At 40.5% G+C, this 144,179-nt stretch overlaps 8 protein-coding genes, 2 long non-coding RNA genes and 2 pseudogenes across 13 annotated transcripts; 2 read left to right on the top strand and 10 right to left on the bottom strand.

Moving 5' to 3' along the window:
• Nucleotides 1-3,590: 3,590 nt before the first annotated feature.
• On the bottom strand, nt 3,591-5,830 carry LOC120293945 (annotated as a pseudogene).
• A 29,905-nt stretch (nt 5,831-35,735) lies between these two features.
• Nucleotides 35,736-36,743, bottom strand: LOC120293944 (disease resistance protein RGA2-like). The gene has a single exon (XM_039313769.1). The coding sequence runs from the start codon at nt 36,741-36,743 to the stop codon at nt 35,736-35,738; it is 1,008 nt and encodes a 335-aa protein (XP_039169703.1).
• A 10,969-nt stretch (nt 36,744-47,712) lies between these two features.
• On the bottom strand, nt 47,713-50,291 carry LOC104445205 (disease resistance protein RPV1). Its single transcript, XM_010059026.3, has 3 exons — nt 48,888-50,291; nt 48,429-48,680; nt 47,713-48,342 (listed from the first exon to the last, which is right to left on the bottom strand). Exons 1-3 carry the CDS (start codon nt 50,259-50,261, stop codon nt 47,713-47,715), a joined length of 2,256 nt encoding a protein of 751 aa, XP_010057328.2. The 5' UTR covers nt 50,262-50,291.
• Nucleotides 50,292-50,382: 91 nt separating this feature from the next.
• On the bottom strand, nt 50,383-52,439 carry LOC120293943 (putative disease resistance protein RGA3). Its single transcript, XM_039313768.1, has 2 exons — nt 51,571-52,439; nt 50,383-50,758 (listed from the first exon to the last, which is right to left on the bottom strand). Exons 1-2 carry the CDS (start codon nt 52,437-52,439, stop codon nt 50,383-50,385), a joined length of 1,245 nt encoding a protein of 414 aa, XP_039169702.1.
• A 6,462-nt stretch (nt 52,440-58,901) lies between these two features.
• LOC104445210 lies at nt 58,902-63,368 on the bottom strand. Of its 4 annotated transcripts, none has more exons than XR_005551156.1 (4): nt 63,210-63,368; nt 60,248-61,098; nt 59,223-59,575; nt 58,902-59,101 (listed from the first exon to the last, which is right to left on the bottom strand). It is a non-coding gene; the product is annotated as an uncharacterized LOC104445210 (long non-coding RNA). The 4 variants fall into 4 exon arrangements; XR_005551158.1 differs by lacking the exon at nt 63,210-63,368 and having other exon boundaries at nt 60,248-60,314; nt 60,386-61,312; XR_005551155.1 differs by lacking the exon at nt 63,210-63,368 and having other exon boundaries at nt 60,248-61,311.
• Nucleotides 63,369-65,585: 2,217 nt separating this feature from the next.
• Nucleotides 65,586-68,099, bottom strand: LOC120293942 (disease resistance protein RPV1-like). Its single transcript, XM_039313767.1, has 3 exons — nt 66,757-68,099; nt 66,298-66,549; nt 65,586-66,212 (listed from the first exon to the last, which is right to left on the bottom strand). The coding sequence occupies exons 1-3, from the start codon at nt 68,056-68,058 to the stop codon at nt 65,586-65,588; spliced, it is 2,181 nt and encodes a 726-aa protein (XP_039169701.1). The 5' UTR covers nt 68,059-68,099.
• LOC120293941 (putative disease resistance protein RGA1) lies at nt 68,097-70,001 on the bottom strand. Its single transcript, XM_039313766.1, has one exon. The coding sequence runs from the start codon at nt 69,999-70,001 to the stop codon at nt 68,097-68,099; it is 1,905 nt and encodes a 634-aa protein (XP_039169700.1).
• A 4,725-nt stretch (nt 70,002-74,726) lies between these two features.
• Nucleotides 74,727-77,354, bottom strand: LOC120293940 (putative disease resistance protein RGA4). Its single transcript, XM_039313765.1, has 5 exons — nt 76,989-77,354; nt 76,763-76,849; nt 75,909-76,444; nt 75,517-75,728; nt 74,727-75,460 (listed from the first exon to the last, which is right to left on the bottom strand). Exons 1-5 carry the CDS (start codon nt 77,352-77,354, stop codon nt 74,727-74,729), a joined length of 1,935 nt encoding a protein of 644 aa, XP_039169699.1.
• Nucleotides 77,355-85,394: 8,040 nt separating this feature from the next.
• Nucleotides 85,395-87,770, top strand: LOC120293939 (putative disease resistance protein RGA1). The gene has a single exon (XM_039313764.1). It carries the CDS (start codon nt 85,395-85,397, stop codon nt 87,768-87,770), a length of 2,376 nt encoding a protein of 791 aa, XP_039169698.1.
• A 2,449-nt stretch (nt 87,771-90,219) lies between these two features.
• Nucleotides 90,220-95,479, bottom strand: LOC120293190. Its single transcript, XR_005550904.1, has 3 exons — nt 95,099-95,479; nt 91,141-91,220; nt 90,220-91,070 (listed from the first exon to the last, which is right to left on the bottom strand). It is a non-coding gene; the product is annotated as an uncharacterized LOC120293190 (long non-coding RNA).
• An 8,001-nt stretch (nt 95,480-103,480) lies between these two features.
• LOC120293189 lies at nt 103,481-111,714 on the top strand (annotated as a pseudogene).
• Nucleotides 111,715-137,308: 25,594 nt separating this feature from the next.
• Nucleotides 137,309-140,035, bottom strand: LOC120293938 (putative disease resistance protein RGA1). Its single transcript, XM_039313763.1, has 5 exons — nt 139,888-140,035; nt 138,808-139,836; nt 138,322-138,611; nt 137,640-137,814; nt 137,309-137,577 (listed from the first exon to the last, which is right to left on the bottom strand). The coding sequence occupies exons 1-5, from the start codon at nt 140,033-140,035 to the stop codon at nt 137,309-137,311; spliced, it is 1,911 nt and encodes a 636-aa protein (XP_039169697.1).
• Between the last annotated feature and the right edge of the window lie 4,144 nt (nt 140,036-144,179).

Raw genomic sequence — 144,179 nt, 5'->3', positions numbered from 1 at the left:
ATAATTGGTATCAACTTAGCTAATTGTGGGGATTTATATGCAAGAAAGTGATGGGGAGACAAAGGGATTAACATGAAGGCTTGTGGGACCTTGAAATGATGAAATTGGATATTTACCGTTGACTTTTCCCCCCTCTCCTTCGGCTTCTCCAGCACGCCAGCCTGTTGGCCCTTCTTCTTCATGCGAGTGTCCCACTTCACCGAAGTCTTCTACTTCGGTCTTCTTTTCCTTTTCATTTGCGTCTCCCTCCCCTTCACCTTTCTTTTATTCTTTTCCCTATAGCCGAATCCCTCCATTTATCCTCTCACGTTGTCACACGTCCACTCCTTCTCACTTGCAGCTCCACCACCTCTTTCACTGAAGCCAGCTCATTATTTTTCCTTCAACTGGTTTGTTGATCGCAGCCTTCAACGCCAACTGCCCTCAAGCCACCCATGCCACCAACGCCATTCTACCACACGTCTCCCCCTTCCTCACGAAGTCAGCCCAGTTTTCCCCTCTGCTGTTGCCGCGCCGCCGAAGTTAGCTTGGCCGTGTCCCCACCAAGCTGCCATGGCGTGTTGCAGCTCCGATCAGCCGAGCCAAGCCGTGACCAGCAACCCCCTTTAAGACCAGCAGCAACCGTGAGCCTTGTGGGCCATTTTTCAGCTCAGTCCGGACCTCATTGGTATCGTCGTAGACACGAGTTTTGGCCGCCATCGACTCACCGGCTCGTTAATCTAGTGAGTTTACTTGCCAAATTCTACTTAGGGAGTTAATGATACTTAGGTGATTAGTTAGAATGTATTAGCGATTTAATTATTCAATTGTGCATGTTAGGTGATTATATTATATTAATTAAGGACTAGATAAGTTGTGCTATTTATCTAGATAAGTTCAGAAATTTTCTAGGCCCGTTTAGGTGGTTAACTTAGCATTTCCGGCCTAAGTTGGTATTTTTGGTATTTTAATTGCATTTATTTAATTATTTTTTGTATTTATTTAATTATTTTATATTTTCCGGAAATTATACCGGGATAGCCAGTGACCGGAATTTCGTGCCGATTTCAATGGTGTGCTTAGTTTATGCAATTGAATGCTAAATTGTGCAAATTGAGTGGTAATTGTGATTTTGGATATTTATTCCAAAATTGTGAAATTTTGATATTTAATTAAAAAATCCCAGATGTTGGGTTTTGACATCGAAAATGGTTTTAAGGACTATATCGAATCATGGGATTTTGAAAGTATTTATATCAATTTTCCTAGTTCAAATTAGCCGGATACCCACGCACGATTATTTTTTTATCGGTGTTTTTAACATGAAAAAATTAGGCCAAGTTCATTATTTTAATTGAGGAATTTGTGTACAAAGCACAATGTCCTTTGCCGGTATTGATTGATCGTGTGATGGTTAAGTAAACCCATTCCCGATATGCGTTAGTATGTCAGCTTGTGTGAGCAATGATCTGTGTCAGCTTGTGTGAGCAATGATTTGTGTTAGCTTGTGCGAGCAACAATTTATATCAGCTTGTGCGAGTAGTAATCCCTAGCTACACAAGAGGACCAATGTGCGTCGGTAGTTCATGCTTGTGTGAGCAATAATCGAATTGGAATGTGTGATTGATTGAATTGATCATCGCATCGATTGGATGGGTGGATTGATTGTATCGATTGTATCGATCGATCGATTGATTGAATGATCAACTGATGGATTGATTGATTGAGTATGTCAATTGTGCTAACATGCAAGAGAGAACTAATGTGAGATAAGTTCTCTGTATTATGTGTATAAGATGCCTTTAGGCGTATTTCCTTCATAGTCGGGGTTTAGGGGGTGAACTTGCTGAAACATTGTCTTACCTTATCGTGGGCTTAACTTTTCAGATCCTTAGATGGAGGACCCGAAGCCCCAGAGCCTGTTGAAGTGGAGTTTGAAGGATCGGCGAATCTGTTCGACGAGTAGGTCGTAGGACAACTTCTTTTGGGACCGATCTTTTTGTACCTAACCCAATTGTTTATGAAAGTGTGGCTTTTGTGAATTTGCTTCCTGCTTTTCTATCCCGTATTAGTTGCTGTCAGGGGTAGTCATTCACTTCCGCATGTGCATTAAAATGAATCGGTTGGCGACGTGTCCTAGGATATTGCAATTTTATGGACCACTGAGGGATGGGCACGCGCTCGAGATTCGGGGCGTGACATAAGTTCTCTTGATTCTAAGTTTCAAGATAGCCCTGAACATTATCCTCCTTTTTCTTCTCCTTTATTGGTGAAGTACTTCTAGCTATAACAAGATGTTATCTTGTATTTGTCTTCTTTGCACCAAGGCACTTTGGTTAGGCATTATCAACTTAGGAAGCCATGGCTTGAGCCTTTTAGCCAACGCTTTTGCGGTAACTTTGTGTGCAAACCTGCATAAGCCTATAGGACGATATGGATCAAAGGCTTTCAGGGGTAGGGACTTTAGGAATCAGAATAATTTGCGTTCTGTTTAATAGAGGATGGAGGGTCCTGATAAAACTACTGTACTTCCTTGAAAATATCCTCCAGTACCACGTCCAAATTCTCTCTGTGAAACAAAGCATTCATTCCATTAGGCCTAGTTGCTTTAAGGGATCCCAGTTCAAAAACAGTCTATTTCACTTCTTCCAAAGTCGACAGTTTGAGTTAGGGAGTTATCCAAGTCCTCAGTCACAAAAACAGGACACTGATCAATTATTGCAAAGAAATTGCAACATCCTACAGAAGTGAATAGCTCCTGAAATACTGCAGTGCCATTTGTTTTATCTTTTGGAATTCTCTACACCGTTATCAGGAGTGTGGAGAATAGAGAATCTGTTTCGCCGTCCTCTTTGAATGGTAGTTGCATGGAAGAGTTTCGTTTTATCATTTCCCCTATGCAGCAAATTAATTTGAGCCCTCGTACCCCAATACGCTTCCTCTCTGCACCATGGTTTCTCTTCCCAGGATTTAAGGTAAGCATCTCTGTCCCTATCATCCATATCTATATTGCTATTTATCAGACGCTGTTACTCAGAACTCAGGGCCTCCTCTGGAAGTCTTGCATTAGACAATTTTGTAATAATCCAACTAGCTAAATTTCTCTTAGACACGTTCTATTATTCCGAACAATTTTTTCCACAGGAATGGCTGGAATTCCAGGCTTCACAAACGATTTTCTGACAATCTTCAGGATTCGCTATATCCGGTAACAGAACTAGTGTTAACACAGGCTATATGTGCCGAAGTCTCCTATGAATGCACTTAGAATGATTACTGATCATGATGACGCTTTTAGTAATTGCAGATGATGAACCATACTTGGATTATGAATAATAGGTGATGCTTTTCAGAAACATGTGTAGAACCCCAGCAGAATGAGTTCACAAGGGAAAAAAGAAAGAACAGGAAGCAAACAATAAGGAAAGAGTTTCTGCCAAAATCATTTGTTTTTAAGTGCATAAATTTAGCTAACATTATATATGCTATAAGGGTGTCTAAGTTTTTGTATACATGATGACTGATGAAGTCCGTCTTCAGTGTCACTCCCCCTCTACTGGAAAGACAGTGCTATGAAGAGCAAAGCACTTTCGCACCCGACCCATGATTTCTCATGACGAGCAACAACCGGCCTTCTTGACGGCCGGGACATCGTCCCTGTTCCTGATGTTGATGGTTTGTCTCTTTAGCAGGGCTGCAGGGTTGTCGCCGATGTCGAGGGCTTTCCTGCTGACCATGCGGTAGATCTGAGTCAACACTTCGGTGAAGGCATTCTAGACATTGAGCGCCTCCGATGCAGATGTCTCCATGAAGAAGGTGTGCTCTTGCTCAGCGAACGCTTTGGCATCATCGAGGGAGACGGCACGGAGATGGCGCAGGTCTGCCTTGTTCCCAACGAGCATGATCACGGTGTTGGCCTCCGTGTGGTCTCGGAGTTCCTTTAGCCACCTCTCCACATTCTCGAACGTGACGTGCCGGGTGATATCATATACTAATGAAGCACCCACCGCACCTCGATAATACGCACTTGTGATTGCACGGTATCTATGTTAAACACAACAGATAATCAGAAAAATATTACCGCCTAAAAAGATCAGATATAATTAAGAACAGAACATGAACAACTTCCTGTTCACAAGCAGGCCTCTACTCGCTGTAGTGTTACATTAGCCAGTAATGATTTTTACCAAACACACAAACTCTAATTCATTCCCAACGCTGGCAATTAAACTGCCTTCTTATTCAATTATCACGACAACTTGTCTTAGCATGTTTCTTTGTTCGTGTAAATCCATGCCAGTTCAGAATTGCAATCCAACTCTTTAAATGATTTATTGGGGAAGAAGCAAATTTGAATAACCGCAATTGGCGGCACGCAAATGTAGCAAGCGAGTTGGCCGTTGTGACAGAACTTCTTGCATGCGACTTGCAAACAACAATGCTAGTGTTAACTTTTTTCCCCGCCCATAATAAACTTGCTTCATAGATTTTGGATCCCGCAACAAAAAATCTTTCATCAAGTATTATATTTTGGTTTTTATTGAAGAAGACTTAGATTCTGTATTGGTTTTGGATAGAGAGGATCAAATGCGAACAAGATTATATACTTTACATTCTTGTGATTAAAGAAGTCGCTGGCTTGTCGCACATTCGATACCAGTGATAATCAACATTGAAACTAATTAATGATATTATTGAGGCCCACTTTACATAATCATGAAAGCCCATTAAAATTAAAGTAGTCTATACAATATTGAAGACACTTCGACAATGCTAGGCTCAAGTAAGACGTCTAACAAAACACCACTTTCTACTAAGTTCAAGGACACAACGTCGAAATTTAATCAATAACGTTGAGTAGTGGTGAACACCCAATAAGCCATGGTTTGAGATAGATATGAGGACACGACGTTGGAATCTCATTGTTGACACCTAAATTTTGATTAGGTTATTAATTATGCCTTAATTTCTTTTATTTTTCATTTTTCAGATAATAAATAATAAATAACCAAAACAACAAAAAAAGAAGTAAAAACAAAAGAAAACATAAAAAGCCAGCCCCTCCCCTCTTTTTCTTTTCCACGCAGGCCCAGGGCCCAGCCCTCTTTTTCTTGAGTTTTGGCCCGGCCCCCCTCTCTTCTTCTTCCTCCTATCTTCCTCATTCACCTCCGCATCTCATGCGTGGTGGCCGGCGACGCGCTCAAGGGCAGCCTACGGCAGAGAGGCATGGAGGTAGGCCGCCGAAGGAGAGGACGACGCACATGTGCCTTCAATGCGCGCCTTTAATGCTGAGATGAGATGCCAGTTCGACCGCGGGAGTCCGGTCGACAAGCCAAAGACCGGCGGCCGAGTCCCTCCGTCGACCGAACCTCCTCGTCTATAAATAGGAGGGCACAACCTTCGTCGAAGGGCATCGCAAGCTTGGAAACCTTCTCTTGAGAGACTTCAGGGGGAGACCGAAGAGCAAGCGAGAGAGGAGGCGGGTCGCGAGCTTAAGCGACCTCCCACCGAGAGACATCGGGGGAGGCCGCCGGCAAGCAAACTTGCAGAGAGGAGGGAGATCAGAGGGCGGAAGGAGCTGAGTGAGTGGGAGCAGGGGTCGGTCATGGCCCAGATCTAGGGTCAATTCAGCTCTATCGCAAACCCCGACGCCACCCCGAGCTTTGCCCCGACGCCGTCCAGATCTGAGTGAGTAGGCCGGAGAGAAGAGGAGATTAGAGGAGGTCCCGTGCCCCGACGCTGCCGGTGCCCCAGATCTTGCCGTGCCGCTGTCCTCACGCCTCGCCGCTACCGCTTTCCCTGACGTCGTCCAGATTTGAGTGGACTTCAGAGAGCAGGGTTTCGTCACCATCGTTGAGCCATGCCGTCCCTGTCACACCCCTACACCTGCTGCTCACATCGCCGCCGTGCTGTGCAGACCGGAGCCGTGAGGCCGACTCGCGCATCTCGTCGCGGATAGGTAACGACACTCGTCTCCACCACCATCATCCGTCGCATCACCGCCGCCATCGCCCCCTCTGCGAAACCCTAACCTCGGTCCTAACTGGACGAGGAGACCTGCCTTGTCGCTGTCGTCGTCAAAGCACCGCACCGCCGCTACGTCGCTGTCGTGCCGCTTGGAGGACTGCTGAGCCAAGTCTCGAGCCAACCGTCGCCGCTCGTCGTTGCTATACCATCGAACGTGGAGGTCGTGAGCTCGGTCGCGCTGCGAGCCAGGTCGGCGAAACCCCTCAATCGGGTAGGGTTTGGCCGGATCGGGTTGTTGGGTCGGGTAGGGTTTCGCTAGGACCGGGTCGTTGGGTCGGGCCGGGTCTTTTTTCAAACGATGGGCTGTTGGGCCGCGATTTAAAGTTAAAAAAAAATGAGTCGGGCCTGCAACGCAGGCCCGTCCGGTCTTGGGTGGGCGACCCGGGTCGGTCCCAACCCGGGTCGTTTTTTAATATATTAATATATTAATATAAAATAATATTTTAATAAATATAAAATAAAATATTTTCCAGAAATTCAAAAAAATCAAAAAATCTTATATCTTCCCAAAAAGGCAAAAAAGTCAGAAAAAGCCAAAAAAAAAGATTTATATTTTCCAAAAATGTCGAAAAAGCCAAAAATGATTTATATTTTGAAAAAAGACAAAAAAAAAAAAAGCTTTTTATGTCCAAAAAATGAGAAAAGAACTCAAGAAATGTTTTTCTTCCACAAATGCATGGAAAACCCCTCAAAATCCAAAAGCCTTAGGATTTAATCGGGATTAGGTACCGAACTGGTATTAGTGATTAACTAGTGTAATCAAGTTCCCGATTCTAATTTCTCTGGTTGCGCAAGTGAGTATTTCTCCCGATACTTAGCTTGGGTTTAATCGACCCACTCCAAATTGATTAGTAGAATTCTGTTTTTAAAATTAATTTATAGGTTAAAAACTTGGACCATTAAGTCGTGAATTGGTGACTTGGGAGAGTACGGGCTAAAGAGACCTAGCCGAACCATTAGCCTCCGCTAGGCGCCCACTTCGACAGGCGCCGAAAAAAAAAGAGGTCGCGATAGCTTAGCGACTCCATTGGAAACATTTGAGGACTTAGGCCATTTTATCTTGTTTAAGCACTTTCTTGACTTGTTTTGTTTTGTTTTGTTTTGTTTTGTTTTTTTTTTTATGCGGGTCAGTAGCTTAAATGTTTTATTTTAATTTTGGTTAAAATAGATTGTTTTGTAATTATAAACTATTGTGCATGTTTTACTATTTTAGCACTACACATGGCACACACAACCCAGCCGTCGGACCTGGGCCGCCATAGGATATTTAGGATGGTGTTAAGAAAGATACGGCTTCGAACGTGAGACTGTGTTATGAGGTTGCCTTTCTTTTCCCTGAATTTCTCTAGCCGAGGTTAAGAGAGTACACTGCTAACGCGAGACTGCGACATGCGGATATCCTTTTAATTTCAAACAAACATTGCGGATATCCTTTTAATTTCAAACAAACATTCTTAGTTAGAAATCGAGCCGCACATATCATGCGTGTGTCTATGTGATTGTCATCAATTTTCTCGTGTGATGTAAGTTTTTTTCGTGTACTTTGCAATTTACTTACCTTCCTGCATATATTGAGCGGTCCATGATTAGTCTAGGATTTAATATCACGGTCATTTAAATTTGGAAGTAATTGTCATAAAGTTTTAAAAAAAAATTGCAAAAGAAATTACTTTCAGTTGATATTTTTATTCTCAAGCATGTTACAAAGTCCCTTTCTGCAAGAATTTTCGTTTGCTTCAAAATCGTTTGCTTCAAAAGGGATAGAAGTTTTTTTTTTTCAAAATTCGTTGCAATTCACTTTCTTTGCCTTTCAAATTGAGTATCTTTCTAGTCCATGCAAACATGTCACATGCCTTTTTTCAATCTATGCTTAGGAAATCTTCTACATTTACAAACTTTTCATAAACAAACAAAATGGTAAGATTAGGTCGTCATCATGGATTGACTCCTTATTTACGCCTTGTATTCACACACGCTTGTTTATTCATGACTAGGTAATCGCAGAACATCAACGTTCGCCAATCCAGACTCGTTCAAAAGCAAGAGCAAGAATGGCTGAAGAAAATATACCAAGCCGTATTGCGGTCGTGGAAAGTGAAATGAAGCAAGTCTTCAATGTGCTTCAACAACTTTCAAAGCAGATAGACTCAATCCAGGGCAAACTCACTCCCGCCCCGGCCTCAATCGAGGTATTGTTGCCACAATCATCTACTAGGGGTGATCAAGGTAGAGATACCGACGATAATACGCCTTAATTAGAGGATGATTCGCACCAAACCGCGATTGAAAAAGTGAAGCCAGGCAGTTTGTCTAAAACTGAGCATGACAAACGCCTCGAAAAGCTTGAGGAGAGGCTGAAACAACTGCAAGGCCTCCAAGATCCTACTTTGACGAACCTCTCCATTTATTCCAATGTCAAAATGCTGGAAAAATTGAAAATGCCTAAGTTTGAGAAGTACGATGACACGACTTGCCTTAGAGCTCATTTGCAAATGTACTTGGTTCGAATGACCCAATACGTTAATGCACCATTAATGATCCAGTTGTTCCAATCAAGTCTAATAGGCCCCGCCCGAGGTGGTACATTACAAAGAACATGAATCTCCTCGAAACATGGAGTGAAGTGAGTGAGGCATTCCTCAAGCAGTATAAGTTCATAATGGACATTACCCCTTCTCGTGAGGATCTTGAGCGTACCGAAAAGAAAAAGCATGAATCGTTCAAAGAATATACTATTAGATGGAGGAACCTGGTCGCCCAAATCAGTCCTGAACCAACCGATTTTGAGCTGAGAAAGATGTTTATCAAAACCCTCCCTTACGAGTACTGTAATCGAATGGTAACCATGATCGCCGAATCATTTAATCAACTCATTCCAGTAGGGGAGCAAATTGAGATAGAGTTGAGGGATGGTTGGTTCACTGAACCTGCATCCATGGGCAGGTTTAGCATGAAGAAAGATAAAGAACCCCTGGTAGATGTCAATGCGACCTACAATCATTCTCCAACAATTCGAACAAGTGCAAGACAACAACAGACCACCAGCCGTAAGCCATCCCAGCATTACAACAACAAGAGACAATTTACTCCTCTTTCTGGATCACCGTCATAGGTACTAGCAATCCTCCGGAAGAAGAACCTCCTTTCGATTGAGCCAAAATGACCCAACGCTGAAAGTTTTTCCAATTATGACCCATCAAAAATATGCGACTATCACATGGAAGAAGTGGGGCATTCGACTGATGAGTGCTTTGCCCTCAAAAGTCGAATTCAGAACCTGTTAGACACTAAAGCTTTCTCATTCCAGAGCAGCCCGCTCCCTAATCACACCGACAAAGTAAACGCAGTATTCAGTTTTGAAGATAGTCAGAGCAGAAATGTCGAAGCACATACTGCCGACATCTGTCAAGGGCTAGTAGAGGCCGGGTATTATTCAGGCAATGAAGGGCCACCCTTAGCAATAGAGAAAGAAGGGCCATATGACATAACCACCATGTTTGGAGACCTTTTCATGGACACCATCAACGAAGGACCGTAAGAGGAAATGGGTGCAGGCCCGCTCAAGTAGAACCCTTTTAAATTTCCTTTCGTATTCCCCTACGTGGGAACTTGTACATCTTTCTTAAGTCTGGCTTGTTTTTATTTTCAACATCAATTCCGCTTGAGGAACTAACTTTTGAAAACACTTTTCCAAAATGTAAATTCACCTATTAAATAAAGTTGAAAACATTTTGAGAGCATGAGGCGGTATCCCAAACCAGCTCGGTGATGCTATCCAACCATAAAAAGAAAATATCATCCAAGGAGAGTACTGAGGGCTGGGCTTCCTCATGCTTTTTCTCCCCCCAAAAACATATTTTGAAAACAGAAAATGTTTCAAAAGCTTTCGTCAAAACAAGATGTTAAATTTAATTATATTTGTCTTTCTGACTCACTCACTTCATGTCTCAGAAGATCATTTCCATCCCCTTTGACTTAGTGTGACAGGAGGCATTTGAAGCAAGCACATCATGTGAACTCGCCAAATTCGAAGACACCCTGCTAAGCAAACATGGGCAAACAGAAAGAATCATCCCATTTCAAAAAGGGTGAGTCTTATTTTCCAAATATAATTTTGGAAATAATGTCCTCTCTCTTCTATTTGCAAGAAACGAAAGATAGGACATAATAGGTACATGCATATGGTTGAAATCAAGCCGTCTCGAGGAGCTCTGTGCACTCCACTTTGCTCCTGCCCAACTCCTTCTCAAGCCGGAGCAATATCTTTTTCCCACAACGTGCCCGAGCAACTAGACGTTGCGATTTCATTAATGGAATTTCCAGCTTCGACAAGCCCAGAAGCACAGGGAAGGGATCTCTTCTTTTCTTTGAATTGGCTGCTGTTAACAGGAAGGAAAACCAGATAGTTGAAGCGGTCTCTAGCCCCCTATTCAAGATAATGACGTTAGGACTCGGAAACCCGACTTCTTGTTCTAGACGCATGCTCTCACAAGAAGTAATTGCCATCGAGAATTGGAGGTTTGATTGTCCATCTCAGATTCCATAGAAGCTTGAAGTACATGACTTTGCTCGCTGCTAATGGTCATATGGTAAAAGACAAAATTCCATAAAAGGAAGGCGTTGCAAATCATCAATCGTGTACACAGGGCCACAAATAAGGCGGGCCAATCAAAAGAGACATTGAATTGTGTCAAAGACAAAAGGCCGACATTGACATTCAAATATCCCTAGGAGTCAGCAAATATAAACTCTGAGGAAGAGTAATTTGGTATCATTACTCCCAGTATTTGAACTTACTTTTGACATATTTTCTCATATTGACAAGAAGCATAGGATTCAAGAAACAAGCTTAATGGTTAATTTGGGCAAATCAAGTGACCCATATCGATTTACCTAACTTGGTATGAAATGACGTGTCGTCCAGGAGCCGAGTTGGTTAAATGAAAAAAGAAGCGCCCTATGGACATCATTGGCGCCGCTAGCCGAGTGGTACTTGGGAAGAAGCAAAATGGTCCGAAGTCGGGGGTTTGAATCCCCGACATAGCAGTTAGCTGCTTGGTAAAAACATAATAAAAAAGTTTTTGCTTCTCTTGCGCCTGCAAATTACGAGAGAGCAGGTGACCTAACGAAGCAAGAGACATAAGACTTTGTGTCCCACTCGCACTTTTGGTCCATCCAATCATCTGCAAATTAGTGAAGGGTAATGTTGTATCGCTCCCAGTTGTTTAACTCCTGAGAGAGTTTCGTGACTGATTTGTTCTTTCTTATCTTTTGTAGGATCACCTGACTGTCAAAAACACAGATAAAATCAATGAGAGGCAAGACAAACTCTCATTGGCGTCCTGAGTAATCACTAAAGCAAATGATAGAAACCTTTCAGGCCTCAAATCACGTGTGATCTTGGCCAGACTAATTGATCTACTTGTACATTTTCTCTTCTGCAGGGGCAAAAACAGAGATGCCCGATCAGATTCCCAATCCTTGGCTGATCATTCATGTGTCATATCCTTAATCAATAGGGACAATTCATCGACACTCATTTGTGAATAACCCTTTTGATGTTCAAAATTTAACATATTTGGAAACACCATTCTATTAACCTCTAAAGTTGTCAATAGGGGCTTTTTTGAGCGAAAACCATTCATTTGTTTTAAGAGTACAAGCTCCCTCATATTTAAAATGCTGCACACATTTTCCAAATGGATTTTGCATGATGATTTTGTCTGTCTAAATCACTGATTCTACAAGGATTATTAGAATAGACAGCTAAGTGAAGAATACAAGATTAATTGAGCATGCTGGATGAGGCACGTCAGAATGATGAAAGGCAAGCCATATCCTACACACAATCCCCCCCATTTATACACTTGTGAGATGAGTGCAGAAGATTCCATGACTGCAGGGTAAGAGTTCTCTCGCGAATGGTACGATAACCAAAATAGTGAGAGGCATTTCATTGCTTACTCCCTTCTTTGAGCCCCATACACTGGTGAAGCTTCTCTCATACCCCCGTCAAGAACCACCCCACACTGGGGCAGATTGGAGGCGAAGTAGCATAACAAGGTGAGAAGAGGGATAGAAATTTTCTTTCTCGCACTTGTATCAATCTTTGGGTGTCTTTATTGCATATGAGCACTCACGTTAATTTAAGTGCCCTAGAATGACAAAGAGCAATTCTTTCTCTACGCACTTGTATTCATTGTATAGCCCAAGTGAGTCTGTAATTTTACCCTCACATTGAGACAAAACAGAAGTCATTGCCATAGCCTAGAGCACCGGCTGAAGATGAAGACTCAAGAGTCAAAATAACGGTGCTTCGATTGAACTTGACCTGGAGTTCCTCCTGAGGAAGCAGGGGCTGCGGTAGCTGCTGAATCAGTTCCTCAAGCAACAAAAATGAAAAAAACTAGGGGCATAAAAAAGCAGTGTACCTGGTAAAAGCAAGGTCAAATGCCCATAAATGAAAAGTTGGGATAAAAAAATATGGGCATGAAAAAGCAGTGTGCCTTGTAAAAGCAAGGCCAATGCCCCTTAAGCAAAAAATATAGTCAATTGTATTCCCAAGAGAAGTTGCTGTTGTGATTCGATTGATAGAGCCTCCATCTGACAGTGAGAAGAAAGACCAGTGACAAATGCCAAGACAGTCACCAACTCTCACCCTCTTACACATGAGTCAAGTCTACATTGCATCCCATTGTAAAAGTCTCTTCAGACTAGGGCACTTCAATTAACGTAGGATCTCATATGTACATAAGCATCGCTCGAAGAAGTACGAGCAAGATTACTCTATCTCTTTTTGCAGGATTCTCGACTTGCAAACCCGGAGATGATCGTGAGGCACTTTGTTCATGAGCCTTGACCTCGACGGTCCCATTTGATGAGCCATTGACCAAGACTTCATCACAATTTCAACAAAAACCTCTTACATTCGTAAAGTCATACTGTTTGCGAGAATACTCGGACCCCTGTTGACATGATGACAGTGAGATAGTGTGGTCCTTATAAATTCTGCATCAATGGTCATGATAGCCTTTTCCATGAGAGTGAGCGGAAAGTCCTTTCAGACTGAAAGTCCCTCATCTGGCATACTCAAGACATCTACATTCTAAATGAAGGATGTTTTTCAAAATCTTCTCCAGTGGAAGTCAGATGATGCAAAACTGACAAAATTATCATGCATGAATCTCATTTGAATTCATGAATTTACAACACATACAATTATGTGTGCATACTATGCAAATAGCATACACACTCTCAGTGATCAGAGATATTGCAAGGTAAGCATATCACTATCCCCATTTGTCTTAAAATACTTACCACCGTCTAGGTATGCTCTCTTATCATGACACTTAGACCTACTGGAGTGGTCCCAGATCGTACCATTAAATACTTGTATTCATCCAAGTATTCCAGTACTTTGTACACCTGTAGCTACCCAGGTGTTCCAGCCCTTTTGAGTGCCTGTGGCCATCTAGGTAAGCCTTGTGCTATATTCAAATTTGTGTTACTAGGAGGTGAGAGACCTTCATGAATATTCAAGGTACGTCTTTGATATTCCTATTCCCAGGAGGTGAGAGACCTTCATGAATATACGAGGCATGCCCTTGATATTCCTAATTACCAGGAGGTGAGAGACCTTCATGAATATTCAAGGTACGTCTTCGATATTTCCAATTACCAGGATGTGAGAGACCTTCACGAATATCCCAGGTACGTCCTCGATATTTCCCTTTACTAGGAGGTGAGAGACCTTCATGAATATGCGAGGCACATCCTCGATATTCCCCATCACCAGGAGGTGAGAGACCTTCATGAATATCCAAGGTATGTCCTCGATATTCCCATTACCAGGAGGTGAGAGACCTTCATGAATATGCGAGGCATGCCTTCGATATTCCCAATTACCAAGAGGTGAGAGACCTTCACGAATATCCCAAGTACGTCCTCGATATTCCCTTTTACCAAGAGGTGAGAGACCTTCATGAATATGTGGGGCACGTCCTCGATATTCCCCATACCATGAGGTGAGAGACCTTCACGAATATGCGAGGCATGCCCTCAATATTCCAATTACCAGGAGATGAGAGACCTTCATGAATATACAAGGCCCATCCTTGATATTCCCATTACCAGGAGGTGAGAGACCTTCATGAATATCTAAGGTACGTCCTCAATATTCCAACTACCAGGAGGTGGGAGACCTTCACGAATATCCCAGGTACGTCCTCGATATTCCCAATTACCAGGAGGTGAGAGATCTTCATGAATATCCAAAGTACATCTTCGATATTCCCCATACCAAGAGGTAAGAGACCTTCATGAATATCCAATGTACGCCCTCGATATTCCCAATTACCAGGAGGTAAGAGACTTTCTTGAATATCCGAGGTACGTTCTCGATATTCCAACTACCAGGAGGCGAGAGACCTTCACGAATATGCGAGACCCATCCTCGATATTTCCACATACCAGGAGGCGAGAGACCTTCATGAATATCTCAGGTATGCCCCAATTATTCCTTAAGAATTTGTACTTGCCCATTTGATATCATCTAGGTATCCTCCAAGAGTTTGTACTTAATGATCATCCAAGTACCCTTCGATACTTGTGATAATCCAGGTATCCTCCAAGAATTTGTACTTGTGATCATCCGAGTACCCCTTCGATAATTGTGATCATCCAGGTATCCCAAAGAGTTTGTACTTGTGATCATCCAAGTAGCCCTTCGATACTTGTAATCATCCAGGTATCCCCCAAGAGTTTGTACTTGTGATCATCCAAGTACCCCTTCGATACTTGTGATCATCCAGGTATCCTCCAAGAGTTTGTACTTGTGATCATCCAAGTACCCCTTAGATACTTGTGATCATCCAGGTATCCTCCAAGAGTTTGTACTTGTGATCATCCAAGTACTATCTTCCAACAAACAGATGCCTCGAGAAATGTCGACGCATCTCATGTCAAGGCGACCGAAGAAAGGTTCGGGTCCTAGACAAACAACTTATTACTTTAACAAGCGACTGAAGAAAAGTTCGGGTCCTGGGAAGGCAATTCCCCGTCAAGGCAACCGAAGAAAGGTTCGGGTCCTAGATAAACAACTTATTGCTCTAACAGGTGACCGAAGAAAGGTTCGGGTCCTGGAAAAGCGATTCCTTGTCAAGGCGACCGAAGAAAGGTTTGGGTCCTAGAAAAACCACTTATTACTCTAACAGGCGACCAGAAGAAAGGTTTGGGTCATGGGAAGACAATTTCCCGTCAAGGCGACCGAAGAAAGGTTCGAGTTCTAGACAAACCACTTATTGCTCCAATAGGTGACCGAAGAATGGTTCGGGTCCTAAAGAAGCAAGCTCATCATATCACCAGGTAAGATGACGCCTTGATACTTGCCAAAACTCAGGGTTCACACCCTATCTCACTCACTCCCGGTAAGTAACTACATGTATCTTCTTATCTGTCTTAGTATGTGTAATGTTATATTACTCATTTTCTGCATAGGACACTAGGTCCCAAATAAGATATAATCTATTGCATATGTATAAACAAAATTTAGGTATCGGGTTTGTTTTTGAATGCAACCTCTGTGAACTCACCTTCAAAGAGGGGCAGATGTTGACACCTAAATTTTGATTAGGTTATTAATTAGGCCTTAATTTTTTTTATTTTTCCTTTTTCAGATAATAAATAATAAATAACCAAAACAACAAAAAAAAAGTAAAAACAAAAGAAAACAAAAAAAGCCAGCCCCTCCCCTCTTTTTCTTTTCCATGCGGGCCTAGGGCCCAGCCCTCTTTTTCTTGAGTTTTGGCCCGGCCCCCCCTCTCTTCTTCTTCCTCCTGTCTTCCTTATTCACCTCTGCATCTCATGCGCAATGGTCCGTGACGCGCTCAAGGGCAGCCTACGGCAGAGAGGCACAGAGGTAGGCCACCGAAGGAGAGGACAACGTGCATGCGCCTTCAATGCGCGCCTTTAATGCTGAGATGAAACGCCGGTTCGGCCGCGGGAGTTCGGTTGGCAAGCCAAAGACCAGCGGCCGAGTCCCTCCGTCGACCGGACCTCCTCGCCTATAAATAGGAGGGCACAACCTCTGTTGAAGGGCATCGCAAGCTTGGAAACCTTCTCCTGAGAGACTTTAGGGGAAGACCGAAGAGTGAGCGAGAGAGGAAGCAGGTCATGAGCTTAAACGACCTCCCACCGAGAGACATCAGGGGAGACCGCCGGCAAGCGAACCTGCAGAGAGGAGGGAGATCAGAGGGCGGAAGGAGCTGAGTGAGTGGGAGCAGGGGTCGGTCATGGCCCAGATCTAAGGTCGATTCAGCTTTATCGCAAACCCTGACGCCACCCTGAGCTTTGCCCCGACGCCGTCCAGATCTGAGTGAGTAGGCTGGAGAGAAGAGGAGATTAGAGGATTTCCCGTGCCCCAACGCCGCCGCCGCCCCAGATCTTGCCGTACCGCTGTCCTCACGCCTCGCCGCTACCGCTTTCCCCGACGTCGTCCAGATCTGAGTGGACTTTGGAGAGCAGGGTTGTGTCGCCATCGTTGAGCCGTGCCGTCCCCGTCACACCTCTACACCTGCAGCTCACATCGCCGCCGTGCTGTGTAGACCAGAGTCGTGAAGTCGACTCGCGCATCTCGTCGCGGACAGGTAATGACACTTGTCTCCGCCACCATCATCTGTCGCTTCGCCGCTACCATTGCCCCCTTCGCGAAACCCTAACCTCGGTCCAAAGGCGGGACGACGAGGAGACCCGCCTTGTCGCCGTCGTCGTCAAAGCACCGCACCACCACTACGTCGTTGTCATGCCGCTTGGAGGACCGTTGCAGCCAAGTCTTGAGCCAACCGCCGTTGCTCGTCGCCGCTATCCCGTCGAACGTGGAGACCGTAAGCTCGGTCGCGTTGCGAGCCGGGTCGGTGAAACCCTTCAATTGGGTAGGGTTTGGCCGGATCGAGTCGTTGGGTCGGTTAGGGTTTCGTTAGGATTGGGTCGTTGGGTCGGGCGGGACATTTTTCAAACAATGGCCATTTGGGTCATGATTTAAAGTTTAAAAAAAATGAGTTAGGCTCGCGTTGCAGCCCGTCCAGCTCTTGGGTGGGTGACCCAAGTCGGTCCCAACCCAGGAACCCGACCCGGGTCGTTTTTTTTTTTTTTTTTTAATATATTAATATATTAATATAAAATAATATTTTAATAAAAAAATAAAAAAAATATTTTCCAGAAAATAAAAAAAATAAAAAAATCTTATATCTTCCCAAAAAGGCAAAAAGTCAGAAAAAGCAAAAAAAAAAAAGATTTACATTTTCCAAAAATGTCAGAAAAAGCCAAAAATGATTTATATTTTCAGAAAAAAGACCAAAAAAATCAAAAAATGCTTTTATGTCCAAAAAATGAGAAAAGGACTCAAGAAATGTTTTTCTTCCACAAATGCATGGAAAACTCTTCAAAAATCCAAAAAGTTTTAGGGTTTAAACAAGATAGGTACCGAAAGGGCATTAGTGATTAACTAGTGTAATCAAGTCCCCGATCCTAATTTCTCTGGTTGCGCAAGAGCGAGTATTTCTCCCGATACTTCGCTTAGGTTTCTAATCGACTCACCCCAAATTGATTAGTGGCGACTCCATTTTAAAATTAATTTATAGGTTAAAAAACTTGGACCATTAAGTCGTGAATTTGTGGACTTAGGAGAGTCCGGGCTAAAAGAGACCTAGCCAAATCATTAGCCTCCGCTAGGCGCCGAGAAAAAAAGAGGTCGCGACACTCATCAACGACACTGGACAGTGGTGACAACACCTAGTACACACTGCTCTTGGATGCGTATATGGATACGATGTTGGAATCTAATTGACGATGTTGAACCAAAGCAATGCCTAATGAACGCCGTCTCTAGATGAGGATAAGGACACAATGCCGGAATCTAATCAATGATGCTAGATAATGGGTTAGCATTGGAATCTCATGAAAGCACTTCCCAAGATTTAGACACTCGCTGGAATTAAATCTACGACAAAAATCTTAAGTTATAGCCAGTCTAAGACTAAGTAAAGATAAAGGCGATGTAAAGGTTTTTTGTGTGTTGTTTGGGGGATTCTCTGTTGGATGGCTTGTGGTACTTATAGATTAATTTGGTCACCATCAATAGTTGGTTACTTCCGCCTCAAGAGTCACTCCATGTTTCAAGCTAAGCCGTCTTATCCATACTCGTTCGACAACTGTCATGACTTGCCTGGCAAGTATTAACCGCTCCTCCTTTGAGTTTGGCATCTCTTAACCTTTTCCTGTCTATTTTCATAGCCAAGGTTGCGTGTTCCTCATTGATCTTCGGCTTTGACACGTGGTGCTCTATCACTTCATCGTGATATTACTTGTTTTGATCTGTCCAAACTCAGCCCAGAAATCCTCAAAAATCTTTAATTATCTTCATGGGCTGGGCCAATGTAAATTACAGCCCATTTATGGTTGTGATGATTGTTTCAAGATTTTCTATCCCCCTTTCCTTACACGTGCCCGCAAAGGTATATTTAGGTGTCAACAAAATTTAATCATTCACTAATTCTTGGCATATATTAGTTTGCATATGAAAACTGGTCATATACAAATTCTCATCTCTGCGCATACACGAATCAAGGTGGGTCATTACATCCGAACATTGTCAATCTTGTCTACCACACATCCACACGAATCGGCCATAAACCATGTAATAGCGCTGGTCAACAAGTTAAAGGTGGAAGGAAAAATGTTGACTTAGTCAACGGAACAAGGAAAAGTGGACGCTAAGTTTAAAAGGAAATCGAGAGCTCGCTCTCGAGAAAAAGAAAAGGAAAGAGAGAAAAAGAGGGAGAGGGAAAGAAAGAAGGGAAGAGGAGGAAAGAGGAAAAGAGAGCGCTTTGCTTGAACATGTTAAAACTCTAGATTTCAGAATCGATAAACCGGGACAAGTATAAGAAATGCAGCTGGTAGATTTTTAAGACAAGATAGCAGTACACATTTTGGGAAACCTACTATGATTAGTGAAGCAATTGCAAGAGCAATCCCGATACTGGCAAAGACCTCAGAGCGACTCTCAAACAGCTAGCTAATTATCCTATTGAAGACCGTACAATATATAAGGAGCAGTGAAGAGAATTGGCTGTAAGAATAAAATACGTGAAATACTATTATTGTCTTCTAAGCTATAACTCATTGGTCCTTATCTATAAACATCTTCGTATTTGGTTTGACACTATAATAACTTTTAGTCAAGTGCATAAAAGTAAGTTTTTTGTTCTTGCATCCCAATAATATGATCTATTAAGTGAAGAGACCTACACTAGCTAATTGTAACTAGCACTGCCAATTATTAGTGGAATCTAGTCACTAATAAGGCCATTAGTCTAAGAGTAGATGTAGGCCTGGTCATAAGTCAATTCACTATACATCTGTGTGATCCGTTTATTCTAGATTAATTTACTTACTAGCACCACAAATACCACGTTCTCTAAAACACCATCTTGAGTGTTGATTAGTTGATATGCCTCAACATATGGACATTATAGTAATATTTGAGATTTCATTCTCATCTTGTGCAGAACACTAATGATTAGTCATATCCTTGGTGATTAATCCTATATTTGGATGCCGAATTCAAGTTTTAGCTTGCTTCTTATAGACTCGACAGTCCGATCAGAGTAGGTTGTGTGTTTTGGTCAATGTGGATCTACGTCGTAAATATATTATTTTGAACAGATCAAAATTTGATCAACCCATACTCGAGCTATTCAAACCGGTTAAATCTGGTGGTCTTGCTAAGGACTTTTCTTAATTAGTATTGTTGATTGTGTTAAAACACAAGAAAACCGGAAAATGATTCTTGTACAACTAGTGTCCACCCATGAAACAAAATCTTTCTACATCCTACGACCTGTTCTCATTCGTTGAAGAGTCTGCGAACTTGGTCCTTGAAGGAAAAATAAAGGAGCGCTTCATGTACCCAAGGTGTCATCCCCGTTCGAGAAACATTTACGCGATGATTTCTCAAAGCAAACCCTAGCCTGAAGCATCCCGGAACAACAACCATCTTGAAGCAAATAACTCAAATGGTTCACGACCCGATAAACCCAATGGGCTATACCATGTCTACTTTAACTGTGGATTTGCTGCTTTCTAATTAGGTTTGCACCACCAAATTTTCATGGTTTGGTCCAGGATGACATTGTATCCTATATGTATTCTGAACTGACACTACAACTCTGGCCCTAAGTTTTCTATTTCAAATTAAGCAAGAAGCCAAGGCCTGTGCAATTGATCCATTAACCAGGACGTAGGTGCGAAGACAGTCCTAACCGTTTGCATTTTGCTTATTCCAGTTGCATCTAATGCATTTCTTGTTGATGATTGATCTAGATAACTCTTCCTAGAAGCAGTAGACCAAAGAGAGAAAGAGAAAGAGGTTGGAGCATGACCAACAATCACCAAAACCTAACCATCTAGCTTGTGAATTCGAGATTCTAGTAGGGATCCACGTGACAAAATCTTAGCCACTTGAAGCCATCACTTCACATTATGCCACATTTCTACAATGTTAAAAACTCCTGCTGTCACTTCATATTCGTCATCCCGCGTGGTGCGTTCACAATATCTACCTTATGGAATACTGATACCCTCATAAGCTGTGGCCTGTCTTTATTTTCCAAACACAACGTGTAGCTCCATTCCTATAACCAAAAAGAGCACCTGGACCGTTCATCTCTGGAGGTCAGGATCTGATTGAAGAGGGAAAACTTTCCTATAATATCTAGGTTCATGAGTGAATTCATGAACTTGCAAAAACCATTTACAGGAACATGAAAATGAATGACAAGGCAATGCAAGCTTCAACAGAAAGATTATTCGGTCCTAGCATTTGATTGTTGACAAACCAACAACAGTGAAGAGGTGCTATGAGTTTAGAAAATTTAGAACGTGACAGAGCTAGTGAGAGGACCACTATAACAACGAGAAAATAACGTGATATCAAGTAAAAATGTCTAGAACTAGGAAGTACAGTTGGGTTTAGCAACAGCTTGCCCAAGTTTCCTCGAGACTTGTTTTGCATCTGGCACCTATGCACAATCTGAATTAAATCATAGGATGCTGCAAGCAGCAAACCCAGGAATTAGCCTTAGGTCATTCAAACTCAATCTCTTGCATTTCCAAAGAAATTCCCTCTGCTTTGGCATCTATCACTTCAAAATTGAATGTGGCAGTATATGCTTGTAGTCCTAAGATGGGGATCATGGTATTGGTATGTCTGAACTAATGTGATAAAAATCCTTTACTTTTTCGTGCTGCTGATAATAGCCCTATGCAGAAAAAGAAGAAGAAAAGAAAAGAAAGAGAAGGAAGGAACCAAAATTACATACAAAAGACTCAATAAGTTGGTAGACATAAGAGACAAAAACAACTAAAGTGACCCCTGCCAATCATGTGACGTCAAGGAAGTGAAAACAGAACCAGTTGCAAAGATGATGGAACAAGCTAATACAAAAATACTATATGGTTTGAGATATTTTCAACATATAAAGATTGCAAGTAGTAAACTATAATAGAGGTCCAGATACATGCTGTCAAAAGAAGTCTCTCCAAGCACAAAAGGGAAAAACAAAGGAGTAAAGAGTAGTGTCTTTCCAATACAATATCTCTCTTTCTTCATTGAATAACTTGTACTTCAAACGTTCTAAAAATCTTCTAGTTCAAGCTCTTGAAAACATAGTTGGACATCAATCATGCACTCTGATGGAAAAAAAATAGCTCTGACATCAGTAGACATGTAATCTGTCAACAGAAGAGCAGTTGACAAAGTCAACTTTGTTAGTTATCCACTTAATTGTTTAAGCCTGCATGGATAAGAAATTTCCGAGACATGCCTTAGTTTTGACCTCCATGACTAAAGCATGACATGCACAGGTTCATCTGCATTTTCTTAATAACAAGGTCTGAGCCAGAGCAAGATTATTACACCGTCTGCATACAAATGCTATCATCTAACTCAAGGATGTAGAGACTGCATTGCCCATAACCTCTGGCAAGCACGTGAGAAATACTGGTGCACTTTATTCTCAAGATTCTCACAGAAAACAATCCTATCATGTCGCAATGTCCACTCAAATTTCTACAGTGGGTGAAATCCAACTCTTTAAGCTCCTGAAGATCTTTTACAGCTTCAGGAAATTCGTCAAGGTAAGTATGAACCATCTTTAGCACCTTGAGATTTTCCAAATCCTTGACAGAAGAGGTAATTCCATGATTAAGGGGTAAGATAGGTCCAGTTCCTATAGCAGAACAAGCTTTCCAATGACAGGTGGAAGTTCTCTTAGCCCTTTGCAACTTCTTAAAGTAAGCTTATGAAGATTCTTTAACAATCCAATGGAGTCAATGACTTCACCCAATGCTTTACAGTCGCAAGCACTGAGAGTGCTGACAAGAGCCTTCCTTGAAATGAAGTCTTTCTATTTTGGTCCCATCAGTGAGAAGCTCCTTCAATGCTTTCAGGGAACACAGTGCTTGCAGCAATTGTTTAAAATATTTGCAATGCTTCATGTTTAAGGATGTTGAAGGGAATAAAATTATGTATTGTATTATCTTAATCAAGAGGATTACAAGAATATATATGGGTAACTCTTTCAATATAAAATAACTATGGACTATTTTACCCCTATCATTATTATTTCTTACTACTCCCCCTCAAGTTGAGATGTAGATATTAAACAATTCCAACTTGTTACATAAAAAATCCACTATATTCTCCTGTAAGGACTTAGTAAAGATGTTTGCAACTTGATCCTCTATCCCTATATGTTGAAGAGTAATCTCCCATTTCTTATATAAAGTGACAATCAACCTCAATGTGCTTAGTTCACTCATGGAAGATAGGATTGTTTGCAATATGAATAGCTAATTGATTATCATAACATAGTATCGATGATTCCAATGTCGACATCCCAATTTCTAATAACGGCATCCTCAACCAAAACAATTCACCTGTCACATGTGCCATTGCTCTATATTCTGCTTCAGCATTTGATTGAGAAACTACATTTTGTTGGGGTAAGTGCACTAAAAGTACCAAAAGTTGTGTCCGACGTTTACTTTGATGCCAAAAGTTTTCGCTAGACACTTAAGTGCCAAATTGGATGAAAAAAGATCACTTTGGTGCCACTGATGAGAGATTCTAACCAAATTGGTTACGTGACTTTTATATTAAAAAAAACGTGGCAAAAATTTAAGAAGGCAGTCCACATGGAATGACACAAACTACGCCGTTTTCATTTCTCCCTATGAAACAACGTCGTTTTGCCATCATACATGGACTCCCTTGCAAAAATGATGCTACATAGCTCATGTGACCAAAATGGCATCGCTGAAGGGGGAGTGAAATAGGGTTAGTCATTTGCATACGAACTTTGACCCTCGCCCAACGCCGACCGTAGCTTGCTCCCCCACTGTTGCTTGCCCACCATGGCTCAATCACCATCATAGTTGTGCCTTCGTTCGCCATCGATTGGTGGCCGTGTCCCCAACTCTCACTCACTCAGTTTTGTCATGTTTTCTCCATAGATCAATTGGGTGGAAAATTTAGGGTTCCGACAAGTAAATTAAGGCGTGGAGGGCAAATTGAGGGCTTGGCTTGGAGGAAAAGTGGTGGGAACCTCACTTTTGTTTAATAACATGATTCGATTTCTTTTGTGGGGACCGAATAAAAAAAATAGAGCGCGAAGGAGAAAATGAGGGTTCGACTTGGAGGGAAACAATGGTGGACCTCATTTTGTTTAATTAGTTGGACTACTTCTGTAGGGGACTGAATGAGATTGAATTGAAAAATAAGTGGTAGGGACATCAATTTATTTATTCAATTCGGCTTCTTTTGTTTCTATAAGGGGACCGAATTGAATAAATTGGTTGCTTTTATTCTTTTCGATAAAACAACAAGGACCTGCATGTGAAGTTGCTAATTCTACTATGTGGTCCCAAAAATTAATGATTTTTTTCCTCATTGGGTGTAGCATCGACGTGGACGAGAATTATGTAGATGTCATTCTTTGCTATGGTGGGGAGTTTGTTATTGGCGCGATGACCGGGAATATGCCAGTGCAAATGAAGGTACTATCTATGTCAATGTTAGAAAGTCATCACATATTGATTTTGTGAGGGATTTTGTGTATTTTTTACGATGTGAATTGCAAAAACTGCATTATTATGTTCCTAGGAAGGAATTGAAGGATGGTTTGAGATTTTCTAATGATGATAATGGTATTAAGGATATCATTTGCTATTATCTTCATGATGATGAAGTTAATGTATATGTTGAGTATTATAGTGATGATGATGATGGTGAGGATGAGGATGCGGATGAGCAAACCACTAAAAGAAGAGAAGTGAGGGATCCTACTCAAGCGAGCAATTTGGTTGGGGATGAGTTTAGGTTAGATGGAGGGAAAAACGAGAGACAGGTGAGGGAGGAGAGGGAGACAAGTTATATTGATAGAGATGAGCAAACAGGAAAATGTCCTAAAATCTTGGGTGAAGATGTGGACAATGAAGACTTCATTAGATTAGAATAGGAAGTTGTTGTATTTAGTGAATCAAAAGATAAATATTTGGCAACAATAAATTTCCCAAGTGATGAAGATAATGATGAACTTGCATAGTCAAGACAAAAGCAAAGGGAATTTCTCAGAAAAAAAAATTATAGCTTTAAAGAAAGACCTGAGCAAATAAATAGAGATGGAGCTCCAGCTGAAAGTAATAGAAGTGAAGATAAAGAAAATAGCGGCGATAAAATTATTGGTTCAAAGAATGAGCTTGGCAATGATAATGAAGAACCTATGTGTAGAAAAAAAGAGTAAGTACCCTTGCTACGATCCAACTGTTTGTAAACCTATTTTGTCTGTGGACATGAAACTTGACAATGCCAAACAATTATAAGAAACTATTGTCAAGAGCTCCATTGCTGAATAGAGGAGTGTTAAATTCATTATAAGTATGAATGAATTTGTTAGGGTTAAGTGCTTACAACTCAATTATCCATGGAAGCTTAATGACGTGCTGAGTAAGAATGAGTCATTTCGGATTAGATCATTCCATGATGAGCATACTTAATAGAAGGATAACAAGTATGTAGTTGTTAAAACATTTTTTCAATACTATCAAAGTAATACTCGAGATCAAGAGTCCTTAGTTTAAGCTATTAGTGAAGAAGCAATTAGGGTTAATGTAGTGAATAATCGATATAAGAGAGCTAAGCTGAGAGTGATGAAAATATTGATGAGTCGATATAAGAAAGAATATGCATAGGTATAGGATTATGTTAGCAAATGTATGCCTCAAAACCTATCAAGTATGGCGTATGTAGAAGTTGTGGAGATGTCACTACCTAATTGTGGGCCTAGATTTGATAGATTTTATATATGTTTTGATACATGCAAGCGAGGTTTTTTGGCTGGTTATAGAAGAGTTGTAGAATTGGATGGATGCTTTTTGAAAGGTTTATACAAATGGGAGTTGTTGGCTGTTATAGGAAGAGATGCTAACAATTAAATGTTTTTAATAACTTTGGCAGTTGTAAAGATAGAGAACAAGGATATGTGGTCATGGTTCCTCAAAAAATTAATGGTTAACATTAAGATAGCCAATGGAGGAGGATGGACATTCATGAGTAACCAATAGAAAGTAATATTATTGTTAATTAATTCCCTTTAAATATTAATTACTTACATATGTTTTCTAACTTGTATTTGTTGGTTTGAATTTTTGTAGGGACCCGTTATTGATTTAGTTGAATTGATGCCATATGCTAAGCATAGAATGTGCGTGAGGGACATATATGCAAACTGGTCAAAGAACTTCAAATGAAATAAGCTGCAAAAGCAGTTTTGGCAAAAAACGAAGAGTACCAACATGGCTGATTTTAGATTAGTTAAACATGCATTGTTGTAGTTGACGAAGGAAAGTTACCTTGCTTTATACCAATTCATAATGCAGCCTATCAGAAGTAGTAAATTTTAGGAACAAATAAATCGCGAAGGCCCTCTACCTTTGCTACGAAAGAAACAAATAAGAAAGCCAAAAGGGAGACGAAGAATGCAGCATGAAAAAGCATCAAGTCAGAGGATGAATAGAACTGGGGTAAAGATAAAATGATCATATTGTCACAAGGAATGGCATAATAAGAAAGGTTGTGAGCTGGAAAAAAACAACATCAACAACAAAATACAAAGGCTAATTTAGGACTAAGAACAAGGCCTACTACAGAGCTTGTTATTGGATTTACTAGAGGAAAGACATAAAGCCCTACTGTAAGGTAAGTATCCTCTTTGCCTTAGAACTTTTTAGTTCATATTCGATAAAGTTTAATGGTTGACCATGCTTTACTTCTCTTATCATTTTCCTTTGTCATGCACTTGTAATTAATTTGAAAAAATTTCTCTATTTATTTCCACCATGAAAATGAGTAAATGTCCAATTATTTGTTTTAGTTGGCCATAGTCTCGATACAATGCACTGTTGTAGGGCCTAATAAAGGGCCAACAAAAGGCCTCATTGTAGGCTCAAGTGTAGGAACAATGATTGGTACAAGTAAGACAACAATAACAACAATTGAGTCTATTGTTGAACAAATGAGGAAAAAATATATTATAAGTTGTATATCGCTGTATTTGTCTTTTATGGGCTGAAATTTAATTTTATTATATGTGTCTTAGGTGAGAAGACGAGCAATTGCACAAGTTGCACAAGTTGCTTCCCTAAAGGTTGCTGTTGAAAGTGACACGCCACAATGAACAAAAGGGGCTATTGGAAAAAGATAAGGTAATATCATTATGGGATTTAACAGATGAACATACTGGAATAACTATTTTGAATGTAAGATTTGTAGGGCTCATATATTTAATTTGTGATACTTCAATTCATTTGGTTGATAATATGGCTATGTTCTTGTAGCCTAGGAGAACTTTGGAGGTGTTTATCTCTTAAGGTGGGCCAACTCAAGAATCAAGGGCATAGCTAAAAAATAGTACTCCAAAGAAGAAGATAGCAGCTATAGCTCCAAAACAGCCATAAAAAAAGAACCCAGCACTAGTTTCATTTCAATCAATTGATCATGGGAGTAATAGTGATCCTACGGATTAACACATGACACCTAGAAAGAAAATAGCCGCTACCAAGAACAAGGAAAATGATATGACAGAAAGGCCAATTAAAGAACTTACATGTCTAGTTCAAAAGAGTGCTTGGATTATGAATCAATTCAAAGTTCCATAAGGAAAATGAGGTGAGGGTATTGTGTATATTAACTGATAGGAGGGTGCTAGACATGGTATCCTTTTATGTTTTTTTTAGGAGGGTGTTAGACATTGTATCTTCATCGATGGGAGTTGCTGCCATTATTTTTTGAGGAGGGTGCATATTGACATTGTTTTTTTGATGAGGGTGTTGAACCTTGAGTGGTTAGGGAGCGAAGTCAGATATGTTTTTTCTTTGTAAAGAGTCAATCAATGTTAGTGGCAATGGCTGTTTGTGTTATTTTCTCTTGTCTTGGTTTCGATTGGTAATTCAAATGGCAATTTATTGATTCTTTGTAAAGAATCAATCAATGTTGTGTTGTATAAATTTTTTACTACCGATGCAACATTGTTATGAGGTTGATATTGTTTTTAGAAGTAATGTGTGTATATATTGTTGTCGATTGAAGTTGTGGGTACTGGTGCAAAGACAAAATACACCAATATGCTTTGGCGTAGTTTTAGGCGCTACATTCTTTTGCTTAAGCACATACAAGCTGGTGCAAGAACAGGATGCATCAGCACAACTCTGGTGTAATTTTGAGTGCTGGTGCATCTTGTTGCATCAACACTTGTATGGGCTAATGTAAGAACAATATGCACCACCAACCCAACTAGTGTAATAAGATGCACAACGATTGGTGCAAGCCAAGTGACATTTGAAACTAATATGTTCTATTTTTAAAACTTGTGCAACACAAGTGATCACATTTTTAATAACAATTGACACTTAATAATCACTTCTAAAAAAACTTGGCATTCAAGCGATCACTATTTATAACTTATGGCACTAAAATAGCTAATTGTGAATTTATCACAATCTCTTAATTTCACCATGGTTTGCAATAATCGTTGTAGCAAACTAGCAAACTAGCAAACCATTACCAAACAAAAAATGCAGCAAAGAATACCACCGCCTGCGGTGGCCGCGCTGGTTAAGAGCCTGGTACTCCATACGCAAAGGGGGAAGGGTTTGAAACTTCGTGTGGGCCAATGCTTCAGTGCAAGTTGCGCGATTCACCCGTGGCTGAGGTTAGTGGTGGGAGCCCAGTTCATCCCAGGGTTTACTCTCCACCGTGAAGCGGCGTGCGGAGGTTCCCTGGGTTACTAAAAAAAAAATGCAGCAAAGAATTACATCTAAAGCAAAAAATAAGCAAAATGAATATTGACAATACATAACTAAGCAAAGCAAAAAAACTTTTAAAAACCTTTCATTTGACCATAGATTGTAACAAAACCTTTTGTTTCATACAAAAATTGCAGTAAACCAAGAGCACACTTTACTTACAAATAATCCAATAAAAATATATATTCTACGTTTTCAACTATGATAGACATACAAACTTTTTCTCATTATTCACTTCACATTTCAATATATTACACAAGAGAATAACAATACAATCACTGCTCGATAAAAGTTTCTTTCTGCCTTAAAATCTCCTTCTTCAAATGGTCGATTAAAGATGTTAAACCCTTCGTTTGAGCTTGCATTGAGTTGACATCCTCCAACTCGTCCATTGATGTAGGTGGAGGTTGATGTCGGTCTCCAAGTAACTCCAAAATCATCTTTGCTGCCCAACTGGAAAATTTCGCATCAATGCATTGGAAACATTTGCACTTCGAGCTTTTTCTATGTCTGCCGCACCTATGGAATCTTATCTCGAGATTCAACCGGGTCCAGATGTTCTTCTCGAACTTGGTAGCCCACAATAACAATAACACTCACCATCTAATTCGTTTTTTTGGAGCGAATGTGAGCCACTATTGAAGTTTATATTCTCTATTTGCAAGATCGAGCTAATAATTTTAGGAGAAAATCAAAGTAGGTGCTTAAATTATGGATTTAGGATATTGAACTTCTACTTCTATTTAATTTGGGGATTTAAGGTTTTTACTATACTTCCCAGCGAGCCACATTGGCTTCAAAAATTAATAAAAAAATTGCCACGTTGATTTTCGGCCAACCAGGTTGGCGTTGGCACTGAAATGATCGTTTTTGAAAATTTTTCGCACTTAAATGATCCAAAATAAACTTTTGGTATCAAAATGAGCGCCTTACACAATTTTTTTTTGCATTTCTAGTGTACTTACCCACATTTTGTTTCTTGCTCTTCCAAGCAACCAAATTACCTCCAAGGAATACACAATAACATGACGTAGATCTTCTACTAGTAGGACATCTGGCCCAATCTGCATAAGAGAAACCTATGATATTCATATGGTCATAATTCTTGAAAATAGTCCTTTACTTGGTGCTCTTTTCAAGTATTTGATAATCCGAAGCATAGCATCCCAATGAGTAGTCTCATGAATTAACTTACAACACTGACATCAAAAGATACAAGAAGTCTCGTGATAATAAGATAATTCAGTTTACCAACCGATCTTCGATATTTCACTGGATCATGTGATAATCCTCCATGTTATGCATCAAGTTTCACATTGAGTTCCATAGGAGTATCAACTAGTTTTGCTCCAATAAGCCTAACCTCATCAAGATATCAAGTACATATTTTTACTGGGTTAAATTAATACCTTTATGCAAGTAGGCAACCTCGATACCCAGGAAATACCATAGATGTCACATATCCTTAGTACTGAACTGTGTATGTAGAAATTATTTAAGTCGTTGGATACCATTCAAATCACTACCAGTAATGATAATATCATCCACATATACCACCAAAAGAATACACATAACTAAGGAGACAGAACTAAAGACTGAATGATCTACTTGATATTGCTTTAATCCAAACTTGATAACAGAATTACTGAACCTACTAAACCAAGCACTAAGAAATTGCTTTAGTCCATACAATGCCTTATGTAAATGACATACTAGATTCTCCCATTGAGCAACAAACCTTGGAGGTTACTCCATATATATCGCTTCAGTCAAAACACCATCTAGGAACACATTTTTGATATCCAATTGATGAAGAAACCATCTTAAAATGCATTGCTAGAGAAATAAAGACACGGACAGATGAAATTTTGGTTACAAGTGAGAAAGTATCATCATAATCAACACCATAGGTTTGAGTATATCCCTTGGCAATCAATAGTGCCTTCAATCGATCAAGTGTGCCATTAAGATGAACCTTAACGGCGAAAACCCGATGGCAACCAACATGTTGCTTTTCCACAAGTAAGGTAGTGAGTTGGCAAGTGCGGTTCTCAATGAGTGTCTTCATTTCATCTTCCATGACTTGTTGCCACCCAAGATGAGCAAGAGTTTCAGCAATACTACTAAGCACAGAGATAGAGGACAAGGATGAGACAAAGGCGGAAAAGGTAGGAGATATAGATCATAAGACATAAATTTGGAAATAGAGTGATGAGTACGAAGACAATCAAAGTAAAATGTATAACAATCCATAGGACAACCAACGCAAGAACGTGTATCTTTTTGAGTAGCAATAGAGGGATCATGATCAGAATCAAAAGACAACACATCAACTGATGAGGGAATAGATAAATCAAGTAATGGTTGTACTACTATAATGGGAGCTGCTTCATGTCTATGGCAAGTGCGATAAGCAAACTGAAATCCTATGGATGATGCTAGAGGAAGTGTCCGTAAGACACACTCGTTATCATGAGGAGGCACTATAGGGACCGTCTAAGTGTTATAGTATGGTGGTCCTCAAAAAATGTCATATTGCTGACATAAGCACAGAACAAGGAGTAGGACCATAACATTTGTAACTCTTTTGAGTTCGAGAATATCCAACGATGATACATTTTTCAGCGGGAGGTCCAACTTTTCAAGACCTTGAGTCAGCGAATGAACAAAACAAACACAACCAAAGACAAGTAGAGCTAATGGAAATGGAGAACGAGTGGGATGTAAAGTGGAGAAAGGTGTTTCCCCCCCAAAACGGAGGTTGGAAGCTGATTAATTAAAAAACAAGCTGTAAGAACAGCATGTCCACAAAAAGTTTTCAGTAGATGTATGTGAAACATAAGGTAATGAGCAACATCAAGAAGACGACGATCTTTGCACTTAGCTAGACCATTTTGTTGTCTACCTTTCCCCCACTCTCTCTCTTCTTCTTTCTTTTTCTTTTTGTTAACCCTGGAATCACCATACAACCGGCAGCCGGTGGCGTAAACCAAGGGGAGCACTAGCGCGGGGGTCCACGTCCCACGGCACTCCACCTTAGTCGCACAATGGGGGCACGGAGTTTCGAATCCCTCCCCTCCCAGATGAGGGGGCATGGCGCGAACCAGCACGTCTTTCTTTTCCTATCATTCGTTTGATATTTTGGCAGTTATGTCCTTTCAATGACCAAGTCAGTATCTTCCGAAGACAAAATATCCCGCTGAGAGAGTTATCTCATTATTTAAGTATATATTGTCACACAACTCATCAAAAATAGGCATCTTTTCTTCAATAGCCATCATTTCTCCCAAAAGGACGCAGTTTCAAATGTTACCATACTCAACCTTTTATCGAAATATATACATTTATAAATTATGTATTTGATAAAAAAAAAATAAGTCACCTGATTACCATATCAGAGTTTTCTATTATTTTCCAAAATGATATATGCACACATCCTACAAACCATAAACTCAATAAATCATTATAACTATATACAACTCATACACAAAAAAAAAAAAAAAAAAAAAAAAATCTCCACCATCCAAAAGTCCTACTACAATAATGTTCTCATCCTATTCGTGGTTTGTTGAAGAACCTGAAAAACAAGTAAGATGAAGGAATGAGCTATCATGCTCAATGAGTAATACATTTCTTCTAAGCAAATCAAACATTCACTATGTATCGTTACAAAATGATATCATGACTAATCATTTCATTTTCAATATAAGATATACATAAAATGTCGAAAAAGTATAATAATTTTTCAACAAAACTTTTTACATACGAGATTAGTTAATAAAACCACTCAACAATAACAAATAACCTATCAATGGTCTATTTATTGATAGATCTCCTCAAATCATATGTTAGTAGTCAATTCCATCAGCTAATCTAATATTCATCATCTAACTATGATCAAGCTTAATGCCCGTGACAAAGGCGGCTAAGTTTACCCCCTGGCTAGGTCTACTACATATATCAACTAGTGGTTTGTTCTAGAAAAATGTCCCGACAATAGTATACATACTCCATCTTCAATGGGTTCTCTTCATAGTAATATGAGCAATATCGACCAATATCTTTCTCCAAGAACCGGCAATCAAAACAGAAAGCCATTTCGTAAACCGGTGTTGATAGTTAAACTAGATTAATTAAATGGCATGTAGTCTCTTAGGAGCTGTTGCGTTATGAGTAATAGATAAACTCATGAATTGCATTGAAGCAGTGGTGGTGAATGGGCTTGAGTCAATTGCGTGGACGGAGGCCCACAACAAGCAAAATTCGGCCAAGCATGCGGAGAGCAATAGTAGCCGAAAATTACAAGTTGAAAAGGGGAGCTCCAAGCTTTAATTGAGCTAGGTTCGGCCTATTTAATTAGAGGTGGAATATATTTAAGGTTTTGAGCCTGATTCAGCCCATGAACATGCAAAATTCTGCCAAACCCTTACACACTAGGGTTGGCCGAAATTTGCTAAGAGGAAAGGCCATTGAGTCATAATTGATCTAAGTTAGCCCATGAGAGCTTCAATTAATGAAAGAAATAGTTTATCATAGCATGTTATTTCAATAAGGCTAGAGCCAAGCCAGCTAATCAACCTAGGTTAATACTATAAATACATACTTATGCCTCATAATTCCAGGTCGACAAGTTCATTCTCATAACACAGAGCGAAACACACTTGAGAAGAAAAGAGAAGGAGACAAAAGGAGTCGCTGCCGGCTTTGCTCCTGGCTGCGCCTGGCCCCTGGCTGCGCTTTGTACCCACTTGCACCTAGTCATGACTGAACTGCAGGCTCCCTCATCCGGCAACCCCCTACTGCGCCACTTCTTCCCCAACGTTGAGATGTACAAGTGATGAGAGGGCATGAATTCAGTAGTGGCAACTAACGTCTACAACGGCTCCCATGGGAATTTGGGAGTTTTCAACTCCTTGAGATGTGCAAGTGGTGGAATCCGTTCCAAATTAGGACGCTCCCACATCCTAGAGAAAAAAAATAGCTCAAGTGCCAAAACTTAACATAATGAGACACTTAGGTGCCAAAAGTTAGGAAATTGACACTTAAATGCCACTTTAAAAATAAAATAAAATTGGGACACTTGAGTGTCACCTCCAGTGAATTCCCTTGGAAATCCTATGTGACGATTTTTTAATTAATTTTGTTTGCATATGTGGCTCGCAGGAGAGCTAACTTAGTAAAGAAATGCAAAAACAATGTCGTTTTCGTGCAAATTTGAATTTGAATTTAAAAATTAATTAAATTAAATTTAAAACCAATTTTTTTATTAAAAAGAAGGAAGAAGATGAACAGCTGCTAAGGGCTCAACTATCGCCACCGCCGCCTCTCCGCCGTCGTCGAGAAGGGCTGACAATAATGGAGGGAGGGTCGGTCGAGGTTGCCGGGCTTTGGCCAGGGGTTAGTGACCTGGCCGATCGGTGGCGAGGACCCGTGAGCCATCGCCTAGAATTGGGGCAAGAGTCACGACCCTCCCTAGATTTGAAGAGAGTCACCGCCCTCGCTCAACCGGGCCAAGGGCTGCCGCCCATTGGGGCAACCCCTAGACAATAAAGGCCCTTGGCTTGGCTGGGGGAGGGCTGCGACCCTCGCCCAAAATCTAGACAAGGGCTCATAGGCCCTCATCACAGGTCAGTCGGGATCGTTGGCCCCTACCTCCCCCTATCGTCGTCAGCCTTTCCTGGCGTCGACGAGGGCTGAGCCCTCTTAGTAGCTATTCATCTTTTTTTTTTTAAATATATTTAAAATTTTGGTTTAAAATTAATTTAATTAATTTTTATATTACTTATTTAGTCACCTTAGTAATAAAAGGACGTCACTTTTCACTTGTCTAGCTACGTCAGCATACAAAATAACGTCGTTTTGCACTCGTCATTTTGCACTTGCCTCACTAGAAAATTATCATGTCAGTATTTTGACCGGATTTTCTTGCCGTTAGCACTTACCTCATCCATTTTGCCTCAATTTTGGAACTTAAGTGTCGATATCCTAACTTTTGGCACTTAAGTATCTCCGTACCAAATTTTGGCACTCTGGGTGTCTTTCTGTCCATATCCTTAATATAGACAGATTAGGAAGTGATGAGAGGGTATGAATATCACTTCTTGTGTACTCCGCTATAGGTAGCTCACCATTCTCCAAATGCTTGAGCCTAGTGAGCTCGCCAAGTGATGGGAGACTTTTGCATCCTGCACAATCAAACAACCATAGCTGAACTAATTTGGGCATGCAAGACATGCAGCTTGGAAAACTTGTGCCCCCATAGCCTCTTATTTCTAAGCTTCGAAGATTTAAGCTCTGCCGCAACTCTTGGAGTAGAATTTCATCGCTGTCTTTTCCGGGAAAGACTAATACGAGTGAAACTAAGTAATCCTTTTCGTTCAATTTTGAGGAATTTGAATTTGCTACTGCATCTTTTATTTCTCCCTTAACTTCAAATCCGAGGCTTCCTTTCAAATTGTTTAGCCTGTTCGACTTCCCTAGCCCACCGTACCTCTTTGGGCAAGAATTATCCCCTGGCAAAATGAAATCTGTCAGCGTGCGCAAAAGAGTCAACTCGCCCATCCCTCGTGGCATATAAGATAGGGCATTACAATTGCTAATCTCCAGTTGCCTTACGATTCCTTCATTTTCAGAGAGATCCAGATATGTCAAAATACTTCGACTCAGAAATGGGACTTGGCAATTTCTCGGTAACATTATCATGCCAATCCAAGGCACGCAAAATCTTGAAAGTAGAAAGGAATTTGCAAAGAGTTTTTTCACCCATTTGAGTTCCACACCACCCGCTTTTTGTTTGGTCCATTTGGATGAATGTCCTGAGACATTTCATTCTGAGTAGAGTAGGTGGATGTCCCCGTGATAAATCTAAAGTTGAATTTCTCGACAGATAGCGAGTTCTTCCATCAATTGACCGCAGTGACTGATGAGTCCTTGAGAATAGTCGCCTACAGTAACCTTGCATGCTAGGTCATTCAGTAAATCATGCATCTTGCAAGACGTCACATTTCCAAGTTCATCTTTAGTGCAGTCTTGAAGAAATTCCTCCTAATTAGATCCATGAAATATGCATGAGCAATATCTTCCATGTCCCGATCTTTGTTGTTTATAGGCTGGATAAATCCTTCTGCTATCCAAAGACTCGTCAACATTTGTTTATCAATCATCCAGTCTCTGGGAAACAATGAACAGAAGGCAAAGCACTGCCTTAGATGGCATGGGAGATGAATATAACTAGGCTTAAGATTGAACTTAGGTTATGAAAATTTGCAGAAATTTCTGGAATCTCGTCCTCAAAATAGACCAATCAGCTCCAATTATCTTGAAGAATAATGGACTTCCAATCTTTCGTATTTCCAAAGGGCTTCATTACACTTTTTGACTATCTGCATCCCGATAACTACCTTAATTGGATTTCTAGTCTCTTCTTCTTCCTGACAAGCCATTCTCATCAATAAATCAACAGACGACTCTGTTCGAAGGGCCTCGAGACAGTAAGATGGGGTTGTGTCCGTAAGGTCCGCAACTGCCTGATGGAAAGTAGTTATCAGAATCTTGCTTCCTCGGACACCTCCCATCAATAAAATTTTCAAGCTCCCCCATGGTTCAGCATCCTCAGGCCTTAGATCGTCAATAACTAGGAGATATCTTTGCAACTGGAACAAGTCATCTGCTCTCTCTGTTGTCTCTCTTCCCCTGATCTTTCGCAATTCCCCTTCAAGATTACGGAAGCCGTTACCCCAAATGCTTAAATGAAAGTGCTTCTTGACCATGTCATCTTCGTATAGACATCGAGCAAGAGCAGTCTTTCCAATCCCTTTCTCACCCCATATTGAAAGGACGGAAATTTGTTCATCAGTGTCGGAGTCTAACAAGAATTTCATAATTGCGCTTTTAGCATCCTCTCTCCCTATAATCTCCTCCTCCTCCTTCCGGTGCACGAAGGAGTCCGACCGCTCTCTATTCCTCGATCCTCTCTCTGCATGCACATCCTTGGTGCGCTCTCGCAGGTCCAGAAACCTCCTCTTAGCAGCGATGAGTTCTATTCCGATCCTAAAATCCCTCGCGAGGGCGCTCATCTCCAGCCTTGAATCACGTTCTTTAGAAGGCGAAGAGGAGGTGATTGCCTGCTGCATCGATTCCTCGTATCTGCTCGGCGATTCTCGTTGCCGCGTGACTTCTTTGACGTTCCATTCTTCGAGCAAGTCCTCTGCATCATACAGAGTAGCCGTGAGATCGCACAGCCATCGTGTGATGTACAAGTCTCCGACGCTCCGCTCATCCGCGTCGTGCACTACATTCTGGAGAATTGAGACGGATTCCATGAGCTCGTAGAATTCGCCGCCAAGACCCCATAATCGTCAATCCTCTGCGAACTCATCGAAAAGTTAGCGACCTTGGAGACGATTGCCTCCGCCGCCATAGCTCTTCTTCGGAGGTGAAGGGGATCGATCCCTGCAACCTCCTCTTTTTTCTCTTTCGCTTTCGTTTTCGGTTTAGGGAGGATGCTCTCCCGCCTATCGTCGCCTTCTCCTATAAACAGCCGATCTGTGTCAAAAGACGAAAATACCCTCACTCGAGGATAGCTCGATTCATTAGATGTATGCTTAGCAGCAAGCAAACCAATGAAAAACAAAAAAAAAAAATCTCTGCCATTCTCCTTTTGAAAATTTATTGGAGTTGGGGGATGGTCAAGGGAGTTTGTTTTGGAGTAGGGATCTAACGTGGAAAGAAAAATGCTACTAAAAGTCCACCGGAAAGACAAATGAGGGTTAAGAATTTAGGGGATAATCCATGTTTAAAGCCATCTTTCGAAAGAGGACACATTAGGATTTGCTAAGACATAATCAACAATGAAAAACTACCGATAGAGAAAATAAATGAGGATTCGTTCAGCAGTGAGACGTTCAATACGATAATGTCAGCACATACTTTGATGGGGAATTAGGATTAATGTGACATGACGGCATCGTTGTCACTAGTTTAATACGTTTCCAACTTGGGAGTGGTCCACACAAACTTGGTGGACTACTTCTATGATCTAGTTTACTGTAATGTTCTTAATGAAGCGCCACCATGAGCAAACTCCTGCATCCCCTCGCATTCTCACCTCTCATACTGACATTACTCTTGTTTGAAATATATTACATGATTCTATGTATCTTTTAAATTGCAATCTCGTTTTTTCTAATTGATTGTATCTTTTATTGTAATGTTATGTCACTATAGTTAGCCTCCTATAAATAGGCTCTTGTACCATATATAGAAAACAACTCTATAACTTTATATTCTGCTTTATTCGTATCATGATACCAAAGCCATTATAGATTGAGGAAGCATCATTGAATCTATTATAAGGTGGTGGTCGCAGCAACATTACCTCAGCTGCGTTGGTATCTGTAGTTTGCCAAAACCGTCGCTTGTTTGAAGAGCATATGGTGGAGGAAATCATGGTTATTCCACCAAGTAGAAATTCTAAGGAAGATAAGATTGATTTGGACAGCGGACAAGGCTGGACGCTTTACAGTAAAAAGCGTGTATAAATACCCTACATTTCGAAAGCAAAGTACAAATCAAGCATCATCCTCCTATCTCCCACTTAGAACCGACAAATATATGGAAACTCAAATACTGTAAGATTCGTCTTTCTCGTGGATTGTGTACCAGAACGCAATTACTACCGAAAGAGATCTTTACAAGAGAAAAAAGCTTTACCACATCCGCTTTGTCCCCCATGCTACCAGATGCCGGAAACAGCAGAGCATTTGCTCCTCCTTTGCCCTTGGACAAAAGAAGTTTGGATTGACCGAAGACTAAGATTTTGTTTATTTCGCAGAAAATATGATATTTTTGAAAAATGTCTTTCAAAAAGTCATTTTATTTGAAAATGAACCTGAAAATGGAAAATCAATTACACTATTCAAATGCTAGTGACTTGCGCATAGGTAGCCAGTAAACCTAGCATGGGCTAGCATAGGGACAGGGGCCTCAAGCCTAGAACCTTGACTCTTGAGCATTAGGAAAGTCACTAGTCTTGGGTCCACCAAAACCAAGCTCGAAAACTTGATGCCCGTGCTTGGCTCCCTAGCACCGTAGCTCAAGTCTACAAAGGTCAAGCCCAAGTCCCCGCCGCTCGAACTTTAATCCATCAAGGTAAAACCTCGGAGCCTAGAGCCTGAGACCTAGACTCCGACACTTGAGCCTAGGTCAATCAAGGCTAGGTCGGAGCTAGGCACGAGACTCTAATGGCGGTGCTTGCGCCTTGGTCCATTGAGGGCAAGACCTGGTCCTGGGTCCATTGAGATAGGGCCCGAGACCTTGGTGCCCATGCCCGAGTCCACTTAGGTTAGGCCCCAATCCCTGAGATTGATGGACTGGGGTGCGGGCGTAGGGTACCTCAGACATAGGGACAAGTACAAGAGTGCCAAGCCCAGGCTCCATGGATGCGAGCATGAGCATGGAGAACCCGAGCCCAGCCTCGAACCCTGTGGTCAATTTGGAAAGCCCCAAAACGCCTAAATTTTCCAATCTCATCAGCCAAAAGCTGTCTCGGTGATAGGGGAGTCCTTTTCACTGCAGAAGAGCCACATGAGAGGGAACCTAGAGGCGACAAAAGCAAAATTGATAGAATTGAAACTCAACCCGGGAAGTGAATCCCGTCAACAACTGGGGTCTTGTAGTTCAATGCAGGTTACTCTTTAGCGGAAGGAACAAAAGATCGGAGCTGTTGTTGGGGTCTGTTGAAAACTCAAATTTGTTGAACATCTAAATTTTAGCAATTCATTTAATCTTTCATTAATTATATAGAAAATTAAGGATTAATTTTAGTCTTTAAACAAAAATAATTTTCGTTAAATTGCATTGCATATAAATATTAAGAACATTTATATATTTATCGGACTGGCGGCGGATCAGCTTAAGTGAATGGCCTTAATCCTGAATGAATTAATCGGACTCAGCCCTAAAGATAAAATATTTGTCCAAGCCGATAAGAGAGTATGATGGCCGAAGTTCACAGTTGAAACACACATTGGAGCCGAATTTCATATCAAGAAAACATAATGGGAAAACAAAGCCAGAAAGAATGTGACAATCGGCTGATTGGAGTGGAGGTGATAATCGTACATGGCGCAGAAGGTCTGCCATCATTCAATGGAGAAGAAGCTGATAATGCTCGGTCGACGAGCTCCTCTCCCGTAGCTCCTGCTCTTCGTGCCCATTCGAGCCAATCGTTGAGAAGCGTCGCCGCTAGAGCCGCCTCACCATGCTGCGCCACCTCGACCTCTCCAACAACGTCACGTTCATGCCCTGGCTTGGCTTGCTCAAGAACCTCCGCGTCCTCGACCTCTACAATAACAACATGACCGGAGACCTCCCCATTGCCATCGCCGAGATGCTCGAGCTGCGTCATTTGCAGCTCGGAGGCAAGTACTTCGCTTGGAAGATCCTGCCCGAGTAGGGCCAGTGGGAGTTCCTCGAGCACCTAGCCGTCTCCGGCATTGAGCTCACGGATCGGGAACCTGACGAAGCTGAGAGGACTTTATCTCGGGTACTACAACAGCTACGACGGAGGCTTGCCTCCAGAGATTGGTGACTTGAATAAACTCGTTAGGCTCAAGCTGCTAACTGCGGATTGTGCAGCGAAGTACCACCCAAGAATGTCAGGTTGCAGAATCTCGACACCTTGTTTGTGCGAGCGAATGCGTTTGCAGGGTTTCTGACTCCCGAGTTGGGCTACTTGAAGAGCCTCGAGTCTTTGGATTGGTCTAAGAACATGCTCTCAGGAGAGATTCCCGAGTCCTTCTCTCAGCTGAAGAACCTGATCCCTTTGTATCGAGGTTGGGACACCTGGAGTGTCATAACTTGGCACGGAGGGACACTTAAAGTACCATAACTTTGAAATTGTACACTTAAGTGCCAATATCGGAGTAAAATGAAACACTTAAGTGCCAATCTGGCCAAAAACCGGCCAAAATGGAGACGTGGCATTTTCCGGCGACATGCTTAACCAATGTGGTAATTTTTTTTTAAAAAAAAAGCACCCGTGGAGGAGGAAAACGACATTGCCCCATCCACTTGTGCATTTGGCCAAACTAAACGATGTCGTTTTTTCTTAGTGTTAAACGACGTCGTTTTGCTTATTTGGATTTTAACCTTTCGTCAATTCACACCAAGTCTGACGTCCTCTCCATTGTCGTTCATAGCTCGCCGTTCGCAGGTCATCACTCGTCGTCGTCGCTCGCTGTTGTCGATTTGCTCAGGTTTTTTCTTTTCTTCCTCTTCCCTGTGGTGAAATTAGGGCTCCGACTCGGTGAAATTAGGGCTCGGACTTGAAATTTAGGGGTCGGCTGGGAAAGCTCAGGCTTGGTGTGAGATTTATGGCTCAGATGTGGTGCTACAATCCTATTGGGGGGGTTCGAATTGATAGTTTAGGAGCGGCCTTGAAATGTAGGCTCGGTGTAGGGCTTGGCGAGGGAAAAATTAGGGCTCGGTGTAGGACTCGACGTCGCCTCATCCACTGTGATATGTGATTCATTCATGGTGTTGAATTGTGATGTGCGAAAGTAATTTGTAGTGGTTGGATGTGAAATGTGCAATGGTGATTGGTGATTGTTAGGGTTCAGAGTATTGGACTTTGGACATGTTCAAATCGAAGGTTGTGGGGATGGGAACTTCTGGATATTTTTTTAATAAATTACACTGTTGAGAACCCATGCCGAGGAATCTCTCCATATTTTAAAGGAATGCGACGGCATAATCAAAGTAGTTGTCGAGTCCCATCTCTATTTGTCCTTGTCCTGAGACCTCTTTTCAAGCTGCAGTTGTCATCTGACCGCATCTTCCCTCTCTCTTTATTATTTTCTTTAATAAAGAGTGTATGGACCTCCACTTGCAATTGTCTGTCCTTTGTGAATGTGGTCCCAAAAGTTAATTGTATATTTGTCCTCTTTTGTTGCAGAAATGGCGCATGATAAAGACTATGTTGCTGTCATCGTTTACTACGGTGGAGATTTTGTGATTGGGGAGGATGAGTGCGATTATAAGGGGGGGAATGAGGGTACTATCTTTGTAGATATAAAGAAGGCATCTTATATTGGATTTGTTAGGGATATAGTGACATTTTTGCCTTGTAGAGTACAAAAGTTCTTGTCTTGTGTTCTGGGAAAGGCTTGAGAGATGGTTTGAGAGTTTTGGAAGATGATAATGGTTTTAGGGATGTCTTATATCATTATCTTCATGGCGAAGAGGCGAAAGTATTTGTTGAAAACAATAGTGATAGTGAGGACGAAGATGATGACAGAGATAACACCCAAGTAGGAGAAGGAGGAGATGGTATTCAAGCTAGTACTGAGGTTAGGGATGAAGTAGGGCATGATGGACAGGATGGGGAGGAGAGGGGCGCAGATGTTGTTCACCAGAGTGATTGTGACATGGGTGATGTCACCATCATTGAATTAGATTAGGAAGTAGCTTAATCTAGTGACGGTGATGATGACGATGACGGTGACGGGTTGGCTGCTGAAGCTAAAAATTTATTAATCTTAAGTGACGCCGATGATGAGGAGCTTATACAGTCAAGGAAAAAACAAAGGGACTTTTTGTCAGATAGATTTGCAACTTTGTATGTAGCTGATGAACATCCAAACAAAGACGAAGGCCCTGCAGATGTTGGTGTTGTTGGCCAGGTCCTGGAGACAGATTATGAAGAAAGCATCGACACCGCAACTTCCCAGGACGAAGTTGAAGAAGATCAATGTGCTGTGCGTAGAAGGAAAAGTAAGTTTCCTTCCTATAATCCATCTGTTGCCTCTCCTACTTTGTCAGTAGGTATGAAATTCCATGATGCGATACAATTTAAGGAAGCTATACTAAAGAACTCCATTGCTGCACAAAGAAATATTGATTTCATTAGAAATACCAAGAAATTTGTAAGAGCTAGGTGTTCGCAACAAAACTGTCCATGGAAGATTTACAGTGCGTTTGTTAAGAAGAGTGGGTCTTTCTAGATTAGAGCTTACCAATAGGAACACACTTGTTCCATTAATTTTCAAAACAAAAGGGTAACAAGTGCATGGTTGTCCAAGCACTTCTTCGATCTGATCAAGCTGATGCCCGAGATGAAAATTACTAACTTTAGGATGCTGGTGAAGGAGCGTGTAGGCATCAATGTATCTAGGAATCAGTGCAAAAGAGCAAAGCAAAATGTGATAAAGATACTTATTGGTCAGTATGCTAAGGAATATGGGCAGGTGTGGGAGTATGCTTGGGAGTGTAGGCTGCAAAACCCTACAAGTAGAGTGTATGTAGAGGTGGTTGAGAGACTGTTTTCTAATCATGGGACCAAGTTCGATAAGTTCTATGTGTGCTTTGATGCATGTAGACGAGGATTTTTAGCTGGTTGTAAACGGATTATAGGATTGTACGGCTGTTTTTTGAAGGGCTTGTGCAAGGGAGAATTGTTGGCAGCAATTGGAAGAGATGCGAATAACCAAATGTTCCCACTAGCTTGGGCTATTGTAAAGATTGAGAACAAGGACAATTGGTCATGGTTTTTGAAAAATTTGATGTCTGACTTGGAAATAACAAACGGGGAAGGGTGGGCATTCATGAGCGACCAACAAAAGGTAATGCTTGTTTTTTGAAAAATTTAGTCAATAGTTTGCTTTATAATATGAACATGTAATTTGCTCTAGTATTTCTTACTTTGAATTATTGCAGGGATTGGTTCCGGCAATAGCCGAGTTGTTGCCCCATGCTGAACATCGAATGTGTGCACGGCACATATACAGAAATTAGGCAAAGACCTACAAAGGGGATAAGCTGCAATTGCAATTTTAGCAATTAGTAAAGAGTGCAAACATGGCTGACTTTAGAATAGCCAAAGAAGGACTGCTTCAGTTGACAAAGGAAGGTTGTGCTACCCTATTTCAACTAGAACCGAAGCATTGGTGCAGGGCATTCTTCAATGAGGAGTTCAAGTGCGATAACGTCGACAACAACATTTGTGAAGTATTTAATTCGAAGATAATAGATGCTAGATGCAAACCAGTCATCTCAATGCTTGAAGATATACGAGTTGCGGTTATGACTCTGCTGCAGAAACAAAGAGATGAGGCTGCAAAGTGGACAAGACAATATGGTCCTAGGATTGCCAAGAAATTGGATGAGAACTTGGTTGCAAGTAGGTATTGTCATCCCATTTGGAATGGAGATGACGGATATGAGATAATGAAGGGTGCATATAAGTATGTTGTCAATCTAGGAAGTAGGAAGTGTTCATGTAGAGCATGGCAAGTAAGTGGAATTCCATGTACACATGCCATATGTGACATCCAGTTGAAGGGCGACAATACAGATGATTACATCGATGATTGGTACCATAAATCAAAATATGTTGCTTTCTATCAGTTCATGATGCAGCCAATTAGAAGTAGCAAGTTTTGGGAGCCCACGAATCATGAAGTACCTCAACCTTTGCCACTGAAGAAGAAAATTGGAAGGACAAAACGAAGACGAAGAATGGCAGAGGGAAAGGTCTCGGGTCAGCAAAGAATGAGCAGGCAGGGTGCAAAGATAACATGCTCTTATTGTCGCCTAGCAGGCCACAATATTAAAGGTTGTCAATTGAGGAAGCAACAACAACCGTTGAGGCAAGGTGAATGGCCTAGTGAAGAGACAGTTGGAGAAATGCACACAGCAGGGCCAAGTGAGTCGACTATTTTTCAGTCAACAAGTAGAACCCCGGTAAGTCATGAAATTTATTTTATGTTTATGTTGTTTTGTCGTTTATCATAAAAATGTACATAATATCCTATTTGGCCTTGTATGTAATGTGTTTGTTAGGTCACAAGAAGAACCTCAGTAAGTCATGAAACTGAATAGCCTGTTCGAAGAAGGCAAGGTAGAAAACAGCCAGGTGAAGGATTGGCCCAAGCAGCATCACGGCCAGCTAAAGGATTGACCCAAGCAGCATCAGGGCCAGCTAAAGGATTAGCCCAAGCAAAGCATCATGGCCGGTGCGGTTCTTGTTCTTCAAGACGCGAAAGAAATACCCAAAGTGGTAAATTCAACCATTTGTATTCGTTTTTCATTTTCTTTATATTATTATATGTCTCGATATTATATTTATGGTATCTTTTGGCCTCTTTCTCAGGTTTGAAGAAAGCAAGTTGGAACTCAACTGCCAACTGAATGGCCATCACAAGAGCCACCTTAAGGAACATCATAGAGGCCACCAGAAGAATCACTGCAAGAGGCACCACAAGTACCACCACCAGTACCACCAGAAGGCCCAACAGAATGAGGTGTCACTGAAGTTGAAGGGCTACACAGAAGGACAACTAGAACAAGGCCAAGTGAAGGGGCAGCTACATAAAGGCCATCTAGAAGACGCCCGGCTGAAGAATTGGTCGAAGAAGCCCTGTCGGTAGCTGAAGGGCCCAAGAAAGCAAGAAAAAGAGCCAACAAATTATAAGTTCCTGAAAGTGACGCCCCTATTCAAACAAGAGGGACACTTGGGAAGAGGTTAAGACAATATGGTTATGGCCTTTATACAGATGAGCGTACTGGAACAATTATTCTCAATGTAACTTTTATTGGCTGCATTTAATTTAATTTATGCTGTAGACTTTTGCTAACAATTTATTGTTTTTTTGTAGCCTGGGAGAAGTTCAGAGGTTCTTATCTCAGGCCCAACTCAAGAATCAAGGGCTGCACCAACAAAAAAGAAAACATCAACTGTGCCAACAAAAAAGAAGAGAAAGAACCCAGCTCCAGCTCCTTTTAAATCAATTCGGCCTAGGACATTTGCAGCTCCATTTGAGTCTGTGGATACTGAGAAGGTTGAAGAAGAAGTTGCACATCCAGTTAGAAAGAGTGCCAGAATTATGAATCAAGTGAAAGGCCCATCGAAAGGAGCACGAACAGGGGGTGTCGTGCATATTGATTGATGAGATGAGATGTGATAGGATTTGTGGAGCTTATGAGTCAAAACAGTTATGTAAACGTTGATGTTGTCAGATTTGCTATGGATGGTTATCTTTTTTTCTTTAGTTTGTCATTCATTGATGTTGTCAGACTTAATTTCAATATCAATGAAATGATCTTGCACTGCTTGTCAATTTATGTTGTTGTTTGTCATGGATTCTGCTTTTACTTGCTTCTTTCTTGTTGTTGGTGTTCGTGGTGATAGCTGGAGTGCTGGTGTATCTGGTGGTGGTGGATGGTGATGTTTGGTGGTAGTGAGTTTGTTGTTGGGGTGCTAATGTGATGGCTGGGGTGCTAGTGTGGCTGGTGGTGATGCCCGGTGATTATGAGTTTGTGGTGGGGATTATAGGCTTAAGCAGCTGCACCTACACATGGTACAAGTGTGCAGTTTGCACATCTTACACCATGTGTACTGGTGCAAGCTAGTGCAAGGCTCAGCTTGCACTAGTACCTTGTGCAGCAACACCACCAGCATGGTGGTGGCTGGAGCGTCTAATGTGTAGTGTGGCTAGTGGTGATGGTTGGTGGTGCAGCCGGTGGTGGTGGCTGGCGCAATTTTTAGAGAAAACCCACAAAAAAATTGGCATTTAACTGATCATATTCTAAAAAACTTGGCACTTAATTGTTCACTTTTAACTACAAGTGACACTTAACCGATCACTTTAATAATAACTTAACACTTAAGTGATCCTTTTTTCATCACGACTAGCACTTAAGTGATTACTAAATACAACTTATGGCACTCAGGTAATCACTCATGTTTGTCATGTGTATATGTTGGTCTGCATCAAAACAGAGAAGATGATTCTGCATCAAAACAGAGAAGATGATGGTAATTTAACTTATGGCAACTCCATACGACAGCACAAACAACAACAAAGCCACAATGATCTTGTGGAACAACACAAACTTTTTCGCATCTTTCAAAAAGAAAAAAGCCTACGTTTAATCCAGAACAACACCATTTTTAACTATGACAATCGGAGAAACTTTTTCTCATTTTCAAGTACTTTACATTTCATCATAAAGTACAATAGACAACAAAACAACACCATAATACACGCTTGGTAATACTTTCGTTCAATTTTCATCGTTGAAACTTCATTCTTGAAAGGTATAGTTGAAGATGCTTGAGCGTGCATTGAGACTTCATTCTTGAAAAGTTTAACTGAAGACGCTTGAGCTTGCATTGAGTCAACATCGTCTAAGTCGTCCACAAACACAGATGGAGATTGCTGTCTTTATGAAGTAGATCCAATATCACTTCTGTGGCTCGGTCAGAGAACTTCGCATCGATCCATTTGAAGTATTTGCACTTCGACGCTTCTTTATATCGGGTGCATCCATAAAATCTTCTCCTAGGATTGATTTGAGTCCACGATGTTCTTCTTGGACTCGGTAACCCACAAAAACAGAAATGATGGCCTTCTCTTTCGCTTCGGTGAGAGGAAATTGAGGTCTTCGCTGCGAGTCCCGCTCTCCATTTTCAAGATTCGACGAAGGAATTTTGGGCAAATGAAAATTAGGGTTCGAGACTTGGATTCGAGCACTTCAATATGGATTTTGGCCGATTTAGGGTTTTAGATTTGGGGCATTTGGGGAGACGACGTCGTTTTGGAAGATTTGGGGCTTTTATTATGCGGACAACGTCGTTTCAGTGAGTTAGAGCCGACTCAACTCTCCGGCGAGCCACGTAGGCAACAAATAATAATAAAATATTGCCACATAGGATTTCCGGCAAGGGTCGCCGGAGGTGGCACTTAAGTGTCCCACTAGAAAAAGAAAGTGGCACTTAAGTGTACCATTTTGAAGTTATGGCACTTAAGTGTCCCCCGTGCCAAGTTATGGCACTTGGGTTGTTCTTCTGCCACTAAAGTGCAAAATATATCATTGTTGTGGTCTTAAGGATTGTGCTGTGCCGAACAAGGTAGTTTTTTTTTTTTTTGGTAAAGTGCCGAACAAGGTAGTTTGGGTTCCTAAAACCCAACTAGTGGCGAGACCACTAGAAAATACTGCTTCTATTGTTCCCATCTCATCTGAAAGAGTTTTTACAGTGTTGCCAATTATTAATTCCCCTGCCTCCTCAATTGAATGTTCCTATTACTGGGGTTGGTAATTCCATGGTTATTCAACCAAAGACTCATGTTTATGCTACTTCCCAGCCGGGTGCATCCTCTATAGATGTCAAGCAAGTTGGAAGTAAGAAGAGAGGCTCTTACATCAAAAGTGGAGCTACTCCCAATTCTTTGACTTGCTCATGAAATAGATTTGCATTATTGGGAGAGGGCGATCTTCCTGATATCTCTGTCAGTCTTGTTGCTTTACTTGAGGATATGAGGAGTGAGGCTGAGCCTCCTGACCAATGATTCTCCTTTCTTGGAATGTATGGGGCCTTAATAATAGCCCAAACAAAAGGACCTTGTAGGTTTTGCTTTGTCTCAAGATCCTCATATCCTTATTTTGATTGAACATAAAATAAAAGAGGTAAATGTTGACTTTGTCATCAAAAGCAGGTTTCGAGGCTGGAAATGCATCCTTAACTATCAAAGTAGCAGTCTTCGTAGAATATGGGTATTGTCCACTGGGGAGTTTGGTAATATTTGTTGAATTATTTGCTGAGAGTATTGAAAGTGATGTCAGGTGTTCAACTTCTTCTGAATCACTCCGCAAAGAAATATCACACACAGAAGTCTCATCAATGAGGAGCTCTTTCAAAGCTTTCAAAGCACCCAGTTCGGCAGGCAACCTGTTGAGTTCAGTGCAGGACTTCAAATTTAGGCAAAGCAATTTTTCGAGACCCCCAATTGAAGGATCTAAATGGACCAACCGAGAGCATCGCTCTAGAATCAGTATCTCCAAGTTTGGAAAGCTAGAAAATTCAGGACTTATCAATAAGTCAGTGCAACTAGTGAGATTTAAGACTTTCAATTGCTCCATCTGTAAAACAGGAGAGAAAAAATCATAAGGTCAATTGCCAGATAATTAACACAATAAATACATTAGAGCAGTAGAAAGGAAACCACCTTGATTTTCCTCCAACCTCCCCAGTCTTTAGTGACTTTGCTCCATGAAAGATCAAGAATGACCAGTTCAGTCAGATTAAGTTCTGTTGCTTCGAAATCCCTTGGGCACCCTTGCCAACGAAGCCACCTTAACTTTGGAAATACGTCTGCAAAATTTCCAGTCATACTTGCACGGTCCAATTTCAAGAACCTTACGTTTGGCAAAGTTTCCGTAAATGTATCGGGGCAAAGGACTTCCGCCACTTCCATTCCCTAAATTTGCCAAGAGAAACAAACCAATCTTAAGTCATAAAGACGATGGGACAAATTTGGTAAGGACTAGGGTGCTATCTTTTCCGTGCATGCAAAGACAACCTACCCATGGTAAAATAAGTAAAAAGCTGGATAACAAATTTAAACTTATACATCAAGGCTTCCATTTAATGGAAGAAAGCAAACCATTGAACCAAAAACCCTTACCTCTTCTTCGTTGATTACTTTCAGGTCTGGATCATTGATGTATAGTCTTCTGCGCTTTACATGATATATAGGTTCTCCTTGATCTACAGCTCTGCAGAGGTGCTTCAACAGTTTATGCATCCGCAGCTTGTTGTCTTCTCCAATTTTTGCTAGGGGCATCAGAACTTGGTAAGAAGGCAAAAGATCTAAATCAGGCCACATATATGATGCAATTTGGCTATCCATGCCATTGGCAAACCATGCTATGTCCTGAAATATTTGTTTCTGCTTTTCATCTAATGCTTCATAACAGATTTTCAAAATCTCCCTACAATCCTTCAAAATCTCTTGAGAGTGTGGTTTTATCATGTCCTCCATCTTCCTCCAATCTTCTATTGTTTTTCCATGTAGAAGTGAACCAATAACTTCAATAAGAAATGGCACCTGCCCTGTGGCTTTGACAATGTGCTTCCCAATTTCAGGATACCAAGGTATTGAAGCATGCTTGTAAAAAAGTTCAAGAGCTCGACCATTATCCATCTTATTCACCTCATAGATATTAGCCCTTTCTGGCACAAATGTTTCGAGAATTCCAAGATTTTCTGATGTAACAATTATCCGACTTCCACGACCAAACCACTCAAGTTGGGTACCAACTAGATCATAAAGATGAGACAGTTCTTCCACATCATCTACGACAATAAGAGCTTTTATGTTGCTGAATACATCCAAGAAAAACTTGATTCCTCCTTCAAAAGAAGCAACATTGCAATCTCGATCAAGAATATCACATATCAACTTAGTTTGCACAAACTGGATACCGCCATTATTTTGCACTTTTTCACCAATCTCTGCAAGAAAGCTACAACTATCGAAACATGAGGAGAGTCGGTTGTATACGGCCTTCGCAATAGTTGTCTTGCCAATTCCGTTAGTTCCATGGATTCCAACTATGCGTGGTTTATTTCCATCATCTTCTATTGCCAATAATTTGATTACCTCCTTCACTCGATCATCAATACCAGTTACCTGTTCAATTGTGGCAAATGAGGTCTGCAACGACTCCAAAGGGAAAGTAGGAGGTTTCAACTCCTTGGGACGTACAAGTGGTGGAATCCAATCCAAATTAGGACACCTCTGTATCATTAATGTAGACAGATTAGGAAGCGATAAGAGAGTATCAATATCACTTTCTGTGTACTCCACCGTAGGTAGCTCACCAATCTCCAAATGCTTGAGGCTAGTGAGCTCACCAAGTAATGGGAGACTCTTGCATGCTGTACAATCAAACAAACGTAGCCGAACTAATTTGGGCATGCAAGACATCCAGCTTGGAAACCTTGTGCCCCCATAGCCTCTTATTTCTAAGCTTCGAAGATTTAAGCTTGGCTGCATCTCCTTAAGTAAAACTTCATCATTTTCTTTTCTGGCAAACACTAACACTAGTGAAACTAAGGAATCCTTCTCCTTCAAGTTTGCAGCATTTGATTCTGCTACCACATCTTCTATTCCCCCTTCACTTCAATTCTGAGGCTTCCCTCAAATTGCTTGACTTGTTTAACTCCCCAAGCCCACTGTGATTCTGTGGACAAGAATCATTCCTGGGCAGAAGGAAATCTGTTAGAGTGTGCAAAAGAGTCAACTGGCCCAACCCTTGTGGCATATGAGATAGGGCACTACAATCGCTTATCTCAAGTTGCCGTAGGTTGACCAATTTTCTAAAATCTTCAGGCAATTCTATTAGCTTGTAACACATATTGAGTTTAAGTACTTGCAAGGTTTCCAATCTTGTCACAGAATCAGGAAGCCTTATGATTCCTTCATTTTCAGAGAGATCTAGAAATGTCAGGTGCTTCAACTCACAAATAGAACTCGGCAGCTTCTCAATACCGCTGTCATGCAAATCCAAGGCACGTAAGAACTTGAAACTAGAAATTAATTTGTGAAGAGTTTTTCACCCATTTGTGTTTCACGCCTCAAGCTTTTTCTTTGACTAGTTTTGATGAATGTCCTCAGACGATATGCTCCGTGCAAATATGTATCTCCCTGTGAGAAATCTAAAGTTGAATCCCACGATATATGATGAGCTCTTTCTTCAAGGTATGGCCATGAATGATAAATTCTTCCATACTCAGTTCCAGCAACATGGCGTGCTAGGTCATGTACTAAATGATGCATCCTACAAGACGTCACATTTCCGAGTTCATCTTTAACGCAGTCTTGAAAGAAATTCCTCCTGAGTAGATCCATGAAATAGTCATGAGCACTATCTTCCATGTCCCAATCTCCATTGTCTATGGGCTGGATAAATCCTTCTGCTATCCAGAGATTCATCAACAATTATTTATCAATCACCCAGTCTCTGGGAAACAATGAACAGAAGGCAAAGCACAGTTTTAGATGGCATGGGAGATGAATATAACTAAGCCGAGGTAAATTTTTAGAAAATTCTGAGGTCTCGCGCAACAAATGTAACCACTCCTCTTCAGTTTTCCTGCAGAATAATAGACTTCCAATCATTCATATTGCCAAAGGGATTCCATGACACTTTTGGACTATCTTCCTCCCGATATCTACCTTAATTGAATTTCCAGTCTCTTCTTCTTCCAGGCAAGCCATTCTCATCAATAAATCAAAAGACGACTTTATTGGAAGGCCCGCGAGACGATAAGATGGGGATGTACTCGTACAGACTGCAACTGACCGATCGCGTGTAGTTATCAGAATCTTGCTTCCTCGGGCACCTCCCATCAATAAACTTTTCAAGCTCCCCCATTGTCCACGATCCTCATCCTGGAGATCGTCAATAACTAGGAGATATCTTTGCAACCGCAACACGTCATCTTCTCTCCCTGTTGTCTCTCTTCCTCTGATCTTTCGCAATTCCCCTTCGAGATTACCGAAGCCGTTAACCCAAATCCTTAAATCAAAATGCTTCTTGACCATGTCATCTTCGTATAGACATCGAGCGAGAGCAGTCTTTCCAACCCCATCGTCACCCCATATTGAAAGGACGGGAATTTGATCATCAGTTTTAGAATCTAGCAAGAACTTCAAAATTACGCTTTTAGCATCTTCTCTCCCTATAATCTCCTCATCGCACACAAAGGCGTCCAACCGCTCTCTTCTCTCTACACGCACAACCACCGCGCACTCTCGCAAGCCCAAATCCGTCCCTTCTGCAGCGATGGCTTCTAGTCTCTTCCTGATTTCCTTCGCACGGGTGCTCATCTCCAGCCTTAAATCAGGTTTTTCAGAAGGCGAAGAGGAGGAGGGAATTACCTGCTTCAACTTCTCGTCTTTGCTCGGCGATTCTTGTAATGGCATGACGTCAATGCTCCATTCTTCGAGTAAGTCCTCCGCCTCATAGAAAGCATCTTTGAGATCCTCCAGCCATTGTTCGATGTCCTTGTCGCTCTGGTCGCTGAGGACCCGCTTTTCCGCATCGGGCACTATACTTTGAAGATAGGAAAAGGTATCCTCCAGGTCGGTGTCGCCAGCACCCCATAATTCTGCAGCCTCTGGGAAATCATCCACAAGTTTACCTACTCTGAAGACGAGCGGTTCCGCCATAGCTCTTCTGGGGTGAGGGGGATCCTGCGCCGTATCTCTGACTTTATTAAAGATTTTTCAAGAATCGTCATCATCATGAACGGAAGTAATTATGCGGAAATAGTCAATGTTCATAGTCTTCCAAAAGAGGAAACATCGAGATTTGCTAAGCCATAATCAACATTGAAAATCTACTAGACGAGCAATAAATAAGGATTAGTAAGGCAAGGAGGAATATTCAGATTCCACCAAAATAAAAAATGTCGATCAGGATAAGCAAGAAAATTATAAAAGAGAAAAAAAGAAGCACAAAGTTATACTCTTTCCTAAATTCTAATACAATGTTTTGCAACATTGAAGCTCAGTAAAACTAATTCCTATTCTAAACAAACCCGTGGTATTGAATGGGGCAAGTACAAATCTTAATTGGAAGCAAAATGAATAGATAGTGCAATAAAGGTACTGCTTACTAGCAGAATGATCAGCCTCCTGCAATTTAGTGTCCTATGTACTATTTCTAGAGGCAATCCCTAGAAAAGAGCTTGTTGATATATTTTTACCCTGTAACTATCATGCACTAGTCAATATCTTAATAGATTCAAATTGGTGGTTGACGGCTTGTTGATCAGATACAAGGAAAGCTGTTGCTAATGCTTCCCTCACTTTTTTTTTTTTTTTTTTTCTTTTTTATGGTCGAATTCTCTCACATTTACCAGCTCCCACTTTCTACTATCTTTTTTCAAACTTTTTTTGGTTTACTTATATAATGTAATTTTTCATTTTTTTTATAATTTTCTAAAACTATAATTTTTTATGTACTTGAGAATATATAATTGATGTACCAAAATGCAATATATTATTGTTTCACCGAAATTTAATTGATGATGAAATATTTTTCACGAAATTCATTTCTTAGTTTTATCAAGAAGAGACGGATTTTTTGATGATTTTGAACAGGAGTCTTATCCAATGGAGCACTATGAATAGATATATTTCAATGAAATTTAATCAACAATGAAGTCATTGACGTAAAAAGTTCTGTCAGAATTTAAGCACGATGAAGTGTGATCACATAAGATATTTCGTTGGAATTTGATTGGTGATGAATATCTTAAAGTTATAGTTAAGATACACACTGAAATTTAATCGATGACGAAATATCTAGAAACTAGAGTTAAGGTATAGGAGATGCAAAGGTAATTGAAATATAACATTTACAAAAGATAATATATTTTTGTCATAATTGTTGGGGGTTTACAAAGAATATGATTTGGCTATTTAAAGCATACATTCAACTGTTACCAACGATTATTTAATTTAAAAAGATAACTTCCTGATTCTATCTTCAAAACAATAACTTCATAATCCTATATGGGGTCACAAGAAATTACATTATCAACAATTTCCTGTTATCTAGTAACACTTATCTAAAAGAGCTTATGTATCTGAAAATATCACTACTAGGCAGATGTCGAGGACTTCATCCCACATAACTGATGTTTGCCATCCTAGTTGGTGGCTGGCAACCGGCGGCGAGTGGCCGGCAACTGGTGGCAGGCGTTTGGCATCTCACGAGTGGCAAGTGGGCAACGGGCGATAACGAGAGTGAACGATGAGAAAAATTTTGATTTCTCATTTCTATTCTAGAAATAAAAAGCTAAAAAAATTAACTTATGATTTCTGCTCCAAATCTATTTTTGGAATATAAATCTATTCTAGAAATAGAAAAATGAAATTGCGTTTCTAAACGGATTTATGTTCCAAACCTGTTCCGGAGAATAAAAAAAAATAGAGAAATAGAGGAATATAAATTGTATCATGCGCGCTCTTAGTGACCTTGGAGACAATTCCCTCCGCCACCCTTCAGGGGATCGATCCTTGCAACCTCCTCTCTTTCTCTTTCTCTTTTGCTTTCAGTTTCGGGAAGATGCTCTCCCGTGCATCGCCCCCTACTTCCATACACAGCAGATCGGTGTCAAAAAGACGAAAATACCCTCACTCGACGATAGCTTGATTCATTAGATGTATGTATAGCAGCAAGCAAACCAATAAAAAATAAAAAATAAAAATCTCGGGCACTCTCCTTTAGAAAATCTATTGGAGTAGGGGGATGGTCAAGGGAGTTTGTTTTGGAGTAGAGATCTAATGTGGAAAGAAAAATGCTACTAAAAGTCCACCAAAAGGACAAATGAGGATTAAGAGTTTAGGAAATAATCGGCATTTAAAGTCATCTTTTGAAAGAGGACACATTAGAATTTGCTAAGACATAATCAACATTGAAAATCTACCGACAAAGAAGATAAATGATGATTCGTTAGGCAGTGAGATGTTCAATATGATAATCTTCAACACATAGTTTGATAGGGAATTAGAATTAACGTGACATGACGGCATTGTCGTCACTAGTTTTATACTCTTCCAACTTGGAAGTGGTCTACACAAACTTGGTGGACTACTTATATGATCTCGTTTACTATAATGTTGTTAATTAAGCACCGCCATGAGGAAACTCCTTCATCTCTCGGCATTCTCACCTCTCGTACTGACATTGCTCTTGTAACTTCTATTGTAATATTATGTTACTAAAGTTAGCCTCCTATAAATAGGCTCCTGTATAATTTATCATGTATAGAAAATAGTTCTACAACTTTATCTTCTGCTTTATTCATATAAAAAAAACAAAGCCATTATAGATTGAGGAAGCATCATTGATTCTATTACAAGGTGGTGGTCACAGCGACATTACCTTAGCTGCGCCGGTATCCGTAGTTTGCCAAAACCATCGCTTGTTTGAAGAGCAAATAGTGGAGGAAATCATGTTTATTCCACTGAGTAGAAATTCTAAGGAAGATAGACTGATTTGGACAGCAAACAAAGCTGGACGCTTTAAGCGTGGATAAATACTCTACATTTCAAAAGCAAAGTAAAAATCAAGCATCATCTAACTACCTTACCACCTAGAACCCTATAGACGAAATATAGAAACTTAATCCTATAAGATTCGTCTATTCTTATGGATTGTGTACCAGAACACAATTCCTACTGAAAATGATCTTTACAAGAGAAAAGCTTTACCACATCCTCTTTGTTCCCTGTGCCGCCAGATGCCGAAAACAGCAGAGCATTTGCTCCTCCTTTGCCCTTGGACAAAAGAAGTTTGGATTGACCCAAAACTACGGCTTTGTGTGTCTCATAGAAAATATAATATTTTTGGTAAATATCTTTCGAGAAGTCATTTTTAGGGAAATGATAATATTTTCTAGCGTTTAATTGAAACTTTTGAAAGTGAACCTCAATATATTTTCCATCGTTTGATAAGAAAAATCACATTTGATTTTCCTAAATAGGCATATACTATTCAAACGCTAGTAACTTACGGATAGGTAGCCAATGAACCCAGCATGGGTTGGCATGGGGACCGAGGCCTCAAGCCTAGAACCTTGACTCTCAAGCATGAGCACAGTCACTGGTCTTGGGTTCCACCAAAACCAAGCTCGAAAACTTGATGCATGTGCTTGGCTACCTAGCACCCCAACTCAAGTCTATAGAGGTTGGGCCCAAGCCCCCAACGCTCGAACCTGAGTCCACCAAGGTAAACCTTGGACCCCAGAGCTCACGACCAGGACTCCGACACTCAAGCCTAGGTCAATCAAGGCTAGGCGTGAGCCAAGCGCAGGACTCTAATATCCATTGAGGACAAGACTTGGTACCAAGTCCATCGAGATAGGGCCGGGATATTGGTGCCCACACCTAAGTCCATCGAGGTTAGGCCTCAATCCCCTACACCTAGGCTTGGGCCCCACATTAATAGACTGGGGTGCGGGCGTAGGGTACCTCGGACATGGGCACGTGCATGAGAGTGCTAAGCCCAGCCTCGCTGGATCTGAGAATGAGCGTGGAGAACCCGAGCCCAGCCTCGAATCCTATGGTCAATTTGGAAAGCCCGAAACGCCTACATCTTCCAATCTTGTCAGCCAAAAGCTCTCTCGGTGGTAGGGGAGGCCTTTTCACTGCAGAAGAGCCACATGAGATGGAACCGACATCTGACGAAAGCAAAATTCAACCTGGGAAGTTGATCCCGTCGACAACTGGGGTCTTGAAATTTAACGCAAGCTACTCTCCGGTGGAAGGAACGAAAGACCAGCGCTGTTGTTGGCGTGTTGAGACTTAAACTTGTTCACATCTAAATTTTGACAACCCGTTTAATCTTTCGTTAATTATATAAAAAATTAAGGATTAATTTATAATCTCTAAATAAAAATATTTTTTGTTAAATTGCATTGCATATAAATATTATGAACATTACATATCTATCAAGCAGCAGCAAGATAGACTTAGGTGAATGGCTTTGAGCCTGAATGAATTAACCGGACTTAGTCCTATAGAAAATTTAAGCTATTTGATCCATTAGAAAATTTATGGGCAATAAAATCAAATTTGTTCCTGATCTAAATGGTGCTGAGGTTTTCATGCATTGACTTGCACTTATATAGCGTCATAATTTCATTATTTGTTGGTTTACCTTTGAAACATAAAGCAGAGTGGTGACGAAGAGGAACGGGTGCCAGAGTAAGAGCAAGAACGGGAGTATACACCTGCTAGACGCGCTCTAAAGGAAAAATAGTAAGTGCCACAATTCTTTATGTTTTTCTTCTCAGTGTAAGTTCTTTGCTGCTAATTCAATTGATGAAAGGGATGCCAATGCTAATTCAGTTGATGAAAGAGAAGGTGTGACTGCTCCTCCGCCCCCACCAGATCCTAAGCTGCCGCCCACTGTATCTGCAATAGCTCAATCAGTGAGACTGTTATATGGGGAAGATAAGCCTACCATTCCTCCTTTTGTGATACCAGGCCCTCCTCCTTCTCGACCTAAGGATGCAAGACTCATTCTTAAAAAGAGAAAGAAGTCAGAGCAAATGCGGCCCATCCAAGCAGAAGTCCAGGAGAGCAGGCAACTCCCTCCGTGGAATTTCTTAGGTGATGATGCTGCTTCAAGTTCTATCCCTCTAGTCCCTAAGCTTAATGCATTTCCACCATCAGTGGCCACAATGCTAGGTCTTGCTCAGAAGGAGGCTCCACTTAACACATCAACTTCAGCCATGCGTCAACCTTCTTGGGAGAAAATGAATGCAGAACTATCCCCATCATCTAAAGTACTTCAGTTGGTTGCGTCGAGCATTGGTCCGGGTCAACAACTTGCCCTTTTTCTGCCCGCGAAAAGCTTAGATCTCCCTGGAAGTGATGTATCCTCAATGAAACACAGTATTGACCTTGCAGGCAATTCTGAACCAAATCATGCTGGAGGCAAGGAGCAATCACATCCCGTCGATGGGCTTGCAGATCCCCAGAAGTTAGACTAGCCTGAAAGTAGGAATTCTTCCAATAAGACTCGGTCAGTTCTTTTTCAGATTGATCATCTTGATGCAGAGGAAGTCTCGTGTAAGAAGACTGTTTCGGGTCATCCCAAGAGTGACACCAATCCGTAAATTCAAGGCAGGGGAGTGACAATCTATGGAAATCACAATTATTTCATGGGACTGGAAGCATTAGGGTGCTTTGCAAATGGTGGCATAAATTCTTTTCTTGTAGACTTTGAGCAGTGACAGTGAGCAATGAAATCGCAAAGATAGGGACGATTAGACAAATTAGGACACCTCTGTGTAAAGCTTTTGTTATAGAAAATGAGATTATAGTGTTAGATGTACATTTGTCTTACTCAAATGTTGCAGGTGCTTAGGTTAGCATAAAGATGAGTTAGTGCAGGCGTTTAACCAGAGTGAGGTTTCTGAGTGGCTCTGTCCAATACATCACCCTTAGATCAAGTCAACTGGTGCATTTACCTTTCTTTTCTTCTCTTGCCTTGTTCTATCTCCCCAAGCTTTTAGAAGGTTATTCTGTATGAGACTAAAAGCTTGTATCATATATATTGTATCGTCAAAATATCACAAATTTTCTATGTCAATAAGGGTTCATTTTCTAGTTGTAGTGTGATGAATTTTTTGCATAATGAGCAATACTAGCAACCATGAAAAGCCATTGTTAAAACTCTGCCAAGCTTTCAAGAGGACAAAGGGGAAACACGCATATAGTTACCTGATTTGTGCATCATTTCTTATAGATTCATATTAATCGAAATCGGGACTATAAGACTGCAAAGTGTAGAGTTTTATATACTTGGTGAAATTGAGTTTTACTATGATGACCAATCAAAGTAAGGAACGGGTATGGAGACTACTAATGAGATTTAACCAGCTGAATTGAGAGCGTAAAGGACCAAAGTGAACGGACTAATAACTTATTAAACCAACATCTTGTCAGAGTGGAACAATGCTACGTCTGCTTGCCCACATTATCATGCGAAATCGAAGCAATGTATTTTGTATGACACTGGTATTCTGTAGTCGAGGGCCAAAAAGAACTCGAACACAGCATTTTGATATTTGAATAACAAAGTTTTCAAGATATCTTCCAACAATACAAAAAGTGAGAATTAAGAGCCACCATATTCTTTATAACAAGAATTAAAAATTCAAGATTGTTTTGATTTCCAAAACTAATTGATAGTTAACTGATGTCGATTTTGTTTGTATATCTACACACTCGAAAGCTGCAGAAATTCTTTAGATCCTCGTCCTTGGAGTTCCTAATCATCCCCTCGGTGAAACCAGTAGCAAGTGATATATCTGCACAAACATTTGATTATTTATATACACACACTGTTTCATACGCAAAAGAAATTATAATGGAGAATTTAGTATTACAAGGCTATTATGATTAATATCTTTTTTTTCGTTAAAAACTTACTATTCGGCCAAATTCATGTCCTTTCAATGCGGATCTCTTTCTGTTTATCATCTGCAATGCCTACAAGCTTTTCTTCTTATCCATGTTTCTTCCACCCCACTCAACAATTTCTTTAAGTGTTCCCCGTTCCTTGAGCAGCTTTAGGGCACCCGACAGCCCTTTCTCCACTGCTGCTTCATGAATTGTCTCATCCGGAACAACTTCCTCCTCATCCTCATTAACAGGACCTTCATCATTACCAAATTCTTTAAATTCTGTCCAGCCTCCGGGCTCACCTTTTACTTCATTATCAGATGTTAATGGTGCTTCGTCTTCATCCATGAAGACATCTTCTGTGTCAGGCTTACGAGAATCTAGAACGAGGGGTAATGGCACAATTTCAGTAACTCACTTGATAAGAAAATAACATCACATATCCTTTCAGACACCAAAGACCATATCAAGCAATTGGTGGATATAACACCGATTTGAAGAGGAAGTAATTTCAATTACATGAATGAAATCTCAAAATTGCAATGCAAGCCCAATATGCATGCTCCTCTCCCCTTCTCAGTAGAACCAACAGCATTCTTAGCTAGCATATATCGTGAAAGCTAACTGTGGTTTTAAAACTAAGCAACTCCAATATGGCCAAAACAGTTGAATAAGTCCACCGCTCTTCAAGACAGTAATCCTGTTGACCAGCGATTAGGAATTTAGTTCGGAAGTTAAAATGCATCCCAAATAAACAAGCTACTGTGACTGCCTGAGCAACAGACTGCAAGTTGTATGTGAAAAGTTCGCTTGTTTGCAAGTTGTCCAGGATGTTGTTCAATGAGACGCATCAAGTGCAGTGCTTGTTCGCACATACACAGAAGGCAAATTCTAAAATAAGTCACTTACAAACAATCTTTCAGTATGCATACAGTGAAAGAACAAGAAATGTTGCTCATTGACCATCCAAACAATACTGGGATTCTAAACTAAACAGCCAACTTAAACTAGATATGACACTTAAAATCAGAAAAGAGAAAAAAAAAACTAACCTCATCTTGAGCCGGATCGTCATATTGTGCAAGTATTTTCTTCTCCAATGCAGGGTCATCACTGAATCTAAAAATGACAGTGCTAATAATAAGTTGAGTTTATGCATATACCAATAGGGATAAGAATATTTGGCTTACTTGTCATCATAGATTCAAGTTTTCCTCTTGGCAGCTTTGAAAGCTTCAACCCTCTGTTTCTGCTCTCCAATTTCCACATTCTCAACCATATCAAATTCTAAATTCAAACCACAAATTACAGCTGAAAAAAGATCATTAGCGACAAATTGACGAAGTTCCAGAAATTGACGATGTCATGCGGTATTCCTGCAACCTCTTCGATGGATATAAGATAATTTGGCTGTCTTTCTCCCTCTCTGTGGATTTGTTGGGTTTCCTTTCGCTGTCAACTGCTAATGTCTCACTATATAAATTACCGATAGATAATCGCCCTCCTTTTCCCCCCTCTCTCTCTCTCTTTCTCCTCTTCGCGAATCCCCGTCCCGAATTCTGCTTCAGATATTACGCAACTCCGAAAAAGTCATCAGATGTTTTTTTGAAAGATTCTTGGCATGGTCAGATATTTTCTCGCGGGCGGGGGCGGGCGGGGAAGGTGCCGGTCAGCGAACACGCCGAAAGAGTCGAAGATAGATGTTGTACGCGGCCGGTGATCGCGTGGGCCGGGGGCCCACCAAGAGAGAGCGGCGTATATTCGGGGCCCACACGGGGAAGGTTCACCACCCCCAAAAAAAAAGAAAAACCTTTATCCCTTTTTAACTTTTTAGAAGTGAGAATCGGCCGGCGGGGCTTGCTTTCGGGGGAAGGGTGGCGTGTATCCAGGATTCACGGCGTACCTGCGAATTTTTGTAAAAAAAATACCCTGACCTCAAAAGTTTCAGCTTGCTTGACGGGGACGGATGTTTCGGGTTTCGATCCTATGGATTCCGGGCTCTAAATGACCGGCCTTATTTGCTCGTATAAATCTTAACTCTTGAGGTTTACATCGCCGCCACCTTATGAGTGGAGCGCTTGTCAATGCACGTGAACATGATCATATACATGTATCGGTAGAGAATAATCGACCAAACATTTGGAATAGACAATTCTAATTTACCAAGTGTCACCTAGGTCAATCCTCAATACTTAACGTGACATCTAAGTAAAGTATTGAGAATTATACCTTATTTGTACGAACCAAAGATTATGAGCTGGGGACTTGTTTACGCTAAATTACTTTAATGCTCTTTTGGTACATTTTCTCTTTATTTTCAAAAAACCATTTTTCATGCAACTTATATTGATTTTTACCTACTTCTAACATGTAGGTAACTGACCAAAAAAAAAAAAAAAAAAAAAACATGTAGGTGACCATGTAAGTGCATAACCATTATTTAACACTCAATAACGCAAAGTAGTAAATAAATTATAAGCATGGGGAGGAACTACTTATTTTAAAGCAACCAAAACATTTACAATATTAGTTTAGAATTCATATCATAAATCCTAGATATCATGTTTAATTAACAAGTAGTCGCTTAATTTTTTGGGGTTTTCATATTTTTAAATGAAACCTAGAAACTGCAAATGCAACATGCAACTTAAAATGCAAACTATATGTCATGCCACATTTATTAAATGAACTAATCTAACGATGGGTAAGAGTTAATGCAACTATACAATATGTCACATGCTTTAATTTAAATGATTCCTAAACATGAAACTACTAAATGACATGCATCTGATGAGCTAATTCAACGTGACATTGCACATGATTTTTTTTTTTTTTTTGTGTTTTTTCATGAAAATTCGAAATTAGAAAATAACTCAAATAAATTACCTAGTTCTAGATATTACCTAATTCAATTTAAGGATTAAATTAGGCCGAATCCATATTTAAATTGGAATCTTATCTCAACTAGATAATCCCTAACCAGAATGCAACCTACCAAGAAAGAGCTATCTAAACTTTTTTTAATTAATTTAAAAATAATATTATATAGAATCAAATTAAACATGCAATCTTATCCAAATATGCAATGTTACCAATTAAAATCTATATCTTTTGTGATTTTCTTTTTAAATAAGAATAGAAGTAAAATCAAATAAAATCAAGCAACAGATAACATCCATCACCCAAGATATAATCCATATCCATCTAATTTTGGAAATAAATAAAATTGTTAAAAAATAATCATTTATAGTAATCTTTCTGATGCAGATGCTGATCTGTATAGCAGGAAAAGATTTACCAATGCCAAAGAATACCATAGCTCAACGGACTCCCTAGTTGCTAGTGGAAAAGATTTAACTTGCAAACCTTAGTTTCATAGGAACCACATCAGGGAAAAATGGTAGAGACACCATTCCAGACAAATTCTCTAAGTTGTTCATAATCAAGACCATCTTCAATGTCGAGTGACTTGGAATCAGCAATCAAGTATTTCACAAGCATGGCAGCAGTGACCTAACTAAGAACTGCCCAGATGGCAAGCAGCACCTAGTCTCACGCAGTTCGTGTCGCTCTCCTCACAAGTTCATATTTTCAGTTCATTGAGTGGAATTTTTCACCCGCAATGAGAAGATAGTGTCACCACTAAGTACAGAAAAAAATGACAAGGAGTTGTTTTTGTTAAGCAAGTCACAGGCCAGTCGACACAAATGCACCGACACCGTGGAACCTCATATAATCTCCCACACACAAGCATTCACAGCAGAGGGGCAGCGACAAGGGCGACGGCAATTTTTCGGAGGGCCGAATAAAGATACAAAAACAAAAATAAAAATGCGGAGGGGGTAGCGACTCAAGAATCGAGCACGGAATTCCACCGAAATTCTACAAGCCGTTGGCAAATTCTAACGACGGCGAGAGATCGAATTCCTCATGCGACAAACCTTGAACTAGGAGACGAAAGCAAAAAAAAAAAAAAAAAAAACAAGGCAAGGCGCGAGATCGGGGAACACTTACAGATCGGAGGCTGGAGTGCGCCGGTGCGAATCGCCAGACAGGCAGCGAGATCCGCCGGGCAGGAGCGCAATGCGACAAAGCCAATCCCCCACAGAGATTGTTGCAGCTCTGTCGACGGAATCGGAATGGCGATGGGAGAAGAGAGAGAGAGAGAGGGAACTAGTGCTATCAAGGGTTTGTATTGTTAATTGGTATATATTTTTAATATTAAAAATTAATTGATCCGACTCGGGTGGGCGGGTGGACGGATCCGTCCATGGAACCGGGAACCGGACCGGTACCCACCGGTTCCCATAAATTGGAACCAGCAACTGGACTGATTTTTTCAAGAACCACCGGTTCCGGCGATTCAGTCTGGTTTCAGGCAGTCCGGGCGTATCCGGTTCTTTTGCATACCCCTAATCGGACTTAGCCAAGCCTCAAAGCCATGGCTATGCAGGTGACTAGCCTCACGCAACCACAGATCTGGGGTTGCGTGAGGTGAGCGACCTCCGTGGACACAGGTAGCGGCCCTAGATCGAGGGTTGCCTAAAACCAACGAGGTTCGATCCAAGCTTAGTGGTGTTGAATCCGACCTTAATGGCGTTGAATTTGACACGAGAACCCTTGCCTCCGTCCCCCTCCACTAACTTCCTCGACTCGATCTTCTTCCTTGACTCGACTCAATCTTCTTCCTTGCCTTAACTGTTGGCTCTTCAACTCAGTCTTCTTCGAAGGAAGATGAACAGATCGAGCTCGCCAGGTTGGCCAAAACCTCCACTGAGGTCGAATGGTGTTGAATTTTACACGAGCTCGACTCCAGTAAGGGTGATACTCGCCTAGCGCCCCTTGGGCATTGCTTGTGGCCAGCCATCGCCTAAGACCGGCCACTTGGAAAAAGGAAAGGAAAAAAAAACAGAAAAAAAGGAAAAAGGAAAAAGGAAAGAAAGAAAGAGAAAAAGAAGAAGATGAAAATGCTCTTGACCAGCCGAACAGATCAATTTCAAACCCTTATTTGAAATGAAGTTTACTTTAAATAATGACCACCTCAACACCTTATTTAAAATAAGATCCAATTTTATATCATTATTTAAGAAAATAAAAGCACTTTAAAACCTTATTAAAATTTTTCCCAATTAGTTATAAAAAAGTTAAGATGGACAAAAATAAAACACTCAAATTCCATTCTAGATATAAGTTCTGTATTCTTGCCAATTAAAGCTCTAATTGATTTCATTCAAGTAATATGATTTAGTCCATTGGAAAAATTACATTGAATAAATAAATTCACTTTGACAAATGAAATAACTTTTGTTAACATATAACACGATCCATTATTTTTTTCCTTTTAATTATGCAGAATGTCAAACGGAATAAATTACACTTATTGTTTTGATATTGCAAAAATAGATATTTGTCCCAAGCATGCAATAAAAGTTTGAAGAAAAACAAAGTTTACACTACAATTCAGTTAGAAAAAACATCATTTTATATTTGTCTTATTTTTATTTTTTTACTTTTTCAAATATAGAATTTATTATTATATATGAAAGATCATTTCTTTTTTTATTTTATTTATATTTTATGTTCTCGGGAAACTCAACATTACGACGTTTATTCATACCACATTAATCTTAGACCTTCATAAAATATGATGTTTTCTTCACAAAATTATTAAACAAGTTATATAAATCTCATCCTTTTCTCTTACATGACACCTCATATCAATGGATTACTAATGATACACAAATTTGCAAAATGGAAATGCCCGCGCCTAATATCAAATAAAGCCGCCGTTTGCTCAATTCCTCCTCGCTTTAGTTAGTCTTTCATTATTAATTTACTACATCAATTAAAAAAGTCTTGAGAAAGACTTGCTAGAGAGACCGCGGGCACCCTAAGGGGTTAAAAAAAGAAGAAAAAATCACCGACCAGGCAGTGTCAAAATGCGAGCGCCGTTTTTTGAAAGGAAGTATCAGCGAGTGTCAAACAGCACGCAGCAATTTTGGGCCTTAAACGAGCATGCAAAATATCAGAGGAAGCTCAGATACATTGAAAGGAAATATCAGCAGACGCGTTAACAATTATCCGGATAACTTACAGAGCATAGCCAAAGCTAAGTAGAACAAAGACCGGTTCCAATAACCTTGTCATCCAAGTTATACAGTGATGAAACAATGCTTCTTCATCAACAGGTCAGACACCTTTTCCTTCAATTTTGGACTCAAATGCACAACGATCAAACTAGGGGGGAGTGCTGGCAACTCATGAAGCTTGTCGCAGCGACGTACATCAAGAGTCTCCAGCTTCGAAAGATGCTTGATTTTAGGAGGTAGGCTGGAAATAGCAGAATTTCGCAACCTCAAGATTCTCAGATTTTCTAGCTTCCCAATATCTCTAGGAATGTCCCCTTCTATATTCGGAGGCATCTATTTCTTCAAGGCTATGTAAATGCCAAATAAAACTAGGAAATTTTCTTATGAAGCAATAGTGCATCTTTAACACTCTCAACCTCTGCAGATTACCAAAGGAACCCGGCAATTCAGAAATGCATGTTCCTGAAATATCAAGCTCCTCTAAAGGGCTTCCCAATTGGCCAATGGACTCTGGCAGTTTTTGTATCCAACCACAATTCCTCAATGACAAGCGTCGGAGTTTCGCTCCAACTCCACTGGGGAGTTTGGTAATATTTGAATTATTTGCTGAGAGTATTGAAAGTGATGTCAGGTGTTCAACTTCTTCTGAATCACTTTGCAAAAAAATATCATGCACAGAAGTCTCATCAATGAGGAGCTCTTTCAAAGCTTTCAAAGCACCCAGTTCGGCAGGCAACCTGTTGAGTTCAGTGCAGGACTTCAAATTTAGGCAAAGCAATTTTTTGAGGCCCCCAATTGAAGGATCTAAATGGACCAACCGAGAGCATCGCTCTAGAATCAGTATCTCCAAGTTTGGAAAGCTAGAAAATTCAGGACTTATCAATAAGTCAGTGCAACTAGTGAGATTTAAGACTTTCAACTGCTCCATCTGTAAAACAGAGAGAAAAAATCATAAGGTCAATTGCCAGATAATTAACACAATAAATACATTAGAGCAGTAAACACGAAACCACCTTGATTTTCCTCCAGCCTCCCCAGTCTTTAGTGACTTTGCTCCATGAAAGATCAAGAATGACCAGTTCAGTCAGATTAAGTTCTGTTGCTTCGAAATCCCTTGGGCACCCTTGCCAACGAAGCCACCTTAACTTTGGAAATACGTCTGCAAAATTTCCAGTCATACTTGCATGGTCCAATTTCAAGAACCTTACATTTGGCAAAGTTTCCGTAAATGTATCGGGGCAAAGGGCTTCCGCCACTTCCATTCCCTACATTTGCCAAGAGAAACAAACCAATCTTAAGTCATAAAGACGATGGGACAAATTTGGTAAGGACTAGGGTGCTATCTTTTCCGTGCATGCAAAGACAACCTACCCATGGTAAAATAAGTAAAAAGCTGGATAACAAATTTAAACTTATACATCAAGGCTTCCATTTAATGGAAGAAAGCAAACCATTGAACCAAGAACCCTTACCTCTTCTTCGTTGATTACTTTCAGGTCTGGATCATTGATGTATAGTCTTCTGCGCTTTACATGATATATAGGTTCTTCTCGATCTACAGCTCTGCAGAGGTGCTTCAACAGTTTATGCATCCGCAGCTTGTTGTCTTCTCCAATTTTTGCTAGGGGCATCAGAACTTGGTAAGAAGGCAAAAGATCTAGATCAGGCCACATATATGATGCAATTTGGCTATCCACACCATTGGCAAACCATGCTATGTCCCGAAATATTTGTTTCTGCTTTTCATCTAATGCTTCATAACAGATTTTCAAAATCTCCCTACAATCCTTCAAAATCTCTCGAGAGTGTAGTTTTATCATGTCCTCCATCTTCCTCCAATCGTCTATTGTTTTTCCATGTAGAAGTGAACCAATAACTTCAATAAAAAATGGAACCTGCCGAGTGGCTTTGACAATGCGCTTCCCAATTTCAGGATACCAAGGTATTGAAGCATGCTTGTGAAAATGTTCAAGAGCTCGACCATTATCCATCTTATTCACCTCATAGATATTAGCCCTTTCTGCATATGTTTCGAAAATTCCAAGATTTTCTGATGTAACAATTATCCGACTCACAGGACCAAACCACTCAAGCTGGGTACCAACTAGATCATAAAGATGAGACGGTTCTTCCACATCATCTAGGACGATAAGAGCTTTTATGTCGCTGAATACATCCAAGAAAAACTCGATTCCTCCTTCAAAAGAAGCAACATTGCAATCTCGATCAAGAATATCACATATCAACTTAGTTTGCACAAGCTGGATACCGCCATTATTTTGCACTTTATCACCAATCTCTGCGAGAAAGCTACAACTATCGAAACATGAGGAGATTCGGTTGTATACGGCCTTCGCAATAGTTGTCTTGCCAATTCCGTTAGTTCCATGGATTCCAACCATGTGTGGTTTACCCCCATCATCTTCTATTGCCAATAGTTTGATTACCTCCTTCACTCGATCAATAATACCAGTTACCTGTTCAATTGGGGCAAATGAGGTCTGCAACGACTCCAAAGGGAAACTAGGAGGTTTCAACTCCGAGGGACGTAGAAGTGGTGGAATCCAATCCAAATTAGGACACCTCTTTATCATTAATGTAGACAGATTAGGAAGCGATAAGAGAGTATCAATATCACTTTCTGTGTACTCAACTGTAGGTAGCTCACCAATCTCCAAATGCTTGAGGCTAGTGAGCTCACCAAGTGATGGGAGACTTTTGCATGCTGCACAATCAAACAATTGTAGCCGAACTAATTTGGGCATGCAGGACATCCAGCTTGGAAACCTTGTGCCCCCATAGCCTCTTATTTCTAAGCTTCAAGATTTAAGCTTGGCTGCAGGTCTTTAAGTAAAACTTCATCACTTTCTTTTCTGGCAAACACTAACACCAGTGAAACTAAGGAATCCTTCTCCTTCAAGTTTGCAGCATTTGATTCTGCTCCTGCATCTGCTATTTCTCCCTTAACTTCTATTCTTAGGCTTCCTCTCAAATTGCTTAACCTATTCAACTCCCCCAGCCCACTGCAATTCTTTGAACAAGAATCATCCCCAGGCAGAAGGAAATCTGTTAGAGTGTGCAAAAGAGTCAACTGGCCCAACCCTTGTGGCATATGAGATAGGGCACTACAATCGCTTATCTCAAGTTGCCTTAGGTTGACCAATTTTCTAAAATCTTTAGGCAATTCTACTAGCTTGTTACACTTATTGAGTTTAAGTACTTGCAAGGTTTGCAATCTTGTCATAAAATCAGGAAGCCTCATGATTCCTTCATTTTCAGAGAGATCTAGAAATGCCAGGTGCTTCAACTCACAAATGGAACTTGGCAACTTCTCGATGCCACTATCATGCCAATCCAAGACACGCAAGAACTTGAAAGTAGAAAGGAATTTGCAAAGAGTTTGTTCACCCATTTGAGTTCCATGCCTTCCGCTTTTTGTCTGATCCATTTTGATGAATGTCCTGAGACCTTTCGCTTTGACTAGATTAGGTGGAAGTTTCTGTGATAAATCTGAAGTTGAATCCCACGATAGATGGCGAGTTCCTTCATTAATTGACCACAGTAACTGATGAGTTTCTTGACAATACTCGCCTATAGCAAGCTTGCACGCTAGGTGATATACAAAATGGTGCATCTTACAAGACGTCACATTTCCAAGTTCATCTTTAGTGCAGTCTTGAAAGAAATTCCTCCAAAGTAGATCCATGAAATACTCATGAGCAATATCTTTCATATCCTGATCGATGTTGTCTATGGGCTGGACAAATCCTCCTGCTATCCAGAGACTCGTCAACATTTGCTTATCAATCACCCAGTCTTCAGGAAACAATGAACAGAAGGCAAAGCACTGTTTTAGATGGCATGGGAGATAAATATAACAAGACCCAAGCATTGAACTTAAGTCATCTAAGCCTGCAGAAACTTCTGAGATCTCGTTCCGAAAATTAGACCACTCAGCTGCAGTTTTCTTGAAGAATAATAGACGTCCGATCATTCGTATTGCCAAAGGGATTCCATCACACATTTTGACTATCTGCCTCCCGATTTTTACCTTACTTGGATTTCTAGTCTCTTCTTCTTCCTGGCAAGCCATTTTCATCAATAAATCAACAGATGACTCTGCTCGAAGGGCCTCGAGACAATGAGATGGGGATGTACTCAAAAATTCCGCAACTTCCTGAAAGGAAGTAGTTATTAGAATCTTGCTTCCTTGGGCACCTCCCATCAATAAACTTTTCAAACTCCGCCATCGTTCAGGATCCACAGGCTGCATATCGTCAATAACTAGGAGATATCTTCGCAATTGCTCCTCGTCATCTGCTCTCTCTGTTGTCTCTCTTCCTCTGATTTTCCGCACTTCCCTTTCGATACTATGGAAGCCGCTGAAACCCACACAGACCCATATCCTTAAATCAAAATGCTTCTTGACCATGTCATCTTCGTACACACATCGAGTGAGAGCAGTCTTTCCAATCCCACTCTGACCCCGTATTATAAAGAAAGAAATTTGTTCATCCGTGTCAGAGTCTAACAAGAAGTTCATAATTGCGCTTTTATCATCCTCTCTCCCTATAATCTCCTCATCGTACACAAAGGAGTCCAACCGCTCTCTTCTCTCCACACGCACATCCTCCGCGCACTCTCGCAAGCCCAAATCCTTCCCTTCGGCAGCGATGGCTTCTAATCTCTCCCTGATTGTCTTCGCACGGGCGCTCATCTCCAGCCTTAAATCAGGTTTTGCAGAAGGCGAAGAGGAGGAGGGAATTACCTGCTTCAACTCTCATCTTTGCTCGGCGATTCTCGTAATGGCATGACGTCAATGTTCCATTCTTCGAGTAAGTCCTCCGCATCATAGAAAGCATCTTTGAGATTCCTCAGCCATCGGTCGATTTCCCTGTGTTCTTTGAATCTCCGCTTTTCCGCATCGGGCAATATACTTCGGAGAAAGGAAACGGTTTTCTTGAACTCGGAAAATTCGCCGCCAGCGCCCCATAATTTTGCACCTTCTGGGAAATCATCCAGAAGTTTAGCTACTCTCAAGATGAGTGCTTCCGCCATGGCTCTTCGGGGGTGAAGTGCACTAGATCTCGGTGAGGCTCGATCGGTGATCGGCCTAAGGTCGGTGATCGGCAGAGGAGGGAGAAGAAAAAGGTGACGGGCCAAGAAAGGAAAAGTACTGTTCAAAAAAAAAAGAAAGGAAAAGTAAATAAGAAAATAAAAGAAAAGCAAATAATTTAATATTAAAAAAATCGAGATAAGTATTTCTGGATTCACTTTCCTAAAATTATGCACGAATACTTTCTTTAATAGGAAAGTGTTTTCAGCTGATTTGGTAATTTTCCGCCAATCAAACAGTCGAAAGTCTGAAAAATCAATACTTGGAAAACACTTCCCATTGAACAAATACACAAATTAGTTGTATTACTAAAACGGCTCGATTCTGCCCTACCATCATCCAAAAGAATGGTATCTTATTGAAACTTCCGGCTCCAAAAATCACTCCACGTGTCATTATTCAAGTGGATTGCCATATAAATTATCACGTAGGATTGCCATATAAATTATCATGAACGCAAGTTAATAAAACATAGACTTGTCTAGGTCAAGTTTGGGTCGGATCATGAATGATCTGATCCAAATTGACTCATTAACCTATTTATGACATATTTATAACTAATGTAAACTTATTGACCCATATTTGACTCGACGACCTAACCCAATCCATATTGTTATATTGTTAAAACATGCGGGTTGGTCAATTTTAAATTAAATCGCGAATCGAATATCGGGCAGATTGGATTGTCGATTTTGTAAGGGATTGCGAGTCGGATTTCGGGCGCGAAAATCGGACTATCAATCCCTAATGAGGGACTATTTCATATTGGGATATCAGTCATATATTAAGGAACAATTCCACTAAAACAGAATATTAAAGAAATAATAAAAAAAATAAAAGAAAATAAAAGAAAAACTACCTAATCTGATTTTTCTTTTTTCTCTTTTTCTGTTTGCTCTTCCTTTCCGCACACAGCCGTGAATCTCCGAGGGGAGCCGGCTGATCAGTCCGGCAAGGGCGGCTGCAGCACAGGAGCGGAGCTAGGGAGGCTCGGGTCCGGACGGGCAGGAGAGTGGCGATGGGCTTCGGGCGAGGCTGGTGCGACCGATCGGAGGGTGGAAGCGCAACAGAGGAAACCCGTGGCTGTTGCGGCGTCAGAGGGCTACAATGGGTCAATCGGCTCGGGTAGAAGACTCCGGGTCGCAACACAGCAGAGCAGCAGGTCGTTGCGGCGTTGCTGGAGCGGTCGTCAGGTCGTCTGCTAGGGTGTTCGCAGACGGAAGTCCGGTGGGGCAAGACGGCAGATCTCGGCAGTGGGTCGCGCAAGGGAGACGGACCGGCAAGGGAGCAGCTGCGTGCGTCGACGTCGGGGCCGGATGTCGTGGCGAGACTGGCGGAACAATGGTGAAGACTCGTCGAGGGAGGGCCACAGCAGAGTGGCGACGGTGTGGGCACAGTGGTGCGGCGTGAGGCTCCGGGTCGCCCGGCGGTGTGGACCTCCGGCCGGTAATGCACGATCGTGAGCAGCGAAGGGAAGGAGACAGTGAACAGTCCCTGTGTTCTCTCTCCCTCTGCTGATGTCAGCACTTTTCCTCTCTTTTTCACCTTTTGACTTTTCTCTTCTTTTTTTCTTCGACGAAGAGAAGCCCTAGAAAAAAGCCCCCACTTTTCTCTGCTGTACACGGTCTCCTTTTTATAGACAAACATAATGCAATCTTCTTAGAATATTTCGAAAATTGCCTATAACCTCCGAATCACAAAATCCTTTTATCTCATACTATTCTCCTTATCTCCTAAACATTTTCTACTGATTTTTAAAGATAAGATCACAACCCAATTTTCTTAAATTCCAAAAATCATTATTTCAAATCTCAATTTCAGAAAATGGGCTCGAGCTAACTTGTAGTCTTTATGGGCTTAGTCCGATCAATTTGAACCCATCCGCACCTACCCAATAAATAAAATGCCAATTTAAATAAAATGCACATAAATCTATATGCTATGTAATTAATTTTTTTATAAAATTAAACCTAATTTTTAATGACTAAATGATTAAATTAATCGCCAAAATTTAGGTGTCAACACACTTTCATATAATTACAAAATTATGGATTCATAATATAATTTTCTTTAAAAAATTAAGGCTTTCATTTATTTCACAAAAAAATGTGGTATTTTTAAAAATGATAATATTTTACAAAGTGTTTGGTTGAAACTTGAAAATAAATTAAAAAATATTTTTTGCTTCATATAGGAAATCGATTTGATTTTTGTGCACTCCTTTTAAGTAGTTTTATTTTAACTTCTTTTTCCAATAAATAGAATTTTTAATTCTTTTTTCTTTTTTCTCTTCTTCAACCGATCGCCGACCATGGACATCATGGCTGATGACGGCAAGCTCTAGCCTCGCCACAGGCCAACAAGGCTTGAGCTTGTTTGATTTCAGCGAGTCGAGCCTTGTTGAATCTAGCGAGGTCTAGCTCGCCTCGATGTCGGTGAGCTCAAGTCTCGCTAGATTGGCAAGGCTTGAGCCTCGGCCTTGCTTGCCTTAGGTGAGGCTCGACCTTGCCAAATCCAACAAGGTTGAGCTTGCCTTGACACTAGTGAGCTTAAGTCTCGCTAGATCGGCAAGGCTTGAGCCTTGGTCTCGCCCTGATTCCAAAGCAAGGTCAAGCTTTCTTTGACTTTGGCGAGCTCAAGTCTCACTAGATCAATGAGGCCGGTGTGCTCAACTCCCTAGATTTGGTGAGCTCGGGCTTGCCAATGTAATTGGGCAACAGTTGCGAACTTCGCCCTACCGACGCCCTACAGTCCTCTTTTGGCATCCGATGAGGGTCAACTGTTGGACTTCGTTGGGAAAGAAGAAAAATAAAGAAAGAAAATAAAAGAAAATAATATTAGAAAATCGAAAATAAAAATAAATAAAAATGATAAAATAATATTTAAAGAGAATATATATCCTTAATGGATTGACTTAACTAATAATCTTTATAAGTTAAATGGGTTTTCAATGGGTTTAAAGACAAACCCATTTACAATCAATTTATCATTACATTTACAAACAACCCAAACCCATTAATAACTCATTTTATTAAAAGTTAACTAACTCATATTCGACTCATCTTATTAAATATGGGTTCTATTAAATATGGGTTCAAATTGAGTTCAAACCCATTCTAACACCTCTAATAAAAAGTAACATTATAATCATCCACAACATAAACAAAAGAGCACATGCTATTGTCACAACCCAAGGAAGGGATGCGACCCAAAAGGTTTTGTATGACATGAACGAGCAACCCTTGACTATCTCTCGAATCCTAAAGTTTTCTCGAGTATTTTAGAATACTCGAGAACACTCTTTTAATAAATGCAGGTAGAAGATGTGATCTCTACCGTGGGATTGAGGAGAGATTTATGACTACATTTGAGCTTGTACTTATATATTGGGACTCCCCCCTCATTTATATCCATCTCACTTCTCTCTAGAGTTTTTTTACCATTCTTGTGAGTGTGAGCAAGTAAGGCTGACTTTGAAAGAAATTCCTAAGGTGAATCAGCTTCCAACGTCTCTAGAAATCCCCTTGTATTTATGATAATGGATTCTATTTGAATTCAAACAACTTATATTTATCATGGCATCCATGCCAATCAAGCCATACTAGGTTTGAAAGAAGATTCTCAGGATTTCCATCAATATCAACATTGTCCAATTTAAGAAACCTCAAATTCGATAGATGATGAAATACTTCGCCATCAACTTGAATAAAATCACGGGTTACACGAAGAGCTTTAACCTTGCTGGCACCCGGCCAATTCATTAACGAAATGGAAGCATGAAATTTGAACAAATAATTATGCAATGAAATAGTAAAATGATAAGACGAAAACTTGACAAGAATACTGGAGAAATCTCAGCGTGATTTTACCTTCTTTTGCACAATGTTGTTTGGACATCTTCGTAATTCCACACCCTGCTCCGCTGCCAGGGGTCTTCATCTTCCCTCTTGACAATTTCTCTTCCCAGAAATTTTAGTTGGCCGTGCATCAAAAACTCTTTTTTTTTCTCCAGTTTTTAGAAAGGACATGTTATGAAGCTCATCAACTCGTATATCAAGGCCAAGTTTACGAGCAACCCACATGTAAAAGGGCATTGTCTTTTCAACCCCTGTAAAGAAACACGCTACATCAAGGAAAATTTCTCTGGCCTTTTTGCCCAAAAGTTTATAGCATGCCTCCAACATTCGTTCCACTTTCTCTTGCAGCTCCCTTTAAGTCATCCAAAGCCTGTCTCCATATATTTTCGTTCTTCCCATTCAAATATCTTCCCACAGTATCAATAGCAAAAGGAAGATTTCCGGAAAAGTTCGAGAGCATGATTTTCATTCATCGGTAAAATCTCATGGTCATGCTCATATGAAATGACTTGGTCCTCATTTCTTTGAATCTGGTAAACATCTTTTCTTCTGGTTGTGAGGATGATCCTGCTTCTCGGATTACATCCTTCACTCGATCATCAATACCAATTATATGTTCAGTAGTGGCAACTAAAGTCTGCAAGGGCCTCCACAGGCAAACTAGGAGGTCCCAACTCCTTGAGTTGTACAAGTTGTGGAATCCGTTCAAATTAGGACACTCCCATATCCTTAATGTAGACAGATTAGGAAGTGATGAGAGGGTATGAATATCACTTTCTGTGTACTCTGTTATGGATAGCTCACCAATTTCCAAATGCTTGAGGCTAGTGAGCTCACCAAGTGATGGGAGACTTTTGCATCGTGCACAATCAAACAACCGTAGCTGAACTAACTTAGGCATGCGAGACATCCAGCTTGGAAACATTGGGCCCCCATAGCCTCTTGGTTCTAAGCTTTGAAGATTTAAGCTTGGCTGCAGCTCTTTGAGTAGAACTTCATCACGTTCTTTTCCGACAAATACTAATACTAGTGAAACTAAGGAATTCTTCTCCTTCAAGTTCGAGCCATTTGATTCTGCTACTGCATCTTTTATTTTTCCCTTTACTTCAATTCTGAGGCTTCCTCTCAAATTGTTTAACCTGTTCAACTCCCGTAGCCCGCCGTAACTCTCTCGGCAGGAATCATCCCCAGGCAAAATGAAATCTGTTAGAATGTGCAAAAGAGTCAACTCACCCATCCCTCATATGATAGGGCATTACAGTTGCTAAACTCCAGGTGCCTGAGGTTGACCAATTTTCTTATATCCCTAGGCAATTCTATTAGCTTGTAACACATATTGAGTTTAAGTACATGCAAGGTTTTCATTTTTGTCAAAGAATCAGGAAGCCTTACGATTCCTTCATTTTCAGAGAAATCTAGAAATGTCAGGTGCTTCAACTCACAAATGGAACTTGGCAACTTCTCTATACCACTGTCATGCAGATCCAAGGCACGTAAGAACTTGAAACTAGAAATAAATTTGCGAAGAGTTTCTTCACCCATTTGAGTTTCACACCTTGAGCTTTTTCTTTGACTAGTTTTGATGAGTGTCCTCAGATAATATGCTCCGTGTATATATGGATCTCCCTCTGATAAATGTAAAGTTGAATACCATGACAAATGATGAGTTCTTTCTTCAAGGTGTGACTGCAAATGATAAATTCTTCCATACTCAGTTCCAGCAACATGGTGTGCTAGGTCATTTACTAAATGATGCATCCTACAAGACTTCGTATTTCCAAGTTCATCTTTAACACAGTCTTGAAAGAAATTCCTCCCAAGTAGATCCATGAAATAGTCATGAGCAATATCTTCCATGTCCCAATCTCCATTGTCTATGGACAGGATAAATCCTTCTGCCTCCAGAGACTTGGTCAACATTTGTTTATCAATCACCCAGTCTTTGGGAAACAATGAACAGAAGGCAAAGCACTGTTTTAGATGGCATGGGAGATGATTATAACTGAGCTGAAGTAAATCTGCAGAAAGTTCTGAGATCTCGTCCTCAAAATGTAACCACTCAGCTTCGGTTTTCTTGAAGAATAATAGACTTCCAATCATTCGTATTGCCAAAGGGATTCCATCACACATTTTGACTATCCGCCTACCAATATCTACCTTAATTGGATTTCTAGTCTCTTCTTCTTCCTGACAAGCCATTCTCATCGATAAATCAAAAGACGACTCTGTTGGAAGGGCCTCGAGACAATAAAATGGGGTTGTACTCGGAAAGTCCGCAGCTGAAAAACTGTGTGTAGTTATCAGAATCCTGCTTCCTTGGGCACCTCATATCAATAAACTTCTCAAGCTCCCCCATTGTTCAGGAGCCAAATACCACAGATGTTCAATAACTAGGAGATATTTTCACAGTTGCTCCATGTCATCTACTCTCTCTGTTGTCTCTCTTCCTCTGATTTCTCATACTTCGCTTTCGAGATAATCTAAGTGTTTGTAACACATACAGACCCATATCCTTACATCGAAATGCTTCTTGACCTTGTCATCTTCGTATAGACAGCGATCAAGAGCCGGCTTTCCAATCCCACTCGACCCCTATTATAAAGAAAGAAATTCGTTCATCAGTGTCAGAGTCTAACAAGAAGTTCATAATTGCGCTTTTATCATCCTCTCTCCCTATAATATCATCATCGTACACAAAGGAGTCCAACCGCTCTCTTCTCTCCACACGCACATCCTCCGCGCACTCTCGCAAGCCCAAATCCCTCCCTTCGGCAGCGATGGCTTCTATTCTCTCCCTGATTTTCTTCGTACGGGCGCTCATCTCCAGCCTTAAATCAGGTTTTTCAGAAGGCGAAGAGGAGGAGGGAATTACCTGGTTCAACTTCTCATCTTTGCTCGGCGATTCTCGTAATTGCATAACTTCCAGGTTCCATTCTTCGAGTAAGTCCTCCGCATCACAGAAAGCATCTTTGACATCCCACAGCCATCGGTCGATTTCCCAGGGTCCTCTGAATCTCCGCTTTTCCGCATCGGGCACTCTACTTCGGAGAAAGGAAAAGGCTTCTTCAGCTCGGACAATTCGCCGCCAGCGCCCCATAATTGTCCACCCTCTGCGAAATGAGTGCTTCCGCCATGGCTTTGCGGGGGTCCTGCGCCTCCTGTTTTTTCTTTCGGGAGGATGCTCTGCCGATGCCGAGTCGCGACCTGTTTGGTCTCCTCCCGTTCTATTCACGACCAATCACAATCAGTAACGAAAATACGAAAATACCCTCATTTGACTATACAGGGATTAATAAAGTCGAGCTTACTGGACCACCATTTCTCGTCCTCTATCTATGACGTTAAAGACTTTTGAACATGGCGATTCGACTAATAAAAAATATAAATGTGCCTTTTTTTTTTTTACTATTTTCTCTATTTTATGTGGCGATGATATGACTAAAATGTATCATTTTGGTTCAAATATAATTTTAATACAAATTTATTTCAATTAAATAATAAAGAAAAGAAGAAGATAATAAGTTAAAATTTTAAAAAAATTAAAAAAATTGTGCTAAAAATCATATTTTGACCAAAATAATGCCGTTTTAGCCTTATGTTTTGTGTTTTAGCTTCATCATCGCCACATAGAAGAAAGGAAATATTAAAAAGACAAAATCAATAGAAGGACTCGATTGTTCTAATCTAACAATTTTTAAGACTTGATTGCATTTTTGCAAATTTTAAGACTTAATTACACTTTTGTAATTAATTTTAGGACTTTTTAGTGCATATATCCCTTTGAAAATCTATCATCTTCATGAACAAATGTAATGCTGCGAAGTCTAATATCGTATTAATAATTTTGGCACATATCTAATGTGGAAATAAGAATGCTACTTAAAGTCCACCAGAAAGACAAAGGATGAAGAGTTTAGGAACTAATCAATGTTTATAGTCTTCCAAAAGAGGACACATTAGGATTTGTTAAGACATAATCAATATTGAAAATCGATCGGAAGAGAAGATATATGTGGATTAGTTAGGCAATGAGGAAACATTCTGAGTCTATCAGAATAAAAATGGATGTGGATAAGCAAAAAAATTCAAAAAGAAAAGAAAAGAAAGCATGGCTTTCTACTCTTTCCTAAGTTCTAATACATTGTTTGACAACATTAAAGCTCATTAGAACAATTCTTTTATGCTGAACAAACTCATAGTACTGAATGGGGCAAGTACAAATATTAATTGGAAGCAAAATGAATAGATAGTGCAATAAAGGTATTGCTTACAAGCAGAATGATCAACCCATTGCAATTTTTAGTGTCCTATGTTTTATTTTTAGAGGCAATCCCTGAAACAAAGAGCTTGTTGTTATATATTATTTATTATTGATATTGTTACTCTTACCTGTCATGCACTAGCCAATACCTTAATAGATTAAAATCGGTGGTCGACAGCTTGTTGATCAAATACAAGGAAAACTTGTTTCTAATGCTACCCTCGCATTCACCTGCTCCCACTTTCCATTATCTTTTTTCGAACTTTTTTCTCTTGCTTTTTTAATGTGATTTTACATTACTATACTATAAATTGTCTTAAATTTTAATTTTATGTACTTGACAATATAAATCCTGTTTTACGAAAACCAACAAAACAATAAGGGTACTGAGGCTTTTGCTTCTGTTCAATACATATTGACGTACCAAAGTACAATATATTATTATTTTGTTGAAATTAAATCAACAATGAAATATTTTTCACCGAAATTCGTTTTCCGATTTTATCAAGAAGGGACAGATTTTATAACAATTCTGGACATGAGTCTTATCAATGGAGCACAAGAAGCAAATATGCTTTAATAGAATTTAATCAATAGTGAAGTGCAATTGCGAAATCGTCATTCAAGAGAAAGCATCCCAAAAAAAAAAAAAAAAAAAAAAAAAAAAAACACTTTTCTCTCAAATGCAACACAATTGAACCGACAAAACGGCCGGCAACGGGTCTTTCTGTCCAACCAACGTCTTGGGCCCGTGTCTCCAGCCCACAGATCTAGTGAATTTTTGAAGCCCAGCCCAGCAAGCCCAGTTTAGTTTTCAGCTTTGGATCTAGCCCATTTGAAGCCCGTGAATCTCAGCATTTCAGCCCATCTTGAGCCTGCGAAGCGGGCCCAATCTGTAGCCAAGCCCAAGCCTGAAGTCAAGCCCAGCTTTTGTTGTGGGCTTGCAAGGCCTTTGGGCTCGGCCAAGTGTTCGCCGATGCCGCCGAAAATTCGGATTTCGGCCGCCGTCGCGTCGTCATCATGGTGAACCAGTTTCCGCAATAAACCGGTGAGTTTATGCATTAAAATTTTCTTAGTAGGTTAATAAGGTTTAAGGGATGTTTAGATTAATTTAGTGTAATTATTTTAATTATTAATTTAGTTAGTTAAATTAAGATAGTCGATTAAGTAATTAGGAGGTTAGAAATTTATAGTTAATTAAATTAGTGTAATGTTATATATCTAGGATGCTTATAATAATTTATTTAGCTTAATAGGTGGTTAGATTAAATTTATTTAGCCTAACTTAGCATTTTTAGTATTTAATGTATTTATTTAATTAATTTTTGAAATTAATTAATTATTAATTATTTTTCTGAAATTAGGCCGAGATAGCCAGTGACAGAATTTCATGCTGATTGCAATGGTATGGTTAAATTTTGCAATTGAGTGATAATCTCTACAAATTGAGTGCTTATTGGATTTTTGGTATTTAATTCCAAAAATTGTGAATTTCCAATATTTATTCAAAAAATCTTGGGTGTTGGATTTTGACACCAAAATAGTTTTTAATACTATATAAAATAGTGGGATTTTAAAAAAGAAGAATGTCAATTTTTCTAGGTCAAGTTGATCGTGTACTCACACACGACTATTTTTTTTTTTTTTTTGGTAAAGCACACACGACTAATTTACAATGTATTTCTAATATGAAGAAAAAGACCCGATTTACCATTTTAATTGAGGCAATTGGGTGCAATGCACGGTATCCTAGGCCGAAATTGATTGGTCGTATGTTGGTTAAGAGAACCATCTCGAGCAATTAAGCCAGATGTTACTAAATCCCTTTTCGGGTTGCCCACGCATTAGGGTATCGGATCGTAGTAGATTCTGGACCTATGCTCATTCGGAAAAGCCGTCAATGAGACGTAGCCATGCTCAATGGGGAAGAGACGTTGCCTGGCTATGCCAGTAGAAAGCCGAACGTGGGAGTCGATTGTACCTTGAGTGGCTTAATTAACAATTGGAACGCATGAGTGGGTGATTTTGATGCGTTTGATTATGAGACAAAACTGTGTGGCATGGTATGGGACATGTCATAACGGTTTGGTCTTATAATCGGGACTCTTGTGATTAATTGAGTTATTGATGTGCTCAAATTGTTATGTGCATTAATTATATGCTTTGTGAAGTGAAATGTATTGACTTGCAGAGTAGAACTGAGGCAAGGTAAGTCCTCTATACTAAATGCGTGTATGGTTAGAACACTTCTAGGCGTATTTCTTTTCTAATCGAGGCTTAGAGCGTGAACTCGCTGAGATTTATATCTCACCCCGTTGTGGACAAAATTTTCAGGGTCATCGAGTGGAGGACCTAGAGCTGAGAGGAGGTAATCGGAAGTATAGGTAAGTTAGGACCGCTAGTATAGGTAAGTTAGGACCGCTTCTTTTTGGAAAGCCAGAGCTTGTACTCTTTTGGGTCATAGACCTTGAACATGACTTTATGTGAAACTCTATGTGAATATAAATGCATGCTTGTTTTGAATCTGTTGTACTACTTTTCTATCATAAAATGATTATTGTTAGGGGATTTAAGTTCGTTTCTGCATGTGCAATAAAACAAAAAGGGTTGGCGACTCGTCTAAGAAACTCTTTTAGGTAAGTGTTACTAGATAATAATAAAATGCAAATAATGCAACTTATTATAGCCGTAGATATGATTCGGAAGTTAATTGTTTCGAAGATAGGATTAGGAAGTTATCTTTTTTAATTGGTTATAATTATCGATCGTCATCGAATTTTTTGTAGACCCTTAGCAATTATGACAAAAACTTGGGGAAAATTGTCTAAAAGTTCTAGACCTATTGTAGTTTTGCCAATTGAGTTATAAATATTTTCACTTCTTGTCGATTTAGTCCATCCAGCTAATTTTGGCCAGAAAATGCTAACGTGGACGTCAGCGGTGCCATGTAGGACTCACGGTGCGACGTGGATAATTTTTAATAATATTTTAATATTTTAAAAAATTTGAATTTTTTTAATGTTTTTTTCCTCTTTTTAATGTTTTTTAGCTTTTCCGATGGCCACCACAGTCAGCCGATTGGCCTTGCCCGCCACAGCGAGGCCCGACCAAGTGACGGGCGACCCCTAGCGAGGGCACCGTGGCCCCGGTGAGAGCCGACCTCGCCGGATCCGGGCGAGGGGAGCCCTTGCTGGGTCGTCCTTGCCCAAGCAAGCGTCGGCCACGGCGACGCTCGCCGGGCGAGGGCCGGCCTCACCGGATCTAGCGAGGGGAGCCTCGCCGGATCTAGCAAGGTCGGCTCCCCCGCCGGGGGTTGCGTTGCTGGCCGAGCCTTGCCTCTGTGGCGAGTGAGGCCAGCCGGCCGGTTGTTGCTCGTGGCAGGTGGCCAACCGCTGAAAAAAAAGCCAAAAAGAAAAAAAAGAAGAAGAAGGAAAAACAGAAAATTAAAAAAATTAAAATATTATTAAAAATTATCCACTTCAGCGCCGACAGTCCTATATGGCACCGTCGGCGCCCACGTCAGCATTTTCCGGCCAAAATTAGCCGGATGAACTAAATCGGCAAAAAGTAAAAATGTTTATGACTCAATTAGCAAAGTTAAAAGGTTTATGACTGAATTGACAAAACTGTAATAGGTTAGGACTTTTTAGACAATTTTCCCCAAAACTTATTATTTTCCAATTTTATACCTTAAATGTACTTTCTAAATTTTTTTTTTTTGGGGGTTCCAGGGTTTCAATTGAGGGCTCGCGTGCAGCGGCGACGGTGGCTGCAGCTGTGAAATTTGATCTTGGGCGGTTTCTTTTGGTCGCGGGTGGGGATTTTGCTCAGGAGATGTCGGGCCCACTGGATCGATTCGCGAGGCCTTGTGAGTAGTGATAGCTCTTGCGATTTTATGTGTTTTGGTGCTGTTTTTTTTTTTGGTGAGTGTTGTTTGCTGCCTGTGACTGTGTGTTTTCGCTTGGTGGGTATGATCTAGGGTGTTGCTGGCTGTTTCGTCAGTTCAATCATACTGCATTCGAGAGAAAAGTTTTTTTTTTTTTTTTTTGGGATGCTTTCTCTTGAATGACGATTTCACAATTGCACTTCACTATTGATTAAATTCTATTGAAGCATATTTGCTTCTTGTGCTCCATTGATAAGACTCATGTCCAGAATCGTTATAAAATCTGTCCCTTCTTGATAAAATCGAAAAACGAATTTCGATGAAAAATATTTCATTGTTGATTTAATTTCAACGAAATAATAATATATTGTACTTCGGTACGTTAATTATATACTGTCAAGTACATAAAATTAAACCTTAAGACAATTTATAGTGTAATAATGTAAAATCACATTGAAAAAGCAAGAGAAAAAAAGTTCGAAAAAAGATAATGGAAAGTGGGAGCAGGTGAATGTGAGGGTCGCATTAGAAACAAGTTTCCATGTGTTTGATCAACAAACTGTCGACCACCAATTTTAATCTATTAAGATATTGACTAGTGCATGACAGGTAAGAGTAACAATATCAATAATAAAAATATATAAGAACGAGCTCTTTGTTTCAAGGATTGCCTCTAAAAATAAAACATAGGACACTAAAAATTGCAAGGGCTTGATCATTCCGCTTGTAAGCAATACCTTTATTGCACTATCTATTCATTTTGCTTCCAATTAAGATTTGTACTTGCCCCATTCAATGCTATGAGTTTTTTCAGCATAAAAGAATTGTTCTAATGAGCTTCAATGTTGTCAAACAATGTATTTGAATTTAGGAAAGAATTGCACAATCTTTTCTTTCCCTTTTGAATTTTCTTGCTTATCCACATCCACATTTTTATTCTGGTAGACTTTGAATGTTTTCTCATTGCCTAACTAATCCCCATTTATCTTCTCTTCCATCTTCTCTTCCAGTAGATTTTCAATGTTGATTATGTCTTAACAAATCCTAACGTGTCATCTTTTGGAAGAGTTTAAACATTGATTAGTTCCTTAACTCTGAGTCTTCCTTGTCGAACCGCAATATAATATGCACGTATCAAATGCCCACGCTGTGCTAAGTTAAGAAATTAATGTCTGGATAGTAACGATAGGAAAAGAGAAAGAGAGAGAGAGAGAGAGAGAGAGTCCATAATTTCATGTTGGAATAAGATATAAATTACAATGCATATCCGTTGATGTCATGCGGTATTCCTGCAACCTCATCGATGATGTCATGCCGAAAAAGTCAAAGACAGATGTTGTACACGGCCGGTGATCGCGTGGGCCGGGGGCCCACCCGGGGAAGGTTCCTCTCCCCCACCCTTTATCCCTTTTTAACTTTTTGAAGTGAGAATCGGCCGGCGGGGCTTGCTTTTGGGGGAAGGGTGGTGTGTATCCAGGATTCACGGCGTTCCTACGAATCTTTAAAAATATATATATATATATATATATATATATATATATATATATATATATATATATCCTGACCTCAAAAGTTTCAGCTTGCTTGACGGGGACGGATGTTTCGGGTTTAGATCCTATGGATTCCGGGCTCTAAATGACCGGGCCTTATTTACTTGTATAAATCTTAACTCTTGCGGCCTACACTCGCCGCCACTTTATAAGTGGAGCCTTGTCCGATGTACGTGAGCATGGTGATTTACATGTATCAGTAGAGATTAATTGATCAAACATTTGGAATAGACAATTCTAATCTACCATATGTCGCCTAGGTCAATCATCAATACTTAACGTGTCATCTAAGCAAAGTATTGGGAATTATACCTCATTTGTATGAACAAAAAATTATGAGTTGGGAATTTGGTTATGCTAGATTACTTTAATGCTCTTTTGGTACATTTTCTTTTTTATTTAAAAAAATCATTTTTCATGCAACTTATATTGATTTTTAGCTACTTATAACATGTAGGTGACCATGTAAGTGCGTAACCATTATTTAACACTCAATAACGCAAAATAGTACATAAATTATAAGCATGGGAGGAAATACTTATTTTAAAGCAACGAAAACATTTACAATATTAGCTCAGAATTCATAACATAAATCCTAGATATCATGTTTAATTAACAAGTAGTTGCTTAATTTTTTTTGGGGTTTTCATATATTTAAATGAAACCTAGAAACTGCAAATGCAACATGCAACTTAAAATGCAAACTATATGTCACGTGACATTTATTAAATGAACTAATCTAACGACGGGTAAAAGTTAATGCAACTATACAATATGTCACTTGCATTAATTTAAATGATTCATAAACATGAAACTACTAAATAACATGCATCTGAGCTAATTCAACGTGACAATGCACATGATATTTTTTTGTGTTTTTTCATAAAAATTCGAAATTAGAAAATAACTAAAATAAATTTCCTAGTTCTAGATATTACCTAATTCAATTTAAGGATTAAATTAGGCCGAATCCATATTTAAATTGGAATGTTATCTCAACTAGATAATCCCTAACCAGAATGCAACCTACCAAGAAAGAGCTATCTAAACTTTTTTTTTAATTAATTTTAAAATAATATTATATAGAATCAAACAAGGCGTGGCTGTGCATAGAGCGGGAGGAGACCAAACGAGGCGCGACTCGGCATCGGCAGAGCATCCTCCCCAAAGGAAAAAAAGAGGAAGGAGAGCCATGGCGGAAGCAATCATCTTGAGAGTAGCTAAATTGCGGATGATTTTCCAGAAGCTGGACAATTACGGGGCGCTGGCCGCGAATTATCCAAGCTGAAGAAAACCTTTTCCTTCCTCCGAAGTATAGTGCCCGATGCGGAAAAGCGGATCCTCGGAGGAGTTCGGGGAATCACACCATGGCTTGGCAATCTCAAAGATGCTTTCTATGATGCAGAGGACTTACTCGAAGAAGAGTGGAACCTGGAAGTTATGCAATTACGAGAATCGCCGAGCAAAGATGAGAAGTTGAAGCAGGTAATTCCCTCCTCCTCTTCGCCTTCGAGAAAACCTGATATAGGGCTGGAGATGAGCGCCCGTGCGAAGGAAATCAGGCAGAGATTAGAAGGCATCGCTGCTTATGGGAGGTATCTGCGCTTGCGCGAGTGCGCGGAGGATGTGCGTGTAGAGAGAAGAGAGCGGTTGGACTCCTTTGCGTACGATGAGGAGATTATAGGGAGAGAGAATGCTAAAAGCGCAATTATGAAGTTGTTGTTACACTCCGACACCGATGAACTAATTTCTTTCCTTTCAATATGGAGTGACAGTGGGATTGGAAAGACGGCTCTTGCTCGATGTCTCTACGAAGATGAAATGGTCAAGAAGCATTTTGATCTAAGGATTTGGGTTAACGACTTCTGTAATCTCGAAGGGGAATTGCGAAAGATCAGAGGAAGAGAGACAACAGAGAGAGAAGATGACGTGTTGCAATTGCAAAGATATCTCCTAGTTATTGACGATCTAGGGCATGAGGATGCTCGACGATGGAGGAGCTTGAAAAGTTTATGGATTGGAGGTGCCCGAGGAAGCAAGATTCTGATAACTACATGCCATCAGTACCTTGCAGAAGCTACGAGTACATCCCTATCTTATAGTCTTGAGGCCCTTCGAACAGAGTCGTCTGTTGATTTATTGATGAAAATGGCTTGCCAGGAAGAAAAGGAGATTAGAAATCCAATTAAGGTAGATGTCGGGAGGTGGATAGTCAAAATGTGTGATGGAATCCCTTTGGCAATACGAATGATTGGAAGTCTATTATTCTCCAAGAAAACTGAAGAGGAGTGGTTACATTTAGAGCGAGAGATATCAGGATTTTCTCTAAATTCGATTAGTTTGTCTTTAATAATTGAGCTTAGTTATGATCATCTCCCATCCCAGCTAAAACAGTGCTTTGCCTTCTGTTCATTGTTTCCCAGAGACTGGGTGATTAATAAACAAAAGTTGACGAGTCTCTGGATGGCAGCAGGATTTATCCAGCCCATAGACAACGTAGGTCAGGATATAGAAGATATTGCTCATGACTATTTCATGGATCTACTCAGGAGGAATTTCTTTCAAGACTGCACTAAAGATGAACTCGGAAATGTGATGTCTTGTAAGATGCATCTTTTAGTACATGACCTAGCACGCCATGTTGCTGGAACTGAGTATAAAAAAATTCATCATTCACTGCGAGACATTGACAGAAGAACTCGTCATGCATCATGGAATTCAACTTTAAATTTATCAGAGGTAGATCCATATATACACAGAGCATATTGTCTGAGGACATTCATCAAAACTAGTCAAAGAAAAGGCTTGGGCTGTGAAACTCAAATGGGTGAAAAAACTCTTCACGAATTAATTTCTAGTTTCAAGTTCTTATGTGCCTTGGATTTGCATGACAGTGGTATTGAGAAGTTGTCAAGTTCTATTTGTGAGTTGAAGCACCTGACATTTCTAGATCTCTCTGAAAATGAAGGAATCATAAGGCTTCCTGATTCTGTGACAAGATTGGAAACCTTGCAAGTACTTAAACTCAATATGTGTTACAACCTAAAAGAATTGCCAAGGGACATAAGAAAATTGGTCAACCTCAGGCAACTGGAGATTAGCAACTGTAATGCCCTATCTTATATGCCACAAGGGATGGGCGAGTTGACTCTTTTGCGCACGCTAACCGATTTCATTTTGCCCGGGGATGATTCTTGCCCAAAGAATTACAGTGGGCTAGGGGAGTTGAACAGGTTAAACAATTTGAGAGGAAGCCTCAGAATTGAAGTTAAGGGTGAAATAAAATATGCAGTAGCAGAATCAAATGCTGCCAACTTGAAGGAGAAGAATTCCTTAGTTTCACTAGTATTAGTGTTTGCTGGAAAAGAAAGTGATGAAGTTTTACTTACGGAGCTGCAGCCAAGCTTAAATCTTCGAAGCTTAGAAATAAGATGCTATGGGGGCAAAAGGTTTCCAAGCTGGATGTCTTGCATGCCCAAATTAGTTCAGCTACGTTTGTTTGATTGTGCAAGATGCAATAGTCTTCCATCACTTGGTGAGCTGGCTAGCCTAAAGCATTTGGAAATTGGTGAGCTACCAATAGCGGAGTACACAGAAAGTGATAATCATACCCTCTCATCACTTCCTAATCTGTCTACATTAAGGATATGCAAGAGTCCTAATTTGGAGCGGAATCCACCACTTGTGCATCTCAAGGAGTTGAAACCTCCTAGTTTCCCTTTGGAGCCGTTGCAGATTTTAGTTGCCACTACTGAACTTGTAATAGGTATTGATGATCAAACAGTTGCTTTGTCTGAATTTGAAGTCCTGCAATGAACTCAACATGTTGCCTGCTGAACTGGGTGGCTTGGAAGCTTTGAAAGATCTCCTCATTGATGAGACTTCTGTGCGTGATATTCCCTTGGGAGGTGATTCAAAGAAACTTGAAACTCTTTCTGCCTCCAATTGCTTATCGTTGAGTCTCCTGCCCCATTCATTTGAATGCCTGACATCACTTTCAGAACTCTCAATAGATAATTCAAACATTACCGAACTCCCTGATGGAGTTGGAGAGCTGGTGAAACTCCGATGCTTGTCCTTGTCGAATTGTCATTGGATACGAGAACTTCCAGAGTCCATTGGCCAATTGGGAAGGTCTTTAGAGGAGCTCGATATTTCGGGAATGGGCGTTTCAGAATTGCCAGATTCCTTTGGAAATTTGCAAAGTCTGAAAGTGTTAAAGATGGACTATTGCTTCATAAGCGAATTTCCTAGTTCTATTTGGCATCTACGTAGCCTTGAAGAAATGCATGCCTCCTCGTGTACGAATTTAGAAGGGAGATTCCTGGAGACATTGTGGAACTAATTAATCTGAGAATCTTGAAGCTGCGATATTCTCCTATTTCCAGCCTACCTCCTGAAATCAAGTTTCTTTCTAAGCTGGAGACTCTTGATCTACTTCACTGTGACATGCTTCATGAGTTGCCAGCTCTTCCGTCTGGTTTGTTTATAGTGCATTTGAGTCCAAAGCTAAAGGAAAAGGTGTCTAACCTTTTGGTTGATCGTCGTTTCATCGTTGTGTAACTTGGATGACAAGGTCACTGGAACCTGTCTTTGTTCTACTTAGCCTTGGCTATGCTCAATTAATTATCTGAATGATTGTTCTTGTTTCCTTTCAAAATATCTGAGCTTCCTCTGATATTTGCATGCTCGTTTTTGTAATATTAGTCTACAGCCGACTTGTCGACAACGCACAACGGGCTCTCCTTAGATTGTCATAATTTGGATTATTTTGGGTGTCAACAATATGAATTTACCTCATTTATCTTCGTTCAAGTTTAATGTTCTATCATGAATATATATATTAATTTGATTGAATAATTACGCTTGTCGAAAAGAACTGCTTAGTATTGAAATATTTATGTAGAATGTTGCGACTGACTCAAAATTTTCACTATTTCCAATCACAACATCAGAAAAATATTTAGAAATTAAAAAGAAAATATATACTAAATTAGATTAAAAAATAAAAGCTAAAAGTTAAAAAAAACACAAAGGACAAAAAAACAAAAAAGACAGAAAAAAAAAAAAAAAAAAACAAAGTGAGGCCCTCCTAGCTAGTGAGTGCTGTCACCCATCCCCATAAAATGGTTAGTGGGGGTTGCTTGGGCCTCGCTGACCTGGGGCGAAGCCTTGGTAGTCCTTGACGAGGGCTTGGTGACCTAGATTTGGGAGGACACTACCCTTGCCCCAATTTTGAGCAAGGGTCGTTAGCCCTTACTTGGGTGGTGTCCATATGCAAGGACTTGTTATCTCACTTTTTTTATTTGGTTTTCAAATTTTTATCTTTTAATTTATTTAATTTAATTTAAGTAAAATCGAAATGAAAAAAAGAAAAAGAAAAAAAGAAGGTGAGTTAGGAGAGAAAAAACAATAAAAAATGCCACATCAATATTTTTCGTTAACCTGAGTAAATAGAATTAATTGAAAGACTTGATTAAATTAACTGAATAAGTTTTAAGATTTAATTATAATTTTTTAAATTTTCGGATTTAATTAATTTTCGTAATAAATTTTAAGATTTTCAGTAAAATACTGTAGAGCATAGCAATATGATAACTTTTTATATGCTGTCCCCAAAGTAATAATTTCCCTTTCGGAGATCCTAACCCGGTCATGGAAGGATAGAACCGCGAAAGAAAAAGAAGAGAGGGGAGGGAAACAGGTCTTGACTCTTCACTTGGGGCAAGCGATTACTAAAAGAGAATCGAAGACAACGCTCCAGATTCAGAGTTGTGAACTCGAACGGCTTCAACCAAGCTTTGACCATCTTGATCTCCATTCGAGCCAGAGTTTCTGTGTACGCTAATGGATGCTCAAGTCTCCAGTGGCCGCTCACCGTCAGCCAACGGTGCCGTTAAAGAGTTGCCCGTCTGTAACTACCAAGTCTTCCTCAGTTTCAGAGGACCAGATGTCCACCATAACTTCATCGAATGCTTCTACGACCACCTCATAAGCTCCAGGATTGTGTCATTTAGAGACCGCGAAGAGATCAATCCCGGTGAAAGGATCAACAACAAGATCGTGGAAGCCATCAAGCGTTCCGACATCTACATCCCTGTCTTTTCCAAGGACTTCGCTTCCAGCGCAGCTTGCCTGATGGAAGTTGCCCAGATGGTGGAGACGGAGAAACCCATTCTTCCCATTTTCTACGGCGTCAAGCCCTGCGTTGTTGAATACCGGCAGGGGACGTATGGAACGGCCTTCATCAAGCACAAGGGACGTAGGTATGCCGAGACAATCACAAAGTGGAAGAATGCTCTGGCAAATATTGCTGGGATTTTGGCATTTGAATTGGAGGATGTGGACATGGGATAAGTCTGACGGCTTGATTAGTCTTGCTTTACTTGTCTAGCCTTCAGAATGAAAAGATCGGAGAAATGGCTAGCGTATTAACATGCTCACCGTGCTCCTTCTAGATCAATTAACTTCTTGGGATTTTTCTTTTCTTTAATAGCAATGCATTTTCATATCTCGTCTTGTCTTCTCTCTAATGTTGCAGTAAAATCAGCATGTCCGTCTTCTATCTAAAAAAAACCTGTCTTTCATTTTGTAGGTGTCATGAATTTCTAAAGAATGTTGTTTCCCAACTTAGACAACTGTTAAAGAATGGATGAGCAATGCCTGCCTAAAGATTTAGTTGGAATAAACAGAGATGTGTGAGATATGATGAAAAAACTTGGTGTCAGTTTTGAGAATGGACAAGTTGTTGAAGGACAGAAGACGATGGGGAAATGCGTGGTTGCAATATGCGATTTACCAGGGGTTGGCGAAAACACTCTCGCAAAGGTTGTATACAACAAAATCAGTTGCCTCTTTGATGGTTGTAGTTTTCTTGAAAATGTTCGAGATGATATTGAACAGTATGGAGTGGTATCTCTGCAGAATAAGTTAATTCAAGACCTCAATAGAAGAGAACCACCAGATGTGAAAACGTCGAATGATAGTACCACATTGATAGAAAGACTATTCCGAACACGAAGAGTTCTCGTTGTCTTCGATGATGTGGACCACTTCAACCAAATTAAACCATTGGCTGAGGCGCTAACTTAGTTTGGTCTGGGAATCCGGATCATCCTAACAATCAGAAACAGAAATGTCATAGAAGGTTACGAGCATGGAGAAATCAAGGAACACGAGGTTTTACCTATGAATGATGGTCATGCTCTTGAACTCTTCTGTAAGCATGCTTCTCGACTGAATTTTCCCTTAGAAAAATACGGTTCTCTGCCAAAAAACATTGTTTCCGCTGTCGGAAATATTCCTCTTTCTATTGAAATTGCGGTGCCGTATTTGTGTAGGAAGAGCAGGAAGAGCGAAGCAATATGGAGAGAGACTTTGCAAATATTAGAAAGAGAACCGGGAAAATAAGTAAAAGATTTGTTGATACAAAGCTATGATCTTTTGGAGGAAAAGACAAAACAAATATTCCTAGATAATAGTATGTTTCTTTGTAGGGGTTCAAAAGACAATCCCTTTTTGCATGTGGGAGGTTTGCGAAGGTTGCCCAAATAGAGGTGTTGATGAACTTTAGAATGTGTCATTTCTAAAAGTTGGGGAAGAAAATGAGTTTTGGATGCACAACCAATTAAAAATTTGGGAAGAGGAATTGTCAAGAACGAAAATATTAAAAAGCCCCGAGACGCACATCAGGTGTGGGATTATGAAGATGTCCATATAACATTAAGCGAAAGCGAAGTAAAATCACTACCTCAAGGTCTTTGAAACACCTGATCCTGAAAGGTTGTCGATTATTATTATTAACAATTCATGAATCTATATCTAGCTTAGAGAATTTAGTTATCTTAAACATTAACAATTGTAGATATGTTAAAGATTTGCCACAAGTCTTGTATTACTTGAAAGCATTGAAGAAGCTTCTCATTGATGGAACTAGAATTGAAAGTCTTCATTTCATGGAAGGCTCTCTGCCAGCCCTTAAAATTTTCAATGTTTGCGAAATTGAACTTTTGAAAGAAGTCATTGATTCCATTGGATTGTTAAAGAATCTTCGGAAGCTTACTTTAAGAAGTTGCAAACAGTTAAGAGGACTTCCACATTGCATAGGAGAGCTTGTTTAGCTAAAAGAAATGGATCTATCCTACACGTCAATTAAAAAATTACCTTCTTCATTCAAGGATTTGAAAAATCTTGAAGTTCTAAAAATGGCTCATACTTCCATTAAAAAATTTCCTAAAGCTATAAAAATTCTTGAGAAACTTGAAGAGTTGGATTTCACCCTCTAAAATCTCAAGCGAATCATGCACATGGTGAAATCCAACTCTTCAAGCTTCTCAAGAATTTTTATGGTTTCAGAAAATTCTTTAATAGAAGTACAGACCATTTTTAGAACTTCAAGATTCCTTGAATGAAAAAGGTAATTTTTTAATTGACGTGTAGGACAGATCCATTTCTTTTAGCTAAACAAGCTCTCCTATGCAATGTGGAAGTCCTCTTAGCTGTTTGCAACTTCTTAAAGTAAGCTTCCGAAGATTCTTTAACAATCCAATGGAATCAATGACTTCTTTCAAAAGTTCAATTTCGCAAGCATTGAAAATTTTAAGGGCTGGCAGAGAGCCTTCCATGAAATGAAGACTTTCAATTCTAGTTCCATCAATGAGAAGCTTCTTCAATGCTTTCAAGGAATACAGTGCTTGTGGCAAATCTTTAACATATCTGCAATTCTTAATGTTTAAGATAACTAAATTCTCTAAGCTAGATATGGATTCATGAATTGTTGGTAATAATAATCGACAACCTTCCAGGATCAAGTGTTTCAAAGACATTGAGGTAGTGATTTTACCTCGCTTTCGCTTAATGTTATTTGGACATCTTCATAATCCTACAGCCTGCTGCACTCCCTAGGGCTTTTAATATTTTCGTCCTTAACAATTTCTCTTCACAGCATTTTTAATTGGATGTGCATCCAAAACTTATTTTCTTCCCCAACTTTTAGAAAGGACACATTTTGAAGTTCATCAACACCCACATGTGGAAAACTTCCACAAACCTCCCACATGCAAAAGGGGATTGTCTTTTCGATTTCTACATGTCATGACCTATCCTCGGGAGGAGGGAATAGGTTTAAGGGTATTATCTAAAGGACGGACCTAAGGCCCATAATTAAGTATGGGCTCTCCTAGGCCCATACATTTGGATGTTCTAAAGAATTTCACAATAAGGAGTCACTACTAGCCTATTAGGCTTGGCTGGAAACTAAGTGAAGCGTGGGAGTACACCCCACTTCCTACGCAACTAAAGAATATAGGTTCGGGGACTTGATTACATTAATTAACCAATTAGTGCTATTTTTGGTACCTAATCTTGTTCATTTTAAAGAAATATGTTTTTGTTAGGCAACTTGGATTGATTTTATATAGGTGATCATACGAGTGCACAATCATTAAAATAACAATTAGAAACTAAGAAAAGCGATTAAATAAATTACAAGGGAGACCCGATATTTAACACTAAGGAAAAGATAAATCCTAATATTAATTGGACTAAAGGAATTAAAACAACAAAAGCAAACAAGAGTAATTGTCTTTGAAGACGATTGAAACCTTAAGGTAGAGCCTTAAGGGCTTACTCAATTCTTTGGCACACTTTAGAGTTAAGAAACTCCCATTTTTAAGAAAATAGCTCGGAAAATTTGTTTTTAAAATTTTTCAAATGAAATTCTGAATTTTCTGAATTATTTATTTATTTTTTAATATTTAATATTATTATATTCGAGAAAATGGCTTCGGATCGGGCCATTGACCCGACCCAAACCCAAATTCAACCCTATCGGATTGAAAAAGAAAATAAGATTTCTAATAAATTTTTTAGCTTTTAATTTTTTTTTTTGACTTCTTCTATGCTTTGTCTTTTTCCCTGCACTATCTTCTCATCCGCGCCGCCTTCACCGAACGTCTGCCCCCCACATCTTTTCCACCTTTCTATTCTTTTTTCATTTCGTTTCACTACCCTTTTTATTTCTTTTTTTCTTGTTTTTCTTTTGAGCTTTATTTTAGGTCGTCTTCTCTCCATCCTTCCTTCTCCGCCCGAAGCTTCCATTAAACACCCGAAGCTCCCTCTGCCATTTCATAGTTTTCTTTTATTATTTTTCATTTTGCATTTTTATATTTCTTTTTTTCCCTTCATCTCTCTTTTTGTCCTTTTCCCTATTTCGGCTTTTCTACTGCATCTTCTCCTTCCTAAAGCCAACGCCAACTCTACAACTTCCTCGCCGAAGCTCCTTCCCACCGGATCTCACCCGCACACTAACGACACGGCCCTAAAAAATCAGCGACCCTTCCATCGCCTGTCCACCGGTAGTCGCTACCCCATGGAAAGATGAACAGGCGCAAAAGAATAACAACAAGACAAATGGAACACGGACACTAATGAACATCCGAACTCCCTAGACATTAAGGAATCACAATCAACCTACGTCAACACCTCTTCAGATTGGGACAAAATGGGTGCTGCTCTCCCAGGCTTGTCTTAGGGGCATTTTAACAAACACACGGTGAACGCCTATCGGAAATAGGGCATTCATCGGTTCAAGGACCCGGACTCAGACCTAAACCCAAACGATAGTCAAGAAATGTTCGGATTCAGCCGTAACAACAACAAAACCTAAATGAAATCATGCTCAATGATCCATAAAGGATACCTTTTACGCAAGACAGGAGCGTACTCATTCCAAATGATCCGAAAATCACAACCTAATCCACGTTAACTTAGTTCAAGCGTTTTATCAAACACGTGGTGAGCACTGACTCGGCATAAGGTTATTAACTCCTTTTTTGGACCCGCTCGTATCTAGACCCAGAGAAATCATCGAGAAACATGCAAAATCGACCACATCAACTAACTTAAACTCAGCGTGCGTATGGACTGACAAAAGGAACAAGACTTGGCTTCCGGTTAGACCAAAACAAAGTGGAGCAGCAAGGGTTCATACAAACAAGCATCTCATCACGCAGTTCCCTACCCAACTCGAAGACGGCAGGAAGCGGGCCAACTCGTGACAAATCGAGCCATAGTTTGCCGCCTTGGTATCTTCGAGCCGGGATCCTCTCGGGCAAGGGGGGTTTGAACCCAGTAAAGAAACTCACCAGCGACGCGGAGATTCGGGAGCGAAAGATCGTATGCTAGAGGGTATTGGCCAGAGGTCGTCGAAGAGGGTTCGAGCGTGGCCGATCTGCTAGAAAACTCCTTCTCGCTCTCAAGTTTCACTCTCTCCCTCCAGGTCTCTCTCTGTCTCTCCGAAAACTCCCCTCTCGCTCAAGCTCTCTCTCCGGTTTTCCCCTCTTTCTGCTCCAGCCGTGCCGTCTGCTTTTTGCTCTGCTCGTCCTGCTTGCGTGCTTCGCTTGAACCAGCTGGTGCGCGAGGTCCCCCCGCGATGCTGGCTGGCAGTGCCGGCCTGACCCCGACCACCCACTCCTGGTCAGAGCTCTGCCCCAGTCTCTGTTCTCCCTGCCTTCTGTCGCTGTACTTCTCCCCTTTTTTTTGCTTTCTGCAGAACGCGTGAAGGACCTAGAGGGAGAAGGCTGGCGTGGGCCGGGCCAAAGGGGAAACGGGCCTGGGCCGCGCAGGGGAAAGAGAGGCGGGCGGCGGGCCGGGCCAATGCCGGATCCGGCCCAACCCGACCTCTAGTGTTTTTTTTTTTAGCAACTAATTCCTAATATTGTATGCGATTAATTTTTAAGTAAAATGATGAAATTTAGGTGTCAACACTCCCATTTCTCACTGCATGTATAACTAGCGTTGGCATTCCTTGCAAGTCATCTTATTCGATGAATCGCAAACGAAACGGAGAGGGTGGCAGCCGGTGTGGAGAGGGTGGTGGTTTATCTTTAGGGGCAGGTCGGCGCATGCCTTGTGCAGGAAGATACTGTACTCCTGGCACCCGCATTCCTCCTCCGAGATTCCCTTCTTGCAATCTATGCAAAAGAGGATGTCAATGCTTTCGACTTTTGTGAGAAAGGACATGAGCGGATGTTCGCGAGAGAACCGTCAGAGTGCCGGATTATTGCCGACCGCAGCCTTGGCTTCGCGCAACTTTGGACCATAACATACCCCAACCCACAAAGTCAGCATTGCGATGTCGGCGTCCACCTCAAAGTCGCAAGGATCGCATCGGAAAAGGACTGGTGTGTGCCCATGGTCACCCTGTTCGCCCACTTGGAGGTCGAGGGGGTAGTCGGCATGACGTGGATGTCGGATCCGAGGAGGCAATTCAGTGCATAATTTGTGAACATAAACCCGACACTGTTCGCAGCCACAGACGGAAATCAGTCCGCTGATGTCATTCCGGCATAGACCACATGAAAAAGCGCGACGGCAGTGTTCGCTCAACTTTCGCCGATACAGGAGGCGAGAATGCGAGGGATGAAGAAGGCTACTCATGGCTGTGCTATATCAACAATATCGTTTTGAACTAGCGTATCTATATAAGCGTTGTTGATAGACTTTGAACGTTGACTTTTTCGAAATCTTACTAATCCTCGTTTATCTTCTCTTCTGGCAGATGTCTAATCCTAGTTTGTCCCACTTTGAACGTTGTCTAAAATGCCCAATTGTCTCTCTGGTAGACTTCTAGAATCAGGGCCATGTAAATATACCTCGCTTGAAATTACAGAAACAACTATTGGCGCTTTGCATGACCTTATATTCTTCTGAAATTAAAGAAATCCATTTAATTTGAAGTTTCATAATAACATAAACTACTAATAAACATTATGATTCGAGCACAACATTATTTTATCGTGCATAAATTGCTCTAGTATTTAGCTCGTTGAATTGAAAGATTAAGATAAGATTACCTATAAGAAACGAAAAAGATGCATCCACTTTTTAAACGTAATTACCTATAATTTATGGAGCATTGTTTCCTTTTTCCAAAAGAAAAGAATTTTCCACACAACCTTTAAAATATTTAATCTATTTTAAAATGTAAATTCTAGAAGATATGTACGAGAAGTCATTTTGATGGACATTTAGATAAAAAGGAAAAAGTTGAACAAGCTAACAACGTAGCGAAATTGCACGAAAAGCCACCAAACATGATAAACAAGGTGCTTAGGTACGGTCCGTGGACTTGGTGATGAAAATGACCTCCGGCTGGGAATGTGCTGAACTCACGCCATCATATGGCCGGATGAGTCGCTTTCTGCAGATGCGGGAGACAATATGAGGTTGTTGGCGATTTCTGAGTCGAGGTTGCCTTGGATGGCCGGAGAGTTGCACGGCGGAGAAGCCCAAAGAAGCCACTGATGTCGCTTCTTGTTGCTCCTTGAAGTCTGCCTTTTTCAATTAATCAATAATTCGGTAATAGCGTTGCATTTACGCTACAGATAGGAAAAAATAATTTTTAAGCAAAGAGATCTCTTAAGGAGATACAACAAGAAACAAATAGTTAGCAACGAGTTTCCTATGTAAGTAAATGACCGCACATTTTTCTTTTCATGCTTACCTTCTAAATTTAACTTCATGAAAGATTCAATCGACGAATTAATGGACTTATTTGAATTATTGTAATGGCATGACATGCCTTTAAAAGAAGTCAATGCATCAAATCAATCGATTAAATTGCATTTATCTATAAAGGATGGGACGGATTAATATAACTCATTCAAATTTCTAAAGATTGAGCTCAAGTCTATGGGAGTAAGACTAATGTGAAATAATAAGTTTGTGGAGATGAAGTATGTCAAAATATTTCATATCGCTTGAATATATAGTTTCCCTTCACCTATCATCTTAATCATTTGTGATAGATTCTCTAACACTTTTTTTTTTAAGATATCTTCCCTTCACCTATCACCTTAATCTTTAGGGATAGATTCTCTAACATTTTTTTTTTTTAAAATATCTTTTGGGATAGACTTTCTAACATGTTTTTTTACTTTTATGACTCGAAGTGCGGCTCGTCCGGCACCAATTGGAGGAGAGCTAGTTTGGCCCCACAAATTAGCCTCCATGTAAGTGAAGGATATTGTAAGATGGAGGGCAAGGGAACTTGAACTTGGGATCAAGCACCCATAAGCCCAAGCCCTTACCATTCCACCAACCCCTTGGAGGCAACTTTCTAACATATTATTGGAGTCAAGTTCTACCTCTTTCCTGCATCCACCATTTGTAACAAATCCAACCAAAATTGATAAGGAGAGAGATTATGGTAATAACAATGTTACCAAAAAGAATGATGAATAAATTATTACGGTAATGGATATTATATAGTAGACATAATAGCCATTAATATTGCAATGATATAATGTAATAAATTATCACCGATTAGTGAGACTTAATTAGAGATAGAAAAGATTAATTTTTGGTGATATGGTATTTTAATTTAACATTGAATTCTACATTGTTTGGTCGAAACATTAAATTCTACTTTAGCATGCAATAAAATAGATTATTTTGTTTGTTTGTTTGTTTGTTTTTTTTTTTTGGTAAAAGAGGCTTGATTGGTTATGTTTGTTTCGCAAAAAATAAATAACTTGGTAATATTTTTATAAATTTGACTGCTTGTATCATTTGAAAAAATCAATCAATAAAAATGCATTTATTATTGAAAACAATTTATGTTTAAATATTTTCGTGAAAGTTGAATATATTTTTCATTTATTTGTTTTTACAGGTAAAACAAATGATCATTTTTTTTGTTAAATTATTTTTTAAATCATTTTTTTTGGCGAAACAAATGAACCATTAAATTCTAATATAAGTAGATCATACTTTATGATCTAATAGGACGGAGTTTAAATCTTTATATGGAAAAGAAAGAAAATCGTCTAGTTTAGATGTGATGCTATAGTTCGTAAGCCAATCGACTACAAATGCCTCCGTCTTTTACTTGCATGTAGTCAAGGCCATACCATAGTGCCCAAAGTTTTTTATTTATTTTTTTTCCCGCAAAGTGCCTAAAGTTCGGTTTTAACAAAAGTAGAAATTCCCTCAAATAGATTATTTAAATTTACTTTCAATATATATTTTGTTTTAGCCATTAAATCTAAACGGAGAAGGAAACGATTTCATGCTTCCAAGCTTTATGTTATTTTTTGAATTTTTGGATTTTAATTTAATTCTACAAATATGTGGAGTGACAAACTAATAAGAGAAAAAAGACAAAAATGCTTCTCAAATTTTGGTCCAATATGTAAGGTGGTTCGTAAATATTAATTTATTCAACATGGTTTATAAAGTATCTATAAATGTTTGTTCATTAAAAAAAACTATCTATAAATGTTCAATCTACTTCTTAAATTATATGAAAAATGTTTAATATCGTCTTTCCATTAATTCAAATTAATGAAAATTGTTGATGTGATTTCCAATCCGTTAAATTTGGACAGTGGACAAAAAAAAGTTACATATAAATTATTCATGGAAAATATTTATGTCGAATAAAATTATAATAATCAATGTCAACAAATATTTCTTCCTTGTCTAAAAGAGATAGATGGACATAATGACTTATTATTTTGAAATTCTAATTCAATATATAAAAATTCACATCATTAAAATAATATCCGATTTGTCGTTTAAGTAATATATTGAATAAGTTAAAAGTTTATTGACAATATTCTCTATTAATAAATACAAATGATTGAAAATATGCATTTTTTTTTTCGATTCTTAACGCGGCTAAGCGACTTCATCGAGACCCGGATAGAGAGAGAGAGAGAGTCTCCGTAGTCGAGGAACATGGAAACAATGCGGCCCATTCAAATTCGGCACCGGTAAGTTTCGGGAGTGGGTTTCGACTCCCACACCTGCTAGAGCGCGGGGGAAAAGTCGAGAGTGAGTATAGAGTAGGAATAGAGTAGGAGTGACAAAAAAAAAAAAAATTCGGCGCCGGTCCCATAGCCAATGTGACAGCCTGAATTTTCATAATTTGTTTTCGATTAAATAAATCGGGCCTTTCATCGAAACGCTAATAATGCTATTCTCTGAGCTGATCACTCACAAGATAACTTGACTATCCGGGGGAAGCAATTAGGGAATCTAAATGCAATTGGACTTGAGAATTCGACCAAGAATTGAGCGCTCGACCGTGTTGATGCAAAGGTCATTATAGCACCGTCGGAGATCGATCGAAATCGAGATAGGCTGATTCGATTGAGATATGTGATCAAATTACACTTGATTGAAAAATTCTCATTGATCAGCACTAAATTGATTTTCTGTTGTTTTGGTACCCGGTGTCCGTAATTGAAACCTCGATATTTTCACGACAACTAAGAGTCGCTAATGTGTTGAAGATGTACTTTGTGACTTGAGATAAATCGATCACGGATCAATTGCACCAAAAATTCCTAAAAGTTATCCGATAGATTAGGTCACGCTAAAAGCTCGCCGGATTGAAAATAACCGCGAATTTGAACCCGATTTCAGAAATTGAAAGTTACGAGGTGTCACAAGCTATTTTAGGAACGTCGACTCAATCTCCAGAAACTTTCAGAGATGCAGGATTTTTACGGAAAATCGATATGGACGTTGCAGAAAATCAGCGGAAATTCAGATGGGCTAAATTGATGGAAATTGAGACTTCTAAATTGAGCCTATGAGTGTCGGGGAATTATGGAAAATCGTTTGAGATTTTTCTTCATTGAAATCGGATATCAATTTGGAAAATTGAGCAAGGAAATTGAATTTAATTGGTGAAATTCGGAATTGGAGAAAAGGCAGAAAATTTGGACTTCAAACTTTGGATTAATTGGTGGAAATTATGTAGGGGAAAGTAATAGGAGACAAAGTAATAAATTAAGTGGATAGGGACTGTTGACTCTTCCGCACGGTGGCTTCCTCGGCAATCTCTGCCAGCTGCTTCACGTCACTTTCATCATTCCCTTGAAGCTTATCCCGATTTCCCCACCGCATGCAGCTCAGCCGAAGTCTTCTGCCTCTGCTTTCTTTCGATTTTCTCATTCGAAGCTCCTTTCTTCATCCCCTTCAAGCTAGCTGCCGCATCCTGTGTCGTCTCCAGGCCCGGTCAACCGTTAGCAAAGAAGACCGACTCAGCTTTCTTCAATTCAGCGCCCATGTCTCCAGTTGCTATAGCTGAACACCACCGAAGATCTGGGCCCACGCGTCTTCAATTTTGTCGAGCTACCACCGTCTGAAGAAGCCCCCACCAGCATCTCCACCAAATCCAACCGAGTAGTTCGGCTAGCGAAGCCCTCGATTCAACCACCGAAGCTCTTCCATCTTGCCCCTCGTGTCTTCAGCTCCACGCTTGTGTCTTCTTTGGTAGATCTTCAGCTGAAGTCTTCCAGCGACACCGCACGACCGAAGCTGCCACGCCGAAGTCTTCATTCGGTTCGGTCAACAAGCGAGCGTCCTCTCCGCGCATCCAAGTCCACCGATCTTCAAGTCTTCTTGTCGCCAGCAACACCAAGCGAAGCAGCACCGTCCACGAGCTGCCGTCCCAGTCAAACGCCAACCTCAACGACTCCTTCGCTGCTTCGGTTTCTCCCATCAACGATCGAAATTTCGATCTCCACCGAAGGCCCATCAACAGGCCCAGCAGCCGCGTGAAATCAGCTGCTCTTCAGCCCATTCGCTCCAGCAAGTTGGTTTGGCCCAACCTTCACGCAAGTCGAGGCCCACGAGAAATCAGCCCAGCAGAATTCCAGTCTAATTGGTGGGTCTTCAGCCCAATTCATCAAGGCCCAATTCCAGCAAGTCAATTGAAGCCCAAGTCCACCGAAGTTCAGCCCGCGAATCAAGTGAAGCCCAGCCCAAGTTGGAAACAAATCTAAGATTTGGGTTGAGATTTGTTGGGCCAAGTTTAGGCCCGGCCCAAATTTTGTCGACGCCACCAAAAATTTCGATTTCGGTCGCCGTCGAGTCGTTGTCGCGGTGAACCGATTTCCGCAATTAATCGGTGAGTTTATACTCTAAACTCGCTTAGTAGGCTAATATCGTTTAAGGGGTGTTAGATTTATTTTATTAGGAATTAGGTGGTTAGTTAGATTAAATTAGAAATTGAATTATTTAATTGAGCATGTTAGGCGGTTAGCATGGTTTAGCTAAGGCCTAAATAAATTGTACTAATTATCTAGTAGGGTTCAAGAATTTCTCCGAGTCCGTATTGGTTATTAGTTTAATGATTTTGGCCTAGGTTAGTATTTTTAGAATTTAAATTGATTTATTTAATTAATTTAAGTAATTATTTAATTACTTAATTATTTTTCCGGAAATTAGGCCGGGATATCCGGTGATCGGAATTTCATGCGATTGTAATGGTGCGGTTAATTTTTGCAATTGAGTGTTAAATTATGTAGATTGAGTGCTGATTTGATTTTTGGTATTTAATTTCAAAAATTGTGAATTTCCAATATTTATTCAGAAAATCCTGGGTGTCGGGTTTTGACACCGAAAATAGTTTTTAGTACTATATGAAATAGTGGGATTTCAAAAAGGATGAATATCAATTTTCCGGATCAAGTTGACCGTGTACCCACACACGAGTAATTTCATGTGAATTTCTAATACGAAGAAAAGGCCGGGCTCACCATTTTAATTGAAGCATTTGAGTGCAATACACGGTGCCCCACAGGCCATATTTGAGTGATCGTGTGATGGCCAAGAGAAATCGTCCCGAGGTTGTTGAGTGGACGTTATCCCTATTTAGGATACCCCCCGGACAACGGGAAGCCGGTCGCGATTGATTCTCGGACCCTATGCTCCTTCGGGAAAGCCGTCGATAAAGAGACGTTGCCATGCTCAATGGGGTGAGACGAAGCCTAGCAATGCCGAAGACCGCCGGGCGAGAGTAGGCCGTGCTATATGCCGAGATCAAAACTAAGAACGCATGATTAATTGAGTGTGGCGTTTCAGTTATTTGAAGCTTATTGTTGCTCATGCTTTTATGTGGTTTGGGATATAAATTGTACTGACCTGCAGGGTGGATCTGAGACGAGGTAAGTCTCATTGATTGTGTGATTATGTGATTAGGACACTTCTTGGCGTATTTTCCTCCTAATTGGGGTTTAGAGCTTAGACTTGCTGAGATGATATCTCATCCCGTTGTGGGACAACATTTTCAGAGTCGTCAAGTGGAGGACCTGGAGCTGAGAGAAGGTGATCGGAAGCGTAGTTCAGTTAGAACCGCTTCTTTTTGGAAGGCCAGCCTTTTGTAGTCTTTTGGCCATAGACCTTTGTGCATGACTCAGTGTAAATATAAAAGCATGTTTGTTTGTAAATCTATTGTCCTGCTTTTCTATCCCGAGATGATTACTGTCAGGGGATTTCTTTTCGTTTCCGCATGTGCAATAAAATGAAAAGGGTCGGCGACTCGTCCTGGGAAGTCGCAAATTATTATCGACCAGATAGGGATGGGCACGTGCTCGGGGTTCGGGGCGTGACAGCCAATAAGATTCGAGCTATGGAACATTGTCGAAGCTCTATTCCCCAGCCCCTATACAAGCCTCGCCACTCCCCCCACCACTCTCCCTCGCTTAGCAACCCTAGCTTCAAGCTTCAAGCTTGTGCCTTCTTCGATTGCCTCCTTCCATTCTTCTCCTTCAAGCATCCTTCTCCGTCGACACAACCCTTAAGAGAGAGAGAGAGAGAGAGACCGCATAATGGCCGGTAAAGGTGAGGGTCCGGCCATCGGAATCGACCTCGGGACGACCTACTCCTGCGTCGGGGTGTGGCAGCATGACCGTGTCAAGATCATCGCCAATGACCAGGGGAACCGGACGATGCCGTCGTATGTGGGGTTCACCGACACCGAGCGCCTCATCGGCGACGTTGCCAAGAACCAGGTCGCGATGAACCCGATGAACACTGTATTCAGTGAGATCCGATTTCTAGGACCTGGTTTTATGTATTGTTGATGGTTCAGTAGATTGTTTTTGTTGGATCAAGGCTTCATTTAAAGACGAGCTGATCTATGGTTTTTTTGCAGCCTTTACTTTGCCTTAGTGCGTGTTGTTTTCCTCGTAGATCACGATGTTATGGGGCGCGTGCTATGTTTAGGAGCGCTCGTTGCAGTTTTCCTTCGTGATCTGCTATAAATCTGAGTAGTCACTGTCTGTCTGTCTGTTTGTATGTATGTATGTGTGTGTATATATATATTCCATATTAGGCTTGTCTATGGTCCTCCTAGATAGGCATTTGTTGTTGTTGTTTTTTTTTTAAATATTTTAGTGTTGCTCACCAGTTGACTTTCATGCTTGGTGGTCAACTTATTAGGTTCTTGTACTCTTATTGTGCTGGCGAATCGCTATTTGTTACTGGATGTCGTTTAAAATTGGTCTTTTCGTATTTTGAGGTCTAGGCTCGAAGTTGCAAGCAAGCGTGTTGTACTCGCCTGATGTATTACTGAGAGTAAAGTATGGTGGAGGAAGAATAGTTGCAACTACTCATGGTTTATGTGCATGTTCCCTATGGACTGTCTGCCATCTGTAATTCAACGACTTTGTCTGGCGGCGATATTGGAGTTTACTGTTTCAAAACCTGTTGAAAGATATGCGGCTGAATGGAATATTTAATTGATTTTAATCTGTACAGATCAATTAGAATTAAATCTAGAATAGATTGATTCGTAGGATATTTTATTTCCTTGTTCATTTGTACTCTTGTACAATATTTGCAGAGGATGTACATCAATACAATTCATTGAAGACAATAAAAATACAAAATCTTCTCTCAACTCTCAAATTCTTCAATCCTTTTTATTCTTCTCCATCTTCTTACATGGTATCAGAGTAGTAGAAGATTCTATTGCTTCCGTTTTCTTCACTTCATCGCTTCTGTCAAATCTTTTCATAATGGCAAACAATTTGCCTACAGTTTCTGGTGAACATCCATAGCATGAAGATCCCGCGCAAATCACAGGAAGCTGGGACACTGTTTCCTTTGTCGATGTCGCCAGATCTCACAAACTACCTGTTCAAACTCAAGAAAATCATAACTTCTTGGCTTAGTCAATTCTGGGGCAACCCTACTCGGTTCAGCCCATTCCGGACCAACCAATAGGAGGCCATCCTTACCAATGGCCACTGTTTCAGATGCAGCCAAATCAGTGGCTATTTGGGCCTAACCAAAATGCATCATCGCCAAGTTTTCAAGGGACATGGGCCTTTGGCCAACCCGAAGGCAGCCCACCAATCGTAAGCGGGGCAAGCATGACCGACGGGTTAGGTGGAGCAAATGCGGGGCAACCGAGATGGGTCCAGCAGTTCGGGCAATGGAGGAAATCCATACCCGACCAGTTTCAATGCGGGTTATGGAACCGGTTCGAATCCGGGTATGGGAGTGAATCCCTACTCGGATTTCTCACCTAGATTTTGCCGTTTCCAAGATCAATCTTCACCGAACGGCCAGAATCCGGCGACCCCCTGTTCGTTTCCACCACCGACGGACCTGAACCGAAGTTAATCGGCCAGCAACTTACCGGGCACGAAAACTACTCGGTGGTCGCAGGAATTCCGGAGTGCGCTGGTGACTAAGGACAAAGATGGATTCCTTGATGGAACCATCGTTGTTCCTTCAGACGAACCCCTGCCACGACACTGGAGGAAATGCAATCAGCTTGTCCGAGCCTGGATTGGCAATTGCATCTCTCCAGAAGTCGCAGCTGGACTTCCACCCATAGAAGACGCTCAAATGATGTGGCAGAATATCAAAGAAATGTACAACAAACTCGACCGTTCCAAAAATTTTTCGCTCATGCAGGAATTGAGCAATTTTAAACATGGGAATATAACGGTCACGGCTTGTTTCAACAAGCTATCATCTTTATGGAACGAATTGGAAGCCGTCGAGGAAAAGCTCGAGGGCGAATCGACATTAAAAGAGTATCGTTCCATCAAAGAGAGGGAAAAGGCTACGTTTTTTTTTTTTTTGTTGTTTTTGAACGAAAATTACATTACCTTTCGCTCACAGATTCTGGCCATGGACCCTGTTCCTCCGATCGGACGAATCTATCAACTAGGCTGTGTAGGAGGAGAGCCAATGTCTTACGTCGGCTGGAGCATGTAAAGAACGTGTGATATCGCCCTTGCGGCCCGTGGCGAACGAAGAGAGGGATCACAAAAACCTAAATCGAGAGAGAAGAGGCGGTTAGGGTTCGCGGGGAGGAGACGTCGCACGCCCCTTTAAAAGGATGGCATCAACGGCCGAGATTTGATGCGTGGATCGACGGACCAAATCGTGTGCGCGGAGTGGGACGGACCGAGATCGCACTCGCCGATCGGACGGTCTTCTTATGCTTGAAGGCGCAGATGAATCCGAGCGGTGGATATGATTCCGCGACTAAAGGAGTGGACGGCCAGATTCTTGCCACGTCGTGAAAGAATTTCCGGCAAAATTTTAAAGCAAAGGGTAAAATGTTTTGCGATTATTGCAAACGTTCTAACCATATGATTGACAGCTGTTGGAAATTACATGGAAGGCCTGACGAAAAGGAGAAGAAAATATCATCTGCCTATCAAGTGACTGGACCCACCGGCCAAAATGCTGACCAACCTATCTCTTATGGTCAATATCAACAATTGATGCATGCTCTGTAGAAATTGGAAACCTCCAACAAAGGAGGAAGTTTCTCAGGTATCTCACATTGCCTCATTAATTCAATTTCAAGAAAGGCATGGATCATTGACTCAGGTGCAAGCGATCACATTGTTTGTGATAAAGGATTATTTATTAGTCTAAATGAGGAATTAATTATTCTTGTTTCCGTGCAAATACCAAATGGAAGTATCACACACGTGAATGTGATAGGATTAGTGACGATTAGCCCTCAAATTACACTTGAGAATGTCCTTTATGTCCCAGAATTTCAGTTTAATCTTATTTCTGTCTCAAGAGTATGCAAGGAGAATTCATGTCGGGTATTCTTCGATATTGACACATGCTTCTTTCAGGCCCCTTCGACTAGCAGACTGATGGGCTTGGGTAGACTTTTTGAAGGCCTTTATTTCTGGACACATTTCCCAAGTAATTTCAGTTTTTCTAGTACCCCTTTCAATAAGAAGTCATTGTGTAATTTGACTACCAATGAAAAGAATTTCATTATGCACTTAAGGATGGGTCATAGTACTTTCTTTCCTTATGCAAAATGCCCCATATGCCCCCTTGCCAAACAGTCACATCTTCCATTTCCTTTAGGGAATACTCGTGCAAATGAAATACTATCATTGATTCATGTTGATAGCTGGGGCCCTTATCATATAGTAAATCACGATGGGTCTCGTTATTTTCTCACCATAGTAGATGATTGTTCTCGTGCGACATGGATATTTTTAATGCAGTTTAAGGGCCAAGCTTATTCTCATTTAAAGACATTCATTGCTCTTTCGAAAAATCAATTCGGAAAATCCATTAAAAGGATCCGAACTGATAACGGAAAGGAGTTCTTCAGCCATGACTGCATTTCATTATTCTTATCTCATGGGATTCAACATGAAAGTTCTTGTATATACACTCCACAACAGAATGGGGTGGTTGAATGTAAACACAGGCATCTTCTAGAAGTTGCTAGAGCTCTTAAATTTCAAGCAGCAATTCCAGATGAGTATTAGGGAGAATGCATTCTTACAGCAGCCTATCTTATCAACCGAATGCCTACTCGGGTCTTAACCAGCTGGGGAATCAACATCTTCACCTCCAAGAGTAGATCCTCCACGACATTCTGGTCGAGTGACACGACCTCCTACCTGGACCAAAGATTATGTATGTGTTGCTCTTGACTCTCCAAGTATCAAATATCCAGTTTCATCCTATGTTTCCTTCAATAATTTATCATCTGAACATAGGTGCTGTATAAGTAGATTGTTAGAGGATAAGGAACCTGCCAGTTACAATGAAGCATCTTCTGATCCAAGATGGCAGAAGGCCATGGAAGCAGAATTGCAGGCCTTGATTGATAATAAGACCTGAGATCTTGTCACATTACCGCCAAATTGTAAACCCATTGGCTGTAAATGGTTGTACAAGATAAAATATCGAGCTGATGGCTCTGTCGAAAGATTCAAGGCACGATTGGTTGCCAAAGGCTTCACTCAGCGGGAAGGATTCGATTATCATGAAACATTCTCACCTGTCGCCAAAGACGTCATTGTACATTCTTTTTTGACAGTTGCAGCTATTTGTGACTGGTCTCTACACCAGATGGACGTTCATAACGCCTTTCTCCACAGAGATTTAGATGAAGAGATTTATATGGACGTTCCTCAGGGATTACAGAGACAGGGGGAGAAGAAAGTATGTCGTCTCCGAAAATCCCTTTATGGGTTGAAACAAGCTTCCAGGCAGTGGTACGCGAAATTTACAAGCGCTCTTACAAAGCAGGGTTCTATCAATCTTGACATGATTATGCCTTATTCATGCGAACTGAAGGTATGTCATCTATTTATCTGATGATATATGTTGATGATATTCTCATTATGGGAAATGATGAAGCAACCATAGGAGATTTTAAGAAATACTTGCATGCAATTTTTCATATTAAAGACTTGGGAACACCTAAGTACTTTCTTGGCATTGAAATTGCCCGTTCTGAACAAGGGATTTCGCTTAGTCAGCGAAAATTCATATTGGAGATTATTTCAGAAACAAATTTATTAGGTTGCAAACTAGCTGTTATTCCCATTGAACAGAACACAAAATTGACCACCACAGATTATGATAAGGGAATTTCTCAAGAAGATGACTTCGTTTTGGAAGATCCTTCAAGCTATCAAAGGCTTGTCGGAAAGCTTATATATCTGACAATGACTAGACCTGACATCTCTTATGCAGTGCAGACTCTTAGTCAGTTCATGCACAGTCCAAAGCAGTCACACCTGAATGCTACATTTAAAGTTGTGAAGTACCTAAAAAAGTGTCCAGGTCTTGGGATACTATTGTCCAGAAGATGTAACATGGAGATGATAGCATATTGTGATGCAGACTATGCAACTTGTCCCATGAGTCGAAGGTCTGTCACTGGATATTGCATCAAGTTAGGAGATTCTTTACTCTCTTGGAAGACAAAAAAACAGCCTACCATTTCTCTATCTTCAGCTGAAGCGGAGTATCGAGCTATGGCCAAAGCTACTTGTCAGATAGTATGGATTCGGGGTCTCCTTAAGGATCTTGGAATATAGGTACAAGGGGCAACAAAGCTGTTCTGCGACAATGATGCAGCTCTTAAACTTGCAGCAAATCCTATAGTGCATGAGAGAACCAAGCATATAGAGGTAGACGGCCACTTTACATGAGACAAGATCTTAGAAGGAGTCATTGAAGCAAGAGGAATTGGGACAACTGAACAACATGTAGACATTTTCACCAAGCCTCTCTGTCAAAGACAACACACATATCTTCTAAACAAGCTAGGTGTCTTAGACATATACAAGCCACCAGCTTGAGGGGGAGTGTTGAAAGATATGCGGCTGGATGGAATATTTAATTGATTTTAAACCGATTTGTACAGATCAATTAGAATTAAATCTAGAATAGATTGATTCATAGGATATTTTATTTCCTTGTTCATTCATACTCTTGTACTATATTTGCAGAGGATGTACATCAATACAATTCATTGAAGACAATAAAAATACAAAATCTCCTCTCCACACTCGAATTCTTCAATCCTTTTTATTCTTCTTCATCTTCTTACAAAACCCATCAATTTCTTAAGAGGGTGATCGGTTCAACATTTTGTACGTAAGAAAGAATTGACTTGGTATGCTTCCGGTGCGTCGGCGCTTCGATCAACTTTAATATATAGTGTTACGTCTCAACGTTTCTTTTTCTTTTTCTTTTTTTTTGGGCAAAAATATGGTTGGTGCGGTGAAAATATTAGTTTCAAAGTTATAGTTAGCTTTTAGACAGCTTGGTTCCATAGGTGGGGATACTCTTTGTTGAATGGAATACCGCTATACGGTTTTTGTTGCTTGGGCGATTTACACTTGCCTTTCCATTACAGATGCCAAGAGATTGATTGGCCGGAGATTCAGTGACGCATCTGTACAGAGTGATATTAAATTGTGGCCATTCAAGGTCATTCCTGGGCCTGGTGACAAGCCCATGATTGTGGTCAACTACAAGGGTGAGGAGGAACAGTTTGCTGCCGAGGAGATCTCTTCCATGGTCCTCATGAAGATGCGTGAGATTGCTGAGGCTTATCTTGGATCTGCCGTGAAGAATGCTGTGGTCACTGTCCCAGCGGACTTCAATGACTCTCAGCGTCAGGCCACCAAGGATGCTGGTGTCATCGCAGGCCTAAATGTGATGCGTATCATTAATGAGCCTACAGCAGCTGCAATTGCTTATGGTCTTGACAAGAAAGCAACCAGTGTTGGCGAGAAGAATGTCTTGATCTTTGACCTCGGCGGTGGTACGTTCAATGTCTCTTCTCACCATTGAGGAGGTTATCTTAGAGGTGAAGGCCACCGCTGGTGATACCCAACTTGGTGGAGAGGACTTTGACAACAGAATGGTCAACCATTTTGTCCAAGAGTTCAAGAGGAAGCACAAGAAGGACATTAGTGGCAACCCCCGAGCCCTCAGGAGGTTGAGGACATCTTGCGTAAGCGCCAAGAGGACACTCTCATCCATGGCCCAGACCACCATTGAAATTGATTCCTTGTATGAGGGTGTTGATTTCTACTCAACCATCACCCGTGCCAGATTTGAGGAGCTCAACATGGACCTTTTTAGGAAGTGTATGGATCTGGTTGAGAAGTGTTTGAGGGATGCCAAGATAAATAGGAGTACTGGCCATGATGTGGTCCTTGTTGGAGGTTCAACTAGGATACCTAAGGTTCAGCAGCTTCTACAGGATTTCTTCAATGGCAAGGAACTTTGCAAGAGCATTAACCCAGATGAGGGCGTTGCCTATGGTGCTGCTGTTCAAGCTGCCATCTTAAGTGGTGAGGGAAATGAGAAATTACAGGATCTCTTGCTGGTGGATGTCACCCCAATGTCCCTTGGTCTCGAGACTGCCGGTGGTGTCATGACTGTGTTGATCCCAAGGAACATCACCATCCCCACGAAGAAGGAACAAGTTTTCTCTACCTACTCAGACAACCAGTCCAGTGTGCTCATCCAGGTCTATGAAGGTGAGAGAACGAGGACCAGTGACAACAACTTGTTGGGTAAATTTGAGCTCTCAGGCATTTCCCTGGCGTCTAGGGGCGTCCCTCAAATTACTGTGTGCTTTGACATTGACGCCAATGGTATCTTGAACGTGTCTGCTGAGGACAAGACCCCTGGTCAAAAGAACAAAATCACCATTACCAATGACAAGGGAAGGCTATCCAAGGAGGAGATCGAGAAGATGGTTGAAGAGGCAGAGAAGTACAAGTCCGAGGACGAAGAGCACAAGAAGAAGGTTTGAGGCTAAGAACACCTTGGAGAATTACGCCTACAACATGAGGAACACCATTAAGGATGAAAAGATCGGCGCCAAGCTTCCGCCTGCTGATAAGAAGATTGACGATACCATGGAGCAGGCCATCAAATGGTTGGACGGCAACCAGAAGGAGTTGGAGAGCATCTGGAACCCCATCACCACCAAGATGTACCAAGGTGCTGGTGCCGACATGGGTGCAGGAATGGACGATGATGGTCCTGCTCGTGGTGGAAGTGGAGCTGGTCCTAAGATTGAGGAGGTCGACTAATTGTTTTCCATGGCTATCTTTATCTACTGTTTTTTTCCCCGCCCTTTTTCTGTTTATGTCCACGATTTGCAAGCTTACTCCAATTTTGGCTTTGGGTCTTTTTAAGCGTTTGCTCCCCAAGCGCACGTGGTCCTACGTTACTTCTCTGCGCGTTAAAATTTTCATCTTAATCCTGGATCTTTTGTGCGATCGTTGGCGCCGCCATTCTCTAATCTTTGGGTGTAGTTGCGCAAAGTTTCGATTCAATATCTCCTAACGGGTCTTCTATAGAGACACATGCCTCAAGTCTTGTGTCACCTTCCTCTAAATCAAGCCAAGTTACTGAAATTAAGACTAAATGGGGCCAGTCTGTAAGACGATGTACCGAGGAGAACGAGCATAGTGGATAAGTAATACAGGCTGTGATTAGCTAAAAAAACCCGTTACAGTTGAAGCTTAGCGGACCGGAGAAAACCATAATTGAGTAATGGAGAAGATAAGAGAGGCGAAGAGACAAGATCGAACCTTAACTCAACTCGGTTTTATCATCCCCTTTTAGATGAAAATGCCAGAACCAATCACAGATCTTGGCATTTGATGGTGAAGGAGGAGTGAGCATAGAGGATCATCCAAATTGGGAATTGCCTAGATTAGACTAGATTGTGCTGGCTGATTTTGGGCGATTCTAAAGGCGTTGGTTTAGTTCTCCATTTCAGGATAGGAACCACAACGGACCAATTATTTTATATATATATATATATATATATATATATATATTTAATTTCTTAAAGAATAGCACATGACTTAAGCTTTAAGGACCTAATGTCCTAAATCAATAGAAGACCCTAATCTCTGCTTCTCCAGTAACTAGTCTCCTCCCATCCACGCGACTTGCCTCTCAAGCCTTGCAGTCTTTTCCTCTCTTGCTTGCAGCCTAAGTCAGTGAGTCGCATCCAGCGTCCCTTGCAGTTCGTGTGGTGTTTTCCGACGCTCAAGCTCTTGTTCTGCTTCGTAAGTATCCTTCATCTCTCCTTCGAAACCTCTCTTCAGTCATGGAAACTTGGAAAGGCCTCATATGTCTTTGTATTTTGTCTATTGTTATATTGTTCTGCTTTTGATTCTTCCTTTGTATCAGCATCAATTCAAAATTAAATCAGTTGGTGAATCCTTTGATTGTAATTTAGGAGTGGGATTTCGTTTTTTTCCATGAAAAAACACATTTACTTCCTTTCTATTATCTTTTTCGTTTTTCACTTTGATTTCAGTAGTTTCTCCTCATAAATTGTATTTGAAACTAAGTTTTTGTGAGACTTGGACAAACAAATTCATCAAACTTGTAAAACTATGCTTGTTTTAGTGGATTTCTAATAGCTATCCTAGTTTACATAAGGAATCCATCTCACAGCTTGTAGAAAAGCTTAATTTGATGGGTGTTCCAATTTGATGGCTCCAATTAATATTTTGCTTGATTCAAGTGATTCATTTAAATGTTAATGAAAGTGGACAAATCCAATGATGCTATGAATCTAGTAATGGACTTACTAGAAGATGAAGGTGAAGAAGACCTTGAAGAGGCGTCCAACACAACTAAAGTATCTAATACTTGTCCTTTGATAAATGAAAATCAACAGTTTGGCTTCATTTTTGTAAAGCCAAAGGTGAGAAAGGGTAAATTGAGGTGTTTTGCATTTATTGTGGGGTCAAGTACATGTGCTATGTTGATAATGGTACTTCTACTATGTTGAAGTACTTAAAAAAGTGTAACAAGTATCCTTGCAATATAGAAAAGAACTAAAATTTGTTTGCCACATGCAAAGTAGATGTGATTTAAATGACAATGGGGGCAATACTAGTACTAGTAGTTCAATATCTTATTGACATAGAAATTTGATCAAGATCGCTATAGGCAAATGCTTGTTCGGATAATCATAACAGATGAATAACTTTTTTTGATGGTTGAGCTGTTGGATTCCATGATTTTATTAATCATTTGCAACATTTCTACAATCACATCCCACGATCTATAGTGACTAGAGAAAAAAATAATAAGTTTGAAGATTTACTTTTTGCAAGCTCAAGTTTAGGGTTGCCCTCATGATTGTTACATGAGTTCTATTCAAAACTTGAACTATTTATGTCTCCTTATACATTTTATTGATAACAATTAGAAATTGCATAAAGGAATCATCAATTTTGTGATGACAAAGGCAAGGAGCTTGAGAAAATCATTTAGAATTGTATTGGAGAAAACATCTTCGAGTGATTTTGATGGTGTTCAAACTGTCCTTAGTATATTACTTACTATGTTGTTTGTAGATATTTGGACCAAAGGACCATGCAACATCCATGGTGTGACCCATGGGAAAGAAATTTGCAAACGTTCTATTATTACAAACAACACTAGTCAACCAAAAAGATCAAGTACTAATGATGTTTATATCGAAGTAGTAAAAATTAAGTTCCTAGTGATATAACAATCGAGTATATAAGTTGATGTTCGTTGAGTCGGCTAAAGAGCCGTTGAAAAATCTAGATTTGTACAACGGCATAATTGAAATAAAGCATGCAACAAAGTAGCTAGAGTGTTTGACAAGTTAGTTAAAGACTATCGTAAGAAGATAGCATCAATTGCTATTTTTGTTTACTCTATAAAAATTTCTAGGAAAGAAGCTATATGGTAGTACCTTCCTAGATAGTAACTCAACAGAAACCTCTCCAACAATCTTCTACCTTTCTAAACCAACCTCAAAGAATAGATTGAAGAGGAGCATAAAATAAAAGGCTTTGAAGAACCAAGAGAGAGTGCACCACACAAAAGATCGAGTAGGTTACATACTGTTGTTCTTTGTTGAAAGTTCTCTATCTCATTGTTTTGTTTGTCATGTTGTTTAGCAATTATGCTATGGATTAAATGTACAAGTGTAAGAGCAACATGATAGTGTAATCTATCACATGATGGATTAGTGCTAGCCGATTGTAACTTTCCAAGTAGATTATTAGTGGAATCTAGCCCGTTTTGAGGCTACTAGTCTGAAGAGTGGACATAGGCTTTAGGACAAAACCGAACCACTATAACTCTCTCAATCCCACTATTGTTCATTTACTTACATACATTGGAATACAGTTGGAGAGCATTTGCTTAAACATTAGATTGAGGTAATCTTAATTTAATAATTAGTTAATTTCCGCAAAAGATCATCAAAGGTTGAAAACAACTTATTTAACCCCCCTCTAGGTTGTATTGTTAGCCTCAACAATTGATATCAAAGCTTTGTTGCTCATTATTCGAAGTGTATTTCTTCCGAGTACAAAGATCACTTATTATGGCTAACCTTAACAGCTTCTTTACTACTGATACTCAAGCTCTCAACAAATCGCCATACCTCCATGGAAGCAACTATGGCTATCAGAAGTAAAAAATGAAATCTTACATTGAAGTCGCAAATCTAGACATGTGGGATGTAGTTATGAATGGTCTAGAAATACTAGCTCATGTTCGACAAGAAGGCCAAGAAGCAACAGCCGTCAACACTACAGAAGAATCTCACAAAAGAGCCACTCTTAATGCTAAAACAAAACACTTCCTGTATTGTGCATTACCACCTTTTGAATTTAACAAAATCTTTTCTTGTGATATAGTAAAGGAAATCTGGGGTTGCATTATGCTAACATTTGAATGAACAAAAAGAGTTAAAGAAACTAAGTAGAGCATCTTGCTCAGGAGCTACAAGCTATTCAAGATGAAGTCTGATGAAACAGTAACTCAAATGTTCACACAATTAATTGAAATAGTGAATGGACTTGCTCTTCAAGGAAAAATCTACATACATGCTGAGAAAGTAAATAAATTGCTACGAGCTCTTCCTATGGAATAGAGTATTGTCAAGACCTCATTATAGGAAACCATGAGGATCAACCAATCACCATTGATGAATTTACAGGAACATTCATGTCCTATGAAGTTGAGCTTTAAAATGAAGAAAGTAACTCTAAAGGTAAGAAAGTCATTGCATTTAACACTAACCATGATGATACAAATAGAGAAATGTCCTTTGATGATGAAGAAAGTGATGAAGACATGGCATTGCCAACAAAGAAGTTCAAATGCTTCATGAGGAGAGGAAACTACAAAGGAAAAAGATTATCTAAGCACGTTGACAAGAAGAAACCTTACAAGGACAAGGAAGAATCCAAAGGTAAGGACATCGTGTGCTATGGATGCAGGAAGTTTGGACACATAAAATTAGAATGTCCATCCATTAAGAAGAAGAAAGGGAAATTCGAGAAAAAGAAAAAAGGTGCTGAAAGCTGAAACATGGAGCAACATTGAATATGAAACAAGTGATGAAGAAGAAGCAAATCTTTGTCTCATGGCTAACTCTGAACTAGAAGAATATGAGATAAATGATTCTGAACTATCTTATGATGAATTGAGGTTTTTTAAAAGAAATATTTGAAGAACACCAAAAAGCTTCAAAATGAATTTCTGCTTTTAAAAATGAGGTTCATGATCTTACCATTGAAAACCTCATCGATAAAACTCTCGTTGACAATTTGACGAAAGAGCTTAATTCTCAAATAAATCAATTAAAGCTCCTGCAAATTGAGAATGAGCATGTTAAGAATGAAATTTGAAAAATTAGCACCAAATTCTCTCTTGGTTAAAAAACTTTACTGTACATTCTCTTTATCCAAATTCCTCACTACAACGCTACAACAAGAGTGGTCTTGGACGTGAAGGAAATGAAGACGAGACAAATCATTTTCCTAAAATTAAAGACAGACTGAAGCACAGACCTCTTGCACGTTTTCACAAAACTTATTTTGTTAAACATTTTACCAACGTTATTGGCAAGAAGTTTCTGAATGCTCAATCTGTGAAGGATACGACCATTTCAAAATGGACTATCCAAAATAGCAAAAGAAGTTCAAGAAAACTAGTTGGTCCCTTGATCCTAAATCAAAATCTAACCACAAAGAACCCAAGTTTATATGGGTACCAAAAAAAAAAAAAAGATGAGATTTATTTTGATTTCAGGCTATCTTGAAGAGAAACAAGTGGTATTTAGATAGCGGATGTTGCAGACACATAACTAGAGACAACAACAAGTTCATACCACTTATAATTGTAGATGGAGGTACAGTTACATCTGGAGGAAAGGATAAAGGAAGAGTCATTGAGAAAGGAAACATAAGGTTGGGAAACCTAGTTATTGAAGATGTTCGACTTGTGCAAGGTCTAAAGCACAATCTTCTTAGTATAAGTCAACTTTGTGACAAAAGTAACAAAATAAAACTCGAGAAAGGTAAGTGTATAGGCACTAGCAAGGACATATCATAAACATTCACTGGAAGTAGGTATGACAACATCTATTTACTTGACATAAATTTTGAGGAATTATACTGTTTAATGTCTATCAAGGAAGAACATGATCTATGGCACAAGAAATTAGGTCACATTATTGCAAAGTAGATTCAAAAGATATCTTCCAAAGGTATTGTTCATGGTTTGCCAAAAATCAATTATAGCAAGTGTGACACATAAAATATGTGCGAAGCTCTTTCAAATCTATTAAAAGTATTGCTACCAACAAATCTTTGTAGTTACTGCATATGGACTTATTTGGACCAACATGAACAATAGGTCTAGGAGGAAGAAAATACCATTTGGTCATTATAAATACTACTCAAGATTCATTTGGGGGCAAAAGAACCCTTCAAGTGCCAAAAGTTATCACAAAGGGACACTCAAGTGCCAAAACTTACGAAAGTAACACTTAAGTGCCACTTTTTATGAAAAATGAGACACTTGAGTGCCACATCCAGCGAACCTCGCCGAAAATCTTACGTGGCGTTTTTTTATTAAATTTTTTCACTTACGTGGCTTGCCAAAAGGCTGACTCAACAAACCACACACAAAAACGACATCATTTTGACACTGTTTAGCCACATTAGCATGCAAAACAACGTTGTTTTGCATGTAGCTCGCCGGAAAATTGCTACGTCAGTGTTTTGGCCGGATTTTCTCGCCGGTGGCACTTAAGTGATCCATTTTGCTCCAATTTTGGCACTTAAGTGTCACTTTTATAACTTTTGGCACTTAAGTGTCTCTTTGTGCCAACTTTTGACACTCTGGGGGTCCAAGTGTCTTCATTTGGGTAATGTTCTTATCACATAAAAATGAGGCGTTTCATTCTTTTGAGAAATTTGCTTGACAAGTTCAAAATGAGAAGGGATACGGCATCACCATTATTAGAGCTGACCACAGAGGAGAATTTGACAATCAAAACTTTGCTGAATATTGTGATGAAAATGGAGTGGAACACAATTTTTCCATTGCTTACACTCCTTAATAGAATGAAGTAGCTGAAAGAAGAAATCGATCACTGCAAAAAATGGCAAGAATAAAATTGATCGCAAGTAATGTATCTACTTATTTTTGGGCCAAAGCTATAGCCACCGCATGCTGCACTCTTAGTAGAGTATTATTGAGATCTACGATAAAAGAAAAGAAAAGAAAAGAAAAGGATCCATATGAAATATATAAAGGGAGAAAACCTACTTTGCAATACTTCCATGTATTCGGATGCAAATGTTTCATTTTAAAGAATGACAACATCATAAATGACAACATCGAGAAGTTTGATGCACAAGACTAAAGACATCTTTCTTGGTTACTCTACTACAAAGGCAAGCCTATTAACAAAGGTAGTGGAAGAATCCATAAATGTGAATTTTATGGATGATCAAAAGGGAGTACAAACTGATGATTGTGAAGACATCATACATATATCTGCACCTGTTGCTCATAAATAGCAACAATCACAACCCCGGGCTGATCTTTCAAATCAAAGTCAATCCTTTAGAGATTGGAGATTCAAGACTGAACATCTTAAGGAACAAATAATAGAAAAAGTAGATGAAGGAACCAAAATAAGATCATCTCTCTAAGGTATTATCAACTCCTTAGCTTTTATATCATAAGTTGAATGTAAGAAAGTCAAAGATGTTCTCAAAAATGAAAGCTGGATTGAAGCTATGCAAGAGGAATTACATCAATACAAAGAGTCAGCAATGTTTGGGAAGTACTTGCTAGACCCAAAGATCAGACTATAATAGGAACCAAATGGGTATTCATGAACAAAGTTGATGGAGCAAGTAATGTTGTACGTAACAAAACAAGACTAGTTGCCAAAACATACCTACAGGAGGAAGGTATTGATTTTGATGAAACTTATATCCTTGTTGTTAGGCTAGAAGCTATACATTTATTATTAGCTTACGGCTACTTTCATGATTTCATATTATATCAAATTGATACTAAAAGTTTTTTTAATGGTTATATAAAAAAAAAAAATGGTGTACGTTGAGCAACCACTAGGTTTTGAAGAAACGGATAGACTTGGTGATGTTTATCAACTTAAGAAGGCACTCTATGGACTAAAGCAAGTATTGAGAGCCTAGTATGAAAGATTAAGTAATTTCTTGACAGACCATGAATTCAAAAAAGATAAGGTAGACACCATGCTTTATCAAGAGAAAAGGTAAAGATTTGCTTATCATTCAAATATACTTTGATGATATAATTGTTGGAGCTACTACGACATTGTGACATCCCGAAATTCGACCCGTTTGCGATAAAGTGAAATGGGCATTTCGTCGACGTGTTTACGGTCCTTTTTCTCCGAGCTGATCACTCACGATTTAACTAACCTATTGAGTGAAGCCGTTAAGGGATGTATCTATAGTAAAATCCCTAAAAGCTACTCAATTTGTTGGATTGGACTAAAATCACGTCTAATCGATTTATAACCACGAAATTAAATTAAATAATTATTTACTTTCCGAAAATTCAAGGGAGATGGTCCAGAACCGGAATATTATGTGGATGACTGTGGTGAAGTCCGTTTATTTAATCGGGCTTTATTTTGAGCTAAATTGAATTTTTAATATTAATTATTTAATTTTCGAAATTAATTAATTAATTATTTATTTCCGAAAATTCAACAAGGATGGCCCGTGACCGGAAATTTATGCTGATGACCGTGGTGAAGTTCGTTTATTCAATTGGGCCTCATTTTGAGCTAAACGGAATTTTTAATATTTAATAATTAATTTTCGAAATTAATTTATAAATTAATTATTTTTCAGAAATTAAGATTGAGATGGCCAACGACCGAAATCTCGTGCTGATTTTCGTGGTGCAGTTCGTTTATTTATTTGAGCTTTGAATTGTGCCAAATTGATTTAATTGTGGATATTTAGGATATGTTCCTAAATTGATTATTTTGATAAATTGAGTACGAACTAAGGTTATCGATAATTACTTTAGAAATGTGATGAATCATCATGAAAGGCACGGGGCTTGATGATTAGATATGTCACCTCAGAGAATGCACATGGCTCGGTGACGAAGTATGTCGCCTCGGAGAATGCATGTGGCTCGGTGATTGAAGGTATACATCACCTCGGAGAATGCACATGGCTCGGTGACGAAATATGTGGCCTTGGAGAATGCATGTGGCTCGGTGATTAAGTGTGGCATCTTGAAAGAGACACGTGGGCTCGGTAATTTGATGCATTACCTCGGAGAATGCACGTGGTCTCAATGAGTACATTTGGCATCTTGAAGGGACACGTGGGCTCGGTGACTTGATGCATCGCCTTGGAGAATGCACGTGGGCTCGCTGATTCAAAATGACATTTTAAAGAGCACGTGGCTCAATAATCAGTTCCATCACCTCGGAGAATGCACGTGGCTCGGTGATTGGTTTTATCAGTTGAGACTGAATAGCAATAGCTTGAATGACCGGGAAATGGTCAAGTTGTCATGAAATCGGCTAAGTCGATTGATCATTGTTTTGATTTGATGTTGTGAATTGATTGACTGAATGGAAATGAATGTAAGTGGTCTTGTTAACATGTAATCGACTAGGTCGATTTGATCGATGCTTCGATCGGTGATATGATTGCTTGAGTGCCTATTGTGAATTGTACTGACTTGCAGGTGGGATCTGATGCTAAGGTACGTCTTCTGACCTATGCGTGTTTAGACAGCCTTTAGTATAATGGTTTACTTATCGGGCTTAGTGGGGTAGAACTCGCTGAGACGTAATCTCATCCCAGTTTGGGGAAAACATTTCAGGACCCCGATAAGGAGCTGATGAGGAGGAGTCTGAGAAGGAGAACTCGGAGGTGAAACTTGAGGAGAAGGATTTTTGGAAGAAGAAGATAATCCCGAGAGGGCCTTAAGTATGGCCTGGATGGACCGAGAGTCTATCTTCTTTTGAGAATTCCTTTTGAAGTGAATAGTTATGAATTGGTTTGTGTTTTGTATAAAAGTTTGGTTATAAATTTCAATACGAAAAATATGGCCTTGCTTTTCTATCCCATCGTTTTATTGTCTGGGGATTTTAACTGCTTCCGCATGTGCTTAATAAATGAAAGGGTCGGCGATACTTTGTCCTGGGATATCACATTATAAAATCGACCAAGTGAGAAGGATGTGTGACATCCTGAATTTCAACTTCTGATTTCGATTGGATAAGATGGGCCTTTCGTCAACGTGACTATAGTGTTTTTCTCTGAGTTGGCTGCTCACGAGATAACTGGCCTATCCGGTGAAGCCATTCAGGGATTTTAAATGCAATAGACTTGAGAATTCGACCAGGAATCGGCTGCTCGACCGTGCTAGTCTGCAAGGGTCATTACGGCATTGTCAAAATCGATCAGAGACCGGAGATAGGTTGATTCGGTTGAGATGTGTGATCAAGTGTGGGTGATGCCACCTGATTGCAAAATTCTCATCGATTGACACTAAACCGATTTTCTATCGTTTTGGGTACCCTGTGCTTGTATTTGAAACCTTGAGATTTTCACGATCATTGAGAGTCGCCAATGTGTCGGATGGGTTCATTGTGGTTCGAAGAAAATCAACCACGGGTCAATTGCGCCAAAAAGTCCTAGAAGCTACCCGGTAGGTAAGGTCACACTAAAAGTGCGTTTGATTGAAAATAACCGCGAATTTGAATTCGATTTCAGAAATTGGAAGTCCTGTCGTGTCATGAGTCATTCTGGGAACGTCGACTCACCTTTCGAGGAAATTCCGGTGAGTTCGGGATTTTTACGGAAAACCGGATCGGACAATGCGAAAAATGAACGGAAATTCAGATTGGCTAATTTGAAGAGACTTTTGACATCGGGTGTGAGTAAATCAGAGGATAGAAGTTGTTTGGGCTTTTCTGATTTCAATTTGGACCTCAACTGAATTTATTTGTTCGTAAAATCGAATGCCGAGAAAATTGAATCAAAATTCGGTTTTGAGAGAAATTCATGAGATAAAGAGACCGTCTTATCTCGATCTTCGTTTAGACTTCAAATTTCGAAATGGATGAAGAATTTGGCCCGGGAATGTCCTGTTGTCAAAGTCGTTTTAAGGTCGATTGAAATTATAATCTCAATTTAGTTTTTGGGTCATCATTCTTTTATTTCTTTGGATACACCCTCTCTCCCCTTCCACGCACATTTTCTTTCCTTTTTCCTCGTGTGCGAACCCCAGCCGCACGTTTCCCTCTCCCTCCCTCACTCGGTTCATGCCCCACCGACAGCTTTCTTTTTCTGCAGAGTCCAATCTCAATTTCCTTTGTGTTGACCAATCCATGTCTATCCATTAAGGGGATATTTTTCCCCCTGCTGGCCGAGATGACAACGACATCCCCTCCCTTTTTATTTCTTTCTTTTACTTTTGTCTTCTGTCCTTAACCTGCTCGTAAATTCGGCTCCCACGAAGGCAACGAACGCCACTTCTTCTTCTGTCCCATGTTGCTGTCCACTTTCCTCGTATAACCTACCCCACCAAAGACCCACCTCCGTCCATCGCCATCTCCACGCGTTTTCCTTCATCCTTTCAGCTCACGCCAAGTCAATCATCAAGAATAGAAGCCCCTTCGTTTACTGAAGCAGCGGCCAACCCATCTTCGCTTTTGTCCGTGTCTCCACTCACCGAAGACAGCCTAAGTCAGCAGATCTCACGGCCCATCTCATCTCAGCCCGTGAATCTTTTCTAGCCGCAGCAAACCGAATCAACGCGTCCCAGTTTCTTCGGTCTGGCTCCACGAAGCAACTCCACGCGTCCACGACTTGCTCCTTCACGGTCAACAGCAGCGGATTTCTTCCCACTTTGTTGACCACCGAGTGAAGCTGGTCCGTCCACTTCATCTCTCGGCAACGATGCCAGCTGCACCTCCACGGACGTCCTTGTTAGTAGCCGCTTCGTTCATGCGTCATCAACCCGCGTAGTCTTCAGCAGCAACGGCATCAGCGTGTCTTTGGCCAGTTGAAGTCTCGAAGTCCAGCAGCTCCATCAACAACCTAGCAAAGCCTTCTCTGCAGCCCACGATTCCACCTAGCAGTCCAGCATTTTTTCAGCGCAAGCCAAGACCTTTTGGAGCCCATTAGTTCAACCCGTTTTGGGCCTAAGACAGGCTTGAATTGAGCCCAGCCCAATTCGCTGCCTTCATTTTCCAGTGAAGCCCCTGGATCTAACAAGTTCGGCCCAGCTCGCAAGGTCAGCCCATTAAAAGTCAAGCTCAGACTTTAAAGCCCAGCAAGTTAAGCCCATCAATCAAACCCAAGCCCAGCAATTTGCTGTGGGCTTGCAAGGCTTTTGAGTCCGGCCCGAGTGCCCGTCGACGCCGTCGAAAATTCAAGTTTCTGCCGTCATCGCGTCGCCTTCGCGGTGATTTGGTCTCTGCTTTTATCAAGTGAGTTTTGCTCACTAATGCTTTATTAGTTTGCTAATTATGCTTAAGGTTGGTTAGATTTAATTAAGTGCAATTAGGTGGTTAGATTAGGTTAGAACAATTAATTTAGTGACTTAATAATGCATGTTAGGTGGTTAGACCTAGTTATTAGCCAGTAGAAATGTTTGATTATTTATTGAATGCATCTCGGATTTTTCCCGAATTTTGGCTCCAATAAGGCAATATCGGCCTAAATTGGATTTTTAATGTTTATTTATTTATTTTCGAAATTTATTTATTTAATTAATTATTTTTCCGGAAATTCAACCGGGATGGCCGGTGACCGGAATTTCGTGCTGATTGTCGTGGTGCAGTCCATTTATTTAATTGAGCTCTACGTTGTGTGGAATTGAATTTATTGTGGAATTTTATGAATTGTCCTAAATTGTTTGTTATTGAATATTTGATTGGTAATGGCCAAGCATGGGTATATAGCGCCAGTACGTTGATGGGCTATATAGTAGGGAGAATGGGGAGAGCTAACGAGAATGTTATTGATCGAGACCAATCAGCACGATGTTATTGGACATACGTGGTTCGGTGATTGGAAGTATCATCGCGAAAACGGCGCCTTAAAGAACGCACGTAAATGACTTATAGACACACGTGGTTCGGTGATTATGGGAATATCACTGGTGAAAACGGCGCCTTAAAGAACGCACGATGTTGTCTATAGCCGATGTCACCTTGGCGAAAACGACGCCCTTGAAAGGACACGTGGTTCGGTGATCAAGGTTATCACTGGTGAAAACGGCGCCTTAAAGAACGCACGGTGTCGGTGATCGGTATGTCATTGGCGAAAACGACGCCCGAGAAACACATGTGATTTGGTGATTGAGTACACCACTAGGAATTCATGGTATGAGTGGGAATGACCTAGAAAGGGTCTGGCTGATATGTAATCGACTTAGTCGATTGATCAATGCTTGATCGGATGTTGTGAATTGTTTGAATATCTGTGTTTAACCTTGAATTGCAGGTTGGAACTGAGGCTAAGGTAAGTCCTCTGACTCGTGTTGTGCTTATGCAACCGTATGGCGTATTAGTTTACTAATCGAGTCGTAGGGGGTAGGACTCGCTGAGACGTGGTCTCATTGGTTATTGAATAACCATTTCAGGTTCAGAGATGGCAGATCCCCCTGGTCGTTACGGTTGTCCTACGAGAACGACCGATCGGGTCTATGCTTTTCCTGATCCAAAGGGCTTTTGGACATATGAGTTGGTGATAACTTCAGTCTGGGCAGAAGAGGCCCCAAATCAAGAGGTACCCGATCTTTTTAGAGCCTGGTTCAAAACCACTCCATATGGTTTAAGGATAGGTCCCCTTCTAAGCTTCGATGTTCCTGCCGAAGTGATTGATGCGGCTAAGGATGTGGAACAAGCGGACCTACCTGATGGTGATGTAGAAGACCCATCGTCTCGCCCGGATCAAGTGGACCCTGAGAGTCCAGAAGTTGAGTCTAAATAGTTGGTCTTAGAACAATAAATTTTGATAACCAACCTTTTGTTCGACCTTGTAAATATCGGCTAGCGATGTAAATAAATTAAACCGGTATGTATAAAGGTATGTCCTAGTTTCCATGAGTTGCAGTCCTGCTTTTCTATCCCATTGAATTACTGTCTGGGGATTTTATAATTGCTTCCGCATGTGCTTAATAAATGAAAGGGTCGGCGATGCGTCCTGGGACGTCGCTATTAATCGACCAAGTTAAGGGATGTGTGCGTGCCTGAGGATCGGGGCGTGACAGGATGTGTGCGTGCCCGAGGATCGGGGCGTGACATCCAGTTTAAGTGGTATCAGAGCGAAGTTCAAGATTGGAGTGATAAGGAGCGTTGACCATGGGATAGTTAGTAGGAAAGGCCTTTAAATTCATGCTGGTGCATGTCTGTGTTAGCTGAGTGCTAAAATTATTTGTTGTGTGAGGATCGCTCATCTTCTAATCCAGTGTGGATGTGGGAGACGGGTTTCAGTGTAAAGACTGAACCATGAGTGAGCAGGAGCTGAGAACTCCTAGTGAGAGGACAATGTCCTCTGTGACTCGGGATGAAGCACCGACAAAGGTCGGCACCCGAGGTGGTTGTGGCAGAGTGTTGGCTCTGGCCAGCTCGAGTGTAAGAGTACCACCGCAGGTTGGTACTAGTGTAGCAGCGTCGAATGATCCTAAGTTTGATAGGATCATTCTGATACTAGTGTTCCTTGGGAACTGGATTAGCTAGTAGGCTTAGGATCGAGCCGCCGTCAGTGCCGCAATCGTCGTTGTCACCTCACCTGCTGAGATCCAAAGTGGAGATGTGATCCGGGAGTGAGTCATTGCATTCGAGCCGAGGTATAGATCCAGTTCATGCAGAAATGGAAGTCGGTCAGGGAAAAGACCGAGGTCAAGAGAAAAGTATTCTATTCCACTCACGAGGAAGGGTGGGATAGTCAAGTCAGCACTGAGTCAAATAAATCAGATTGTTTCCGGACATGATGATGGAGATTGGTCTTATGTCCTTCATAGGACGAGAAATTGTTTAGAGTATAGCCAACTGGGATATCTAGTTGGGAGCGGTTCTAGCAGACCGATGGACAACCAGAAAGAGTGTGTGCTGTCACTTGGCAGGAGATAGAAGACTCACCTGATAAGTGTCAGAATTGTAGAAGGAAGCATGGATGAATCCAGCGCCCAAATATGACTAGAACCTGTTGTGATGATGACCAGTGTGGCCATCAGGTGAAGGACTATAGTGGAAGTCTAAGGTGGCATAGACATCGTTACTGCGGCCAGGAAGGAATGTGAGTAGAATGGACCTTGCACCGATCAGAGAAAGAATGTGTTGGAAGTGATTTTATCAAAGCAGCGCAGTAGAGCTTTGTGCTGAGTTGGTAGAACTTAAATTGTTGACGTAAAAGTGAAAGAGAGGGAATCACTAGCAATAGTTATGCTTGATTAGTTGCTGATGTGTGAATTTGATGCCACATGAATAGTGTGGGCTTATGAAGCATATTGTGATAATGAATCATGGTCATGGAGTAATCTAGTTTAGTCTATTAAGATGTGAAAGTGTCGAGGTTATTGAGAGTCGAAAAGAATCTTCGATTTCGTTAATCTCGTTGGCTGGAGGCAACTTGTTTGTTAGATGAAGGTTGCCAAGGTTGCTTGGAGATTGTCTTGGGTAGGACAAATTGAAGGACTAGAGATGGAGGACATCTCAGTGGTCTAAGAATTTCTAGATGTGTTGTCACAAGAACTGTCAGACCGTCGTCAGAGAAAGAGATAGAAATCACGATCGAACTAGCACCAGGATAGAGCCACTCTCGAGGCTTCTTACCAGTTGTTGTTGTCTGAATTGGTAGAATTGAAGATGCAGATGTGAAGATTGATGAATGAGGAATTCGTGCATATCGGTGCATCACTTTGGGAAAACATCATTGTGTTTGTGATAAGAAGAAAGATGGTTTATTGTGAGTGTGCATCGACCGTCGTCAACTCAATTAGGTGAAGATCAAAGACAGGTGTTCTTTGCTAAAGATCGATGAATGGTGTGACTAGTTATAAAGAGTATCGATGTTTTAAAGGTCGACTTGAGATTATGAAGTCATCAGTTACGAACTGAGAAGGAGGTTGTACGAAAGACAGCTGTTCGTACTTGATATGATCTTTACGAGAGTATTGTAAGATCGTTTGGCCTAGTGAACACTCCAGTTGCTGTCATGGATTTGACAAACAGAATGTTCAAGGAATATCTGGATCAGTTTATGATCGTGTTCATTGATGATATCTTGGTCTATTCGAGAAGTGATGAAGAGCATGAGACTCATCTGAGAGTAGTACTTCAGACCTTAAAAACTCATCAGCTATATGCTAAGTTTAGCAAATGCGAGTTTTGGTTAACTCGTGTTGCGTTCTTAGGTCATGTGATTTCCAGAGAAGGAATCTCTATCGACCCGAGCAAGATAGAAGCCATGATCAAGTGGCCGAGACCGACAACAGTGATAGAGATCAGAAGTTTTCTGGGGTTACCAGGTTATTACAGACGGTTTGTGGAAGGGTTCTCATCGATAGCATCGCCTCTAACAAAGCTCCTGAAGAAATAAGAGAAATTTGTATGGTTAGACAAGTGCGAGCGTAGTTTCCAAGAGCTGAAGGAAAAGCTGACTACCACACCTGTGCTAACGATTCCATCTAGTCCTGGAGAATTTGAGATCTATAGTGATGCGTCATTCAGGGGATTGGCTTGCGTGCTAATGCAACATGGCAGAGTTGTTGCATACGTTTCCCGGCAGTTGAGACCTCATGAATTGAATTATCCGATGCATGACTTAGAACTCACAGCCATCATATTTGTGTTGAAGATTTGGAGGCACTACTTGTGCGGAGAAAAGTTCCAAATCTTCATAGACCATAAGAGTCTCAAGTATTTGTTCTCTCAAAAGGAGTTGAACATGAGACAGCGCCGATGGATGGAATTGCTTAAAGACTACGACTGTGATATTCTATATCACCCGGGAAAGGCGAACAAGGTCGCCGATGCATTAAGTCGGAAGTCTTCAATAGCGCAAAAAATTGGTTAAGGAGTGTAACTTAATTGAGAGAGCTCGGGATTCGGAATTCAAATTTGAGGTAGGCCACCTCTCAAGTTTTATGGCCACCCTCGTAATTGAACTGGATGTCCAAGTCGAATCAAAGAACTCCAACCGAGCGGATCCGGACGTACGAGAATTCTTCAAGAGAATATCGATAAAAGAAAGGCTGATTTTCAAGTTTCTGATGATGGGGGTACCGAGACTTCGTGGATTTTTGGTTGTACCCGACGATGTAGAGCTTAGAGAGGAAATTTTATCTGAAGCGCATCGTAGCAGTTACAGCATTCATCCTGGAAGCATTAAAATGTATCAGAATTTGCGTCAACACTACTGGTGGTCAGGTATGAAGGTGAACATCGCCAAGCATGTGGCCAAGTGTTTGACTTGTCTGCAAGTAAAAGCCCAGCATTGCAAGCCAGGAGGACTTCTGCAACCTCTCGCCATCCCAGAGTGGAAATGGGAGCATATCACGATGGACTTCGTGACTGGACTACCAAGGAGTCAGAGGGGGAATGATTCGATTTGGGTAGTAGTCGATAGGCTGACAAAGTCGGCTCACTTCATTACAGTTCGAAAGGACCTGAGTCTGGATAGACACGCAGACCTGTATGTGCGTCAGGTGATTCATATGCATGAAGTGCCAATTACAATAACATCCGATAGAGACCCGAGATTTACTGCTGCTTTTTGGAAGAGCTTGCAGAGTGCTTTAGGTACAAAGCTTTAGTACAATACGGCGTATCATCCTCAGACGGATGGCCAGTCTGAAAGGACAATTCAGACTCTTGAAGACATGCTAAGAGCGTGTGTAATAGACTTCAAAGGAAGTTGGGAAGATCAACTTCATCTGATGGAATTCGCCTATGACAACAGTTATCAGCAGAGCATCAAGATGGCTCCATTTGAAGCGTTGTATGGCAGAGCATGCAAAACTCCAGTGTGTTGGGATGAAGTCAGAGAAAGGAAGATAGCAGGCCAAGAGTTGGTTCAGCAATCAGTAGATGCCGTGGCAGTGATCAGAGACAGATTAAAGACAGCGCAGAGCAGGCAGAAAAGTTATGCAGATAAGCGTCGAAGGTCTTTGGAATTCCAAGTTTGTGATCACGTTTTTCTGAAAGTGTCACCAATGAGGGGAACTTTGCGCTTTGGTAAGAAAGGCAAGCTGAGTCCGAGGTACGTAGGTCCGTTTGAGATTCTTGAAAGAATCGGAAACCTAGCGTATCATCTTGCATTGCCACCAAGATTGGCGCAAGTGCATGACGTCTTTCACGTGTTGATGTTAAGGAAGTACGAGCCTGACTCGACCCATGTGCTCAATTTCGAAGAATTGGACGTGGATGATCGTGTGTCATACGTTGAAAGCTTGATCCAGATTATCGATCATAAAGAGCAAGTTCTGCGTACAAAGACCATCCCGTTGGTCAAAGTGGTTTGGCATCACCATGGTGCGAAGGAGCGACTTGGGAGGCGAAGAATCGATGAGAAAATTATACCCCCACCTTTTTGATCAAAGTGTAATGGTTTAAATTTCAATGAAGAAATTTTTATAAGAGGGGAAGAGTTGTGACATCATGAAATTCGACCCCGTTTGCGATAAAGTGAAATGGGCATTTCGTCGACGTGTTTACGGTCCTTTTTCTCTGAGTTGATCACTCACGAGTTAACTAACCTATTGAGTGAAGCAGTTAAGGGATGTAATCTGCAGTAAAATCCCTAAAAGCTACTCAATTTGTTGGATTGGACTAAAATCACGATCGATCGATTTTTAACACAAAATTGAACTCGATTTCGGGAATCGAATTTTAAGCGCGTCATAATTCTTATTTTTAGGACATTGTCTCATCGTTCGTCAATTTATTGACGAGTCCGAAATTTCAATAAAGAAATTATCGAATGAAGAATTGAAGGCCAAAAGAAAATATAAAGGGAAAGAGAAAAGAAGAATATGAATAATGTTATTATTTAATTTCTTTTCTCTCTCCCTTTCTCTTCTTTTCTCCCTCTCTCTTTTCTCTCTCCCTCCCCTCGTGCGGATTTTTTCCCCACCGATTGCCCCTCCTGCTGTCTTCCACTTTGTCTTCTCTCTTTTTTTTTTCATTTTTTTGACCAGTCAAAACCCTTCTCTCTCCTCTCTCCTTCTCTCTCACTTGGCACTATTCTCTTTCTCCCCTCCTGTTCGAACGAAAAGGAGAAGCAGATGCGGAAGCCGCACGCAGACAGCAGCTCACCGAAGGCTGGACCAGTCGCCCGTCGCCGCCGCACCGGAGCCGGACCGCCCGCACGCCCGCCGCTCGCCGCCGTGCACCGCCGCTCCGTTCCTTCACGCCAGGCAACCTCCCCGAGCGAACTAGCCTCTGTTTGGTTCGATTTTTGCCCCAACCGAGTCGCCTCCGGCCACTGCCCACCCTTCGTCCGGCCACCGCATAGCCTCCCCGGCGTCCCCTCACCCTCCGCCGGCGTCCCCTCGCCGCCCTAGCCGCCGGATTAGCTCCGGCAAGCCTTGAACCGCAACCCACGAAATGGGTTTCCAGCTGGTTCAGGCCCGCTTTTGGGCCGTTTCCGAGCCCCGAACCCGAGCCGTGCTTTGGGAAGAATCGTTCCTCGCGTCGCCCCTGTCGGATTGATCAGATTTGCGCGCGATTTGGTGAGTAATCTCACTAATCCCAGATTATTTGGCTAATTATGATTAAGGTTGGTTTAGTTTTAATTAATTATGTTTAGATTGTTATATTAGAATAAATTAGCAATTATTAGTCAATTGTGATGCAATTTAGTTAAATTGATTGCGCAATTAACAAGTAGACGTAGTCTACTATTTATTGGAAGTATCTCAGGAATTTTCTGACCCCTAATCGGGCTTCAATTTGGCGATTCGGGCCTAAGTGGGATTTTTGGCATTTAAATATTAATTTTCATAATTAAATTAAATAATTATTTATTTTCCGAAAATTCAAGGGAGATGGTCCAGAACCGGAATATTATGTGGATGACTGTGGTGAAGTCCGTTTATTTAATCGGGCTTTATTTTGAGCTAAATTGAATTTTTAATATTAATTATTTAATTTTCGAAATTAATTAATTATTTATTTATTTCGAAAATTCAACTGGGATGGCCTGTGACCGGAAATTTATGCTGATGACCGTGGTGAAGTTCGTTTATTCAATTGGGCCTCATTTTGAGCTAAACGGAATTTTTAATATTTAATAATTAATTTTCGAAATTAATTTATAAATTAATTATTTTTCAGAAATTAAGATTGAGATGGCCAACGACCGAAATCTCGTGCTGATTGTCGTGGTGCAGTTCATTTATTTATTTGAGCTTTGAATTGTGCCAAATTGATTTAATTGTGGATATTTAGGATATGTTCCTAAATTGATTATTTGGGTAAATTGAGTACAAACTAAGGTTGTTGATAATTACTTTAGAAATGTGATGAATCATCATGAAAGGCACGGGCTTGATGATTAGATATGTCACCTCAGAGAATGCACATGGCTTGGTGACGAAGTATGTCGCCTCGGAGAATGCATGTGGCTCGGTGATCGAAGGTATATATCACCTCGGAGAATGCACATGGCTCGGTGACGAAATATGTGGCCTTGGAGAATGCATGTGGCTCGGTGATTAAGTGTGGCATCTTGAAAGAGACACGTGGGCTCGGTAATTTGATGCATTACCTCGGAGAATGCACGTGGTCTCAATGAGTACATTTGGCATCTTGAAGGGATACGTGGGCTCGGTGACTTGATGCATCGCCTTGGAGAATGCACGTGGGCTCGTTGATTCAAAATGACATTTTAAAGAGCACGTGGCTCAATAATCGGTTCCATCACCTCGGAGAATGCACGTGGCTCGGTGATTGGTTTTATCAGTTGAGACTGAATAGCAATAGCTTGAATGACCGAGAAATGGTCAGGCTGTCATGAAATCGGCTAAGTCGATTGATCATTGTTTTGATTTGATGTTGTGAATTGATTGACTGAATGGAAATGACCGTGAGTGGTCTTGTTAACATGTAATTGACTAGGTCGATTTGATCGATGCTTCGATCGGTGATATGATTGCTTGAGTGTCTATTGTGAATTGTACTGACTTGCAGGTGGGATCTGATGCTAAGGTACGTCTTCTGACCTATGCGTGTTTAGGCAGCCTTTAGTATAATGGTTTACTAATCGGGCTTAGTGGGGTAGAACTCGCTAAGACGTAGTCTCCTCCCAGTTTGGGGAAAACATTTCAGGACCCCGATAAGGAGCTGATGAGGAGGAGTCTGAGAAGGAGAACTCGGAGGTGAAACTTGAGGAGAAGGATTTTTGGAAGAAGAAGATAATCTCGAGAGGGGCCTTAAGTATGGCCTGGATGGACTGAGAGTCTATCTTCTTTTGAGAATTCCTTTTGAAGTGAATAGTTATGAATTGGTTTGTGTTTTATATAAAAGTTTGGTTATAAATTTCAATACGAAAAATATGGCCCTGCTTTTCTATCCCATCGTTTTATTGTCTAGGGATTTTAACTGCTTCCGCATGTGCTTAATAAATGAAAGGGTCGGCGATACTTTGTCCTGGGATATCGCATTATAAAATCGACCAAGTGAGAAGGATGTGTGCGTGCCCGAGGATCGGGGCGTGACAAACGTGCTATGTATAGATTTTGCAAGAAATGATGAAGAGTGAATTTGAGATGAGCCTGATTGGTAAACTAAATTTCTTTCTCGAACTCCAAATCAAGCAATGTCTTGAAGGCACCTTCATACATCAAGAGAAGTATGCAAGTGAAATAGTAAAGAAATTTGGTTTGAAATGATGCAAGAAAATAGAGACATCAGTGTCTTGCTCTATCAACTTGAATATGATGAGAAAGGTAAGTCTATCAACCCTAAGCTTTATAGGTGTATGATAGGTTCACTTTTATATCTAACGGCATCTAGACTTGATATTTTATTTCGTACATGTTTATGTGCTTGATTTCAATTAGATGCAAAGGAATCACATCTATCAGCTATAAAATGAATTATTCAATACATTGGATCCACTCAAAGTTAGGGATCCAGTATCCCAAAAATACAAATTTTATGTTGCTTGGATACTCAGATGTTGACTTTGCAAATTGTAAAGTTGTTTGAAAAAGTACATCAGGTACTTGTTCATAGTTAGGAAGCATGCCGATCTCTTGGTTCTTAAAGAAACAGAATTCAGTTACTCTCTCAATCATGACATTGAATTGCCCTTGGAAGCTGTTGTGCTCAACTCATTTTGATGAAGTAACAATTTAGTAATTTTGGAAAAGATAAGAAATGTATTGTCATCATGTGCGATAACACCAGTGCTATAAACTTGACTAGAAATCCAGTCCTACACTAAAGAGCTGAACACATTGAGGTAAGATATCACTTTGCTAGAGATCATGTTAACCGAGAAAGACATCTAAAAAGCAACCAATGGATTTCTACTTTAGTAAAGTGATGCAACAAACTCCATTTTAGAAAACCGTCAAGGGAAAAAGAAACGATTGTATAGGCAATCTCGATTTTGGCATAGGTATTTGATAACTCTTTGACAGCTAGCTGGATCTCTTTAAAGGTCTCCAACGGTTGGCTTAAAGACTTCTATAAAGAAGGATCATTGAAGCTTAGAAGATGTTGGACTCGAGAATTGTTGTAGTCGTGCTTTAAGCTAGAAATCATCTTTGTTGATATCTCTTTGTATAAGTTTAGCCTTGTAATAGCAAATAGTCAAGTGTACAAGTATAAGTGCAGTGGTTGAGTCTCAATAATTTAATCCATCTTGTGAAAGAAACAACACTTGCTAATTATAACCTACAGTATCGATTCCTAGTAAATTCTAGTTATTGTTGAGCTGATTGTTGGAGATTAGACCAAGGCTTGAGTATAAAGTCGAATCACTATATATTGCTATGTGATCCTTAGTGTTTATCATCTGCTTTAATTTGTTAACAATCACCATACACACCATGATGGCTCGGTGATCTGGAGAGGTTGAGCTCACCTAGCCAAGGGGAGCCAAGCCATGCCAATGGCTGGGCAAGGCTTGGGCTAACGAGCCTTGTCATGGCTCAAGTTGTTGAGGGCCCACAACACTCCGGTGATGTGGTCGACCCTCATTTGGCCGGTTGCCAACCATGACCAACGACCAAAGAAAGAAGAAGATGAAAAGGAAAAATAAAAGAAAAAAGAAAAAAAAAAAGAGCAAAATTTAATAAAATTATATCAAGATTAAAAGAAAATGGTTTGTATTAGAAATTTTAAGGATTTTATCAAATACATTTCTATTATGAGAATAAAAATTTTGGATAGTTTATCAAGGGTCTTCAAATACTTAGAAATTATTTTTGGGAACAGAATTAAAAAAACCCTTTTTCAAAGCAAAAATTGTTTCTGGAAATAGAATAATTACTGCCCTCACAAGACATTGTATATTTTTTTGTCCAACTTTGTATTGGGTTTCACATTTTCGCACTTAGATGGATACTTTCAATTACCTAGGCGTTTACTTATCACATCGTCTTTCAATACCTTGATTGTTAATTGTTTTCCTAGAATAGTATATGATTAAATTAGACTTTCAATAAACCCTCTAAAAACATTTGCATGCTCTCTTAGTAGATTGATGACTTTAGGATCGTAGATGGTAATCAAGAATAATGGTCGCTCAGATAACACAATTTCAAGTTAGGTACTACAAGGGCTTGTTAACATAATCAAGTTACCAAACTCAGATAATTTGGTTGTGTGTGAATCAAGACAATACTCCCACATCTCAATTGATTTTTAGTTGATCCCAAATGATTTGTACCAACTCCTAGAACTATTAGGTCGTTAAATAATTTGAAAATGAAATGTAGGTAGAAGATGTGATCTGTAACGTGGGATTGAGGAGAGATTTATGATTACATTTGAGCTTGTACTTATATATAGGGACCTCCCCCCTCATTTATATCCATCTCCAAAGTGAAATACAATTCTAGATCTTCTCTTTGGAGTTATTCTCTTTACCATTCTTGTGAGTGTGAGCAAGTAGGGCTGACTTTGGAAGAAATTCCTAAGGTGAATTAGCTTCCCAATGTCTCTAGAAATCCCCTTTTAAAACTCCTACAGGAGGAGGCATGTATTTCTTCGAGGCTGTGTAGATGCTAAATTCTCTTATGAAACAATAGCCCATCTTCAACACTCTCAAACTCCGCAGATTTCCAAATAGGTCTGGCAATTTTGAAACACCTGTTCCTGAAATATCCAGCTCCTCTAAAGAGCTTCCCAATTGGCCAATGGACTCTGGAAGTTCTCATATTTAACGACAGTCTCTTAATGACAAGCATCGGAGTTTCAACAGCTCTCCGACTCCATTGGGAAGTTTGGTAATCTTAAAATTATCTATCGAGAGTAATCTAAGTGATGTTGGGTGTTCACATGAATGGGCACGCGACTCAATGACAAGCAGTTGGAGGCACAAAAATTTCTTGCATGGAAGTCTCATCATTGAGTTCTTTCGAAGCTTCCAAACCGCCCAGTTTGTCAGGCAACATGTTGAGTTCAGTGCAGACTTCAAATTCAGGCAAAGCAATTTTTTTAGACCACAACTGACAAATCTAGATGGACCAACCGAGAGCATCGCTCTAGAATCAGTATCTCCAAATTTGGGAAGCAAGAAAATGTAGAACTTATCAGTAAGTCAGTGCAACCGGTGAGATTTAAGACTTTCAATTGCTTAATCTGTAAAGCAGAAGAGTTAACATTATAAGGTCAATTGCCAGATAATTAACAGAATAAATGCATTAGAGCAGTAATAAGAAATCATCATCCAACCTCCCCAACCTTCAGTGACTTTGCTCCATGAAAGATCAAGAATGACCAGTTCAGTTCAGTCGAACTAAATACTGTCGCTTCGAAATCCCTCAGGAAGCCATGCCAATGAAGCCACCTTAACTTTGGAAATACATTTGCGAAGTTTCCAGTCATACTTGCATGATCCAATTTCAAGAACCTCATGTTTGGCATGCTCTTGAAATTGGTTTCTGTACATATATGGAGAGGATGATTTTTAAAGTCAAAGCAGAGGGCTTCCACCTCTTCCATTCCCTATATTTGCCAAGAGTAACAAATCAATCCGAAGCTATAAACTACAATAGGTCACTTTTGCTATGTAGTAAGGACTAGGATGTTTTCTTTTCCGTGCATGCAACCAAAACCTAGATATGGTAAACTAACTAGAACACCGGACAACAGAGTAGACAGTATATGTAAGGCTTTCATTTCACGGAAGAAAGCAAACCATCGAACCAAAAGCCTTTACCTCTTCCCAGTATTGATTACTTCCAGCTTTGCATTATCCATGTATAGTCTACTGCGCCTTCCAGGATATTTAGGTTCTTGATCTATAGTTCCGCTAAGGTACTTCAACAGTTCATGCGTCCACAACTTCTTGTCTTCTCCAATTTTTGCTAGGGGCATCAAAATATGGTGAGAATGCAAAAGGTCTCGATCGGGCTACATATAAGATACAATTTGGCTATCCATGCCATTCGCAAACCATGCTATGTCCCAAAATATTTGTTTCCGCTTTTCATCTAATGCTTCATAGCAGATTTTCAAGATCTCCCCGCAATCCTTCAGAATCTCGAGAGAGTTCTCCTTCCGTGGTTTTATCAAGTCCTCTATCTTCCTCCAATCTTCTATTGTTTTTCCATGCAGAAATGAACCGATGCCTTCAATAACAAGTGGAACCTGCCCTGCAGTTTGATAATGCGCTTTCCAATTTAAGGATAGTCTTGTCTCAAAAAAAAAAAAAAAAATTAAGGATAGTCCGGTGTTAGACCATGCATTCCTAAAGCATGCTAGAGAAAAAGTTCAAGAGCTCGGACATTATCCATCTCATTCACTTCATAGATACGACCTAGGCCTCAAGAAACATATGTTCGGAGAATCTGGAGATTTTCTGAAGTAACAGTTATCCGACTTCCAGGACCAAACTAGTCGAGCCAGTGTCCTACAAGATCCTCAAGATGCGACTGTTCTTCAGCATCGTCTAGGACTATAAGAACTTTTATATTGCCAAACACATAGAAAACTTGATTCCACCTTGAGAGAAGAAACATCGCCATTTCGCTCAAGAATTTCACGTATCAACTTAGTTTGCAAAAACTGAATACCACCAACATTTTGTGCTGTTTCTCCAATCTCTGCGAGAAAGCCACAACTGTCTGAAACAAGAGGAGAGTCGGTCATGTACAGCCTTCGCAATTGTTGTCTTGCCGATTCCAGGAGTTCTATGCATTCCAACCATACGAGCTGCAATCCCATAATCTTCTATTTCCAATAACTTGATCATATCTTTCATTCAATCACCAATACCAATTATATGTTCAATAGTGGCAACTAAGGTCTGCAACGACTCCAAAGGGAAACTGGGAAGTTTCAACTCCTTGAGATGTAGAAGCAGTGGAATCCGTTCCAAATTAGGACACTTCCATATCCTCAGTGCAGAGAGACTAGGAAGTGATGGGAGGATATGAAGATCACTCTCTGTGCACTCCACCATAGGTAGCGCACCAATATCCAGACGCTTGGGGCTAGTAAGCTCACCAAGTGGTGGGAGACTTTGGCATCCTGCACAATCAAACAACAGTAGCTTCACTAATTTAAACATGCAAGACATCCGGCTTGGAAACCTTGCGCACCCTTTAGCCTCTTATTTCTAAGCTTCGAAGATTCAAGCTTGGCTGCAGCTCTGAGTAGAATTTCATCACTTTCTTTTCCGGCAAACACTAATACTGGCAAAACTAAGGAACCCTTCTCCTTCAAGTTCACAGCATTTGATTCTGCTACCGCATCTTCTATTTCTCCCTTCAATTTAAAGGCTTCCTCTCAACTTGCTTAACTTGCTCAACTCCCCTAGCCCACCCCAATTCTTTGGACGGGAATGATCCCTGGGCATAAGGAAATCTGTTAGTGTGCAAAAGAGTCAACTGGCCCAACCCACGTGGCATGTGAGATAGTGCATTACAATTGCTAATCTCTAGTTGCCTGAGGTTGACCAATTTTCTTATATCCCTTGACAATTCCATTAGCTTGTAGCAGATATTAAGTACTTGCAAGCTTTGCAATCTTGTCACAGAATTAGGAAGCCTTATGAGTCCATCATTTTAAGAGAGATCTAGAAATGTCAGGTGCTTCAACTCACAAATGGAACTTGGCAGCTTCTCAATACCACTATCATGCCAATCCAAGTTATTCAAGCACTTGAAATTAGAAATGAATTCACAGAGTTTCTTTAACCAGTAGAGTCTCACACCTCAAGCTTTTTGTTTGATCCATTTTGATGAATGTCCCCTGATGTTTTGCTCTGAGTACAGTAGCTGGAGGTCCCTGTGATAGATCTAAAGTTGAATCCACTGATACATGATGAGTTCTTTCATCAATTAACGACCATCCTGAACCAATGTAGCGGGAACACTCGGTTCGAGCAACTGCACATGCTAGCTTATTTAAAAAATCATGCATCTTACAAGACGTCACATTGCCAAGTTCATCTTGAGTGCAGTCTTGAAAGAAATTCCTCCTAACTAGATCCATGAAATAGTCATGAGCAATGTCTTCCATATCCTGATCTACGTTGTCTATGGGCCGGATAAATCCTTCTGCTATCCAGAGACTCATCAACATTAGTTTATCAATTACCCAATCTCCGGGAAACAATGAACAGAAGGCAAAGCACTGTTTCAGATGGGATGGGAGATGACAATAACAAAGCTTAAGATATGTGTGAACGCAATCATTTTGTGGCTCTGCAGAGAGTTCCAGGATCTCGCACTTTAAATTTTGACCACTTAGCTTTACTTTTCTTGAAGAACAGTGAACTTCCAATTGTTCGTACAAGCAAAGGAATTCCATGACATTCTTTGACTATCTGCCTCCCAATAAGTAACTTCTCTGGATCTCTAGTCTTTTCTTCATCCTTATAAGCCATTCTCATCAATAAGTCTAGAGACAAGCATTCTGGAAGGGCCTCAAGAGAATAAGATTTGGTTGGGCTCATGAAATCTGCAATTGACCTCAAGCATGTAGTCATCAGAACCTTGCTTCCTTCAGCACCTCCCATCAATAAACTTTTCAAGCTCGCCCATTGTTCATGAAACTGTAACCATACATCATCAAGAACTAGGAGAAATTTTTTCCCACGAATGTGTTTCTCAAGTTGATTTTGCAATCCCTCCAACTCAATGCCATATGCTCTCTCTGTTGTTGCACTCTGTATGATTTTTTGCAACACGATTTTGAGATTAGAGATGCCACCCACACAGACCCATATCCTCAAATCAAAATGCTGGCTGACCATCTCATCTTTGTATAGACACCGAGCAAGAGAAGTCTTTCCAATACCATCCGTACCCCATACTGCAAGAATGGGAATTCTTTCTTCAGCTGCAGAGTCTAACAAGAACTCCATAATTACGCTTTTAGCATCCTCTCTCCCTATAATCTCCTCCTCGTGCACAAAGGAGTCCGACCGCTCCCCGTTCCTCGGTCCTCTCTCATCCTGCACATCCTTCGCGCGCTCTCGCGGGTCAACATTAATAGCGCCTTTTGCAGCGATTCTTTTAGCACCATCTCTCTCTACAACAAAAGCGCCCGACCGCAATATCTTCCTCGATCCACTCTTTCCTCGCACATCCTTCGGGTACCCCTCCAAGCCCAAAGCCCTCCCTCTAGACGCGATGTTTTCCATTCTCCTCCTGATATCCTCTAGCCGTACAGCAGGACGGGGTGAAGATGACCAGAAGGGACTCACCTGCTTCGACTTCTTATCTTCGCTCGGCGATTCTCGTGGTCGCGTAACTTCAAGGTTCCACTCTTCGAGCAAGTCCTCTGCATCGTAGAAAGCCGCTTTGACATCCTCAAGCCATGCTTAGATCGCACGGCTTTCGAGGCTCCGCTTTTCCGCATCGGGGACGACCTTTCGGAGGTCGGGAACGATTTTCACGAGCACGGAAAGCACGCCTAACTTCCCATCCCTTGCGAAATCGTCCAGAATGTCAGCCACCCTCGAGACAATGGCTTCCGCCATAGCTCTCTCTGGGGTTGGAACGGTAGCGATCCTGCTCCTCTCTCCCTTTCTTTCTCTCTCTCTCAAGAGTCAACGGAGGATTCAGAGAAACCAGATGTGGATTTCTTCTTCTTTTTTTCTGGACATGCACAGATCAGAGATCGGAAAAAATAAATAAATAAATAAATAAAAGGCCGTGCCAGACTGACCGACTAGCTGTAGCTATCATGGCCTATGTTCCTCGGCATAAGCAGCATTGGAAGGAGAGGGATGGCTCGTCTTGTGCTCCAGCATCGGTTGCGTGGAGATCGCCGGAAACTATTGCTCATCAGAATGGGCGGAATCATCGGCATTGGACAGAGAGGGATGGCCCGTCCCGTGTTCCACCATCGGTTGCATGGAGGTTGCCTGAAACTATTGCTCATCAGATTGGGAGGAGTCAACAATGGAAGGAGAGCAATGGCCCGTCCCGTGTTCCACCATCGGTTGTGAGGAGGTCGCCTGAAAGTACTGCTTATCAGATTGGGAGGAATCAACATTGGAAGGAGAGGGATGGCCCGTCTAGTGTTCCACCATCAGTTGTGTGGCAAGTCAGGGAAGGTCCTAACTCAAGGTCGCCCGAAATTATTGCTCAACAGAATTAGATAGGGAGGAATCACCATCGGCAAGATCTTAACTCGAGATCGCTCGAAACAATTGCATTCGGAGTCGACGGCAAGGATGGACAGGTTGTTCGGAGTCAACGGCACTAGGGTTTGGTTGAAGCGTTGAGAGGAGAAGGAGAAGCAACGCCCAAATAGAAAAGCCGTGAACCAAGAAGGATGCCCAAATGGAGAAAAGAAAAGAAAAATTATTTTTACCTTACCAAAAAAATTCTATTTATATTTTAAAGCGAGAAGTTAAAAATTTCAGTTTTTGATTTTCGATTTCTCTATTTCTGAAATAAAAATCTATTTTAGAAATAGAGAAATCAAATTGTGTTACCAAACGGATTTCTGTTCCAAACATGTTCCGAGAAATAAAGAAACAAAAAAATCGAGAAATATAAATTTTATCATGCGCGCCATAATAGACCTATGTGATCAAATTGAATTTCTTTAATGTCAAAATCCTCCGATTTGTGCATAACACCAAGGATTGGTCATACCAGTTAGTGCGAAAAATACAATGTTTGAATCTCGGATTTTTTTGACCAAACAAAACAAAAATCTCGAATTCAAGTTCCTGCCCGCTTCTTGTAGACTCAACAATCGGGCCGGATCGATTTGTGTACTCTGATCACTACCGATTTGGGACGTGAGTCAACAAAGATTAATTAGCATGAGGGTCGGGGTCAGTTTGTGTAGATTGATGCGGCCGATCATCGTGGAAAAAGAAGGAAATACTTTCATTTAACGCTACAGGAATTAAAACATGAACAATTATGCCACCATGGAGAAAAAGATTTTCTTGGATGATCATATCATCTTCTTGAGTGAAAATAAACAAGGCATTGCATTGGAAGAACTTGAGCGAAAATAAACAAGGCATTGCAATGGAAGAGCAATGTTAATCCTACAGTATCTCACATTGCCCTGAGGCAATTTTCAATCCGTACATTGCCAAGAGGCCCAGCAACCATTCTCTTTTCAAAATCTTTTGGAATTTTTTTGTTTTTGTGGTCACAAAATCTTTTGGAGTTGAGATGGCCAAGAGTCTATTATGAAATAACCAATGTTCAAAGTCTTTCAGAAGAGGACAAATTCTGTTTAGTCAAGAAATAATCGTCATTGAATATCTAAGCGCAGCCATGATTGACCTACCTTCATCCCCTCGCATTCTCACCTCCTGTACCGACACTGCCCCTCGCATGCTTTCGTGGGGGGTGTGCCAAAATTAAATAGGCGGTCCAATTATTGCATCCGGTGCGAGAAATGCCGGTTTCACTAATTAGAGTGACTTTTGTGAAACATCTGAGTATAAGAAATTTAAGAGGGGCTTAGAGGTCATAATAATCTAGTCCACAACCTGATTTGTGTCCCGAAAACAATAGGCTAGCAGTACACAATTGAGCCGGCTCAATTGGGTTCCGCGAGCTGGCTCAACTGGGTTCTGCAATCTTCAATCCATGGCCGGATGGTCCACAGGTTTTGATCAGCGTCCAATGCCGAACTCATTAAAGATAAGCTATTGCTCTCAATTACCACCTGCAGATCAGTTCCAGAGTGCAGATCAAGGAATTGCTTCACGAGGGCTATCGTTTCTTACAGAGCTAGGGTTTCGACCCCATTTACTGACGGAGCACGGATCGACTTGGCGAATCCACCCACAGCTACACCGTTCGAGTCTCGACACATTGCCAGCAACAGCTCCGGTCGGTCGTTCCTTCCACCAGAGAGCAGTCCGTGTTGAATTTCAAGACCCCAGTTACCATGATTTCCCATGAAGACCAACAATTGGCCTGTCCCTAAAGTTTATTGGCCGCCTCCTTCAGCAAAGCTGCAGGGTCATCGCCTATGATGAGAGCCTTCTTGCCGAACACACGACAGATCTGAGTCAACACTTTCACGAAGGCACTCATGCCTCGAAAGCATCGCAGTCCACAAGAAAACGCATCTCTACTCTAAACTGCTTGGAGACGATGCAGGTCCGCCTTGTTTCCACTTAAGGCCATCACTTCACATTCTGGAACATTTTCAGCAATGTAATAAGCTCCTGCTGTCACTTCATATTCTTCGTCCAGCAATGGGTATATATACTATGGATTCTGTGGAATACTGATGCCCTCAAAAAAAAAAAAAAAAAATCTCGGTCGGATGATAGGCATGTTTTTATTTTCCAACCAGAATGAGAAGCTCCATTCCTAAACCAAAAAGAGCACCTAGACCGTTCATCTCTGAAGGTCAGGACCTCATTGAGTGTTCAACCCACTAAATGCATGAGGGACCGCTTTCCTTTGATGTCATGGGTCACGAGTGAATTCATGAACTCTCAAACAAAACAATTTGCAGGAAAGTGACCGTTGACAACCAACTACAGTGAAGACCTGCTCTGACTAGGGACAGGACCACTATAACAATGAGAAATCAACATGTTATGGAGCAACCATTTCTAGAGCTAGGAAGCCCAGTTGGCCTTAGCAACAGCTTGCTCGATTTTCCTTGAGATTAGTTTTGCATCAGCACCTATGTACAACCTGAATCGAATCACAGGATGCTGTAGGCAGCAAAATAAGGAAAAAGCATTTGATCATTCAAACTCAGCTTCTTGCATTTCCAAAGAAATTCTCTCTGCATTGTCCTCTATCACTTCAAAATTGAATTTGGTAGCACATGCTTGTAGTCCTAAGAAAAGCAGAAAGCTGAGAGTGATACATGAGGCTACAGGAGCAAGGGAAAACAGAGCAAACCAGGAAAGATTTAGTTAAGCAATGTTTAGTTAAACAGAATCAAGATTCCATGTGTCCATTTACATGTGAATTCTTAGTTTTCTTAAACCCTGGCTTAGTTTGACGAGTCATTAAAACAATTTGCTGTTTATGTGTCCAACATATTTTGGAATTTTTTTCTTATATCATGTAAACTGTAATTTAATTACGCCTTTGCTGAAATGATTTCAATAGTTTTTAGAATCTACTACAGGGAAGGCACCAGACTTTCTAGCTAGTTAGCCACTATACTCAAGCTATGACAAGAAAAAGCACTTACTCTACTCAAGTAACTTTTGGTAGTGTTGGCGGTGCAAAGATATGACTGATCTTGTTAAACCTCTTGTTGACTTTGAAATTGAAGTTATTAGGATGAACATCTTGGCGAGTTTAGATTGCATTTTATTAGAAATATTTTGTAATATGTATGAGGCTGATTGAATAAGTAGGGTCATTTTGGCAAAGACGGAGGGAGAAGTTAAACGAGACAGGTTGGTTAGACAATTGCTGCCTTGTTGGTGTAGGGGAGGGAAAGTAATAACTCGGATGGTTATCTGTAAGATTTAGTTAAGTTAATCAATCAAACAAAAGGCAAAGATAAGCAGAGTTGTGGCTCGTCTTTGTTGATGCTCCAGTGAAGCCCATGAAATTTATACTCTCATTGCTAAAGTTTACTGCCAGAGTTTAATTTGCGCCCTTCATTTTGGACCTCCTATAGAAGTGTAATGTTGAAATTATTCACAGTTAGTCATAGTCAAT

This window comes from Eucalyptus grandis, chromosome 5, assembly GCF_016545825.1.
Source record: "Eucalyptus grandis isolate ANBG69807.140 chromosome 5, ASM1654582v1, whole genome shotgun sequence".
NCBI lineage: Eukaryota > Viridiplantae > Streptophyta > Magnoliopsida > Myrtales > Myrtaceae > Eucalyptus > Eucalyptus grandis.
Note: the sequence above shows the minus strand (reverse complement) of the source record. Positions and strands in the feature narration are given on the sequence as shown.

What these genes read in the sequence shown, in the direction of transcription:
- LOC120293944 (XM_039313769.1), bottom strand. Translation starts at nt 36,743, where the DNA reads ATGGAATCCGTCTCAATTCTCCAGAATGTAGTGCACGACGCGGATGAG.
- LOC104445205 (XM_010059026.3), bottom strand. Translation starts at nt 50,261, where the DNA reads ATGCAGCCAAGCTTAAATCTTCGAAGCTTAGAAATAAGAGGCTATGGG. An exon ending in AAGTAATCAACGAAGAAGAG is followed by an intron (nt 48,681 to 48,887) that starts GTAAGGGTTTTT and finishes TGGCAAATTTAG; the next exon opens with GGAATGGAAGTGGCGGAAGT. An exon ending in GAGGTTGGAGGAAAATCAAG is followed by an intron (nt 48,343 to 48,428) that starts GTGGTTTCCTTT and finishes CCTGTTTTACAG; the next exon opens with ATGGAGCAATTGAAAGTCTT.
- LOC120293943 (XM_039313768.1), bottom strand. Translation starts at nt 52,439, where the DNA reads ATGGCGGAACCGCTCGTCTTCAGAGTAGGTAAACTTGTGGATGATTTC. An exon ending in CTGATAACTACACGCGATCG is followed by an intron (nt 50,759 to 51,570) that starts GTCAGTTGCAGT and finishes TTTGCATGACAG; the next exon opens with CGGTATTGAGAAGCTGCCGA.
- LOC120293942 (XM_039313767.1), bottom strand. Translation starts at nt 68,058, where the DNA reads ATGTCCTGCATGCCCAAATTAGTTCGGCTACAATTGTTTGATTGTGCA. An exon ending in AAGTAATCAACGAAGAAGAG is followed by an intron (nt 66,550 to 66,756) that starts GTAAGGGTTCTT and finishes TGGCAAATGTAG; the next exon opens with GGAATGGAAGTGGCGGAAGC. An exon ending in GAGGCTGGAGGAAAATCAAG is followed by an intron (nt 66,213 to 66,297) that starts GTGGTTTCGTGT and finishes TCTGTTTTACAG; the next exon opens with ATGGAGCAGTTGAAAGTCTT.
- LOC120293941 (XM_039313766.1), bottom strand. Translation starts at nt 70,001, where the DNA reads ATGAGCGCCCGTGCGAAGACAATCAGGGAGAGATTAGAAGCCATCGCT.
- LOC120293940 (XM_039313765.1), bottom strand. Translation starts at nt 77,354, where the DNA reads ATGGGGCGCTGGCGGCGAATTGTCCGAGCTGAAGAAGCCTTTTCCTTT. An exon ending in TGCGAGAGTGCGCGGAGGAT is followed by an intron (nt 76,850 to 76,988) that starts GTGCGTGTGGAG and finishes TCTTTATAATAG; the next exon opens with GGGTCGAGTGGGATTGGAAA. An exon ending in ATTTCGATGTAAGGATATGG is followed by an intron (nt 76,445 to 76,762) that starts GTCTGTATGTGT and finishes ATGGCTTGTCAG; the next exon opens with GAAGAAGAAGAGACTAGAAA.
- LOC120293939 (XM_039313764.1), top strand. Translation starts at nt 85,395, where the DNA reads ATGCAATTACGAGAATCGCCGAGCAAAGATGAGAAGTTGAAGCAGGTA.
- LOC120293938 (XM_039313763.1), bottom strand. Translation starts at nt 140,035, where the DNA reads ATGGCGGAAGCCATTGTCTCGAGGGTGGCTGACATTCTGGACGATTTC. An exon ending in TTCACTGTTCTTCAAGAAAA is followed by an intron (nt 138,612 to 138,807) that starts GTAAAGCTAAGT and finishes GTCTCTGGATAG; the next exon opens with CAGAAGGATTTATCCGGCCC. An exon ending in GAGGCTAAAGGGTGCGCAAG is followed by an intron (nt 137,578 to 137,639) that starts GTTTCCAAGCCG and finishes TTGATTGTGCAG; the next exon opens with GATGCCAAAGTCTCCCACCA.